This window comes from Penicillium daleae (genome assembly GCF_028827525.1).
Source record: "Penicillium daleae strain IBT 16125 chromosome Unknown utg000009l_segment0_segment0, whole genome shotgun sequence".
Lineage (NCBI taxonomy): Eukaryota > Fungi > Ascomycota > Eurotiomycetes > Eurotiales > Aspergillaceae > Penicillium > Penicillium daleae.
The window spans coordinates 2,738,850-2,856,042 of record NW_026623157.1 but is presented as its reverse complement, the minus strand read 5'-3'; the positions used below and the strand labels follow the sequence as shown (position 1 = coordinate 2,856,042).

General features: G+C 51.0%; 38 protein-coding genes across 38 annotated transcripts; 21 read left to right on the top strand and 17 right to left on the bottom strand.

The window, feature by feature from the left end:
• Positions 1-2,510: 2,510 nt before the first annotated feature.
• N7458_012178 (PIG-L family deacetylase) lies at positions 2,511-3,532 on the top strand (the record flags this gene model as incomplete). The annotated part of the gene is made up of 2 exons (XM_056915560.1): positions 2,511-2,748; positions 2,874-3,532. The coding sequence occupies 2 exons, from the start codon at positions 2,511-2,513 to the stop codon at positions 3,530-3,532; spliced, it is 897 nt and encodes a 298-aa protein (XP_056760314.1).
• A 562-nt stretch (positions 3,533-4,094) lies between these two features.
• Positions 4,095-6,428, bottom strand: N7458_012177 (uncharacterized protein; the record flags this gene model as incomplete). Its single annotated transcript, XM_056915559.1, has 1 exon — positions 4,095-6,428. One exon carries the CDS (start codon positions 6,426-6,428, stop codon positions 4,095-4,097), a length of 2,334 nt encoding a protein of 777 aa, XP_056760313.1.
• Positions 6,429-9,440: 3,012 nt separating this feature from the next.
• N7458_012176 (uncharacterized protein) lies at positions 9,441-10,557 on the top strand (the record flags this gene model as incomplete). Its single annotated transcript, XM_056915558.1, has 3 exons — positions 9,441-9,689; positions 9,741-10,003; positions 10,056-10,557. The coding sequence occupies 3 exons, from the start codon at positions 9,441-9,443 to the stop codon at positions 10,555-10,557; spliced, it is 1,014 nt and encodes a 337-aa protein (XP_056760312.1).
• A 440-nt stretch (positions 10,558-10,997) lies between these two features.
• Positions 10,998-11,494, top strand: N7458_012175 (U4/U6-U5 snRNP complex subunit LSM3; the record flags this gene model as incomplete). Its single annotated transcript, XM_056915557.1, has 4 exons — positions 10,998-11,120; positions 11,184-11,276; positions 11,343-11,379; positions 11,460-11,494. 4 exons carry the CDS (start codon positions 10,998-11,000, stop codon positions 11,492-11,494), a joined length of 288 nt encoding a protein of 95 aa, XP_056760311.1.
• Positions 11,495-12,193: 699 nt separating this feature from the next.
• Positions 12,194-14,232, top strand: N7458_012174 (putative GTP binding protein (GTPBP1); the record flags this gene model as incomplete). Its single annotated transcript, XM_056915556.1, has 3 exons — positions 12,194-12,247; positions 12,303-13,827; positions 13,901-14,232. The coding sequence occupies 3 exons, from the start codon at positions 12,194-12,196 to the stop codon at positions 14,230-14,232; spliced, it is 1,911 nt and encodes a 636-aa protein (XP_056760310.1).
• A 663-nt stretch (positions 14,233-14,895) lies between these two features.
• N7458_012173 (uncharacterized protein) lies at positions 14,896-15,779 on the top strand (the record flags this gene model as incomplete). Its single annotated transcript, XM_056915555.1, has 2 exons — positions 14,896-15,055; positions 15,196-15,779. 2 exons carry the CDS (start codon positions 14,896-14,898, stop codon positions 15,777-15,779), a joined length of 744 nt encoding a protein of 247 aa, XP_056760309.1.
• A 453-nt stretch (positions 15,780-16,232) lies between these two features.
• Positions 16,233-19,922, bottom strand: N7458_012172 (DEAD/DEAH box helicase; the record flags this gene model as incomplete). The annotated part of the gene is made up of 1 exon (XM_056915554.1): positions 16,233-19,922. One exon carries the CDS (start codon positions 19,920-19,922, stop codon positions 16,233-16,235), a length of 3,690 nt encoding a protein of 1,229 aa, XP_056760308.1.
• Positions 19,923-20,274: 352 nt separating this feature from the next.
• N7458_012171 (uncharacterized protein) lies at positions 20,275-21,553 on the top strand (the record flags this gene model as incomplete). The annotated part of the gene is made up of 2 exons (XM_056915553.1): positions 20,275-20,447; positions 20,551-21,553. The coding sequence occupies 2 exons, from the start codon at positions 20,275-20,277 to the stop codon at positions 21,551-21,553; spliced, it is 1,176 nt and encodes a 391-aa protein (XP_056760307.1).
• Positions 21,554-21,710: 157 nt separating this feature from the next.
• Positions 21,711-23,813, bottom strand: N7458_012170 (putative CorA family metal ion transporter; the record flags this gene model as incomplete). Its single annotated transcript, XM_056915552.1, has 4 exons — positions 21,711-21,804; positions 21,865-21,918; positions 21,974-22,026; positions 22,086-23,813. 4 exons carry the CDS (start codon positions 23,811-23,813, stop codon positions 21,711-21,713), a joined length of 1,929 nt encoding a protein of 642 aa, XP_056760306.1.
• Positions 23,814-25,436: 1,623 nt separating this feature from the next.
• Positions 25,437-27,921, top strand: N7458_012169 (sodium:solute symporter family protein; the record flags this gene model as incomplete). The annotated part of the gene is made up of 11 exons (XM_056915551.1): positions 25,437-25,515; positions 25,563-25,626; positions 25,676-25,733; positions 25,782-25,968; positions 26,030-26,129; positions 26,187-26,270; positions 26,324-26,561; positions 26,618-26,788; positions 26,843-27,161; positions 27,214-27,740; positions 27,790-27,921. 11 exons carry the CDS (start codon positions 25,437-25,439, stop codon positions 27,919-27,921), a joined length of 1,959 nt encoding a protein of 652 aa, XP_056760305.1.
• A 197-nt stretch (positions 27,922-28,118) lies between these two features.
• N7458_012168 (Gfo/Idh/MocA family oxidoreductase) lies at positions 28,119-29,402 on the bottom strand (the record flags this gene model as incomplete). The annotated part of the gene is made up of 1 exon (XM_056915550.1): positions 28,119-29,402. The coding sequence occupies one exon, from the start codon at positions 29,400-29,402 to the stop codon at positions 28,119-28,121; it is 1,284 nt and encodes a 427-aa protein (XP_056760304.1).
• Positions 29,403-30,014: 612 nt separating this feature from the next.
• Positions 30,015-32,642, bottom strand: N7458_012167 (polysaccharide lyase family 26 protein; the record flags this gene model as incomplete). The annotated part of the gene is made up of 1 exon (XM_056915549.1): positions 30,015-32,642. One exon carries the CDS (start codon positions 32,640-32,642, stop codon positions 30,015-30,017), a length of 2,628 nt encoding a protein of 875 aa, XP_056760303.1.
• Positions 32,643-33,339: 697 nt separating this feature from the next.
• On the top strand, positions 33,340-34,959 carry N7458_012166 (putative MFS alpha-glucoside transporter; the record flags this gene model as incomplete). The annotated part of the gene is made up of 1 exon (XM_056915548.1): positions 33,340-34,959. One exon carries the CDS (start codon positions 33,340-33,342, stop codon positions 34,957-34,959), a length of 1,620 nt encoding a protein of 539 aa, XP_056760302.1.
• Positions 34,960-35,197: 238 nt separating this feature from the next.
• Positions 35,198-36,030, bottom strand: N7458_012165 (uncharacterized protein; the record flags this gene model as incomplete). The annotated part of the gene is made up of 3 exons (XM_056915547.1): positions 35,198-35,287; positions 35,342-35,550; positions 35,598-36,030. 3 exons carry the CDS (start codon positions 36,028-36,030, stop codon positions 35,198-35,200), a joined length of 732 nt encoding a protein of 243 aa, XP_056760301.1.
• An 854-nt stretch (positions 36,031-36,884) lies between these two features.
• On the top strand, positions 36,885-39,612 carry N7458_012164 (uncharacterized protein; the record flags this gene model as incomplete). The annotated part of the gene is made up of 15 exons (XM_056915546.1): positions 36,885-37,069; positions 37,110-37,225; positions 37,277-37,310; positions 37,370-37,419; positions 37,479-37,573; positions 37,632-37,777; positions 37,825-38,008; positions 38,063-38,132; positions 38,180-38,464; positions 38,515-38,565; positions 38,617-38,924; positions 38,977-39,077; positions 39,128-39,300; positions 39,368-39,530; positions 39,585-39,612. The coding sequence occupies 15 exons, from the start codon at positions 36,885-36,887 to the stop codon at positions 39,610-39,612; spliced, it is 1,989 nt and encodes a 662-aa protein (XP_056760300.1).
• A 333-nt stretch (positions 39,613-39,945) lies between these two features.
• Positions 39,946-43,455, bottom strand: N7458_012163 (DNA-directed DNA polymerase gamma MIP1; the record flags this gene model as incomplete). The annotated part of the gene is made up of 2 exons (XM_056915545.1): positions 39,946-43,202; positions 43,275-43,455. The coding sequence occupies 2 exons, from the start codon at positions 43,453-43,455 to the stop codon at positions 39,946-39,948; spliced, it is 3,438 nt and encodes a 1,145-aa protein (XP_056760299.1).
• Positions 43,456-43,956: 501 nt separating this feature from the next.
• On the top strand, positions 43,957-44,647 carry N7458_012162 (uncharacterized protein; the record flags this gene model as incomplete). The annotated part of the gene is made up of 2 exons (XM_056915544.1): positions 43,957-44,365; positions 44,436-44,647. The coding sequence occupies 2 exons, from the start codon at positions 43,957-43,959 to the stop codon at positions 44,645-44,647; spliced, it is 621 nt and encodes a 206-aa protein (XP_056760298.1).
• A 245-nt stretch (positions 44,648-44,892) lies between these two features.
• On the bottom strand, positions 44,893-46,511 carry N7458_012161 (uncharacterized protein; the record flags this gene model as incomplete). Its single annotated transcript, XM_056915543.1, has 2 exons — positions 44,893-46,241; positions 46,322-46,511. The coding sequence occupies 2 exons, from the start codon at positions 46,509-46,511 to the stop codon at positions 44,893-44,895; spliced, it is 1,539 nt and encodes a 512-aa protein (XP_056760297.1).
• Positions 46,512-47,258: 747 nt separating this feature from the next.
• atmA (DNA-binding protein kinase TEL1) lies at positions 47,259-56,417 on the bottom strand (the record flags this gene model as incomplete). The annotated part of the gene is made up of 9 exons (XM_056915542.1): positions 47,259-47,278; positions 47,335-48,292; positions 48,345-49,406; positions 49,460-49,850; positions 49,908-54,360; positions 54,416-54,756; positions 54,811-56,163; positions 56,238-56,280; positions 56,339-56,417. 9 exons carry the CDS (start codon positions 56,415-56,417, stop codon positions 47,259-47,261), a joined length of 8,700 nt encoding a protein of 2,899 aa, XP_056760296.1.
• Positions 56,418-56,688: 271 nt separating this feature from the next.
• Positions 56,689-61,962, top strand: N7458_012159 (nuclear pore complex Nup192/Nup205 family protein; the record flags this gene model as incomplete). The annotated part of the gene is made up of 5 exons (XM_056915541.1): positions 56,689-56,875; positions 56,956-61,320; positions 61,379-61,534; positions 61,591-61,862; positions 61,912-61,962. 5 exons carry the CDS (start codon positions 56,689-56,691, stop codon positions 61,960-61,962), a joined length of 5,031 nt encoding a protein of 1,676 aa, XP_056760295.1.
• Positions 61,963-62,631: 669 nt separating this feature from the next.
• N7458_012158 (cullin family protein) lies at positions 62,632-65,535 on the top strand (the record flags this gene model as incomplete). The annotated part of the gene is made up of 6 exons (XM_056915540.1): positions 62,632-63,354; positions 63,409-64,241; positions 64,288-64,484; positions 64,544-64,972; positions 65,025-65,385; positions 65,475-65,535. The coding sequence occupies 6 exons, from the start codon at positions 62,632-62,634 to the stop codon at positions 65,533-65,535; spliced, it is 2,604 nt and encodes an 867-aa protein (XP_056760294.1).
• Positions 65,536-68,004: 2,469 nt separating this feature from the next.
• Positions 68,005-70,013, top strand: N7458_012157 (uncharacterized protein; the record flags this gene model as incomplete). The annotated part of the gene is made up of 5 exons (XM_056915539.1): positions 68,005-68,011; positions 68,120-68,630; positions 68,695-69,320; positions 69,380-69,493; positions 69,574-70,013. The coding sequence occupies 5 exons, from the start codon at positions 68,005-68,007 to the stop codon at positions 70,011-70,013; spliced, it is 1,698 nt and encodes a 565-aa protein (XP_056760293.1).
• A 958-nt stretch (positions 70,014-70,971) lies between these two features.
• On the bottom strand, positions 70,972-71,802 carry N7458_012156 (mRNA splicing protein SMD2). Its single transcript, XM_056915538.1, has 4 exons — positions 71,737-71,802; positions 71,640-71,672; positions 71,155-71,403; positions 70,972-71,018 (listed from the first exon to the last, which is right to left on the bottom strand). The coding sequence occupies exons 1-4, from the start codon at positions 71,763-71,765 to the stop codon at positions 70,976-70,978; spliced, it is 354 nt and encodes a 117-aa protein (XP_056760292.1). The 5' UTR covers positions 71,766-71,802; the 3' UTR covers positions 70,972-70,975.
• A 725-nt stretch (positions 71,803-72,527) lies between these two features.
• On the top strand, positions 72,528-76,168 carry N7458_012155 (putative GATA transcription factor (Ams2); the record flags this gene model as incomplete). Its single annotated transcript, XM_056915537.1, has 2 exons — positions 72,528-72,721; positions 72,787-76,168. The coding sequence occupies 2 exons, from the start codon at positions 72,528-72,530 to the stop codon at positions 76,166-76,168; spliced, it is 3,576 nt and encodes a 1,191-aa protein (XP_056760291.1).
• A 770-nt stretch (positions 76,169-76,938) lies between these two features.
• On the bottom strand, positions 76,939-77,570 carry N7458_012154 (putative ssDNA binding protein Ssb3; the record flags this gene model as incomplete). The annotated part of the gene is made up of 3 exons (XM_056915536.1): positions 76,939-77,009; positions 77,092-77,146; positions 77,262-77,570. Coding segments are annotated over 3 exons (435 nt in total), but the record flags the coding sequence as incomplete, so codon positions are not given.
• Positions 77,571-78,064: 494 nt separating this feature from the next.
• Positions 78,065-79,480, top strand: N7458_012153 (microfibrillar-associated 1 family protein; the record flags this gene model as incomplete). The annotated part of the gene is made up of 1 exon (XM_056915535.1): positions 78,065-79,480. One exon carries the CDS (start codon positions 78,065-78,067, stop codon positions 79,478-79,480), a length of 1,416 nt encoding a protein of 471 aa, XP_056760289.1.
• Positions 79,481-79,967: 487 nt separating this feature from the next.
• Positions 79,968-80,810, bottom strand: N7458_012152 (trafficking protein particle complex subunit 5; the record flags this gene model as incomplete). The annotated part of the gene is made up of 2 exons (XM_056915534.1): positions 79,968-80,454; positions 80,530-80,810. 2 exons carry the CDS (start codon positions 80,808-80,810, stop codon positions 79,968-79,970), a joined length of 768 nt encoding a protein of 255 aa, XP_056760288.1.
• Positions 80,811-82,174: 1,364 nt separating this feature from the next.
• N7458_012151 (putative NAD+ kinase) lies at positions 82,175-84,020 on the bottom strand (the record flags this gene model as incomplete). The annotated part of the gene is made up of 5 exons (XM_056915533.1): positions 82,175-82,331; positions 82,407-82,683; positions 82,768-83,770; positions 83,842-83,889; positions 83,976-84,020. The coding sequence occupies 5 exons, from the start codon at positions 84,018-84,020 to the stop codon at positions 82,175-82,177; spliced, it is 1,530 nt and encodes a 509-aa protein (XP_056760287.1).
• Positions 84,021-84,947: 927 nt separating this feature from the next.
• N7458_012150 (uncharacterized protein) lies at positions 84,948-86,150 on the bottom strand (the record flags this gene model as incomplete). Its single annotated transcript, XM_056915532.1, has 1 exon — positions 84,948-86,150. One exon carries the CDS (start codon positions 86,148-86,150, stop codon positions 84,948-84,950), a length of 1,203 nt encoding a protein of 400 aa, XP_056760286.1.
• An 11,522-nt stretch (positions 86,151-97,672) lies between these two features.
• N7458_012149 (uncharacterized protein) lies at positions 97,673-99,855 on the top strand (the record flags this gene model as incomplete). The annotated part of the gene is made up of 4 exons (XM_056915531.1): positions 97,673-97,889; positions 97,939-98,421; positions 99,242-99,612; positions 99,682-99,855. 4 exons carry the CDS (start codon positions 97,673-97,675, stop codon positions 99,853-99,855), a joined length of 1,245 nt encoding a protein of 414 aa, XP_056760285.1.
• Positions 99,856-100,047: 192 nt separating this feature from the next.
• Positions 100,048-101,360, bottom strand: N7458_012148 (mitochondrial 54S ribosomal protein mL38; the record flags this gene model as incomplete). Its single annotated transcript, XM_056915530.1, has 2 exons — positions 100,048-100,772; positions 100,838-101,360. 2 exons carry the CDS (start codon positions 101,358-101,360, stop codon positions 100,048-100,050), a joined length of 1,248 nt encoding a protein of 415 aa, XP_056760284.1.
• A 206-nt stretch (positions 101,361-101,566) lies between these two features.
• Positions 101,567-102,513, top strand: N7458_012147 (mitochondrial 54S ribosomal protein uL4m; the record flags this gene model as incomplete). Its single annotated transcript, XM_056915529.1, has 2 exons — positions 101,567-101,650; positions 101,731-102,513. 2 exons carry the CDS (start codon positions 101,567-101,569, stop codon positions 102,511-102,513), a joined length of 867 nt encoding a protein of 288 aa, XP_056760283.1.
• Positions 102,514-103,092: 579 nt separating this feature from the next.
• N7458_012146 (mitochondrial 37S ribosomal protein mS47) lies at positions 103,093-104,634 on the top strand (the record flags this gene model as incomplete). The annotated part of the gene is made up of 3 exons (XM_056915528.1): positions 103,093-103,143; positions 103,206-103,367; positions 103,429-104,634. 3 exons carry the CDS (start codon positions 103,093-103,095, stop codon positions 104,632-104,634), a joined length of 1,419 nt encoding a protein of 472 aa, XP_056760282.1.
• Positions 104,635-105,256: 622 nt separating this feature from the next.
• On the top strand, positions 105,257-106,543 carry N7458_012145 (iron-containing alcohol dehydrogenase; the record flags this gene model as incomplete). The annotated part of the gene is made up of 1 exon (XM_056915527.1): positions 105,257-106,543. The coding sequence occupies one exon, from the start codon at positions 105,257-105,259 to the stop codon at positions 106,541-106,543; it is 1,287 nt and encodes a 428-aa protein (XP_056760281.1).
• A 478-nt stretch (positions 106,544-107,021) lies between these two features.
• On the top strand, positions 107,022-109,175 carry N7458_012144 (Zn(II)2Cys6 transcription factor; the record flags this gene model as incomplete). The annotated part of the gene is made up of 3 exons (XM_056915526.1): positions 107,022-107,027; positions 107,111-108,133; positions 108,186-109,175. 3 exons carry the CDS (start codon positions 107,022-107,024, stop codon positions 109,173-109,175), a joined length of 2,019 nt encoding a protein of 672 aa, XP_056760280.1.
• A 447-nt stretch (positions 109,176-109,622) lies between these two features.
• Positions 109,623-111,554, bottom strand: N7458_012143 (arylsulfatase; the record flags this gene model as incomplete). Its single annotated transcript, XM_056915525.1, has 2 exons — positions 109,623-111,324; positions 111,400-111,554. The coding sequence occupies 2 exons, from the start codon at positions 111,552-111,554 to the stop codon at positions 109,623-109,625; spliced, it is 1,857 nt and encodes a 618-aa protein (XP_056760279.1).
• Positions 111,555-112,586: 1,032 nt separating this feature from the next.
• On the top strand, positions 112,587-114,239 carry N7458_012142 (sugar porter family MFS transporter; the record flags this gene model as incomplete). Its single annotated transcript, XM_056915524.1, has 2 exons — positions 112,587-112,689; positions 112,753-114,239. The coding sequence occupies 2 exons, from the start codon at positions 112,587-112,589 to the stop codon at positions 114,237-114,239; spliced, it is 1,590 nt and encodes a 529-aa protein (XP_056760278.1).
• Positions 114,240-114,970: 731 nt separating this feature from the next.
• atfB (bZIP transcription factor atfB) lies at positions 114,971-115,942 on the bottom strand (the record flags this gene model as incomplete). The annotated part of the gene is made up of 1 exon (XM_056915523.1): positions 114,971-115,942. The coding sequence occupies one exon, from the start codon at positions 115,940-115,942 to the stop codon at positions 114,971-114,973; it is 972 nt and encodes a 323-aa protein (XP_056760277.1).
• Positions 115,943-117,193: the final 1,251 nt, after the last annotated feature.

The window sequence follows — 117,193 nt, the reverse complement described above, 5'->3', positions numbered from 1 at the left end:
TTCAATTATTATTGGGCTAATTACTTTTCCTTGCCATTGCTTTCCGAATCCAATCTACAAAACACATTACTTTCCTAATTTCGAATGATATATGTACTCTCAATCTAGCCCTGCAAGTATCACGCTATTGCTTGCCTCTAGTCTTGCATGAATTCATCATCACCAAACATATTGCGTATCCCATCAAAACCTCTTATATCCCAAATCCAACACCTCCCCGACTCCAACATCCAATTGCACCATCGCAGCATACTAAACAATAACAAAGAATACAATATTATTCTCATAAATAAACAATAATAAAAATCAGAAAAAAACCCCAAGTCAAGCAATGTCCCATCCTCCCTACCACCATCAAACTTTTCTAGTGTTCTCGTCAGCCCGGAAAACTCCCGGGTCCCCCGCTCGCAAGAAGCGTGCCGCGCAGAAATTTTCTGTTAGACCGTCTTTCGCCCAGCGGAGCTGGGCTCGGTCCCCCTCACCTTCTTTCCCTCACAACTTGTACTCCATACATACTATCTTCCTTCTCCTGTAGTTCTACTCCACCTACGCCCAGAACTTTATACTCGGCCCGACGCAACGTGATGCTTAGTAGGTCCGCCAGTGGCGGCGGCGGAGGCCCGGGTTACGTTTCACGATGGGCATCCTTCTTGGTCTTTGGGGGGGGGAATTCGTGCTTTGGGGTCTTTTAACTAGACCGACATCGCTAAGGATTACTTATGGATGTGTCATAGAGACTACTAGTTAGTGCGACTTGGTTGTACCTAATGATAATGAGACATCCCTCATATGACTCTGATCTGAGGTAGTAGTGACTAGTGTATACCAATATAGTCAAAAGTAAGAAGGATAGGGAAGAGCGATGCGCAATGGGAGCGGTGGACTAAGACTTGAGTCGAGCCCGATGGCGTGTTGCATGTACCACAGTTATCTGTCGGGAAACTGGTACGGTCTGGGTGGGTGAGGCTTTTTGAGTAATTTGCCGGGCCGATGGAGTTTCGGTGTGCCGGGTGGGTTTTGGTTGTGGGTGTGTGGATTGTGTCAAGCTGATGTGGATTTTTTGTTTACGTGATGTTGTACAGGATCTTTGGAGACAAGTGTTTGGACGATGATCACGCTGATCTATACTTGCTTGAGATATCTGGTAGTCATATGTTACTCTATATTTCCTTAGCACCTTAAGAAATTTGAACGATGACTTCGTGTTTCGCAAGGCTTGCCCGTTGGACGGCTGATTTTCCCATGGCGTAGATTCTTGATTGGATGTTGGAAATTGACTCATTGTGGTCCGTGATATTTCACCATTTTGACACCAAAGGGTGTGGATGACATTTGGAAGATGGTGTAAGATGAGACGACTCGATCCGGAAGTTTCTGGAGACTGTCATCTTTAAGGATGACTTTGGCAATTACAACCGGATCTGATATGAGTATTGTCCATTTTCAGCACTCGCATCTCCATTAAGTTGGTCAGTTACACATGCTCATTCAGTATTTCGGCTCGACCGAAGGAATATTCGGGAATACGGCTAGAAGTGTTCCATATGCCCAATTAGGCAGGTACAACAGACAGGGCAGAGAGACAACCACCTTGGCTAATGTGTACTGTAGAACCTGTTCGATCATCGGGAGCCATGGCCTGCGGCTGACCAAGCGGTCTCTCCTAGGTACCTAGCCTGCGCTTGAATTTAACGTATCTAAGGTCAGAGCTCCAAATCTGCAGGGCGGCGATTAGGCGCAGATCATGGAACTGGCCTGATAACAGATCTCCCCGCACTGGCTCACCTTGTGGTCTTGATAAGGACCGTCTCACTGATAGCCAAGGGAAATGGTTTTTTTCCCTAGACAAGCATTGCATATAGATAAGAAACTCATAGACTCTCCAAAGGTCATAGGTTGATTCTTTCAATCATTTCAAACTTGTTCCCCCGTCGTCTCTCCTCAATCGCCTCAATGAACCCCTGACACGTGACCCTCACTCCCGGCGATCGTCCCGCAAAAGGAATCATTCATTTGAGCTTCCCCCTATTCCGGCACCACAGCTTTCGGCCACCGTGTTCTTTTACTATGGCCGAGTGATTCGCCCTCCCGACCGTCTCTCCCCTTGAAACTATGGGCTCGGTGCCTGTTCAATTCACCACCACCTAATTGACGATCGTCTCGCGCCTCCTGCGAAGATAGGTAGCTTCCGCCTTCGCCGCTATCTCATCTTCAACACCTCGACCAAGTGGGATGCTAGGCCGTACCCCACCGTACCGGGGCCAACGATTGAAACATCGCATGCCTTGATCCACAATCTTCCGAGTCCAGCTCGATCGCCCTTGCCTCTCCATCTGCCACCGAGATAAGACTGAATTGAAAAGTTCTGGGGACCCAAAGCTTCGTGGCAAACGTCATTGGACAACACGGCCGTCGCGTGAGCAACACCGTCAGTTAGCAGGACATTATTGCGCCATTGCGTTTAGAGTGGATTTCGTCCCGACTCTTTATACCTGCCACCTCCTTTTACAATGTCGCCATCGTTCAATTTGACCGCGCTGGCCATTGCCATCGCCGCGGTCTTCCTCTTCTGGACCATCTCCTCTACCTCATCACCCTTTACCCGCTCCTTCCCACGACTCCGCAATAAACGAATCTGTCTCTTGATCGCACACCCCGATGACGAGGCCATGTTCTTCTCGCCCACAGTGCTGGCGCTCACCAAGCCCGAGCTCGGAAACCACCTGAAAATCCTCTGCTTCAGCACAGGTACGTCTCTCTAAGCGCTCATTCCCGCCATTGGGCTGGCTCAATCGCGCCAGACACAATCCCAAACACCACATATCAGTCATGGAGTCCATCAGAAAAGAGTACTAACAACAATTTATCCACAGGTGACGCAGACGGTCTCGGCGAAACCCGCGCCAAAGAACTCCAAAAATCCGCCCTCCTCCTCGGCATCCGTGACGAATCCGACGTCTTCATCGTCGACGATCCCACCCGCTTCCCCGACAGTATGACTGCAACTTGGGCTGCAGATCAAATAACCTCCCTCCTCGCTTCAGCCTTCTCCCCAGACTTGGCAGCAACCCTAAACGGCACCGCAAAGAAGAACCCCAAGAAGGCGCCCACCGCTAGCATCGACGTCCTCGTCACCTTCGACCAAAACGGCATCAGCAACCATCCCAACCACCGCTCGCTGTACCACGGCGCGGTGCATTTCCTGCGCACGCTGATGACGGATAAAGAAGGATTTAACTGTCCCGTGACGCTGTATACGTTGACGTCTACGTCGATGCTGCGCAAGTATGCGGGTGTGCTGGACGCGCCGTACTCGATGTTGTTGGGGGTGTTGGGGAATTTGTTCGGGGGCAAGAAGAGTGGTGAGAACGGGCCGGGGCGGTTGTTGTTTGTTAGTTCCGTTGGGGAGTGGTTGACTGCGCAGTCGGCGATGGTTATGGGCCATAAGAGTCAGATGGTCTGGTTCCGGTGGGGGTGGATTACCATCGGAAGATATATGACTGTGAATGATTTGAAACGGGAGACGGTCTAGTGTAGACCTGGATGGGAGTGGCTGTCTTCTTACTGCGCTGATGTAGTAAGGAGAGACGGCTGTGCCCTACTTGTATGATTGCATGGGTTTGAGTTGCTTGCGACTCTTGTACACAGTCTGCTCCTCGGAGATATCCCGAGAGCTCATAATGAATATAATATGTTACTATATGCTTGAAGCTATGATCTGACGAGATCGTTACCCATGTTTCTTTTATCAAATAGATGAAGGGTATGGCTTATAAACAGCCTGATAAACCGCTTGTGCGGACCTCTTAATTCCGAAGCTCTTAGGTTCCAATTGAAAGACCCTGGGAATTGCAGTTCCCGAGCTCGACTCAAACCAGAGACCGGGGTATATCTAGCTAGAATGTATACTATAGGTCGAAAAGAAGGTTGAATGATATATTCTATTCCATGCAGCTGGTACAACCATGAACAAATGCAGGTGCCAATGCCCAGCATCGGCTGTATCCATATCACCCTCGTCATCCGTCCTGATGGGTATCAACTAAAACAAATAATGCTATCAGTGGCCATATATGCCGTATGCAGCCCACCCCTTAAATCCACGATTGATCATCCAGCAAGAAAACGCTATTGTTCTCCCTCGGCTTGAGCATCCCCAACGCCGCCAGACGCCCATAGAACCCACCATGCGGATTCTTGTTCGTAGATAGTTCATGATCCTCTGGATACTCAGTCCACGTATTGCGCATCTTTCTCACAGCTTCGTAAAACTCCGCTGACTGAGGCAATTGGAACTTGAATAGTCGATCCAGCGGTGCCGCCGTACGATCCAGATAGAAATGTCGCACGACAAGATCGTTCCATTTGCTCTGCTCATCCCAGGCTGGCCAGGGACCTGGATCAAACAGATCTTTCTGGTCAGATTGTCGGCGCACGGGGATGTCCTTGGGTCCGACTTTGTAAGAACGGCTGCCGAAGCCCTTGGCACCGACCATATCGATGAAGCCCGTCTCTTCACCGTAGAAAAGTTGGATTTTGCTGGGGACAAAGTCTGTCCATTCTTCTAGCATTTTGGGTCGTTCCTGGAGATGCCATTCTTTATCTGAAATGTCTTTCCAGCTGGGCACACGGAGAACGAGGAACAAAATGCGCTGGAGGAGGTAGACTTGTTGCCAGACCTCGAGTCGGACGATGTCGTAGGTTTGGATGGCCTCCGCGAGGATGGGGGATCGGAATAATTCTGGGTCTGGCATGGTGGCGCCTTGTCGCATTTGTCGTTCGGCGGCTTCAAGGGCAGGGGCCAGACAACGCATCACAAGCGCGCGAGCCTCAGCCTGTTTCTTCCGAGTTTCCTCTAGGAGGTTGTATGCGCCACGGATGTAGTCTTTGCAGTCTTCTAGTCGCCCGTTGTCAATGCTGGTGTTGATCATGAATCGCCACTCCTGTAACGTGGGGGTCACGTTGTAAGGGTCGGAGGTCATGGTCTCAAAGACTGATCGCACGAGGTCGACGGAGACTCGGCCTATGGTGTTGGCCCATTCGGTATAGTTCTCGGTCTTGGCTGTATCCGATGCCGACCAACGCTGACGCGATAGGACGTATGCCCGTTCAAAAAGCTCGTGCCAGACTTTGGCGGGAATCGGGATATTGTAAGAGGACGCGATAAATTGGACGGTTCGTATCGCACCGGCAATATCATTGTTCACCCCCAGCCCGTGAGCTACAGCAAACAGCAAATTCTCAGTTGGATGCAGAGCGGACCACGGATCGTAGGGCGTTACTGGTGGCAGCTTCGAGTTGTCAGGCTCCAGCTTTAAAGCTTCCGCATCAATATTCCAAACTTCCTTGAGGATATGCTTCATGGCCCGGTCATGGCCCACACGCGCTGCTGCGAGAAACAAGTTGATATACGTGCGCTCATCACCGAGATGGCCCTCGGCTTGCATCTCGCCGAAAATCCGGAGAACAAACTTTCGAACACTTCTCTGCGCAGTCCCAAAGCCCTGCCATCCTTGCACTGGCTCCTCGCTGCGCCGCTTCCTGTAACTTTGGGGACTCACGCGCATTCGATACGCTTCTCGTCCGGCATAGCAGTGATCCCAAATTTTGGCTTCCATGTAGTGGTTATAACACACCGTATCCGGAATGACATCCATCTTCGCCATCGTGTCCCACACCTGATCCGCGAGAACGCCATTGCCCATGGCGCGAGCGCAATCCAGGAGGTGCGTAAATTCTCCCAATTGCAAGGTCTGGCCGCTCACTGTCCGGTAGCGGGTCACGGTAAACAAATTACTCACGAAAGTATCAAAAACCTCCTCGACGCGCCTGAGACCGTTGACGAGCACGGCCCAGGAGTGAATGGGGTGGTGGAGGTCGCGGAAGGGCTCCACAAAATGGGTCGGGGAGAGCAAGTGGAGCGCCTCAAGGAAGACAGTCTGGGGTAGCGACCCGACCAGCCCCGCCGACCGTGGGTCAGTCATGGCCTTCATCACTTGATCGGGCTGGCCATTCTCAAGGACGCGAATGAATTTCTCAGCATATTCGTGCTCTTGTTCGGGGGACTCCCAGGTGGGAAAGATGGCATCTGCTTCGAACAGGGATGCGTCATCTGGTTCCTCCTCTGGCTGTAGGGCCTCGTGTGTGGAGACGACGCTGGCGCCCAGGTTGTTGTTTCCAGTATTGAACTCGCGGACGGTATCATTGGGATGGGTTTCGCGCCTGCGTTGATGACGAGGGGAGGACAATGGCTGGGAATGGGAGGAGCTGCTCAAGGAGGAGACTGGTCTTGTGCGCCCGGTGAGATCAAGCACTCGGTGTCGTGTGGTGGAACTGTAGACATGGAGACGGCTCTCTGATGCCCTGGGTCGCGATGAATATAGCCAGGGAGAGGAGAGTCTCTCACCGGTTCGAATGGTCCTCCTCATGAGTGCGACAGATGATGGGAGGAGGATGAAAGCGGCACAATCACAACACGCGAAGGAGGAAAAGAAATGCAAGGGGGGGCGAGGGAATGAGGGGGTGCGCATCGACCCCGGCCACGCCAGTCCAGTCCAGTCCAGTCCAGTCCGGGGGAGGGGCCGCATGGAAATACTACGTGGAGTGAGACTCAAGCTATGACTGGGCAGTTCGGCGTACGGTTCAGGGCCAGGCACCGAATTGCTGGTCGTAATACCTACAGACCATTGAACTGCCTGGTCCCTGGCTACTGTCACTACCTATTCCACACTATGTCAGATCTTCGTAGCTACAGAAGCAAGAGGGACTTTGATTATGATTATTAGGTGGGCTGGTCCGCAGTGGAGAGCGGAGGAAAGTGGAGTCTCCAACCAACTGGCTAGTCTGGCCAAACTGGGGGAGAGGCCTCGGTCAATCGGTAATTCCAATCGATTAACGAACTATCCACCGGGGTATACTCGTGGGTATGGATATATACAATCGCCCATTCCCTTTTCGCAATCTTCTGCTCTCTGAGATTGATTCATGTGGACATCGTGGACATTCGTGGCTTCGCCAATCGAAAATGATCATTATGCGTTAACGGCGGACAATATATACATTCAGCGGAGGATCCTTGCTTTCATTGCAACCCCGAAGAGTTCTCTCCAGTAGGTAACTGGTGATAGTACACCGGATCTGCATGCAACTCGTTCCAGGGCCTCGACAGGACCGAGGCTGGATCCGCTGGAGGGGACTCGTAAGCGGCTGTCTTGGAAACCTGGGTGTTGTGGTCGGGTTGCTGATGGTGATGCTGGTTCGCGTCAAGTTCGCTCTTATATTCCACCCATGATGTTCTCTGGCCTCCCTGATCGGGTATCTCTGGCATGTCTTGGGGCATTTGCTGTGGTCGGTTTCGGTTTCGGTTTCGATTTCTCCAGATGAACGCGATAACCACCCCAAGAATGCCCAAGACACCGCCTCCAACGCCAGCTCCAATGCCTGCCTTGGCCCCGGTGCTCAATCCCGATTTTCTTCGTGATGAGCCACTGCTGGAACTACTGCTGCTAGAGTAGAGTGGGTGTGTGCCGACTGTGGAGGAGGCTGCCGAGGTGCTGTTACTCTCACTGTTGCTGTTCCCATTCGCTTACTGCGTGACGGTTGCTGTCGCCGTGATTGTGTTGTGACTGATCGTACCAGTTGCAGCGGAGGGCAATTATGTGCTCGTGGCTGCGTCACAGTCAGATAAAGTACATCAGTAACATCAGGCAGCGTCGCTTGGGAATAGTTACCTGTGGCCGGACTCGAAACGCCAAAAGTACTGGAGCATGCACTCGCCGGTAAAACTGTGATAGCAATACCATACCTGAAAGAAGCCCCTTGTCAGTTTGCCTTGATGAATGCTGTACAAGAGAAGCATTTACTCGGAGCCACTCCCAACACCTAAGCCATCATTGAGCCAGTGATTCTGATCCATAAATTACATATCTCATACTCTCGGCATTTATCGAATCACACTGCGCCCTTACACAGCAGGTGAAATTTTCATGGTACGCTGAGCTCTGACAGAAACATTTGTAGTCATTAATATTGCAATTTGAAGAGCTCGTCGCGCCGGTATAGCATGTGTCCTGTGTTAATCCTTTATCAAGGCGGCCCTGTCACATTGTGGGAGAGACACCAGGGATCGAACCGCGCATTATGGTAACGAGCTTAGCAGTTGAGGCTGCACTAGCCCCGCGAAGAGCGGTAGATATAGGAGGTAAAGCTGTCGCGCCATATGTCGGAGCGAAAGGATTCCAGTACCGAGAGGAATAGAGAGCCAAATGAAAAACTTGAATCGTCGCCGAAATGAAAAGTAGGTATTAAGGATGAGGAAGCAGCGCAAGTCTCAGTGGTTTCGCCGGTAACTAACCAACTATGCCTGCTGAAGGCTTAGTCAGTCAACGGTTCCTTTGACTGGCCATCACTGATAGCCTCCAGCTCTGGGCCCTGAATTACAGGGGTTTGTCAAATAAAGGAATCTTTGACGAAGCAAGCTCCCATTTGTTCCGTTTACAGCAGCACTGACCCCGGACAACGCCTTTGAGACGCTTAGTGGAGATTTCGGCTTGAACCGCTGATTCCCCTAACAAGATAATGAAAGGTTTCGGGCCGCGTTTTTACCATGGAACTCAAGTGACTCTGAAGATCTCGCGTATGTCGAGTATGCTGGTCTACCATCACAAAATATAGTATTAACAGGTAAGCCATAACTAACATGATCCATAGAGCTTCAAAATAAGAGGACTAACTAACTCAAGACATCGCTAATGTTACATTTTGTCTCGGCGGTTATTTTGCCCTTGAGCTCGCCGACCGACATATTATTCTACTGTCGAGCAGGAGCTGCACTCTCAAGCACAACCTGTAAAAGGCAAAATGTCTGTTGATTTGGTGAGGCTGAGGTGCCGCATTTCCGGACCCCAACCTTGAGAAATTCAGGGTCATCGGCGGGTTGTTCAAGGGTCTAAAACAATCGTGAACTGTCGCTCTGCCTTGAGGATCGCACTTATCTAGATCAGTATAGCTTAGGCGAGGCCGGCTCGTGTTGGGACGCCACAACTGCTCCACCCCCTGATAGCAGGAACTGGAAAATCAAAGCGATTGGATATAAAGACCCAATCTGACACAATTTGATAAGCAGGAACCAAATCACCGAAATCACCGAGCTGATCAAGCTCGAACAACGGGCTTAGATTTCAACAATTCCTTCCTGCAGGTGGGCCAAGTTGGCGCCTTCCAATAAATGGCTTATTTAGAACAAGCCATGGAGCTGAAAGCTTGGTCCTGTACCGTGTACGCCTTGTGGTGTGCCTTTTAATTATCCACGAAGCGAAGCTTCGATACCTACTCCGTACACCGCTAGTGATTGAGGCTGCTTCAAGACTGTATGTCGGGAATATACTTATTGGACTCGAACCTGGAAAACCCACTCGAACTCGGCCTGTGTCAATTCAAAAATGCTCTCCAAGACAACACTCGTGTCGTTAACGGCCCTAGGGGCTGCTAGTCTTGCTCTCGCACAGACTAACATCACCGCCAGCGTCTGCGCAGACCCCTCTGCCTTCACTACCTGCTCAACAAAAGTCCTAACGGAGAGTACGGGATGCATGGACATATGTGCCGGCAACAAGATCTGTGTTCTTGGCTGCGGATGTGCCATGTACCAGGGCTATATGAACTGTGTGGCTGAATCATGCTGGAATCAAGTATGACGCCAAGTTACTATCTTCATGGGCCTTGTCTGACCTTTTCCTTAGGCATACTCGTGCGAATACGACGAATTGGTAGCAGAGTACTTCATCGAATGTCCTGTTGCCACCCAACCGGTCCCGTTCTGGCCAGCGCCGGATAATGCTCCTAGCGGTTGTTCGTGCAATCTTGGCAAGATCGTGCAGTCGGTCATTAAGGCGCAAAAGGAGTATAACTCGTGTATCACGAATAGCAGCACAACCTCGCCTATCGAGCTCGCGAATAAGGACACCGCCTGTGGATGTTGCGAGGTTAGCGCCGGGCTGTCTGCGTATGTTATTCCTTCTCTGGTTGTGCGACTCATACTGATCGAAAGTACTTAGCATGTACGAAACCTGCCCCGACACGATCCCCTCCGACATGGGCGCAGACCTCTGGTTCAAAACAGCAACTCTTTATGGCACGGTGATTGATTGGGGCACCTGCGGGAGTGTCCTTGACAGTTACAAGTGCCAGAACCTAGGATTTGCGCCTCCGTCGTCCAAATCGAACACCTTTTACAAGCCAAACAATCTACCCCCGAATGGCACCCAGACGCTGTACAATACTGGCGCCGTGACTGCACTGACCGCACCGCCTAGCGGGTCGGTGTTCTCCTGGTCGCAGTCCACCGTGACTTACACTGTGACTGCATCGCCGTGGAAGAATAACGATGTAAAGGCGACTGGAACTGGCGCATCTGGCGCATCTGGTTCCTCTGGCACCGCTGGGGCCGCTGGGGCTACTAAGACTTCGAGTACTGGAGCGGCTGTCTCGTTGAAGCAGTCGAATGCGGCTGTTTGGTTATCAGCGCTCAGTGTCCTGATCAAAATGACGTTTGCTTAGTTGAGCGATAGACGGTCACCTCGAATGAGTGCTTCGGTAGCGGGATTAGCGATGAAATGTTCGAAGCTGTATATATGATTGACCAGCCAATTCCGTCTATAGTGTCGTTAGCGCTCCAAATCTGGTACCACAGCAGGGCTACCCGATTGCGAATTAAGTAACATGGTTACTATGAGCTTATCCCGCTAGCTCTATCCATGATCACCATCATTACTTTCTGTCAAACGAAATCATACCCTGTGATAAATAGTTTTAGATTGCGTTTGCACTGCATGTACGTTTTGCACTGCCAGCAAAACCCGGGGTAGATACTGATGACTCAGCACACCCCTCCACTGGCGCGCTAGTCCCAATCAGGCAGCGGACAGAGCTCGCCGATTCTGATCTCCCGCGCAAGCTGGAAACTCGGTGGACAGTGTGAACATTGCCCACCACTCACCATGGCTGACACCGAAGATGTTGGTGCTTCCGTATCGGAGCCCCTCGACCTTGTCCGTCTGTCGCTAGACGAGATTGTGTTCGTGAAGCTGCGCGGAGACCGTGAACTCAAGGGCCGCCTTCACGTGAGCTTTCCCCCAAGTCACGTCCCATTCCTGGCATTATGACTGATCGCGATGACTCTTCAGGCATATGACAGCCACTGCAACCTTGTTTTGGGTGACGTGGAAGAGACCATCTACGTGGTGGAGGAAGACGAAAACGAGCAGGAGATCACAAGGGTAGGGCACAAGTGTGGATATTGTGGATGGACAGTTGCTAATCAGAGGTTGCCGCGGCTTTGACAGACAATCAAGAAGCAAGAAGAGATGCTTTTCGTGCGAGGTGAGTCGCTCCTTGAATCTCCTCTCCTCAATTGAATGGATCTCAATCCATGTATACTGACACGCTTCGATCACCTCTAGGCGATTCCGTCGTTTTGATCTCCCCCCAGGCCTGATCTCCCCCCAGGCCTGATCAGCCCTCCGTGAAATGATAGAGGAATCGGCGTCCGGCGAGAAGACACCTGCAGGGAGGAGGAATGGAAGAAAATACCATCCAAATACGATCCCGTCGCATAGATATGAGACCATGAAATTGGTTTATGACCCGACCCGCCCACCACTTTCCTCCCGTAGCTGTGCTCCTCGCAGAGCCGCAAGGCTGTACTACTTCCACCAGGGTGACTCTGGCACCTTCTCCAAACCGCAGTGTTAGTCACAGTATAGTTCTTTTGGCTTCCAAAATAGTCTTCATGGGGTGACCGTGGCGCAGCACATGATGTTGTAGCTAAAAGGGATTTGCGGGGGCTCTTTTTGGCAGTCGACCCTCGATGACTCAAGCAAGTGACTCGACCTTTATCGATAAAGCTGGGACCCGCCCCCCTCGAAATGATCTCCTCTCTACCTTTTTACTCTTCTTGATTTATTTGCTATGCTCTGATTATTCCCTCGAAGCTGATTCAATCCCCTGTTTTATTCTGTTCTTACGATTCAGAGAGCAGCGTCAAGCGATGATCCCTCGAATACACGTCTGAACTGCGCCAGAGCCAAAGGCGAGATCCACCCCGAACCGCCGCAACGTCACTACTCCAAGGAGCGATTCACCGTCATTCGGCACGAACCCATTTAACTACCTCCTGATCCAACCCCACACGAAGATGCCTCAACTCAAACCGAAAACCAACGCCGAGGAGAGGAAAAGAGGCGAGATCGTATGTGCCTCACGATTGTAGCGGCACGCCGCGCCCTCACTCACATGATTGCTAGGCCCTCAGCGAGTTCGCAGAGTACGCTGAACAACAGCAAGCGCATCGCTCTGCCGTGCCGGTCCCGCCTAGCGATAGCGGATACGAGACCAGCAGCGTGTCCCGCGATGTCGAGGACCATGCTGAACTCGAGATCCTCGACCAGCTTGGCCTTTCCGATGCGCCCCGCACCGTCAAGCTGAAGGAGCTCCTTCTCGGAACGGGGGACTCGACAACTGAGGATAGTCTACAAGCTCTCGCCGCAACGATACAAACGCGAATCGACGAAGGCCACGGAGAGACAATATTCGATCTAGGACTTGAAGATGGTGGCGATTCAATGGGGTTTGACCTGGCGCAATGGGAGACGGCGCTCCAGCGTCTGCGTGAAGCTGCTGAGACGATCCCGGCTCACTGTCGAATACTACTCACGCATAATGTGGGCGGTGCCCAGGAATCCACGGTGAAAAATGATCGTATCAGGGGCGCATGGGGCAAAGTTCTGATCCGCCAGGTTGCAACGAATATTGAGGAGGTAGGGGAACTGCGCATTGCGGTCGTAGGCAATGTCGACGCGGGGAAGAGTACCATGCTTGGTGTGCTGGTAAAAGGCAGCCTAGATGATGGTCGTGGCCGTGCGCGAGTCAACCTCTTCCGCCACAAGCACGAGATTGAAAGCGGGCGAACCAGCTCCGTCGGAATGGAAATTATGGGTTTCGACAGCCACGGCGACATCGTGGGCAACACCCAAGGCCGAAAACTCTCTTGGGAAGAGATCGGGAAGCGCTCTGCGAAAGTCATCTCGTTCTCTGACCTGGCGGGCCACGAACGCTACCTGCGCACTACCGTCTTTGGCATGCTGAGCAGCAGCCCCAACTACTGTTTGCTTATGGTCGCCGCTAACAATGGTTTGATCGGCATGAGTCGTGAGCACTTGGGAATTGCCCTCGCGCTGAACGTCCCTGTCATGGTCATCGTCACCAAAATCGATATCTGCCCGCCTCAGATCCTCCAGGAGACTCTGTCGCAATTGTCGAAGATTTTGAAGTCTCCTGGTGCGCGCAAGATCCCCATTTTTGTGAAAGATATGGAAGAGACCATCAACACGGCGACTCAGTTCGTCAGTCAGCGTATCTGCCCCATCTTCCAAGTCTCCAATGTTACCGGCGAGAATTTGGAGCTTGTTCGGACATTCCTGAATATCCTTCCTCACCGAGGGCACTATGATCAGGAAGCTCCATTCGAATTCCTGATCAACGATACCTTCTCAGTGCCTCACGTAGGTACAGTTGTGTCGGGGGTGGTCAAGTCCGGTGTGATTCATGCGGGCGACTCGGTTGTCGTTGGGCCAGATTCTCTCGGTCAATTCACCACCACCACGATAAAGAGTATCGAGCGCAAGCGAATACAGGTGAATGCTTGCTTCGCAGGCCAGTCGGGCTCGTTCGCCCTAAAACGCGTCCGCCGCAAAGAAGTCCGCAAGGGCATGGTGGTACTCAAAAAGATGGACAATCCTCCTAAAGTGTACCGCGAATTTGTGGCTGAAGGTAAGCTATCGTAGTTTATTTCTATTTTTAGGCGTTCCCCACTGTGTGACACCTTCCTAACCTGCCCTTCTAGTTCTGATCCTGTCTCATGCAACTACCATCAAGCCCAAGTATCAGGCCATGTTGCACGTTGGAGCGGTCAGCCAAACTTGCGCAGTGATCGACATCGATCGCCCCTTCATCAGGACTGGCGACCGCGCCCTCGTGGCGTTCCGCTTCATCCAGCGGCCCGAGTTCCTGGCGCCAGGCGATCGTGTCCTGTTCCGGGAGGGTAAGACTAAAGGTCTAGGCATTGTGAAAAGCATTGGTTATGACCCTCAGCATCCCCTGAATCCCAATGCAACGAAACGAGAGGGCGAGGGTGATGTGGAGAAAGGGAATGAAGAAACGAATGAGAAAGTTTAAGTAGCGACGTAAAGAGTGACTGCATTATGGAGCATGTAGTGTTTGATTCTGACCTTTTTGCTGATTCCCAATTTGTTATTATTCATTGTTCGTGTTGGGCTGCTGCATTTTTTAGGCCAACAGCTGTTTCTACACCGACCCTATACCTTGCTAGGAAGCTTCCAGTAGTCTTCAGTCTTGAATCTTGCAGTTTCCGTCATACCTCACTCTATATTCTCACACGTGATATGACGTCAGATGATGTTATGCGTCCATCGAGGATCCGCCTGACATCGTCATCCAATCAATCTCCAATTCAACCAATGAACACCATCATTGAAACAATCTATTCCTTCAATAAGATTCTCATCTGCAGTCTTCTCCGTATATCCTGGGCTCCACTGACGTAGTCCTTTGGACGCGGGCCTACGCCCCCGTCCCACTTCCTCGCTGTAGACCCAGCTAATCTATCCCCAGCCATTGATGACATCTTCACCTACTCGAAACGATCGTATTTTATCTATACTCTCCTCCGCCTCTTCTACCCCTCCAATCTCCGATCCTTTAAAGTCTACTTGATTCTCCTGCCTCCCTGAATACTCCTAGATACTTTATTATCTACACAATTACCAAATTTTCCTCGTATATTCCTGTCAACCTCCCACTATCAAATCTCCCACCAAGATGGAAGCCGTTAGCAAAGTCGTCAGTGCAGCCACAGCCGCCCTGTGGGGTGATGGTAGTACAGTCCAGCAGGAGTCTACACCACACGGCGAAGAACCTATTGCCGGTGTCCAAGGATCCGGTAACCCCAATGACCCATATGACGCTGGTAATCGCGAGGGTAAGTCAAGAACTATCTACATCCACATCTAGTGCTTGAAGAGCATGAATCTAGCCCCGGAGAAAGATTCCACAAAACCTACACATGCACGCCACCAATCGATTTACCTAAAAAAGGCTAACTAAACCCGAATTCTCTAGAACAACCAGGAGCACCGGTCTCAGAAGGAAACACCGCCCCGCAAGAGCCTCGACTTGACGGCGCAAAGACAGATCCCACTCGCAAAGACCTACTCGCGGATGTAAACACCGACGACGTCGATATCACAAAGACTGCTCCTACTGCACCCATCACTGCACCACCCACTCTAACATCCCCGGCTCTCTCCCCGGTCCCCGTCGCAGGCGTAGCATCAAGCTCGATACCAGCCGAAGCCGGCGGAAGCAGCGCAGTCACCAGCGAACCCAAGACCGAGCAGCGCAGCACTGAAAGCACCGCGGGCCAGAGCAGCCAAGACGCCCCTACCACTGACCACCACGAGGTGAGCGAGGAGGCGTTGAAGGGTCCACAGGGTCCTGCGCCGGTTCCTGCGGAGGAATTTGAGAAAGAGGCCAAGGGGGTGAAGAGTGCAAAGATGGAGGGTGGGTCTGTGGAGAATGGATTGTCGAAGAGTGCGGATAAGTCTTCGCAGGGAAGTGGGAATGGAAAGCATAGCCCGTTGCATAAGATGAAGGAGAAGTTGAGCAAGGTTGCGCATCCTCGTCATGGTAGCAATAAGGCTTAGGGATGGCTAGTTGCGTTCTATACTTGAATCGGTTTGATTGTTGATCTCGTGTTTGATGGGAGTTTGAGTGAATTATATCCCTGGTGTCTGTTGTTATTTGTCTTATCGTTTATACTATACCTTCTCGGCTTAATTGTTTCACTTCTCTATGTGTATTCGTTCTCATGTAACTAGGCAAAAGGCAAATTTATAAACATGTCTCCTCTAGCCATGTAATTCGAGCACCCTTTAGTCCCGTTAGGGAGGAGATGAGGGTGGGCAGTAATGGAAATGATGGAAGAGTGCAGTGTATTCTATTTTTCGTCACTAAGAAGAACATTCAACAGACGGCCTGTTTTACCCCAGAATTCCTGACGCCATGAAGAGGAAACCACCCATACCCCGATATGTAAGAAACCCTATATACCATATTGTGTCAAATATGCCAGCCTTAACATCAAAACGCTCGAATGATTACTCGAAAAGCAGTCTTAGCTCCTCAATACGATCCTTCTTCTTATCATCGTCCCCTTCATCGCCACCAACACGCAGGCCAAGCGATCCAGCAATATTCATTTTGCGTTCTTGCACACGGAGCATCCGACCCTCGATCGAGTCCTTGACAATGAACCGAGTCACGGACACGTCACGCAATTGGCCCATTCGGTGGACGCGGTCAATAGCTTGTGCCTCAATGGCAAAGCTCCACCAGGGATCCATGACGAAGACGTTGCTGGCGACGGTGAGATTGAGACCGACACCGCCAGCACGAAGCGAGATAAGGAGAACACTGGGACTGGGTTCGGAGTTGCGTGATTTCGAAGTTGAGGGGCCAGCCCGCGACGGCGTTTCGTCCTCGGTGTCGATAATTTCGTCCGTGTACTCCTCGGTCTTGGTAAATTCAGCAAGGACCGCGGCACGGGCCTTTTGAGGCATGGATCCATCGAGGCGAAGATGGGAGATACCCATTTTGGAGAGCTGAGGGCCGATGAGGTCCAAAAACGAGGTAAATTGCGAAAACACGACAGACTTGGTGTTTGGTGGAACGCGAGAGAGGTGGTTGATCAGCGCGTGGATCTTTGCTGATGTATGCGCCGAGGGGGAGAGGGGATTAATTCGGCGGAGAGAGATACGAGGAGCAGGCTGTGAGCCTGCTAGTGGAGTGTCGCTACCAGCAAAGTCCTCCATGGGAGTGGCGGAATGAGAAAGCGGGTGCTTCACGACTTCAAAGATGTCTCTCGCATCTACATCTGCTCGGCACGAGAAGCAGCGAGCCATCACACCTTTATTCATCTGATGGCGCACGAAATCCTCGAGACATTTCTTGCAGGCGCTATGCCAGCAGGCTGTTACCGCGGGATCGATCATCGGCTCTTCGCAGCAGATAGGACACTCTCCGCTCGACTCTGTCTGAATCTGCCGGAGGGCGTGCGCCGTGAACTTGATGGACCGGTCTTCGGTTTCTGCATTCTCCGTCGACGCTGTAAATCGATTAATAAGCTCTTGCAGGTCCATGTCGTCCGTCAGACCATTGGTAGCATCCAGAGCTGCCGCAGCGATTTCCTCATCGGCAACAATATCCTTGTTGCGTGTGAGAATTGGATGACAGCAGGTCTGACGAAGGCGGAGCAGTTGAGCAAAGATGGTGGAGTACGACTTGAGAAGAGTACCTGCTTCGACATTGTCGTTGTAGGTTCGCTTGGCTCGCGTGTAAATGCAGTCATAGATTTCGCGTTCTTGTTCTGAAAGCTCAACCTCCTCAATGGTGACTGTACGCTTTGGCAATGGGACCAGAGGTTCGCCTTCCGGTGTTTTCATCGTTTTTGTCCGTCGAAGCACAAGAGGTTCCAAGACACTTTGGACTACATTGAGGGCGCGGACAAATTCCTTGTTCTCGAAAGGTACGGTGATGAACGTTTTCCAGAAGGAGAAGTTGCTCCATGGCTCCACCTTTAGGAAGCGCACCAGACTGAAGAGGTCCTCCAAGCGATTGACGATCGGCGTACCTGTGAGAACCCATCGATGTATTGCCTGCATCTCGTAACATGCTCTAGCAGACTTCGACCGGCGATTCTTGATCATGTGGGCTTCATCTAGGATAACACGGAAGAATTCAACAGAGAAGAGACCACCATGCGCAGCAGGTATTGTTAAAGACTGCGACGCAAATTGGCGGAACTCTGAGAGTACAACGCCGTAGCTGGTGACAATGACATGAGGTGCATTTGCATAGTTGGCCGCGCAGCAGAGTTCGCGCAGGTTGACAGATTTGTCTGCTCCGTAGTACAGTAGTGTTCTCATGGAGCCTGGCTCAGAAGCTTTCAACGCCTCGCTCTCCCATTGGGACAACAGCGAAGTTGGCGCAACCACAAGTGTTGTATAGGGTGCGGGAACCACGCCGGCGTATGAAGTCGGGACTCTCGCAAGGTCGTTCACAGAGTTCATACCGTCGGAAGCTCCAGGTGGAGGCTCAGATTTGTGGGAGTGGATGAGACTGAGCATTTCAATAGTCTTTCCGAGACCCATCTCATCAGCGAGAATGCCACCAAGACAGTGTTGTTCTTGAGCAGGGAAATCCACACTCAGATCGCCGGAGTAAGGGTTGACATAGAAGTGATCTATACCCTCAACAGAGGGCAACTCTTTGTCATCAACATCCTTCGTGGGCCACGTGTATTCTTCCCACAAAGGATGCATGGATCGCTCACGAGCTTCCTTCTTGTCCTTTTCTTTGGAGAGCATCCAGAATAAAGCCTGCTTTTGGTACTTGCGGAGATTCATTTTGAAAGTCGCAGCAGGCTCAGCCACTGACATACTGAAGTCGAAGGACTGGGCCTTGCGGTACAAGGTATCGAGCTGATCCTCTTCCAATTCAGCAGTATCTTCTTCAGAAGAGGAGTCGTTGGGATCTTTGTTGGATTTTACTCTTTCATTCTCCTTTTTGACACCGTCGTATTGCTCCGCCATTTCAGCCGCACGGAGTAAGCCATCTCGCTTGTGCTTCTCTGTGGTGGGGTTGGTGGAGGTTGGCTGGAGATTGATTTCATGGAATAGTTTAACGAGAGCTACTTGTCGAAGTCGTAGATTCTTTTCTTCAGCGCTTTCCTTCTCTTCGAACAAGCCCATGGATCGATTGTCGTCGACAGTTCCTATGAAGGGACCGCGCTGGAACGCTTCCTTGCGCAGGTAACATTTCAGCTGCAAGTAGATCGTATCGTTCACCCGTACTCTGTCCGGGATAAACACACAGACTCCCTCAAACTGACACATCTTTTGATCAATCAGGGTTGAGACCCACTCGGCTGTTTCATGGGGAAGTCTTCCAATCTCCTGGCCAGAAGCATTTGTAAACCGAGTCAGAACATCCCCCCTGTTGTTTGTGAACAGCTTGCCACCACGGCCGCGTTTGGCAACCGGCTGAGACCGGGCACGTTCAATATTGACTGGATCTCCATGTTTGAGTAGAGCCAGTCCACTCCTCGTGGCCCATCCTCCGACACCAAAAGCTCCTATATACCGCGCTGCCGGTTGCTTTCGCAGAACGGATACGTGCTCGGCTGAGTTCTCCTGGGTTTTGGATGTCGAAAGGGTATTCGATATCGCACTCGGGGTCGACGCTGGAAGGACTTGCCGTATGGTCGGAGTCCCTCTGCCAAAGTTCGTTTTCGCTGGCTTCTTCCATGATCCGTCGAAAAATATGTTGACCGCTCGCTCGACGTTGTTGGATGACGCGGACTGGATGAGTTGCAACGATTCCGTAGGCAAGGTTTCACCTATAATACTAGTGAAAAGATCGACATCGAAACCGTTCGATAAGGGCGATTTTGTCGTCGGATGCACGGCGGCTTGGCTGGTAGCTGGCTGAATCGTTCCGTTCTGTAGCCGGGACGCCGTCAATGGATGCTCTGTTGCGTCACCCCTAGGACTTTCTGATGATAGCCCATCAATCGGGCTTGTCAATCCACAGGCAGCTGCACTGCCCTTCGAAGGGGTCTCTGGAAGATTGGTAGAGCCATGTTGCTCCGTTTCGCGGTCGTCTAGTCCAGGACAATGTCGAGGCAGAGACGCGTGCCCAATCCCCGCTACCGAATCTGGCGAGGAAACGGAGCTGTCGACGAAAAAGCGTTGTCTCTTCGCTGGTCGATGCTCCAGATCCTCGTTCATACTCGTGGTTGACACATTCGGTGCAGGCTGAGAAGAAGAGAAAGGAGATTTGGAGAGACGCGCCGAGGAACGCGAAACGGGCGCGATCGACGTCAGCGTCCCAAAAAGGTCAAATTTCAATTACCCGCTGATTCAGGATTGAGCTGCTGCTAGAGTATCAAGATTTGTTCATTCAATGTAACTAGTTAGTGAGATAAAACTGCATAATAAGCTTAATCTATCTCATTTAGCCTCTACTATCTCTATTATTTGGCAGACAAAGAGACCCGCGCTGTGGACCAATACTATCGGGCCGATTACTTCTCTCGGCGGCGCAACCTCAACTTCATCTCCACCTTAACACACGCCTCCAATGTCCTTTGTTCGAGGAGTAGCACGGTCGTGTCGGGCTAGGAAGCCATGTCGACTCACATCAAGAGGCCCTTGGCCTCAACTAAGGCAGTTCAGTTGCACTGCACCAGTCTCTGCGCCACTCACCGCGGACGAAGTCCAAGGAGCACATAAATACTGCGTTTCCCTCCTCTCGTATGCGATACCCCGTTGACCCCTTCACCCCCAGAACCATTGCTCGGACTGCATGAAAATACTGCAAGGAATTACAAGGCTAATTGAATCTCCGCCATTCCAGAAAATATGACCGACCCTCCTACACCCTGAGCACCTTCATCCCACCACACGCTCGATCCTTCTACATCGCCCTGCGCGCATTAAACGTCTCCCTCTCCATGATCCCCGAGACCACCTCCTCGCCCACAATCGGCCTCATGCGCCTACAATTCTGGCGCGATGCTGTAACGAAAATCCTTGCCGGCGCTCCACCCAAGGAACCCGTCGCAATTCTACTTGCCTCCGCCATCTCTGATCTCAACGAGCGCACCGAAGGCCGCACAAGGATCACCAAGGGCTGGCTAACACGCCTTATCAATGCGCGGGAGCAAACTCTCACTAATGACCCTTACCCGAACATTGCGGCTCTCGAGTCGTATGCTGAGAATACCTATTCCACACTGATGTATTTGACGCTGGCTGCGCTACCGATGACATCTGTGACAGCGGATCATGTGGCATCCCACATTGGAAAGGCTGTCGGCATTGCGGCTGTTTTGCGGGGATTGCCGTTGGTTGCGTTCCCTCAGCCGACGCCTCAGTCTCCGAGTGGACCTCCGGCTATTGGGGGCGGTGCGAAACAGGGTGCGGTGATCCTACCTCTGGACATCATGGCGCAGAATGGGGTCAAGGAAGAAGAGGTGTTACGACGGGGTGCTGAGGCTGAGGGTCTTCGTGATGCGGTATTTGCTGTTGCTACGCGGGCGAGTGATCATTTGATCACCGTGGATCAGATGTTGAGCAATCTCCGTGCTGGAAAGGACGTTGGGCACGAATTCGAGCACGAGGGTGAGGAGGGTCATGAGTATGATACTTCTGCGCTTGGTGGGCCTCGGGGTAATGAGACACCCCTGGACGAGGTCAACCGGGCATTTGGTGTCTTCATGCCTGCGATTGCCACACGGTTGTGGCTTGAGCGACTACAGCAGTATGACTTTGACGTTTTCCGTCCTGAGTTGCTCAGTGGAGATTGGAGACTACCTTGGAAGGCCTATATGGCGTTCCGGCGGAAGACGATTGGTTAAGAAAACAGGCATAGCCGTGTATAATACATGTACTAATAGATACAAGAAATGATGATGTCTAGTGCCAAAGCAATTATACAAAAGAGCAAGGGCAATTCTTCCCTCCCAAATGCGGCTGCATAGTGATAGCAAAAGCCAAGCATTGCCAAGACGAAAGTCACCTTTTCTTCCTCTCTCGTCTCTGCTTCCTGGAGCTAATGATAAGGCGTCTCTGTGCGAGCATGACAACATAACGCTGGATCTTATCACGCCTAGAAAAGATGATGTCAGTATTGATGGTGATTAGAGTAGGACGAGAAATCAAGTCTTACATGAGCAAAAGCGTGGTGACAAAGACGAATGGCACAGCGATCTTCCAAAAATATCTGTCAAATGCGTGAGCTTCTGCTCGACCGACGAAGGCCCGTCAAATTTACTTACGAGTCACTGTGATCGATGCCTTCAAACTTTTTAAAGTTCATTCCAAAGTAACCCTGTACTCTTTATCAGCGAACCAAATGGCAGTAGGAGAGGTTCCAAAACCACCACATACCGTTAAAAAGGTCATCGGAAGATACAGGCAGGTGACTATGGTCAGTTGCTTCATACTCTCGTTCTGGTAGGCTCCAATAGTGTTGAAGATCAGATCTATCATGTTATCTGCGGCGCGCCGCATTTGATCATATCCCTCCACAATAGTGATACAATGATCAAGGACATCCCCTAGATAGGTATGGCACATCGTGCTAATCGTGACACTCGAGCCTCCAAAGCTCTTCAGGTTGGGTGTAATGGTGCCAATGGTGGCAGCAGGCTGCTGGAGCTCGGGCTCACCAGGCGTTGAAATCGGGCTGAACATCGCCTTTCGCAGGGCGCCAAAGCCTGGGGTAGCAATTGGGTCGGATCGATGATCACGGAGTGCATTGATCACGGCTACCATTGGCTGCATCGAATTCCGCAACACCGCGATCTCAGATGTTAGAATATAGAGGCTTTTTGACTGATCTATGTCCGGATCGGTCAAGACCCCAAGCTCGAGGTCGCCAATTGCATCTTGATAGGCCATGGTAACTGGAATGGCAAGATCGATGACAGCATCCAGAATGGCTTGCAGAAGCATACTAGCATCGCATGACTGCCGAAGAATGGTCTCCGGTGAGCTGAGGCGTCGGACAATGGGGGCTTCGATATCGTCTGCACTGTTTTCGAAGAACGATGTGACGGTGTTGTCGGCATGCAGGAAAACTGAAACTTGCTCCAAGGTAACACATAAGCCCTTGGACGCTAGCACAGCGTGTCGTTCCATAAAATCGATCCGATCCTCGTTCGGGCCCCCGCGAAAGCGCTGGAGTGTTCTGGCAGTGGCTGCTCGGGCAGGAGCAATATTCCCAAACTGGGACGCGCGTTTTGAATTTGATCGCCTTGGACCAGGGCGAACACTGGCTCCTACCGTCGCCTTCCCTTTTTCGTTCTTTGATCGATTTTGAGACCAGAAGATATCTTTCAGGGCATCAAAGATAAGACGTCGTTTGGTCAAATGTTTCATCGACACAGAGCTCTTATCGCTCACAACAGAGCTCTTGCGCTCCTTGCCGCCCCATTCATGTCCGTTACCCTCGTCCTCGGAGTCACTGCTATCCGCTTCTTGGAGCTTCACCAGCTTCTGCAATGTTAAGGCAACAAATGCGTGGTCCGAGTACCAATCAGCCTTCGTCCGGTTGGTAGTGTGGACAATATCCTCGATTGCCAGTCGATGTAGCCCTTTATGACTGCCGACGCATTTGATCACATCCCAGCTTAACCCATTCACATTGATCCACCGGCATTGTACCCAAGGCTCTCGCTCACGGGAGAGGAATTGCGGAAGTGTCTCGTTGTCAAGTTCATATTGTCGCATTTCATGCTGCGAAAAGTCCACCACGGTGATCTCGCACTCCCGCTGTAGGTCGCCCGGCACGTTCGACGCCCATTCCGAGCTGTATGCGGGTAGAGGTTTCGTTGGGTCGATACCTGGTTCCGTGCCTGGCTGCCAATTGATCTCACTTAAAAAGCCTTCCGGATGGTATGACCGTGCGGTATTGGAGCGTCGCGCTCGGCGCTTGGCTGTATCGGTGGAATTGACTCTGGCTGCTGCGGTGGTGAACGCATCGGTGACGGAGCCCTCCCGTCTCATGGGTGAGATCGGGGAATTTGGTGATTGGTGACCGGCCTCGAGGTCGAGCACTTGAAGGGTATCTGGTTTAGGCGCGCGTTGCGCGTAGTCAAGCGAGTGGACGCTCATAGTGACGGAGGATCAGTCGGGCGTGTTGTGTGCTGTCGTAATGGTCGGATGGGAGGGTCCTCGGCGGTCTCGACAGACCTTGCCCCTTGAGACAGACCGAACCAAATGCTCTAGTCGCAGTGATACATCGATAGAGGGACGAAACAGAGTCTGAGATTGCAATTTGCAATGACGGGGGTTGAATCGTGGCTGTCAACGCGATACAAGCATCGCTGGGACGGGAAACATGGTTGGTGGCTGCGGGGAAATGACGTTAAGGGAACTTGGAAGTTGGACAGGACCCTGGATCGTCGCCCACTGCAGGATTGTGCTTCGAAATTTTGATTTGTTCGTTCTGCCTGTGATCTGCTCCTTCGTGAATTGAAGAAAAGAAGGGCGAACGTGCACTTGGAAAGGGGGAAAGCCGACCGAACCTGCAGTCCCAGAGTTAGGGAAATGCCAACGCCTCGGCCGCTGCCCGTTCAGGTCCAGCAGTGACCCGCTGGGTCTTAACCAGCGGAAGGCTCCTTTGGGACAGCCCCTCGATCAGGAACTTAAAAGTTGAGAACAGTTGAATCCATATATTTATCATCAATCTGTTAATCTCCCATATACTGTATGGCCAGCAGAATGTCGGTGGGTCGATTCCTGCAGGCGAGGCTAATGGCTAACCCACACGATGCAGCCGATCCGATTTGCTCCAGCACTGGGAGTATTCCAGCCGCCATTGTTGCGGCAATTACAGTCGCCAGGCGGTTATTAGACGAGACGCCGAGGCATCTTATCAAATATTCACCCTCTCTGGATCACGCGAGCGCATAAGGCGAACCAGGTCTAACCTCTTCGCAGTCAGCTCCAGCAGACTAGCTCTCCCGATTGAAGGTCTTTCAAAGGTAGGTTTGGACGGCAGGGGGTCGCTAACATATGACGGAGATACTAACAGGACCTTTCACCAGCATTTGATAATCCAAATTTCTGAGAGTGGAAGAGAACCTTGTGAACCAGCGGTAGAGTCCTTTGCGCAGAATCAGAACAAGCGTCTCTATACAAGACTGGGAGATACCATGTAGGGTTGACTAAAGAATGGGTCATGTATCCATAGTTAACTAGTTGGTGAGCATGGTATGACTGAACAATAGCGGATGGAAAGGAAATCGTCATCAAACTGAAGAAGCAATAGGTGGCCTGCGAAGTTGATTCTCAAAGCACTGGCGATACATGGACCCTAGGCTAGATCACATATCTCGGATTGTTCTAGAATACCCCTGGCGTGACTCTGCATAATTTCAGGATTGGCACTGGCCAAATGGGGACTTAGATTATCCAGCCGTGCTTGCACCATTTTAGCGGCTTCTCTACAAAAATGACGAGAAAGCTTCGCGATGAAGCACAGTAAGCACGCCATTTTGTTGGCAGCTCCAATTTAAGCACGAACACGACACAAATTTTCTCTTTTTAGATGCCAGAAAGAGTAATTGTGAAAGACAAGCTGCCATAGTGGAAATGAATCTGCATTATTACACTCAGTTAGTCTCGGCCGATATTTCTGAAGCAGGTATAAGAGTCATGGTAAAGATCGTAGCCGGCGCCTTAGTATTGTGTTTGCTCACTCTGTTCTGAACTATTTCTTCAGCATCGTAAACCATGTCTCAAATTTCTCCCCCTTTGTCACAGGGTGTGGGATATGGGGTTGTGATTGGAGTTGGGTTAGCATTTGCGACAGGTAGGTGATGAGCAGATGGAATTCGAGAAGATACTAATTGAACAAAGGAATGATGGTGGTCACCAGAATATTGAAGAAAACAGTCGGTGAAGACAATTCAAAAGTTGAAACGTATGCTCAGCCCCAGTCAAGATCGAAGATCTCGTCTAATGTTGACAAGATTCATGGTTGCCAATCGGTCTGTTGGCACTGGCTTAGTGGCCTCGGCAGTTGTCTCGGTATGTCTGGGTGACAGCTTTCAAAGGTTAATTCTGACTGCATTCTAGTCATGGCTCTGGAGCACAGCTTTACTTAGTGCCGTTTTGGTAGCCTATCAATACGGCATCAGTGGTCCCTTTTGGTATGCGGCTGGGTGCTCGCCTATGATCGTGTGTTTTGCATATCTCGGGACTGTCTGCAAGAGACGTGTACCTAGCGCGCATACCGTCTTGGAAATTATCAAGATTCGATATGGTTAGTGTTCATCCCAACATCCTTATCCTTGAATTTTGTCAACACTGATGATATTCCTCAGGGACCCTTGCTCACCTGAGCTTTACTTTTTTGGCGGTGGTCAACAACCTGTTTAACACCATCAATATGATTCTCGGAGCTTCATCAGCCATTACATATCTGTCAGTCCGTCAAAAAAGCTCAAAATCTACCAGTGGAAAGAGTGCTAATTTATCCAGCACTGGAATGCACATCATGGCGTCTACATTTTTGCTACCGCTTGGGGTCGTCATCTATACTCTGACAGGCGGTATCAAAGCGACGTATGAGTTAGCCTATTTCTATTGAGAAATTCACAACGCTAATTGAGCCCCAGATTTTTGACGGACTATATACACACGTTCATCATTCTGATTTTATGCTGCTATTTGACCCTCAAAGCGTTGACTAGTCCAGAGGTTGGCTCAATTGGAGGACTCTATGATCTCGTCGTTGCAGCTCAGCCAAATCACATTGTCGATGGAAACTATCAAGGATCACTCTTGACCATGACATCCCAACAGGGGATCTTCTTTGCAATTATCCTGTTGGTGTCAAATTTTGGAGCCGTCATTGTTGGTGTCTCATTCTGTTGCTACCATGCTTGTGAAGTGAGACTAACTGTGTATAGATGGACACTGGGTACTTCACGAAAGCCTTCGCTGCATCACCGGAAGGTGTTGTTCCAGGCTATGTAATTGGAGGAATATCTTACTTCAGTGTACCCTGGGCTCTTGGGACTGTGATGGGTATGGTTGCCCTTGGATTAGAGACCACAAAGGCGTTTCCGACATACCCCAGAGTAAGTCCAGCCGGTGAACCGATCATGTTCAGAAAGCTAATATTTTAATTTCAGACAATGACCAGTACAGAGGTGACAAATGGACTGGCATTGCCTTATGCAGCGATCGCAGTAGCTGGCAAAGGAGGCGCGGTGGCCACGCTTTTGATGACTTTCATGGCGGTCACATCTACGCTGTCAGCACAGGTAATTGCCGTATCCTCGATTGTGGCTTTTGACGTCTACCGGACCTATTTCAACAGGAGCGCAACAAACAAGGAAGTGATCCTCTGGAGCAGAATAGGCGTGATTCTGTTTGGTCTGGTTGCAGCGGGTCTAACCGCTCTATTCCACTATGTTGGAATTGACATGGGCTGGACACTATACATGATTGGTACCCTCGAGAAACTCATGTTTACTAGATATTTGCTGACTGGATGCCACAGGAGTGATAACTTGCCCAGGGATTTTTCCACTCGTCTTGTCGATTCTTTGGAGAAAGCAAAGTCGTCTGGCGGTCATTGCATCCGCCTATCTTGGGCTGTTGACAGGCCTCGCTGTCTGGATTGGCACAGCTCATCGCTACTATGGCTCTGTCACTGTTTCTTCAACAGGACAAACACTTCCATGCATGTACGGCACAATTGCATCTGCATTCAGCCCTGCATTATACTCTGTACTCATCACATTGTTCGCGCCGGAGAACTTCGACTGGACATCGCTGGGCAAGGTCAGCCTGGCTGTCGCTGCAGTGGATGGGATCGATGAAGATCACGATAGATCTTGTACTGATACAGACGTCCGGAAGAACTCCCATATTACTCAAACCAATGAAGCTCGCGACGATGCTTCTGATGTCATCCAAAGAAGGGGGTCACGGTATGCGTTATTTTGGGCCATAGCTACCTTCCTGGGCCATTGGGTTCTCTGGCCACTTCCGATGTATGCCGCCAAATTCGAGTTTAGCAAAGGAGTAAGTCATTTTCGAGTCAAGAAGATGATCATCTGCTAACATCTTCTAGCTTTTCATTGCATGGATTGTTGTGGCTGAGATCTGGCTGTGGGCCACGTTGTTGACTGTTGGCGTTTATCCTTTGTGGAATGGACGCCATAAAATACTGCTCATCGCGCAGAATATCATTTCTGGCGCATAGGAAACTCGCTGTGAATATGGATGACGGTCCCCAATTTGAAAAAAATGCACATACACCATCATAATCACTTCATGAATGTTGAAAGCCAAAAATTGGATGTGAAAGTGCGATTCCACTAAGTTCTATTTCATGTACATCTATTTCCATCTGCTTATTTCACCCGAGCATGGCCACAATCTATCGCCTGATTTCCCTGTCTAAAATTGTACCAAATCCTTAACTTGAACTACCTGCCCAGTACGAATGGCCTTATTTGCTGCAATACCTGTCAAGATCGACATTGCCCCATCGACATGCGAGGCGGCGCGATGAAGCCTGTCGGCCGCAGGCGTCCCGAACAAATCATTGAGTAAAACAGGGTCCCCACCACCGTGGCCACCTTCCCCCTCGACGATTGGAACATCATAGGGTGGCGCAAACATGGGATGCACGGTGATTTTCGTATGAGCCACGGCGCCCTCTTGAGATTGTTCACCACCAGCATTGACGTACGACTGTTCCAACACATCCATTTCCAGACGTCCCTTTGTACCATTGAAGCTAACGCGGAATCCTTCCCACGGGCAGTATGCGACGAGGCTGTAGGTCAAGATCGCGCCGGATTGATAGCTGACCAACACGCCCATGGTATCTTCGATGTTGATTCCGTCACCGAATACACTTTGATCTCGATAATACCCGTCTTCGTGTTCTGCATCGAGATACATTGCTTTGAGCTGAGGGTGGTCTTCCATGTGGAGAGCAAATGGGTCATTTGCTGCGGCAGGACTGCCGTGGGCTCGTGAGTAGAATTTGGTCTCTCCACGAAGCTCAGCATTCTCCTTGCCGTAGAATTTCAAATCACCCTGTGCAAAGACGGTCGCAGGACGACTGCCTAGCCAGAAATTGACTAGGTCAAAATGGTGCGTAGACTTGTGTACCAGAAGCCCTCCACTATTGCGCTTGTCTCGGTGCCAGCGGCGGAAGTAATCTGCCCCGTGCTGGGTGTTGAGCAGCCATTCGAAGTGGACAGAAGTGACTTTTCCAATAGTATTATCCATCAACAGCTCTCGGACTTTGGTGTTGTGAGGAGCGTATCGATAGTTGAATGTAACTCGAAGTTGTCGATTGGTGGCTTTGACGGCATCAAGAATCATCTGGCATTTGATCTCATCCACCGTCATCGGCTTTTCACTGAGAACATTGCATCCCAATTCCATTGCTCGGATGATATATTGATGATGAGCTCGGTCAATCGTCGTGACGATGACTGTATCGGGCTTGGTTTCTTCGATCATTCGATCGAAATCAATCGCTTTGAAGGTCGGCAATCGTGGAAGACCTAACTCTTGCACTCGATCATTGGCGACATCCATGCGAGTTTGATTGGTATCACAGAATGCGACAAGAGTTGCCGTATCTTTAAAGTCCCGAACAATTGCACTGTAAAAAAATGAGGCCCGGCCTCCAGTGCCGACGACAGCATATCTGGTAGGAGCCATGTTGGATTCCGAAAGTCTGCCAGAGCAATGGTATGAAGATTTTGGGAGATTCAGAATAACAAAGTAGAAACAACGATCTTGTTTGGCAAGTCAAACTTTTTTTTTTGTCAACTAATTCATGTCGCCCTCGGCTTGCTGTTGGTCACGCTGTACCCCTCATAAACTTAGAAAAGATCTTCCCCGCAAAATTCAGTGGCTTGTAATTTTTCCATCAATAGGAGGCCATGCATGAACAAAATCAGCCCTGAGATTCCCTGGGACCAAAAAGCTACCCCACAAGGGTCAGTGGATCGGACCTCCTCTTCAAGTATACTTTCGGGGCTGCGGGTCAATGAGAACCGACCCTAAAGTGTATGTTTAGTGTTGGGGGCCAGCTGACAGCTTGGTGGGTTCCGATGCCATGAATGTGGCTGTAAGGCAAGGATTACACCTTTGACTTGGCGAGAAACTTGGTGAGACGGTTTGATAATTAATTATACAACTTGACTGAAAGAATCTATGTAAGCATATGGCGTTGCCTATGTCCGAGAATTTCTTTAAAACAATGTAGATTCATCTAGTACGAAGGTTTCAAGACTAGTCAACTTCAAATCCATCACCTATACTAAACGTCTATTTCAAAAATTTCCCAATGCTCCCAAGATTGGAGATAGCAGATACCCCATACCGAGCAGCTTCGTTAGTCCTAATCCATGGAACTTCTTCACCCTCAGTGAAGTATTCGGGAGCTGTACACTTGATCACTCTCCAATCATGATCACCTCTGTAGCCATCAGTGTTGAAGAATTGGTTCCACGCAGCATGCGCCAGCTTTTCATCATCTTGTTCAACCGCGGCAAAGGCCGTGAGAGTAGAATGACTCTGTCTCCATGTGGCGTGGGAGGGGAACTCGAACCCAAACTCTTCACGCTGGACATCCGGTCCTCCATTGTAAGCCCGGCAGTATGCAAGCCACACTTTCATGAATCGTCCAGTAGTGTCTGGAACTTCTTCACGTGCGAAATGGAAGAGCTCGGCGATGACCTCGGGGAACCCGAAAAGCATGGATAGGTGAGAGATGGCATACTCTGGAGTCGGCGGGAGGCACTCTCGCACCTCTCCGGTGTTTGGGTTCAGTAGGATCGCGTTATTCCCAATACCATGCTTGAGCCCAGCGATACCATCAAGTAGTTTGATAAGGAGATCCCTATAGTGGGCCCATCCCTCGGAGCGTCGCTCCCACGCAGTAAGCCAGGCCGCGATAAGGGCTCCACAGTCCAGACCAATGTTTGTCATGGCGAACCCTTGGGGAATACCGGCATGTTCCTGGACTTTGCGATGTGAGTCGAGTACTAGCAAGGTATTCTGACAATCTTGGAGTTCGGCTATCAAGTCACCAGTACGCTCATCTCCGGTCAAGTAAAAGTAAATCCGGCGGTAAAGCACATTGGATATACGAAGCTGCTTCGAGCTGTCGCTGAAGTGTTGAACGCCATGTCGAGTACCGAAGCCTTTGAACTTTCCAGAATGATAGACATCAACTTCGCCGGTGTGTCGAGTCATAGCCTCTGCCATTTTGAACACATCGGCTCTTCCGGTCTGGAGGAAGTAAAGCCACAGCCACAGATCTGTCGAAAGCTCGGAGTTGTCCCACGCATACCCGCCGACATCATATCTCCAAGCATGTCGATAAGGGTCATAGGTATGCTGTACATCTCCATGATCCCAGAATCCGTACCAACGCTGTTGCTCAACCTGTCCATGGTAATAGTTGAACAATAGCGAAAGCCTATCCTCAATCTCAGCGCGTTGGTGCGATGGCTTCACACCCAGGGTCTGAGAATCTGGAGCCCAGCAGCCGGCAAATGCGCCTGAGGACTGCAACTGTCCTACAGTGGCAACCAAGTGGGGTGGCTCACGAACCAGGGAAGAGAATGAACTGAGGTCTTCGTTCGATGGGGTATGAAGGAAAGGTCTCAAAAAGAGCTGATTGGTTCTTCCAATTCCATTGGCAGTGACGAAGCCAGGCTCATAGTCCTCATAAGTCACATCAAGAGCTTGCAGTTGCTTCTGATAGGTATCGAGGCCCAGTCCGTCATGATACGGAGATGTATCCAGGGGCTCTGCCAGTGGTGAATATAGCCACACAGTGATAGATCCTTCCTCGGTGGTCAAGTGGTCCAAGTCGAGCTGGGTGGGGTACCGCTCCCAGAAGTCGGACATTCCGACCGCAAGACCTCCAGTAGAAGCTGATCCAATGTATGCAGTTCCATCGGCTCGTCCACCGCCAGTGACTTTGACCCAGGAGCATCCTGGCTTTGTCCGTTTCTTGATCGTGAAGCCATCGGAAGACAGCTGAGCGAGCGAGTAAGAGCCCCATGAGGGAATATACGAGAGTCCTTCAGTGAGGTCTGTTCTAACCCACTCGGCTTCTCGCAGGTTGACTTCTCGTCCCGATGTTTGATCAGTCCGGTTTGCAACAGTCGGGCCATGCCGCAATCCGGAAAGCCCCTTTACTTCCTCTTTCAAGACACCTCCACCAGATCCACCTAGTCTCACGTGGCGATTGTATAGCTCGGTGTGCCCAAGCGGAACATTAAACCGTAGGCCCAGGGAAGTAATAGCCTTGTCTGGGTCTAGATCGTGGATGAATGAGTGGAGGACTCTGATCGAAGCACTGTGAGAGTACACATAGAATCGAATATCGAAGGGGAGATGTGTGTTGTGACTTCCATCTTCCACGACACCAGAAACTTTGATCAGCGCCCTGCTGGGAGTGGAGTTCTCCACATTCACTGCACTGACTCGCGCTCGGTACTCTTTCTCATTAATCGACGCGACCACCGTGGCCGCAGAGCAGACCGTCTGCCCATTGATATCGAGTTGCTCGAGAATCGACGAGCTGCCAGATGCTGCGAACCTCAGATACAGTCCACTTGGAGAAGCCACCGACAGAGATGACTCTTGCTGTTCGATTGTGATGCTCGCAGTGGGTTCCGGTGGATGTGACACGCCTTGGACGGTATACTCATCCGAATAGTCAATGTTACCACTAACCGAATGAGCAGTCCATCTGACCGAGCCATCCGCCCAGTAAGCGAGCTCACGCGAGTCAAGAGGCCATTGGGCATCCTTCGCTTCGATCACGAATTTCTGGCCTGGCTGATAGAGGCCCCTTGGCCACGGCATCCCAAAAGAAACGCCATCCGATAGGGCGTGGGGCCCGTTTCCAGACAGCCAACGTAAATTAGCCGACGACATGACTGCCAGCAAAGGGAAATTCGGATCAACTGGGGAAGCGACTTGTACTTCTTCGTGGCGTTGGGTGGCGCTCGGACCTCGTAACTAAGCAATCCAGGACAAGACAGCCAAGACCGCGGAATGTATAGAATAGACAAGGGGAGATACGAAGGGTGGGCGGGTTGAAGTCAGAAAGGTGGATAGTTATACTAATGGCATCACGCAATTGGAGCGGGGCCAGTAAGCGAGAAAGGACTCAATATCGGTCGTATAGTCTTACCAAGCAAAGATGAAGCGGCAAAACGGCATCGCCGTATGATGTTGAACTAAGTTGTTTACATTAGCCTTTCCCTTTGACCTCGTTAAACTCTGGCACCACTCGGTGCAGCTGATAGCGATCCGACACCTGAGATTTCGGTCTATTCCAGTCCGAAATGACAGGGATGAAGTCTCAATTTCGGTCCATAATTGGCCCGTTAGACCGGGTAAACCACGGCGCTGACCCCGTCTGGGGGATTTGCCCCCACCGAAAGTCTAAGTCTATCTCCACGCGGTCTGGGGATGCGGAGAAGACTAGTGGAGGGTGGAGGAACCGTGCCCTACAAAGAGCCCCAAGCAGTCCGTGGAATGTGGGGAGAATCACTCCATTTTTTATTTTGCATTCGACGACAACCTCTTCTCTCCCATATCGCCCTTTTGGCACTCATCACCTATCGAGATGGCCGAACATCAGGAGGACGTCAATGACCAGGCCACCACAAGGGTGATCCGCGAGAAAGATGAGGAGACATTTGAGAATCTCGATGACACTCTCAAGGGCGCCCAGAGGGCCACCGAGGACGAGCATGGCATGAGCCTGAGAGAGGGTATTCGCAAGTACCCCAAGGCTGTCTTCTGGTCAATTTGGTTCTCCTCTGCTCTGATCATGGAAGGTTTTGATCACGCCTTCGTCACCGGTTTCTTTGCCTTCCCTGCCTTCCAAGAGCACTACGGCACGCTACAGAAGGATGGAACCTATCAAGTCCCCGCCACCCTGCAGTCCGCCATCGGCAATGGTGTCAATGCCGGAGAAATCATCGGTCTTCTGCTGAACGGTATTCTCGCTGATCATTTCGGTTACCGCTGGGTCATGATCGGCTGTCTCTTCCTCATGATGGCATTCATCTTCCTCCAATTCTTTGCCACCAGCATCTACATGTATCTCGGTGCTGAGGTCCTCCTCGGTCTCCCATGGGGCGTGTTCCAAACATTGACCACCACATATGCCGCCGAGGTCTGCCCGAACGTCCTGCGGCCCTATCTGACAATGCTTGTGTCGCTTTGCTGGAGTATTGGCTATTTGCTTGGAACTGGTGTCCTGCGTGCGTTCCTGTCCTCGACTGGACAGTGGGCTTATCGCATTCCCTTCGCGCTTCAGTGGATCCTTCCGATCCCTCTTGCGATCGGAATTTACCTGGCTCCCGAATCGCCATGGTGGCTTATTCGCAAGGGTCGCACCGAAGATGCAGGCAAAGTCGTCCGTCGTCTGCGGGCCAAGGACAGCAATGAAGATGAGATTGCCGATACCGTGGCCATGATGGTACAGACCGTCAGAATTGAGAATGAGATGCAGGCTACTAGCACCTATTGGGACCTGTTCAAGGGTGTCAACCTACGTCGTACCGAGATCACCGTCTTCACCTACCTCATTCAAGAGCTGTGTGCTCCCCTCGTTGCGTACATCGTCTACTTCCTCGAGCAAGCTGGCCTTGCTCCAAGTGCCTCATTTGACTTTGGCATGGGAGAGTACGCTCTGGCTATTGTCGGTGTCTTTGTCGCTTGGTTCCTCGTGCCCCGAACTGGTCGCCGCACCTTGTTGCTCTGTGGTACTGCCTTCATGACTGCTACAACATTTGTGATCGGCTTCATGGGTATCCCGAGCATCAAGACTCACCCGAACATCGGTTATGGAATTGGTGCTATTCTTCTCGTGGAATACTTTGTGTTCTTTATCACCATCGGTCCGATCATCTACACTATTGTCACTGAAATTCCGTCGAACTTCCTCCGCAACAAGAGCGTCGTCCTTGCCCGTGCTGTTTACAACGTTGCCGTTCTCGTCTACGGTCAGCTGGTGCCGCACATGATGCAGAAGGCGGCCTGGAACTGGGGTGCAAAGTCTGGGTTCTTCTATGGATCTATCATGGGACTTGGTTTGCTCTGGGCATACTTCCGTCTCCCCGAGACCAAGAACCGCACCTTTGCTGAGATGGATATTTTGTTCAAGAACGAAGTTAAGGCTCGTGACTTTGCGAAGACTAAGGTAGATATTGCCAGTGAGACTGTTTCTCGGGATTGAGAGGGGTCACATATCCTTGTCTACTATATACTTTCAGGTTCGAGCAATAATTATATTCGATCTCCACCATTGAATTCCCAGAGAGTAGCTACGAGTCTAGATAGTAATCATTCCTCCCTTGCTCGGGGCTGTCGGTATATATGTTGCAAGAGAAAGGCCTTGTTTCCGCTCGAGCAATGAACATATTCTAGTATAGCATTTTTAATGGACGCTAAACCCTATCCTGCTGTGAGATATTTCACCATGTCTCCGAATATGTTCGCAGATCTATCTCGTGTGTGAAAGAGGTTCTTGGTTGCGTGTGCAAGAACCAATACGACTCCGCAATCTAGAGGTAGTCAGTATGCAAGCAGACTTACATTTGCAGGTTCAGGAAGCTCACCCAGTTAGGATCGATTTTGGAATCAGGAATGTCTGGGCTATATCCCTTGGTCTTCTCGGTGTCGATAATGCCATCAATGATAGCATGGGAGACATGAACGCCTTTAGGACCGAATTCGCGTGCGAGCGATTGGGACATAGCACGGATTCCAAATTTGCTCATCGCGAACCCGGAAAGTCCAGATCCTCCCTTGAGCGCTGCTGTGGCACCTGAAGCAAGTTAGAAACGAATATAGAGTCCTAGTGGCGTGACTAACCTGTGAATATAAAAGTGGGTGGGTATTGCGCTTCTTTCACATTCAGCATATAAGGCAGCGTCGCCTGTGCAAAATTAAAAGCGCCCTTGATAGACGGTTCAAGACTACCCAGAAACTCGTCTGAGCTTTGCTCCAAGAACGGCTTTCGCACAAATTTGCTAGCCACATTGTAGACTGCCGCCGCAATGTTGATATCAGAACCAAAGTGGGCTTTGACCTGATCCATAGTCGAGGTCATTCCCGAAGGACTCGTCACATCGGTTGGAATACCGATTGCTGAACCACCGTTTTGCGTGATCTCCTGTGCGACGGGATCTAGGGATTGTTGCGACCGAGCCAGGAGGACAACTGGATAGGCCTGTGCAAAGCGACGGGCAATGGCACTGCCTGTACCAGGGCCGACTCCGGCGATGATGGCAATTAACTTGGGCATGCTTGATTTGTGCACTGCGCTTGGCAGATACTACTAAGACTTCTCGGGCTATCGACGTTGCTTTATACATATGCTCTAGGGTATTGATGATATCATCATTCCAGCGACAAAGTGTGGTCTGTGCGCACTTATCATTGCCTCGGTTAGTATTGCAAGAGATGTGAAGAGATCTGCTTAGAACCAAAATCAAAAGTATACAAGAGAGTCTGTACGGGGTTTCGGAACTCCGAATGGTGATCTTTAGTAATTGGTCATGTAAATGGGGACGTTGGGCTTGAAAAGAACGCCAAGATTACTTACTCACGATCTCAGTTTCCGGGTCATGGCCCACTTTTTGAACACTCGATCTTGCAAGATTCACGAAAGGTCGTCACAGTAAAGGTAATCTTTAGTAACTCACCTGCGCTCAGGTTTGAATATTTCAACTGCGTCTTGCCCGCTTTTTGGTGAAATCACATCTAAAACAACGATGTTGTTCACTACCGCCTGCGCTGTTAGAAACCTAAGGTTCCTATCCTAAACTGAGCGTGGTGATGGGAATGTCCTGGACTCGCGAAATATATATTTGAGAATTGCGCATCTTTGCACCAGACAAGGCCCATGAATAACCGGACCTAGTGCACAGTACCATAATATCAAAAGGAGCTGAGTCGCCTTGTGGGATTTTTAACTTAATTCTGGCTAATGGGGAGAAAACTCGTATGGATCTATCTTTGGACCACCCAAGCAACTAAGAAGGTGAGCGACAGGCCACCGCGGAAGCTATCAGTGCCAAGTTCACGATGCGAAGAGAAAGGCCATGATGTGACACAGTTGGACCCCATCGCAGCCTTCCCTTTTCTCCAATTCCAATCATGCCCGAGGCACAGTTGAACTGGGGCGGGGGTTCAACAGGGTCCAACTGCGGATCAACACCGCTGTGGGGCCTTTTGGCAGGGGTTGATTGGCTTGCGGAGAAAGTTGTGGCAGCTTGGCGATGTACACTCCTCAACCCTCCAGAAAATCCGGGGACTCGCCCTTTTAACCTCTTCAACCCCCGGTCAATGCCATTGAGAACTGTCAGTGCTACTATAACAAAGCCACAGCTACTCTGATATCATGACAAGGGACAACAAAAGGCCTCGCTACGACGAGGACGCGAATGGCGATGATGCCCGCTTGAGTTCCGCTGCTGAAGGCTTTTTTGAAGCTCTCTGTGAGTTCGGCGTTCCCAAGTCCTGAATGGTGTCGCTAATCTTATTTGAAGCTGAGGCTGGAGTTACCCATTGCTTTGTCAATCTGTAAGTCGAATGTCCATATACTGATCGGCAAAAGTGGGATGATTAACATAGTTAAACAGGGGGAGTGACCACCCTGCCATGCTAGAGGCCATGATCAAAGCGAAACAAGGTCCGTTCAGAACAGAAAGCATGAATAGGAGCATTGTCTTCTAATACCACTGAGTACAGAAAACTCAACCACGTTTCCCAACATCATCACTTGCCCTTCGGAATTGGTTGCTCTCTCCGCGGCCCTTGGCTATGCCCAGGTCACTGGGATTCCCGTATGAATCATCTCTTGTGTCCACAGTTTCTCTGTAGTAATGCACTAACTTAAAACAGCAATGTGTTCTTGTTCATGTTGACTGCGGCACCCTAGCATTGGGTCAATCCATCCACAATGCCTCGGTCGGCCGAGTCCCAGTTCTCTGCTTTGCGGGTCTCAGCCCTTTCACCCAAAGAGGTGAACTGATGGGCTCAAGAACAGAGTATGCGATTCAACCTCTTGTCACAGCCATAAGCTAACATTTCATAGGTTCATCCATTGGCTGCAAGATGTGCCTGACCAGGCGGCAATTCTCCGTCAATATTGCCGGTATTCCGCGGAAATCAAGACAGGGCGCAATATCAAGGAGATGGTCAACAGAGCCTTGCAATTTTCCATGTCGGATCCCAAGGGCCCAACATATCTTATGGCTGCTCGAGAAGTTTTAGAAGAAGTAAGTCTCTGGTTAAAGTTTGAAAATAATGGAGAATCTGACAAGAATCTACAGAAAGTGGACCGGAAGTATCTCGAAGCAGAAACCCTGACACCTGTTGTGCCTAGTGCCCTGCCCGAGTCAGGTAAGAAACCTTGTCTCTGAGCCACTGTACTTATCTGACAAGTACAGAGGTCGAATTGATTGCGACAACTCTGATGAGCGCAAAGCGACCGCTTGTTATCACTACTTATCTTGGTCGAAACCGCAACGCCCCTCCTCTGTTGGAAGAACTTTGCGACAAGCTACCGATTGGTGTGGTCGAGATGGTTGGGTCCGACGTTTGCATCAGAAACGACCATGAAGCCTATCTGGGCGTGACTGTTACCACGCACCCAGCAGTTCTCGAGGCCGATGTAATCCTAATTTTGGATTGCGATGTGCCATGGATTCCTACCGCGGGTAAACCCCAAAGAGGTATGGTTTTCTCTGGCATTTGTAGACATCTGCTAACTGGCAGGCAAAAGGAACCAAGATATTCCACCTCGACGTTGATCCACTCAAGCAGCAAATGCCATGTAGGTCTTGGCATCTGTCCACTCAGTACCTCTCTAACAGTCCATAAACAGTGTTCTCCATCAACGCTATCCGCCGGATCAAAGTCAGCTGCGAGCTTGCCCTCAGACAGCTCAATGCCTTCTTAGATCAACAGAACCTCAACAAAGCAGACTATGCCGTGCAGTTCGAGGCTCGCGCAACACGCTACACAAAATGGCGAGAGGAGCTTCGCAGCTTGCAATACCCGCCCGAGGATGGTGTGATTAGCGTGCCGTATCTTACATCTCGTCTACGACAGCATGTTCCCCAAGATACAACTTTTGTCATGGAGGCCGTCACCAATGCCGGACTACTGATACATCACCTTAACTTGGTGAAGGTAGGCCATGCCCTTACACCCACTACGCCTTTTATCTGACAATATACTGTAGCCGGGAAGTCTCGTTGGCAGTGGAGCTGGTGGTCTCGGTTGGGGTGGTGGTGCCACTCTGGGAGTGAAACTGGCCCAGCCCAATTCTTTCGTCTGTGGAATGTGAGTAACCCCCTATCTGTTGTCTTAAGAAAATACTGATACCATGTCAGCGTTGGAGACGGGACGTATCTCTTCTCGCAGATGGAGAGTGTCTACTGGATCGCCAGACGCTATGATATTCCTTTCCTACTGATCGTCTTGAATAACGGGGGCTGGAACGCACCGAAAGTGTCGGCTCTTCTAGTTCACAATAATGGATTGGCATCAAAGTCCAACAGGAAAGGTTCGTCAACTTATTGCCTTCACTTGGTTGGGAAGTCTGCGGCGGAAGCTGACAATCTCTCACGTAGATCTCAATATCTCCTTTGAACCATCGCCTGATTATCCAGGCATTGCCACGGCTGCTGGTAACGCCTGGGGCGCTACGGTCAAGGTGCAAAGCGAGTTGGATCAAGCCTTGCAAGAGGGAACCAGGATTGTCCAAGAGGGTAGATGTGCTGTCATTGAGGTTGCGTAAGTGGAAAGAGCCCTTTTTTGTCCAAAATGAACACTAGCTGACTTCACTAGGGTTCCTTCGATTTGGAAAGAGACATGAGATCGGGAGAGTGGAGGTCATACCCATTCCGTGAACTAAGGACCTTTAGGTTCAAGAATAGCCATCTACCGTGCGAGACGAATACTTTGCTTCAAGCCAAATCTTGCAGATGCATGTGCATTTTGTACACTATCGTCACCTAACAGTTAAACACTTCCGACGCCGTCCCAATGCTGGTCCCCAATGCAGTTCCACATAAGAGCATAAAACATACAGCCGGCCCACAATTCAAACATGAGAGGGAAAAAATAATTAGATACAGAAAAAGGAAGGGAAATGGTTGAAGGATATTAGAGAGATAGTCAAGGGAGGGTGGAGTAGAGCAGGCCATGGCTAAGCGCGAGCAGATGGCCGCGGCTTCCAAGAAGACCGATACATGCCAACCTGATGATGAGTCTTGCCATTTCCGCTGGATGATGGGCGAGGGTTTCGGAAGTCGGGATATAAGCCAGATTCTAGGTCCATCAGAACCGCTCGTTGGGGCTCCGCAGATACCCAGCCTGTAGATTTGCCTCTGGTTTTCGAGGTTGAAGAGCGGGGTGTAGGGGCCTTGCCGCCACTGGCGGCTTGCGTTTTCTCTTTGATGATCTCACGGAGTTCCTTGTCATCCTTAGTAATTTGGGCTTTGATGAACGCGAGATCATTGGATGCCTGCAGTGTGGACATGACCGATTCCCGGGGGGTATAGTCGTAGTTTTCGGGGTGAGGAGGGGAGGTGGGGGCAATAGACGGATCCAAGAACGCTGCCTCGTTCTTAGCCAGTAGTTGAGAAATATCCAGAGTCTCGCCGTGAGGAATTTTGTGAGGGTGTGAAGGAGTGATGCAGTCCATGTCGACCTCTTTCCGCAGGACGTGATCAATATCAACGGCGGAGAAGTACGCGCAGGACTGTGGGAGGTCATCAATGCCAACTTGCTGCGAGAAGATGGCACGTGTCCATACGTTGGCGATCTGGAGAGCGAGGGCAGCCCGGTATTTGTCTTCGTCCTTCACCAGGTAGCGGATCTCGTCGTGAACAGTAATAGACAGCCGGGCCTGAATGTTGAACCGCCGGATGAGATAATCCATACCCACAATCAGGAGGTGAAGATAGTCAACACCCGACGATTGAATAGCCCAATTAATGCGAGAAGTCATGAAGCTTCCCTTGTTTATGAAGCGGCGCATGAGGGCTTCCGTGATACCAGCACCGAGCGCAGGGGTCCTAGGCCTTTCCTGATCGGCAAACTCTTCAAGCTTGTTGAACACAAATGATTCAGTTCCACCTCGCCAGAATGGACTTTCGCTTAGGGCACGACGTGAGGTCCGAGTTCCCTTCGTCTCCTTGTAAAGATTGGCTGCGGTCTCTTGCGTTTGCCTTTCCGTCAAAGAAGGATTAAATTGACGCAAAAGCGTGGCCGCAAACTTGATGCCGGCTCCATAGATACGACCATAGTTGAAGACCTTGGCGTCATTACGCGAGATGCCCAGGATTGAAGCACTGCGGGAATGCAGATCGGTCCCTGCAGCCTTGGAACCTTCCAACGTCATGAATCCAATCGCATTACCTCCATGTAGCTGGAATGGGGCGTCCCCAACAAGACTGGCAATCCACAACTCTTGAGAATCAACATCAGCACCAACAAAAACATGACCTGGAGGCGCCTTGATCATAGCCTTGAGCTCGGATCCAACTCGATTGGACTTTGCATTGCTTGCGGTAAGCCAGGTATTCTCCACAGCACGGCGAGTGATGGTACCCATGGGAATAACCTGAGGCAGGATAAAACCGAGTCGATTTTCAGTCGAATCCTGTGTCGCGCCATCTTTCTGGATTTGATCTTCGTAAACCACCATTTGGCCCATGATTCGGTCTCTGGCACTGATCCAATAGGAGCATGAAGCATTCATATCCAAGGCTTCTTTGGCAAGCTCGAATTGAGAAGACAAGATTCCGCGCTCAAAGTACTGCATGTAGCCCTTCCCCAAAGGATTAGTGCACCGAGCCTGCGGGCCATCCTTGTGAGGGATCTTTAAGTAGGTGTTCTTTCTGTCATCGCGTAGCTGCAGGTTCTTCTCCTCTGCCATGTCACACACAACGACCGGTTGATTCTCGTATTTCTTAATTTGTTCACGAGGAACCCGGAAAGTCCACCCATACTTGTCGGACCAGACCAGAGGGTAGCCATCCCAAGATAGTTTGAGCAGGATGGGGGCAATCCTTGTTCGAACGGTGAGGTTGATGTCGGCATTGCTGGAAGGAAAAAGATCTTTATACCACTTCGGCATACCCGGTTTCTTTTGCCTAGCAGCAGGACGAGGGGGGTCCCCTTTTTTCTTACCCTTAACCATTTTGATCTCTTGGCCAGACCAGTCCAGCTGCTGTAGCCAAGGATCACTCGTGTAGACATCTGGTTGAGCCTTCACCTTCAGAGCTTCGTCGCATAATTCTAGAAGTTTCCGTTGAACGTCGTCGAGTCGTTTGTGGTAGGTCTCTTCAGTGTTGGTGAGGTATTCCTGCCAGGTCTGGTTCACAGGAAGAATGACGGAAGAGAGATGTCGAAGGGCCCCAAAACTGACCGGGTGGGGACAGGTCTCCAAGAAATTAGGAAAAACTTTTCTGAAGACCTGATGGGTAATCGCAACGTCAGCAGCGCAGTAGTCGAGTAGTTCATCCAACTTTGTGAGCAAGGTTTCCCGATCAAGCTCGCCAAAGAAGTCTCTTTGCGCTTTATCTATGGTGACGTCGCAATGAAACTTGGCGACATCTCGCAAAGAGTTCACCGAGCTTCTCCCAACCCAAAGTTCTTCTTCCTCTTCTCTGAGCATATTATTTTCAAGCAACGCGGCCAATTCCACAGAATTATGCTCGCTCGCAATCTTATCTCTCAGGTCCTTGTTCTTCTTATGACGCATCCAGGTTGGTCTCTGCTGAGAGCACATGCCGTTTACGGCGACGTGAAGAGACATGGTATCGAGGAAAAAGTTGCGAGTCTGTTTCATATCATACTCCTCCAGAACTCGAGCACGATCATAACCGATATTATGGCCAACGACGATTCGGGCCTGCGAAGGGTCTCCCAAAGGAACCAAATGCACCTTTTCTTGAGATTCCCCCAGAAGCCAAGGAGATAACCATGCATACCAAGCTGTCGGACTCACCGCGCAAGCCATGACCGCAAAAGGGTTGTCCTTGTACATGACCTCGGTATCAAAGGTCAGCATTTCCTCGTTAGGCGCATCCACAGGCTCCGATGAACCGTCTGAATTATATTTGGTCCATCCACTGCGCTTGACCCACTTGCGCGGTTTCGTCGGGCAACTAAAAGCTGCAAAGGTTTTGGCATTTGTCAAATATGGCTCCGATGCATCCATTCCAAGCTTGTAAAAATGCTCGTCAAGAGTCTGGCCATGGAGGGGCGGTAGATCAAATGCGATCGGGTCGGCACCGGTTTGAGATTTGCCAAGAAGGTCATGTCTTGCTAGGTGATCTTTGGAGAGTGCGACGAGTTCGGGATCAGGTACTCGACCTTTGTTCGGGAAGACCTGGGAATGTACATAGTCGCTAAGATGCTGAACACCAATTTCATTGAACCTGGGTAACGCAGGAACTGTGCCTGGTCAGTCCGTCGATCTCCAGAAAATTGTTTCTGGCCGTGACAGTGCTAATGCCAACAACTTACCGGAAAGAGAACGTTTATGAGTAGTCTCATCATTGACCCGCGTGGAATATGGCCTCACACGCCCTCGTACAGGCAACAGCCATGATTGCGCGTAGACAACCGGTGCTGGGCGCAATATCAGGCGCGCCGACCTCACGACACCCCTGGAATAAGGAGTGTAGGAGGGATTCCGAGATAACATCATACAGTGGCTGAAGTTGTAGGATTCATGTCATGGCAGCTCATGCAACTGCAGCCTGGTCGAAGACTGCGCTTGATAGTAAGGATAAGGCGATGGGGTATCGAGGAAGATCGTGGAGCAGTTTCCATATCAGTGCCTATCGCGGTATCTGAGCGTCATGCAGGAGGCGGAAGAAGTGTGCTGCTGATATCATTGACCGCCTTCCTCATAAAGATGTCTTATCACTAATCGATAACAACTGACGCTGCCATTTTGCCATCCGCGGCTTGCTGTATCTTTTTGTCAACTACGTTGGTTCTTGGTCTTTGGAACTCTCTTTGGCTTTCTTTTGGCGCTAGTCCGCTACCTATACTTGATTATATTGTCCCTGGGACATTCTGGCCCGGCGGAAAGACGTTCCACGCCTTTCTAATAAGGGCTGGCCCCGCTACACTCGATTGCTCTTCGGAAAGCACTCAATCAACAGACCTGTCTGCACCTGCTTGGAAATTTCATCCCATAATGAGTCGACGAGTTTCTATCGTTGACCTTACTTCGGCTCGGGTACATCCCTCTCCTCGCCGTTTTAGGGAAGTCTCGTCAACGCCTTCCGTCTCCCCGATCGCTTCCTCCTCCTCCAGCTCCCCAGATCCCCACTCAATGCCTCGGGGCACAAAACGAAAACGCCGACACAATGAAGGTGGTCCTCACAGCTCGGCGCCATCCAACCGCCCACAAAGTCCTATCGAGTCTATCGACCTGACTGAGGTCGAAGGCTCATCTGCCCTCGCCAAAGCCCTTGCGAAACAGCGTGAAGACGCCGTCAAGGCACAATCAACCGACGAAGCAGACAAAGCTCGTTCCATGTTGATAGCATATCAGTGTCCAGTCTGCATGGATAATCTAGAGGACGCTACTAGTACTTCATGTGGTAAGTTTCATCACTGCCATACCTTTTTGACAACCTATGATCCTCTAACACGATATTATTCTGGTCACAGGCCACCTCTTCTGTCACAAATGCATCGTCGAATACCTCCAATCGATCGACGATCAATGTACCGAGCAAGGAAAACAGACTAAGGGAACGTGCCCGGTATGTCGAAAGACGATTACTCGGAACGAGTCGAGTGGACCTCGCAGAAGCCTCATACCATTGAAGTTGAAGGTGATCACTAAGAAGCGGGGTGTCGTCTCACCGAACAAAGCATGAATTTCTTGAATACCCTTCATTTTAGCATGGCGAGGTGGATCATGGACTATCATGGCGTTTTACAGCATACGGACATTATCTTTTCTGGCATTTCATGGGCGAGGTGGGGTTATGGCTTTTTTGGAGTGAACGATGGATCCTAAATTACTCCTTCCACGATGATCTTTGTTTTTGATTGAGATTATAGGATAAATTATTGTACAATGTCCCTTTATTGTCTCTCGGGTCTTTGTTCACTTTCCCTCTTATTTATCGCGTCGGCCAGGATCCAGTGTATTTCTCCTGCCCAAACCACTCCCGAAACCTCCACGCACCATGGCATCCCCCTTTTTTCCTAGCACCACCTCAAGCGCTTGTATCAGAGCATTGGGGTCATATTTCATGCCCACACAAACCTCCTTACCCCCTTCCATGACTGTGACTTTGCGCCCATACAAGCGCAAGGTCTCAATGCCCATCTCTGCCAGCCTTTCGCGGTCTACCTGAGGCGTCCCAGGGCCATCTAGATGCAAGATATGGGTCACGTATGCAGTGTAGGGAATAGGAATATGTGGCCGGATGGTTTCCGGGGATGATGGTGACTCTCCGTGGTGCTGAGACACTCTATGCGGATGTCGTCCACGACTCTCTTCGCAGGCATGCGCAATAGCCTCAACAAAGTCTGACGCTAGAAATGGCGCAGATGGAGGTCCTGTCTCACGGTCCAAAGAACCATTTAGAATGAGGATCTTATGGCGAGCTGGACTGGTCATGATATTCTTGCCAACGCCACGGAGAATGATTGCCGGTATGATGGAGGTGTACAACGAGCCAATGCTGTAGATGATAGCCTGGGCATCACTCAGTGCTTCCAGAACACGTGGGTTTGCGGGCGGCCGAATTTCCTGTCCGTAGGGATTGATATACCAAATCCGGCTGATCCGATATGGTAAGTCTTCGTTTTCTGTTTTGCTGAATGAAATATTTTTGTTGCGAAGAGTGGCTAGAGATCCGGGGAGATGATCTTCTTCATATGACACGGCATCGGACACGTCCGAGCCAGTATCTTCTAGATCATCTCCATCGGCCAGGAGTAAACTAGGCCGTCTAGGCCTGTTGCCACGGTCGGGCTGAAGGGCTGTGGTTTCGCTCGGATGGGAGATGCTATTTTGGCCGACAATGACAGTCCCATCGGCGAGAGTGGCGGATATGTGATGTGAGAAGTTAGAGTTGATGGCCGGGATGACACGCACAATATCCGACTGCACGCCGCATATACTTCCCAGAAGGTAAATTGCACTCTCAAAGCTCCCGCTGAAGAGTCGTGCACCCGTAAGGAACAAATTTCCGACACTAGCAGACGTGAAGTCGAAGGTAGAAGACGGTGGCCGAGCCCGCTTGAGGATTTCCAGGTTCAGCATGTTCAAGAATGAGCGGATCAATTCTTTCTTAGCGGGGGGGATGGACTTCCATAGGCTTGACGTGCCATCTACGATGGTGAGCCATTCATGCGCCGCTGCCCCTGCTTGAGCGGGCAGGCGATGATTGAAGAGAGCCTTGATCGCCGTCCGCTCAGAATTGGCAGGGGAGTCTGGAATTAAACGAACAAGGCGACCTGTGATTATAGAGTCAGTCAAGTAAGCCCTTCGGAAGAGATCTCGCGTAGTGTCGCGTGTCAAGAGGCCTACTTCGAACATCGCCAATTCCAGGGCCCCCCAAAGATTCGGATCAGCTCCGATGAGGAGCCACCGTTGTCGCTGATGGGAATGATGTAACTGAGTAAACAGTTTTTGCTGTCTCTCACGGCATCGAAGACGTCGACAAGGTTGTTCGCGGCACTACCTCCGGAAATGACGACAATTCCTCGGTTGGGCGTGTCAGCCATGGCAGAGAATGCCAGTATTGATAGTAAAAGCCGTGTCAAGTTCGTGACCTGCCACAGAGGAGAATAGAGCAGCAAGAATCAAAGATTTTCAGCCGATATCTCAGGACAGAGTGATGGTATGTATCTGCGCCACCGCGGTGATAACACCTGAGCACCTGGAGTCGGAAAACGCCACGAATGCCAGAACAATCGCTGGAGTTTTGACGCCTCAGGAGCAAGCACCCAAGATAGGAGCTTGGCCAACGAAATTAAATTACACTTCCCACGTATTTGACAATTCAGAAGCCGACAAATGGTTCGATGAATAATTTAAGACATGGATGAGGCGCAGCGTTTCTCTCGGCCTTCTAGCCCGGCCGAAAAAGGCTGTCGAGCCGCAGAATTCGTCAGATCTGTCGGACTTTCCGAAACTCAAGCTTCGCAGTCCAAGGTCCAATTGATCATCGATTATGCTTTGTAAATACATGGTCTGTTAATATGTGACATTTAAACTAAATTCAACTAAATGCAAATTCTTCCTCTTCTGTTCTCAAATCCCCCGGTCCACTATCCACTAACCGGACAGTATACAGTTTACGGAAAAAGCTAGGGAACTCAGATGTCATGAATTCCATGGGACTACGAGAGTGCAGATCTATTTTGAGAGGCAATGTTATTGACACAAGCACATCTGGTGCTGGGCCTCCTTATTGACAAGTATGGCATGGATGCAATATGTACACGCTAAAGCTCAAACACAGCTTTGGTTTAAGCATAAGACGCCCAACCTAATAACAAGTTAGCCAATGACACAAATAGGCCAACACGCTAGAAAATGACATACCACAATACAGTACCGCGAGATTCTTCTCATCAGTTGCTTGCTGGATCAACTCATTGACCGTGGCAGTGACACTCAGGGTTTTGCTCAGCTTCTTGGCAACCACAGTCAAAGCTCTATCAGCCTCGCTTGGTTCATTGGTGACAGGCTTGTCTTGTGCGCCAGGCAGAAGAGGTGGCCCGTCACCAGCGTCCTGATTGTCTTGCATCTTCTTCATTCGCAGCGGAGACACGGTCCAGCTGTATAATGGATCATATCGGAGCACATCAAGAATGGTCATGATGCTGTACGACTCTTGCCGAAGTGCTTCTAGTGTGAACTCACAGCAGCGCCTGAACACGCCTTCTGTCTTGGTGATGCCAAACCCATCGACCAAATCTCGTGTCAATCGGAAGGGAACCACCTCGGGCACAGGGAGAATGCGTCCTTGTTCGAACGCCACACCCAGGTCGATGTGCACTACCTCTCCTGTCTTCTCGTCCAACAGGATATTATGACCATGTCGATCACCAAGTCCGAGAACATGACCAAGAATGGAGATCGCAGCAGTACTTCGTGTATATGCTAACCGTTTGCTGAACCAGTCATCGGGATTGCTGAACTTCTCCATGAAAAAGTACTTCATCACGGGGTGAAAGTGCTCCGTAACTTGACGGTAGGTTCTGACCCTTTGTTCGAATGACCTGGTCTGCACATCTGCAATATGCTTCCGGCAGGCGCTGGGTTTCATGTCCTTCGGGAAATAACGCTGATGTGCGGGCATCAAGTAATCGTGCAGAGGAATGGTGTTTGGGACGAACTCGATGATTCCAGCGTTCAGCGTCAACGGGAGAACCTTGTAGGTTCGAATTCCCAGGTTCCGTTGGCGTGTAGGCTGATGATCTTTTAGAAGACTGCTCACTTGCTCGAATACCTGTTCCATGATTGCGTCCTGCCGGAGATCGTCGTTTCCTCCTTTGAACTGAAGGCTTGTTAGTAAAATAGATGCCCAGTAAGGAGGCCAGGTAGCTCACCAGTTGCTTGTATCGAACTCCATTGGTGGCAACAGCGGTCACAATCTTGGGTGCGCTGACACCCGACGCTAGCGTGAATTCAGAGCTAAATCTGGCAATCGAAGGAACATCACTATAGTCGAGGTTTGCACGAAGCTCGATTTTCATTGTGGGTGGTGGCAGCTTGTAAGTCTCGGCGTCCTTCCCCAGGCGATCACCGGTGGGGAGTTTCTTCAGAGGAATTTTCGCACCAGTCTTGAATTTGCTGTCGGGCTTGTCAATGGCGAAACGGACGTATGTAATGTTCATGTTGTGGACTGCAATCCAGGTCGGGCCAATATCCTTGTCGTTCTTCAGGCGGTCCACGAGCTTGTTCGCAGCTCGGAAGCGAGAGTGCGAGGATTGATCTTTGCCACCCTTTGACTTGCTGCTGGCGAAAATCTGGTACATTCCATGGAATGGGTGTTCAGCGCAGATTCGGAAGACCAAGCTAGTGAGAAGAGACTGGAAATCATCAGAAACATCGAGCAGGCGAGACGATAGTTGATTCATGAGAGGTGCGAATTTGCGGCTTGGCACATCATTGACATATCGGGATACTGCCGTGTTGGCAGTCTTGCTTTCAGATTTGTCGAGCCACAATGCACAGAATCGGAGAGCATCGTTGTTGTAAGTTTCGCTTTCCCGCAGGGCAAGCAGATAGTTCTCAAGACACTGTTGCAAGAAAGCCTCCCGACTGCGTAAGAGACGCTGGTATTCGCGGTCATCGAGATCAAACCATTGCTTTGCTTTGGCACGGAAGATCTTGAGAGATTCTCTTTCTCGACCTTCTGCATTCTTCATCATGTCTTCTAGGCCAAGGAGTTCTTTTTCTTTGCGATCACGCAGTTGTTTGATTCGTTTGAAGTCTTCCATTCCGTCGACATTCAGGAGTTGCTGGTCACAGAAACTTGCGAAGCCGTGGTAGACCCGCCCAGCGGACTCCCCTTCCGAGGCACCCTTTAGCTCCTTGACAGCCGGGTACAGGTAGTCTTGGAGAATTGATTCTGGCTTCTCTAGTCGGGCCTCAGCGACGTGATGTCCCTAGTGAAGATGCATTAGACTTGAAAGTTGACAAGGTTCCTCAGAGGGCTCACCAAGGTTACGAGCAATTCAGCACGACTGAGCGGAATAGCTTGTTTGTGCAAGTCACTTTGTCCCTTCAGCTGTTGCAACATTCGGATCGATGCAGTCATTTCCCCTTGGTCCCAAAGAACGTTGGCAAGGTCAAATTTCGCTGCCCCCTCAATATTCAATCCCAAGTCAGCACAAGGCTCGGCAAGCTTTGACAAGCTGATTGCGGATTTCAAGGATGCCTGGGCAACACCATGACTCCTAGTAATATCTAGCGACTGGCGGAAAACCTTCGCCTCGAGTAGGCGCGCGTCTCCTGGGCCCAAGTTTGACTTGGACGTCAGGAACTCATTCTTCCTAATGGAAGAGAACAATGCCTCGTGCCAGCTCAAGATCTCCCCGACCTCGGTATAGCTATTGCAATTAAAACACGTTCTTTAAGGAGGGAGAAACCAACGCAGTCAAACTCACCTTTCAGTTTTCAACCAACTGCTCCTGTCCATAATCCTCTCCCATTCGTCTTTCATCTCTTGAGTTGACGAGGCTTGTAGAACGTCACTTATCTCAGTCATGATCCCAAGTGCACGCATCGTGTTTCGCAACTCAATTGTGGATTGACCACTCTCGCTGAGAGTCTTTAATGTTGTCAGCAGACAGTTGTCCAGGGACAGAATAACCTCGGATAGAGATGCCGATGTGTTCAAGCTCTGCAATGCGCGGAATACAGTCGCTGAGGGTGAAACATCCAATGATGAGACTGGAATATCCCACTGCTGGAGACTTGTTGCGGCTTGTAGCATGCTGCCGAAAGAAGCCGGCATATTATTCGCACTGCCAGAGGCAGACAGCATTGTGTTGGCTATTCCTTGAAGATTGGTCGCGTTCAAGGCTCTTAAGACCCCAAAAGGATTTGCATTATCAGACATCTGAACTTCGCTGTCGTACTGCGCGCTCTGGAAGAGAAGATTTTTCAAGCCTGAGCTTTCATACTCTAGCCTCTCCATGACGGTTGGCAGAGATGAGCTGTGTTGAATTCCGTAGAAAAGATCCGGATCATCAATATTTTTGAAGATATCATGCAGAAGCTCCACGGGTGGTTCGTATTTTGCCACAGAGGCGCGGCGAGATCCTGAAATGACCCTAGATGCCTCGATTTCAAGGAAAAGAAGCGATGTCTTCTGCAGTCCACATTGATGGGCAGCTGCAGATGCCTGCCCATAGTCGATTTCAAGCCACTTATCACGATCAACGATCGTTGATTCACCGGGAATAGGCTGATTTCGAAGATACAATATGCAGCTGATGACAAGTCGAGTATGCGGCATTGTGTCTTCAGTGACTTTGCCAAGAATGTCTTTGAATAGTCCAGAGATCGCCTGCCGAAGTCTACTTTCTCTTTTATCTTCGGAGAGTAGCACTTCATGGATGATATATGGCAAGGCCTGAACTGCCAGTCCTGGGATTGTATCTAGAACCGCTCGCAATGGGCCAATGACGGGATCATGCGGGGCGGCACTAGACAAAGAGAGTGAAGCATTGCGGGCCCAGTCGGTAAGAGGTGAATGCTGAGCAGCCTCTTGAAGGCCAAGGTCGAATATCTCAACCTTGGCTGCCGGAAGGGACAATTTCGGGCAGGAATACGGATTCCAAAGAAGAGCCGGCATAAGTGACTCGGGAATGATATCAACGTACGCCTGAAAATCATCGGCATCTGTGATGTGGCTGATAATAACCTGGAGTGTCCTCTCAATTAAGCCAGTCTCTGCATGATCTTGGACCTGAAGCTTGCTGCAGAGAAGTCGAAGAATAGTAATCTTCGACCGGTGAGCGAGATCCGAGTGGTCACTCAATTCCGGTCTTTGGAACAAAGAATTCTCTTGCTCGCGCATTAATCTTTCATTGATTTTGCCCGTAGCAGCAAAGGAGCGCCCAATAATTCGACCAGCCCACAGCTGGTACTCGGGGCCGTCTTCAAACCTGTGCAGTGTCTCCCAGAGTGAAAAGACAAGTGATTCAGAATCCAAATTAATCTCGAAGCTGCTCTTGTTCACAGTCCTATTTTCCTTGAATTCGGGACAAAGTAAAGAGAGCACCAGATCTGCAGTTGGCTTACTCAAGAGAGACTGGGTGGAATCGCGATCTCTGAGGATGGCAAAGACCAGGTCATTTTCATCTTGGGCATTTGAGGAGTTCATTAAGGAAGGCAGCTTCCGTGCCAAGTCCAGCAGCCCTGCAAACGATTGCTTGGTTTCAGTGCTCCAATCTGAACCTTGGCAGTTGTCCATGAACTGACAGAGCCACTCGCGGAAGGTTTGTGCGATCGAAAGCACAGCTTGAAACTGACTCTGCTGTGTGGTACTTTCCGGGGATGACAAAAAGAGCTTTCGGAGTGTCACCAATGTCGAAAGGCAGATGCCAGCTGTGAAGCCGGGGTTCGCTAACAAGTAAGCTTTCCCTGCCTCAAGAAGGTACCAAAAGATGCCGAGGGCATCTTCAGAACAGTGGACATCGACGATAAAAGGACGAAGAGCATTGAGGATCATCTCAAATTGGTAATTTTCCAGCATGATTGGTCCTGCAAGGCAGAGAAGAACCCTCATCTTTCGTATAACGGAGCACGTATGCAGAGATCCCAGTGCAGGGTGTATGGTCTCAAGGAGAGAGCGACAGACATATGTAGCAAGAGCTGGTGACCATATTGATTCAAGCTCAAAGCCCGCACGTTTGCACAAAAATTCGAGCTCATCCAGTAGGTAGCGAGCTCGGAATGACGGTTGTTGATTTGCAGGCAGAGAATTCTGTGAAGCACATTTCAGACTAATTTGGGTTTGGATATCGAGAGCATGGCGAAAGCTAGGACGCTTTGAAATTGCTCGTTCTATCTGATCATGTCGATCAAGAGTCCTGAAAAAAGTGGCGATGATCTGCGGGAAATTTTCCTCTATTCGGCTCATAAAACTCTCCTGTCCAAGCAACTTCCTCAGTCGAACTTCAACACCCTTGGGTTGACTTCCCTGCTCGGGCGGTGTGCTGATGTCTCGTGCAATACTGTATGCCTCAGCTTTATGAAATGATGTCTCAAGAAGTTCAACATGAGGTATTTCAAGGTAGCTTGCAAGTTCCTGGGTTTCTAATTCCTTGCCGCGCATCATCATCTGTCCAACGACCTCATCTTTCACGTCGATGAGCATTTCTTGAAGGGTGCCATATCCAAAAATGCGATACGGCATGGACATAACACTTTGGGTCTCGGTCCAAGTGTAGAGTATTTGAGAAGCGAACAGACGGAACAACTCTCTTCCATCCCTCAAGCCAAGAGATGTCGATGTAGATACCATGCACATATGAGCATATCCGAGGGAGTTCGGAACTTGGGCTGGAGTCTCAAACATATGGTAGATGCTTCTTCGCAGTAAGGTATGCCACTTAGAGGCCAGTCTTGATAGGACAAGAAGGCGAAGAGCAATCCCCTCGATCCAATCTGGATCTCTTGGCAGGTTTGCCAAAACATCATCAAAGATTGCGTCGTGGTCTTTGAGGAGGAATCGTTCAAACAATGTTGGTAGAAAATCAGCAATGCTAAATTTAACTTGAACATCACCCTCTTGCAGGATCATGAAAAGGGTGGTTCGTGGAGATGGGAGGGTCTGTTCACTGCCATATGAGTGACATAGTTCGAGGACAGCCTGTACAAGCTCCGAAAGAGCAATATACACATGAGTTGATGCCCTCTTCTTCGCAAGCAAAGCCTCCATGAACCAGCTGTACAAGTCCATGGCCGATTCGTTAAAGCCGTCATTCTGTGAATCTGTCCACGCCGCAACGAAAGCCGTCATCATGCGAATGCATATGTCGTGTGAAGCTTCGCAACGCTCCATTTCATATGACTGTAGACATTTCTCACCAAGGTCCTCTAGAACTTGAATCAGGTCATCCCGCTGCAACTTGGAGCACCTTTTATAAACTGCAGGGAGAATTCCTTGCGCGGATAAAAGGTCAGACTCGTCCAGGTCTGTGAGATACTCCACAATAGTTGACCTCGGAACTTCATCAGCAATGTTCTCAATTTGTGCTCTCAACAAGATTGACAGTCGAAGGGTCTCGCAGCGTTGAAATGTGGCAATGTCAGAGAAGAGACAAGTCGCCGCTCGGTTGGAGGCAAGAATTGTCTGGTTGGTGAAGACCTCATCTCCTTGGTAGGTCAAGCGGTCGTCCAGGTCCATGATATCTATCTGATTAGGCGCGTCCCTTTTCAAGCCTTGGCGAAGCTTTTCGAGGATTGCCGCCAACGGGCCAAGAAGTGGATGGAGAGAGGCCCCAATGCCGGACAACTCGATTTCGGACTCTGAAGCGAGAATTGGTGATAGGATTTCAAGACACGGTTGGATGGCAGTCGACTCGTGTATTGACAAATGCTCGCAAATGGAAGTCCATAGAGCATTACAGTTCTGCTGAAGACCTTGCACTCGAGAGCTTGACTGCCGAGGAAGGCATGCCCCAAAAAGTGAACAAACAATGCAGAAAGAGATCAAGATTTGCAGAACGTCCGCGGTGATGTGAAGCGATCTGTCTTCGCTTATCGTCTTCCATGATTGCAGGAACGTCTCAGACTTTGCTCGCAACATTTCAATTATCACGGTATCATCTGGATCTTGGCGAGCCGAGGGCTTCAAGGACCATAAGTCTCCATGGTTCCAAGGATTGGAATGCATGATAGCACTACCTGTGCTGAACATATATCGCAGGAGTTCCTTGTTTTCATGGAAGTAGAACCAAAACCGAGCCACGAAGCCCGACGGCCCATAATGTCGGAGATCAGGAATCTCGAAATGTCGATTAGTACATGCCATGAACAAGTCGAGTAGATTGAGCGGGCGGGCAAACATGGCGATCTGAGCAGTTTGAAGTCGATCTGTGAGATTACCTGCGGGGAAGTTAAGTGGCTGATGTTTCACATAAAGATCGTTTAGCTGACGTACCAATCGTCCATACTTCTCTCAGCCAACTGCAAATTTGCTGTGACGCATTTTGAGCTGTTCCAGGACTCAGATGTAACCTCTTCCGGGCTATCGATGCCCACATCTGCAGAGCCGAGTCGGAGATGGCGGAAGGACCATTCAAATTCGCGGACGAGAGCAATGATCGTATGTTCTCTGACACGAAGGAGTATTCCAGCAGATCTGCCTCGAGTATTGTACGCAAAAAATTGCAAGCCGCTCTGGAAGTTACAGAAGAGGAGAAGGTACGAGTTGCGAGATCCACAGATTGCGGCCAGTATCCTTTCAGTTGATGATGCCGGGCACTTGGGCCATCAACGACACTTTTAAAAAGCTTGATTAGTATCAGCACCTGAATGGATGATACAACCACTCACCTTGTCAGTGCTATCAATGTCCAAGTTGAGATTGTGCTGTTGTCATCGAGAATGCTCGGGATAGCCCGTTGAACAAAAGAATCCTTTGTGTCAATGTCGACATCGGCCTCAAGGAAAGGGACTAATTGCAGGGCGCAGATCCTCTGCGCGCCTGTTCCAGATATTGCATCACGGAATACATCATCTATGCCTGATGTGAGACGTTGTCTCTTGCTTGAGAGCTCTTCAGAATCGGCTTCATCGGGCTCCTGAACAGCGGCTTTTTCGGCCAGTTTAAGCAAGTTTGCAAGGGCCCATATCACAGTCCAGTTGTGCTCTGATCGAGAATTTCCCAGGCGAGGCCCATAGACAGGTCCATTTCCTTTTCCTCTTTTTTGGTAGAAGACCGTCTCGTCAACCTGGAGCAATTCCCTATCAGCCCGCTTCACATATTCGGCCTGGATGGAGCTTGCCAGTCCCTCAATTGAGCGGACAAGCGAATCAGACGGGTTCTTATGAGCTGCATCCGCGAAAATGACCAGACACAGCATGGTTGTGGCAAGAAGCTCATCCTTCAGGCTCTGGAGCTTAGTGGTCCACAGGCGTCGAATTACTGGGATCAGATCCGTCAGAGTCGACCGAGCCAGCTCGGACTGGTCGAACAAGATTCTGGAAACAACTGTATTGATACTACTGAACGCCAGCTGCTGTGCATTTCCGGCCTTCAAGGATGGTGATCTGACAAGTTCAACAAGCCCTTGAAGGATGCTCTCCGCAGCAGCCTGTATGGGGGCGCTGGGACTTGATGTCAGAAGCTGGGTACACGCTAGGACTTCTCCGACGGTATTTCTATCGCCCACAAATTTCTCTCTATTTCCTTGGGCGGGTGTCATCCTTTGGGGGGTCGAGCGGCCATCACTTGCATCCAGCAGATCTTCGGGTGCACACCGGTGTCCACTGCGGATGCTGAGTTGGCTCTCGTCGCTGCTCTCTTGTATAGTTATCGCATCGAGGCAGAAATCAATGAGCCTTTCCCAGTCTGCATCGCCCAGATGCTCAGTATGGGGAGGGTATTGAAGAAGCGACGTTAAGCATTTCGTGTAGTCCCCACTTAGCGGCTCCCACAGGCCTTCCCCAGGAACTGGTATTGTCTCAGTGATATGATCAAGGATTGCGCGCACTGTTTTCGCTCGGATGTTGCGCAGAAAGGTGTCGACTGCTATGCGAAACACCGAGGCGCATGTTGACAACCGGGTGGTTGACGGGCTTTTGGTGTTCGATCGTTGGGCGCGGATGTAAATCGATCGCTCAACCGCAATAAAGCGAAAGAGAGCTTCAAATATCTTGTGGCAGGCTTTATCGCTAAGCTCCAGTCTTGAAATGATTCAGACCGCGTGTTAGCTTATCCACTGAGGGGAAGTTGCATTGATTAGAATGCTAGCACTTACAGCTTAGGGCTCTGTTTGTTCTGCTGCAGAATGTGTTTGAGATCTAAAGACTCATTAGTTTAAAAGCCCAGTCATGGCCATGAAAACTGAGAGGAGCATACCTGCTAAGCCATCAGCTCGTTCCTTCTGCTTGTCCGAAGACAGCAACCCGAGCGCCTTGTCCAAATAGATCTCCCCCATTGCGCTGGGCGCAGCAGCCGCTCGTCTTGGGCTTTCGCATAAATCGTTGACATCAGGTTTCCAATTTCTCGCAGTTAGAATGATTCACCTCAGCCAGTCATGTCGCGGTCCAGGCGTTCGCGTGTCGGCAATAGCTTCTCATCCGTTGCGGTGTTGTGGAGCGGCAGTACTGCCCAAGCGGATGACCGCCCGGAATTTTGATCGCGTTCCGCCTTTCAGGAAACAACAGAGCTCGAAGCTACCCTTCTCACTTCCACCACCCCGCGCCGTCATGGCAGAGCTTCACGAGAACCTGGCAAGCCTGCGAGGCTTATACCAGGATCTTTCGGCTATCTCCGACAGCTCGTTCTTGAATGTTGACCGATTAATGATCGAATTGGAAACACATATTCAGGACTTCCAAAAACTCCTAGACAAGCCTGCGAAGAGCAATGCCAGTCGCCAAACAGTACTTTCGGGTAAGTGGTTGTCACAAATCACAAATTTTCGCTTCACTTTTACCGGAGGTACGTCTCTAATCTTTGGCGCATGAACATAGGCAAGATCACGGTTGCCGACGTCGAGTACTCCATCAACGAAGACTTTCAACAAGGCACACTGCAGCTTGCCGACGCCTTGAACATTGACGAGCTGGAGGCGGCGATGATGTTTCTTGCCGCCCAGGAAGACTCGCAGATCCTGGATCGACCTCCTCTGATTACTGCGATAATGCGATTCCATGAGCGCCGCAATTTTGTTCTCGAATGTTTACGCTTGATTTGCCGCGAATCTCTCGAATCGGAAGGCCCAGAGAACATTCAGCCTATCATGCAGGAAACCCTGGCGCTCGTTTTGGACACCAAGAATAGACAAATGCAGAACGCGTCGTTGTTCGCCAGGAAAGCTTTGGAATCCATGGGAGACGTCGAAAAGTGGTTGTCACTTCTCGGAGACCAGGTTCAGAAGGCCTCTATCGTGGGGCAGGAGGAGGATCGCGACATCATGGAAGCTATTGAATATCAACGACACAGCCTTCAACAGCAGCACGAGTCGCTTGGGGCCATCCTACGCTATCTTTTCAAGGGCACATTCACTAGCGTCGAGGACTTTCGCCTCCTTATCGCCCATCTGAAGAAGCTAGACCGTTTGGATGGACTACTCATTCACTACATTCCGGTTGCAATCGCGTCCTTTGTTCGTCACGGATCTCCTGAAAGCTCGGGTACTCGAATCGAGGCTCGGTTCCTGCACGAAGTGATCACCAAGGCCACGGATGGTCAAACATGGAAGCTCCCGAATTTCCAAGCTGCTATCACTGCGTTGTGGCTAGCAATCTACAGCGGGTGGTACTTTGACGATGGCTCATCAGATGATATCCCCGGTGTTGATCCAGAGAAAGAAGCAGAAGAGCGTACGGACATGTTCATGGTATCTCTTGATGATGGGGCGCTCGACCTGATGTTGGCAATCTGTGCCAGCGTCAACATCGAGGAATGGGCTGACCCCGCGCGCAGCGAACTAGTGACATTGCTTTTGAAAGAAAGCCTGATCAGTCTACCGGACTCCAGTTCCTGCAGCAATTACATGAAAGAACTTTTGATGGAGGGTTTCGAGGTGTTTGTGGAATCCTGCATCGCGAACATGCCAGATGCTGTTCGAAAACTCAAATCAGAAGAAGATACGCAGCGATTGGATCAAATAACTGCATTGAGAGATGGTCTAACGTCGAGTACGAATCGCGGTCTAGTGGAGGCGCGAACTCACCTTGAGTCCCTCCTGATGATCATTTCATTTGCTTTTGAACACCGGGAAGATGCTGCGCAGGAATTCTGGGGCGACGTTGAAGGCAACCTCTATGGTTTCCTCCAATGGGCCTCTAAGCGTCAAACAGTCCCTAGAGTCAGTGCTTTTTGCGAGATGCTCTGCTCTATCTCAGAAGGAGAGGAAAATGCAGCTGCCGCGCACAGGTTTTTGACAGAGGAGGAAAAATTCCTAACTTCCAAGTTGAAGCGGTCTACAAACATGAACTGGACACAGATGTTTGCTGAACTTCACCTCTATGCCACCCGAGTCACGGAAAAATCTCCAGCCAGCGGCCAGACTTCGCATACTACTCAGGGCCTGATGCGTGCTCGAAAGCCAGGCCCTGTGGATATGAGCGAGCCTGAATCCCCCGTTATGCTCACCTGTTACCTCCGTCTCATGGGTCACTTGTGCAAGCAGAGTGGAGCCATCCGAGAATGGATGCTTCAGAATCAATCATTCAAGGTCGCGGAGGAACTTCTGACTTTGTGTAAGGGGCCAATCCCAACTCATCTCAGAGCAACCATCTTCACTACACTCTCCGCGTTAATGACCGATAGAACCCCCGTTCATGGCAATGATATGTGGGAGTCAGTCAACGCCTTTTTGATCAGTGCACCAGCGGGGGAGGCTTCAACCCTTATGAAAGCCCCCGCCCATTCCAACCATAGCTTATGGTACGAACAGCAGGCGTTGCAGAAGATTGGTGCAAGCTTTGACCAAACCAATGCCTTTGTGGTTCTTATCAATTCGATGGTCACGCCTACCTCCGACTTTAGTGAAAAACCATTGTCCCTTGCATTCCCGGAATCGTTGGGGGCCGCATATCGCATGCCTGGAATTGAGCCTTACATTGACTTCATCCTGGGTCACGCTCTTTCTCGGAGAATTCAGGATCTCAATACCTACCAATCCCGCTTGTTGACTTACAATTGTTTGGAATTCGTGGTGACTAGCTTACGGACCTTCAATGAGGATCTTGTCACTGTTCTCAGCCAACCCTCTCTTGCTGACTCTGCTGTTAAAGCTTCCAACCTCGAGGTCTACGTTCGCCTTCATGCGTTTTCCCGTGTGATGGAGTGGCTTTTCAACGAGGATGTCCTGAAAGCACTGTTCGCAATCAGTCAACTAGATATCTCGGAAGTCGCTCAAGCTTCGTCCGATTCAGTTTTGGTCCTGACACTACTCCGCAGCGTTGAGGTGATGAACTTGATTATGGATCTTCAGTCGACTTACTTCAACGTTGTCAAGCCAATGATCAAGTCCAATTCGGTGGGACATCGTTCCACCGTTGCAAACTCGTCTCTCGCTTCGTTTGAAGATAGTGTCCTGAACAATTTGTCTCTGGTGCCTGCGCTTTGTCTGTATTGCGGCACGGGGCATGAGCAACTGACCGTCACTTCTATGGCTCTGCTAGAGAAACTGACAAGTTCATGCAAACTCAACAAGATGTCCTCGCCAGAACTTACAAAGTGGCAGTCTTCAAACAAGATCGTTGAAGTGCTTGCTACTGAGGTGGATGTTGACAGTGTTGCGCGCTCACTTGTTTCCATGATGGACCCGGACCTGAGAGAACTAGAGTGTGGGCCACAGGCAGCTGGCTATGTGATTCGAGAAAGCCTTCTGGCCCTCTTGAATCGCTGCCTGGGTATGATCACAGATCGCCCCACAGTAGCTCATCTTCTACTCGGCTTCAGTTGCCTGGGGAATATTCTTGATATACCTTCGGATGGCTTGTTTGCCAATCAGATGTCGTTGCTACATGCCATCATTGGCTTCCTGCAAGCTTACCCTGATGAGTTGGGTGGAACCATTATATCATACACGGTGCACCTCAAGCGCATGGCTTTCGAAGTTCTCAAGCATCTATGGTCCTCGAAGCTCGCGACGTATTTCACTCTCGGTGAGATGCGCGCGCATGGATTCCTGATGAACATGTTCACCAGACAACCCATCGTCGGGCCCAACAGCCCCTGGAATGGCCATCTAATTTCCACTGATGAATTCTGGGTCACCGATGCGACTTCGGCTTTGGCAGAATTCCTGCTCTACCGAAGCCATCTGTTTGCATATGCTGCCACGGAGATCCGCTCTGCAGCGAAAGTCGGATCGCCCACACTCCAAGCCGGGATTCTATCAACTCTTCTCGGAAGCTCGACTTTGGAAAATGGTGAATCCGTCTCTAATGCGTCCGTGTTCGATCTTTTTGACTTCGCCGACCTCGATGTCTCGCGCAACTTCCATGCACCTCAACTCACCTTCCTGAGCAATATTGCCGTTGAAGACTGTGCCAGCCAAGAGCGAGACACGTTGGTTCTTTACGATATTGCCAAGGTTGAGGAGTTGATCCATATTCGGAAATCGGAGTTGCTTGCTTCTGGTCTAGCACGACCTCAGAGCGAAGAACAATTCGAGGCTGAAGCGGAAAGCTTGAAGATCTTCATTCTTGCAACCAACCAAAGCCGGCAAATTAGCTACAACCGTTATCTCGCCCTTCGATCCTGGGCAGAGCTTGTCACCACCATCACTACTTGCTCCGTCTTGGACGACGCCACTAGGCCGACATTCATCCTACACGCCATTCAGATGATTCTGCCCAAGCTCGAAATCTCAGTTGAAAACGAATCGCTAGAAGCCATCGAGCTCGCGCGTTTAGCAGAGACCTTGATCAGCAAGCTTGCATCCGATGTTCCTGGGACCCCTACCTCTCGCAGCGGAGATGTCATCGATGAGAAGCTTCACCAGCTCTTCCAGGTGTCCATTCGTGGGATCATGCTGGCTTCGGGCAACGTGTCTTTGAGAGAAGTTCTCTACAGCATCGGCTCCCACTACATCACCCGTATCACATCATCCGATATCACGCACGAGAGCCTGCGCCGTCACAGCCAGCAAATCGTTAAGACTGCAGGCCCTGCCCTTGTAGAGGCCGTCTGCGACGATGCTTATACTGGCCAGGAGGCTTGCCGTGCTTCAGCACTTCTGTTTTTGAACTGCCTGGCCGCTCTGGATAGCCGAACAGATTGTGTTCTCGCTGAGCTAATCTCCCAGTCTAACTATCTTAGTCTCTTCCTCGACGCAATCAGGTCACTTCCCGTTGAACTCCGGAATGCACAGGCAGCTGGTAAGTTTCGTTTCTAGTCCAAATCGTCCACGAGTCTGACTAACCATCGCGTTTGCAGGTACTTCTTCCTTGTTGGCATACTACGAATCTCTACTAGCGCTGCTCCAGCAGCTGTCTCAGACCAAGACCGGAGCCACTTATGTTCTCAAGTCCGGTCTGTTCGATTCTGTCCATGAGTCGCGGCTGTTCGCTGCGGATCCCGACATTGGCATTGGTCAGTCTCGGCATCAATATGTGTATTCTTCTTGGCACTGTTACTGACATAATCAGATATTGATAACCCGGATGCCCTCCGAAAGTACTACGACTTGCTTTTGTGTGTGATCCGTGTCATTGTCTCTGCCGTGTTCTCCCGGGGAGCCCACAATGAGCAGATCAAGGCACAGACTCGAGCCTTCATCGCCGAGAATCGGCCCTGCATGGTCGGTGTGTTCAAGCGGTTTGCCAAGATTGGAGGCAGTACCAGTGCCACTCATCATGAAGCCCTCTGCGAACTCGTCAAGTCATTTATGGCCCTAGTGACCGCTACTGACTTCCTTGAGGTTTGTTTTTCCCCAGCTTGATTTGGATAATGTTGCTAAAAGTTCGCAGTTTGAGGACCAAGAAATGCAGCAGAACACTCGGCCCGTTCTGTTTTCATGAGCTTAGATTGCTTTTGGGAACGGCATGTGGAATAGGATCGGGAAGGATGGCGTGTAATATATCAGCGGAGTAGGAGGTTGAGCGATTTTCGAGTCACATTTTCACGAATGCATTTTTTTCATTTCTGGCTCGACGATGAATGAATATATCCGTCTAGCCAGATCAACTGAGCATGTTCTCGGCTTTCCATTCTAGGATTGAGTAGATAGTTCACTGCAGCGGGCCCCAGTGTACGGTTCAGGGCGTTGAAGGGTTAGGTTCTGGACGTATACTTGCATGTAGGATGTCAGCCACGATTACTTGCCTGTGCCCGCAGAATGACGGGTCACATTTTGGGGACATTTGAATACATTCTCAAAACTCTGAGTATAGGTGGATAGACCAAGTTGATGATCTCACAATTTAAGGGACTATGAAATGTCTAAAGGCGGCCTCAAGACATAAATCCGATGCGGCCTATGACGGTGGTTGTCCAGGCCCGAAGCCGGTGCTATCTTATCGCCGTGCGGAGGTTGACAACCGTCGCCAGAGGAGGAGCAACGTCAATTCCCTCAACACCCGAGCCCGCACGACTCCGCCCAGACCGCCCTGGCAGAGACATGTTCGATCGATCATCGCCATCCATCCATCGTTGAAAGCTTCTCCCACGTGTCGGACTGAACCGGCTGGATGCAGCAGAACTCGAGCGCCGACCCCGATCAGCGGAGCGGTAAGCGCAAATCGAGCGGCAAGAGGAAGCTTCCCGATCAAGGAGAGCCATCACAACCGCACTCGCAACGGACCATCTCGGAGCTTCTCTCCTCGAATCCCTCGCGCAACAACCTTTCACAGAACCCCTCTCCTCCCTCGAAACGGTCTCGCTTCTCTGTTTCACCTTCGCGCTCCGCGTCGGGTCATCCGGTGCTATCAGACAAGATGTATAACTTCTCTGGTTCCCCGCCCGAGAACGGTGCAGCTTTTGTGCGCACCTTGACAGGATCGAATTCGAATACTCCATTAGCAAAGGCACAGCCATTCAGTGCAAATGCTCGCCAGAACAACTTCAGCCCTCATGCGGGAGCAAAGAAGCTTGTCGTCAAGAACCTCCGTACCGGACCGCGGATGAACCAAGAGCCATACTTCGACAAGACCTGGGCACAACTGGACGCTGCTCTATCAGCAATCTTCGATGGTCAAAAGCCAGAAATCTCGTTGGAAGAGCTGTACAAAGGTGCCGAGAACATCTGTCGTCAAGAGCGGGCCGCCCTGCTTGCCAAGAAGGTACAGGAAAGGTGCAAGGACTATGTAGCTGGGAAGCTACGGGACAACCTGGTAACAAGGGCTGGAGGTGGAACCGATGTCGATACATTGCGGGCAGTGATCGAGGCCTGGTCGGTTTGGCACTCGAGATTAGTACGTCATTTATACCTCTCAAAGCCATCACTTTGAGGACTAACCTTGTTACAGATTACTGTTCGCTGGATCTTCTACTATCTCGACCAGTCATTCCTCTTGCACTCCAAGGATTTCCCCGTGATCCAGGAAATGGGACTGATCCAGTTTCGCGCATATGTATTCGCCGATCAGAGTCTAAAGCCCAAGATATTACGAGGTGCCTGCGATCTCATCGCTGCCGACCGTGGTGCCGAGACCAGCATCATCCCTGATGCAACATTACTTCGGGATGCTATTGAGCTCTTCCACAGCCTTGATGTCTACAGCAATGACTTTGAGCCGCTGTTCATTGACGACTCATGCCGCTTCGTTGAGTCATGGGCGCAAAGGGAATCCACCGGGGATCTGGCTTCATACGTCGAGAACAGTCAGCATCTGATCGACCGTGAAGTCGAACGATGTGGTCTATTCTCACTAAATCGAAGTACAAAACAAAAGCTGTCTGAGTTGCTGGATGAGATACTGGTCACAAAACACGAAGCAGTTCTCCTCAGTGAGAATGACGTGCTCGGTCTGATGCGATCGGGCAAAAAGACCGCCTTGAAACAGCTGTACAGTCTTCTCAACCGGCGAAATCTGGCAAGCAAACTGAAGTCTGCATTCGGTCATTTCATTGTCGAGGAGGGTTCGAACATTGTATTCGACGAGAAGAATGAGCCGGACATGGTTGTGCATCTACTGCAGTTTAAGAAACAGCTCGATGATACCCTTACCGAGTCATTCGATCGGAATGAAGGTCTCGGTCATACTCTGCGCGAGGCATTCGGCCAGTTCATGAACCTTAGCAAGAGGGGGGAATCCACTGCTGGCACCGACAATCCCAAGACCGGAGAGATGATCGCCAAGTACGTGGATCGGTTGTTGAAAGGGGGGTTGGAAGATGCCTGCTAGTCAACAAGAGGGCGCAATGGCGGATGAGGATGCCGAGATCAACCGCCAGCTCGACCAGGTCCTGGACCTATTCCGGTTTGTACAAGGCAAGGCCGTATTTGAAGCCTTTTACAAGAACGACCTTGCTAGGCGTCTATTGATGGGCCGAAGTGCAAGCGACGACGCTGAGAAGAGTATGCTGGGTCGTCTGAAGAAAGGTATATACTCGTGCAGATTCACATCTGTCTGTGCTATTGGTCTGACTGACCTTCACTAGAATGTGGATCAAGCTTTACACATAATCTCGAGACTATGTTCAAGGATATGGAAGTGGCGCGCGATGAGATGACGGCGTACACTGCTTTCAACCGAGAGCGTGGTCGCAAGGACCGCCTGCCGATTGACCTCAGTGTCAATGTGCTCTCCGCTGCCGCGTGGCCGACATATGCTGACGTTCCTGTCCGGATCCCATCGATCATCGCAACATCGATCAATGACTTCCAAGAGTTCTATTGTAACAAACACACCGGTCGCCGGCTCAACTGGAAGCACCAGCTCGCACACTGCCAATTGCGTGCCAAGTTCCCCAAGGGTTCCAAGGAACTGGTAGTCAGCTCGTTCCAGGCAATCGTGCTGCTTCTCTTCAACGACATCGGCGAGGATGAAACATTGCGCTACTCGGAAATCCAGGCTGCGACGGGACTTTGTAAGTGATTCCTCTGTACCGTGATTGACGCCCAACTAACATTCCCCTTCAGCGGATCCTGAACTGCAGCGAACCTTGCAGTCACTCGCTTGCGCCAAATACCGGGTCTTGACCAAAACGCCAAAGGGTAAAGAGGTAGAAACGACCGACGACTTCTCCTACAATGCCAGCTTCACCGATGCCAAGATGCGCATCAAGATCAACCAAATCCAGCTGAAAGAGACCAAGGAGGAGAACAAGACGACCCACGAACGTGTTGCGGCCGACCGGCACTACGAGACTCAGGCGGCGATTGTGCGCATCATGAAGAGTCGCAAGACCATCAAGCATGCCGAGCTCATTGCAGAGGTGATTGAGGCCACTCGTCACCGCGGCACCCTCCAGCCCGCCGAGATCAAGACGAACATTGAGAAGTATGATAGCGCCCCGTTTTGTAGAATACTTTGGCTCTCTCCTTTTGTGTCCGGTGAGCGTTTGTGCTAACCTTCTTCTCCCAATACAGATTAATCGAAAAGGACTACATGGAGCGAGCCGAGAACAACCAATACAGATACGTGGCATAGAAGAGGACGCCTCAGGCGAGCGGATTCGGAATTCTGTTTTTCTCTCTTTTTTACTTAGCGGTGCGTGGGATTACCATTTTGGGACCGGAAGGGCGCGTCGGTTTGCCTTTTTTTTTTTTTTTTTTTTTTGGTTGTGGTTTTCCTTTCCCACCCTTCCAGTTTCCGGGCCAGCGCTTAGGATTGTGCAATTGAACAATGGAAATAATACTCATTGCCTTTCAGGACTGTACATGTATCTGGCATGATTTTTTGTTCGGCGTTTTGAAATAATTTGATCTCTTCACCTAACGCTCTCTCAAGAGCTGTTTCGGTAGAACCCGAGTGGAAGACAAAAGAATGGTCGGAGTAGCTCCGAGCCCCCCCATATGCCGAGTACCGGGACACTACAATCGGAGGCAGAGTAGTAGGGGCTCCCTAACCTGCTACTAGAAACTGTGTATTCCATGTTTCATAGTCCGTACTATGAATCGGCAGTTCTGTGTACTGTAGTGGGGAGCGCGTACCGTTCGTTCAGGTCCAGAGCTGGACTCCTTGGAGGAAGCAATAAGCATTCGATCTCTAGAGGTACCCAAGGTCCATTACTTTTAGCTCATCATTCTCGACAATAATAGGGCTATTAACCATTGAACTGCTCAGAAATGAAGCATGATGCTGTCCATGCCAACGTGATCGAGTTCGAATCATACGAGATGTACCCTGCGAAATGATTAATCCCCCTGGCACATCTGTAAATCTGGACTGTATCTTAATGCACGTTCGGCCCCGCTGGGGCTGCTCGTGACTTTGTGGTGGGGCCAGCACCTGATTCCTACAGTACGATCATTACTTATTCGATGGAATGCTATCCATAGTATTGAATCGATTCAATTGAGGAGATGGAAGTCATAGGGATGTGGGATATATGACCGTGTAACTCAATTGGTCGGACAATACACCCACCTCGTGCTAATTCAGGATGTCCTCTACTCCCCGATATAGAACTTAATGGACCTATTGTATATCCTGCGCTTTTCTTATTTTCCCAGGGGTATAAGGTATAAACTATGGTCGAACCAGGAGACCCCACCTCAACGATCTGACAGCGCGGGCCTGGCGCGATCTGGAGCACGTCTTTTTTTTGCTGGTCTCATGATAGCCTTTGCCTCTCCACTCGGTGTATTGACTAAGTACATCGAGGGCCCTGTACTGGTCCCCGCTTTCGTCTTTTCGTCTGGACATATTTGGTAAGTATAGACAGATCATGGTTAAATTTTGGAGAAGAGAATAGACACCCAATCCAAACTATTGGATTATATAGTTCATAATTCAAGTAGGTTTGCAATCTATCAACACGACTACTAACATCTAGTCGTGAGTGATCAATTCCCATCGTCAATTGAAACTTCGTTTTCTTAGTATCCAGGATATAAGTACAAGAAGGAAGGCGACATGTATTCCGGCTAACCTGCTGTATGAGCCTCGTCGGTTGCAAGGGGGAGGAGGAGTGCATCGCAGCAGTTTGTCGACTACTCGGGCGAGAATGATCCATTGACTGGTTGCGCCCGTTTTTCCCAGCGGTGTATGTTTCGGACGATAAGCTCCGTCCGCCACTTTCCCCGCTATAGAGACGCAAGTATTCCATGGTCCTAAAGTCGTACATAGCTATTTTCGAGCCGGTCGTAGAATGCGGTGCCTGGCGGGGAGGCGGGGAGACGGGATATCCGTAGAGGGTAAGCCGAAGCGCCTACGGTCCAGACCGGCGCAGCAGCGGGAGCATCTCGGTTCATGTGGGCAGCAGAAAAATAAAAAAAGATCAGGAAATATGAACAAGACCAGTGGCAAGCAGGAATTGAAAGTTTGGAGCTCGGCATAAAGAGGAGGGATCCCCCGCTCATGTGTTGATCAATCTCCCGTTGACCATTCCTGGTGTGTATACTTCCCGGCTTCGTGTATACTTTTGTCGATATTTCCGATAGGTACAGTACAGTGCCCCCTTCTCTCTCTCCCACACAACGACTTCTGCGACCCCCCAAAATCACCCCACGAATCCCTCAGATCGAATTTCCCATTCTCCCCGGCCATTATTATTATTCTTGTTGGAAATCAGCTAACGTGAATTCCCCAGCGTCCCCGCTGCGTCAACCCCCCACTTTTTCCCCGCCTTCGCATCGCCGCAAAGTCCAATCCGCGACCCGCTGTCCATCGGCGACTGTACCAGGTTTACTCGGCGGACACTCGGACCTGTGAATTACACGACAGCTTGCCGATTGGCGACTTGGCCTGTGGCAGCACTGAAGACGAGTTGCGCAAAGAAAAAGCATTATATAAATCCCCCCTGATACTCCCGCGTGGAGTTTCCCCAGATTTTCGTGTTTGATATACCGAGGCGGTTGGTTCGCATTGGAATTTAACGACGCGAAGAACAACAAAACGCAACAAAAAGCCTTGCAAACAAGAGAAACTGGACAAGTCCATTTTTGATCAATAATAATGCAGAGTAAGTCTCCATCACCCTCTCATCTCCGCTGCTCTTGGATCTACAGCGAAGCGCAAACTGGCCTTCTGTTCAACCCAAAAGAACCTTGAATCTGACATTTCCTCCCAGCCAAGCACTTCTTCTCCGATCCGAACCATCTGGTTCTGACCGCACTCAACTCCCTCACCCTCACAAACCCATCCCTGGCCTTGGATACCCAAAACAAGATCATCTTCCGCCGCCCTGATGCCTCCCGCAGACCTGGCAAGGTCTCCATCATAACCGGCGGTGGCTCGGGCCATGAGCCTGCATTTGCGGGCTTCGTTGGTAAAGGGTTCTGCGATGCCTCAGTTGCTGGAACGATTTTCGCCTCGCCCTCGGCGGAGCAGATTCGCCGTGCTGCTATTGATCGGGTCGCGACGGACGCTGGCGTCCTCATTCTTCCGAATAACTATACCGGGGATGTGCTGAACTTTGGTATGGCCGCGGAGAAATGCCGAGCTGCTGGTATTCGCACCGAGTTCTTTGCGATTAACGATGATGTCGGCGTTGGTCGGGAGAAGGGTGGTAAAGTCGGTCGTCGGGGTATTGCTGGTGGCGTGCTCATCTTGAAGATGACCGGTGCTCTGGCGGAGGCTGGGTAAGTTGGCTGTCACCTATCTTCATAGATTGGAACTGGTCAATTCTGACGATGGTTCATGCAGTGGTTCTCTCGAGGAGGTGCATAAGCTCGCACAATTCGCCAATGAGAATCTGGTCTCCATTGGTTCATCCTTGGAGCACGTCCACGTTCCCGGTCGTGGCGTGCCGGAGGATTTCATCCCTAATGGCGAAGTCGAGATTGGCATGGGCATTCACAATGAGCCTGGATCTCATCGCACCAAGGCCAACCTGGTTGAGACGGTCTCGACTATGCTCACGCAGTTGCTGGACCCGAACGATACTGACCGCGCCTTTTTGAAGCGCAACCCGGATAATGAGTTCGTTCTGTTGGTCAACAACCTGGGTGGTGTTAGCCCTATTGAGCTGGCCGGCATCACCGACGAGGTGCACCGTCAGCTGGTCCGTGATCACAAGGCCAAGCCTGTCCGGGTCCTCCAGGGTACCTTCCTGACCAGCCTGAACGGTATGGGCTTCAGCATCTCGCTGCTGCAGCTGGCCGACAATGGCCTGGGTCCGGGCAAATCCATGCTCGAGCTGATCGATGCCCCTGCCGAGGCAGTCGGTTGGGCTGCCCCCATCAACACCTCTACATGGAACGAGCGTATCGACACGCCGGTCGAGCTCAAGGTGTCCAATATCGTCGAGGAGACACCGAGTAATCTGAAGCGTAAGTTCCATTTCTCGGATTGAAATCAATCTCCTCCCAAAACTAACCTCCCATCACAGTGGACCCGGCCATCATCAAGAAGGTCCTAAGCGCCGGCCTTCAGCGCGTCATCGCCGCCGAGCCCGAAGTCACCCGCTACGACACGATCGTCGGCGACGGCGACTGCGGCATTGGTCTCAAGCGCGGCGCCGAAGCCATCCAAAAACTCCTCGACAACACCTCAACCCCCTCATCGACGACGCCGTCAACACAGTCCTCCGCATCGTCGAAGTCGTCGAAAACGTCATGGACGGCACATCCGGCGCCATCTATGCCATCTTCCTCAACGCGCTCGCCCACGGCCTCCGCGACCAGGACACCGGCTCCGGCTCCAATCTCCCCGTCACATCCGAAGTCTGGGCCAAAGCGCTGAAACACTCCGTCACCGCGCTGGCCAAGTACACGCCCGCGAAGCCGGGTGACCGTACACTGATGGATGCGCTGGTGCCGTTCTGCGATACGCTGCTCGAGACGAAGGATGTGCGGGTTGCGGCTGCGGCGGCGCAGCAGGGAACTGAGTCGACGAAGAGTATGAAGGCTAGTCTTGGGAGGTCGGTTTATGTTGGTGGTCAGGCGGAGTGGATTGGGAAGGTGCCTGATCCCGGTGCTTACGGGCTTAGTGAGTTTTTGACGGGGTTGGCGGAGGCGGTTTAGATTTTGATTTCGTCCTTTAGTGGGGATGGGATGTTGGACTGCTTGGTGGTGGTGGTGGTAGGAAGATGCATGCAGTTTTCGTGGCTTGTTTTTGGGTATAAATAGCGTTTCTTTTGACTCGAGGACCATTTTTGGGTTGTTTCTTGCGGTCTTGTTCTAATATAATCTCATGATGATGACAGTGAACCTTGAGTTGTCTGGTTGAATATATTGGTGTGTAAATAGTACCCACCGGGCACGATCTGTATATCGCCATGTCACTATATCATTTAGCATGTTGGTGAATTTTGTCTACAGTCAGCATAGAGTTAAAGAAAGGTGGGAGGAGTAACCTATACATGGCTTGAGTTGTAGTTAGTACGAAGGTGCAAGATATTCTCAGGCATCGGATAGCAATTTACTCCGCACACTACAATCGAAGTCGGACATCACCATACATCTGGAAGTACTTGAATCATCCACGATCTTTCAGAAAGTTCATTGCTAACCAACATCTCCTACTCCAAGGATAAGACGCCGCCCAACGCTTGCCTCTAGAAGCGCGGATTCATCGACCCGAAAAATAACACGGAACGCCGGAGATAGTTTCATTTTTATCCATCCGTATTTTGACCAGGAGCATCGACCGAAGTAACGTTACAAACCAACGTTATCTCCACAGGGAACAGTGCGTTGATCTGAATAGCCCTAGCGGTGACCAGAAGCAAGGGCGGCAGGAGGGGTTGTAGAGTCAAGTGAAAAGTAGATAAGAAAAAAGGGTATCGAGAGCGATTACAGAGGAAATCCTTTTGTTCCCACAAAGTCAAAGCGATGAAAAATGCCGTCTTTTCTTTGTGGGCATGTAAGCGGCGCACGATGCAGGAAGATCAACCGTCCCGCAGATTCGGATCTAGAATCCCGGGGTTACAACCCGGGTGGGATGAACGTGACCGAGAAAGAGATAAGATGACGGGATAGGGCGCTCAGCTCAGCAGGACGAGGATGACAGAGTCACCACGCAGGAACCTGGTTGAAAGGGAGAAAGGTTAGTCGATAAGAACTCAAAATCGTCCAGCATCCCCGATTCGCCAAGCCATCCATATCAATGAATTTGCGATAGCGCAAGTGGAAGAGAGAACTGAGTGACCGAGTCCAGACTTACATCTTGCTGACGAAGCGATCCTTGTTCACACCCTTGCCCTTTCCGCCCTTGGGCTTCTCGGTCCACATCTCCTTCACGTTCTCCAGCACCATGTTGCAGTGTCGGTCAAAGGCCTTGACACGGGCCAGCAGCTTCCGGTTGTTACGGCAGGAGATCAGGACCTGGGTGTGTGTGCGGGTAGCGGTCTGCAGAAGCGAGAGAGGGCCGGCGGTGAGCTCGTGCTCCTCGACGAGAGCGACCTCATATTCTCTATAAGATGCGCGATGCACGATTAGTTTTATGTATGCCTTTGCCTGCATGCATTGGAATGTGATGGGATCGAGGGGAGAGCAAAGAGATGTCGGTCGGAGATACTATCAACCCCGCAGTTCAGGTGACTAGGCACCACTCGGAAGAAAATGAAGGGGGGTAACGGGATGCTCATCCATCGAGCGATTGGGAAAACTCAGGGTGGTCGAGCTTTGGGGGGGAGAAGGTAGACATACGTGAGCTCGCTCTTCGGCTTGTTGAGCAGGTCTCTGTTTAGGAAATGGGTCAGCTGAGAAACTCAGAGTATGATGAGTCATTGATTGCAAAACGTACTGAATCTTGGGGTCCGGAGCTGTCGACATGGTGTGTGGAAGGGAGGAATATAAAAGGGCCTTGATGGTCTCTCGTCGGGTTGCGAAGATCGCGCGGCCGTCAAGTTCGATGTCTCACGTGACCAGGCGAGTTGCCGTGGTTGAGGGCCTGACAATTCAGGCAAATTAAATCGTGCGCGATTGGCTGCGTCACGTCGCGTACACGCTTGTTGATCGACGGATAGCTTCAACCCGCGTATGCAAGGCTTCTTTTCTACATCCTCTCCCGCCTCTTTCTTTCCTTCCTTGCTCACTCTCCTCACTGCTCCCCCACCCTTCTTTCTCTCCTCTGCAGGTGTATGTCCCTTTTTGTCCTCCAATGCCCTTTTTTGTCCCACGTAACCAATCTATCCTAAGAAGCGGTCGATAATTGCGCCCTGCTGAGGGTTCTCAACTGTCAATCACCCCAGCTAACATTCCAATGCTGCAGTCTTCTCCACCATCTGCAGCATAACCGACCATTTCTCCTGGACGACCAGGTTTCTCAATAGTTGCTTGGCTCGGAACTCCCCCGCTACCAACTTTCCATCCCTTCCGAGTACTACGTGGAGTGCATGTAGCCAGCTTTATTGCCTCTTGCCGGATTATTCAATACCCACATTCACGCCCTCCCTACGAACTTCCAACTGCGAACCTGCCTCCTTATACCTTCGATACCCACCGACCGGCCCCCTTCTCTGTTGACTCTCCCTGATTTTCGACATTGTTCTTCAAACCGCTGTCGTGCATGGTGTACAAGCAGATTTTGTTGAGATGGAATCTCAGGACGGAATCACCGTCCGACCGATGAGGTTAAAGGTCTTGTACACGTTTGACAACGAGAACAAGACCAATTGCCTTGCTCGGTGGCCCCATGTGCTCGATCTTCAGACTGCCTATCTGGACGAGCAAACTCAGATCGGTGTGATCGAGTTGAAAACATGTATTCAGGCAATTGTTTCTGCCAGGTTTGACTACCTTGCCCCCCTACGCTCGAGACGACCGATTGGAATACTCATACAGTCTGATTTAGTCCTGAATTGGTGGCACAGCTGGGAAAGGACTACACAGTCTACGCCTACGATTACTCCGAATATGAGACTCCTTTGGTAGGACAGGGAATGTTATCATGGGTCCTCGCATCTGCGTCGCCAACACCAGATGCTCCTGCTCACCAGTCCAAGACGATGGTGACGGGTCGAGTGTGCAAGAATCCTATGGGTCTTTTTTCAAAAGGCGCCCAGGAGACATTGGAAGTCAAACTGCGTCTGGTCCCTGTCCCTACAGTGATGCAAAGTCAATACCTCGACAGTATGCAAAAGTACCGCGAATTGAGCAATGTAATTCCCCACGATTTTGATGCTCAGTCATGGACGAATTTCCTCCGGCAAAATCCGGCTCTTTTGGAAGCCGCTCGGAACCAGCAACAAGGTCGTGTGACTTCGCCAATGGATCAGTCGGGCATCGAAAGAGTCCACCAACTCTTGAGTGAGAGCGCCACGCCGCGGGATTACTCGAATTATCCAACCAACGAGTCCGTTCGGTCGTCATCACCAACCCATTCCTTTGGCCCTCCTAGCCGAATGTCTACCCCAGCGGGAACTCGTACTCCTACACAGCATCAACAGCCTCTTCAGCCGAAGCAGAGCTTTTCTTACAGTGATAGCATCCGCCCTTCATCTAGTGCTTCTATGCAGGACAGCGACTTTCAACTCCAGCAATTTGGTATCCCTTCAAGAAGAGATTCGATCCACTCAGGGTATGGTAGTGGAGGTGAAGAGGTTATGGAACCCCAGCAACGGAAGAGGGCCAAGCTCTACCAAGCAGGATGGCCAGGCAAGTCTGATATGAACATTGAAAGACAGCCTAGCTCCCTCCGAGTGGCTGCGAGCACTGCCGCCTCTGTACGAATCCACCGCCCAACACCTGTGAATCCCGCTCTTTCTGTAGAGCAATCTCACGAGGAACCTGTTCGCCCTCCAACTCCAATCTCCCGACCTGGGGATTTCCAACGCCGAACACGACTGCCATCCAGCCTGTTGCGCGAAAGCTCCACGCATAGCAATAGCTCATACACATCTCCTTACGCTCATAGCGATGATTTCGCCACGGACCAGACAGCCAATTCGCCAGAAGACCGGTACCAGGGTTTGTTTGAGCCTCCTTTCAACATGCCTTCTTCGCCTCCTGTTCTAGAGTCTCGGTTCCCATCCCGATCTAGTCCCAACTTGCCTCCCATCTCCCTGGACACCGACTCTGGATTCATGAGTGGCGGACTGGATGATCTCATGGAGGAGGGAGCAGGAACTCCCGTGGAAGATGCTCAGAGGGCCGATTCCCGGCCTGTAACTGGCGAGAAGCGCTCTCGGTCAGTTCGGTCTGCAGTGCAGGCCACTTCTCCCGCGAGTGCCATCGGTCTGTTGTCAGAGGGTCTGAATGATCCCATGCTAATGAGCGATGGCCCAGTGGAGCCAAGGTCTAATCAAGCACATCCTCCACGTCCAAACACATCAGCTGGCTCTAGACCATCTTCGCGCATGAGCTGCCGCCCGACACCTAAACCGCTAGCACCCGCACCCATGTCACAAAGCGAATTGGAACAGTTTCGGAGGGCTAACCCCGCAAGTGACCCAGTCGCTCCCGTTCAACCGCCTGCTCAGTACTTCCAGAGCAGTGCGGGACCCATGAGTGATTTTTCCATCGTCGAGACGCCTGCGCCCCAACCTGAGTATTCTCGAAGGCCCCCTCGCAGCGGAGGTGCAGCGAAGAGGGCGATGCAAGTGCAGGCTCGGCTCGACGCGGCCATTGCAAGTGGTGTGGTTCCGCCCTACTGTGAAAATTGTGGGACTATCGAAACACCTACATGGAGGCGAGCATGGACGAAAGACATTACTGGCAGTGAAGAAGATGCGAAAAGTATGATGAAGACGCGAGGTCTGCTGTTCTGGGAAGTTCTCGAGAGGAATGTCAAGGAAGAGGTTACCAAGTTCCGGCTCTACAAGAAGGGTCTTGGGACGGGGACGAGCCCCGAGGACCAGGGATGGACCCAGCTCCTACTTTGCAATCCTTGCGGTCTCTGGCTTCACAAGTGTAAGAGTATGCGTCCGGAGAATCGATGGAACCGGCAGCTATCTGCGTCCGGAACCGATGGCAAGCAGAAGCGTCCATCTAGGAATCGCAAGCAGAGTGGTGGTCCCTTGTCCAAGCCCTCTACGCGCACTCGCAGCAAGGCCGTGTCCATCCGGACTGCGCAGTCATCTCCCGCCCCGACGGAGGCATCCTCTGTACATAATGACGAGGGCGCTACTCCTAACGTGGAGAATGATGCGGACCAGGGCCAGGATCAGGATCAAGCCCAAGACGTGGACGATGAAGCAGAGTATCCCAACAAGCGGCGTCGCGCAAATAGCGCTGAGCCTCCACGATCTAGCGAGAAACCTCGCTGGGACCAGCAGGAAGCCATCGAGGCCCTACGGCTTGCTATTCAATCCAGCCCAGCCAGGAACATTGAGAATCGCAACTTCCCTGCCCCGGATGAGACCAAGCTGACCCCCAAGCCTGTGCGCCGCGCTCTGTTTGGATCTTCCCAGAAGGAAGGGCCCTTGAAGGAGCTCGGTTCTTCGTTCATGAACAGCTGCTCACCTCGTCGCAGTCCTCGTCTGAGCAAGGGTGAGAAGCAGGTCCAGGCGAAGGAAAACTCGGCGCCTACGCCCCAGGATGAAATTGACGATCTCTTCGAGGCCCCTTCTCTGGACTTTGATCTCCCAGTCAGCCCTACTCCTCGACGTCGCCACACTCGCCCTGCTGCATTGCACGAGAGACGCCACTCGCTGCCCGGCAACTCCCCTACTGCCAACAGGCGGAAGGATATTGGAGTGCCTACGACCGCCGCTCGCCTGACCGCTGAACGACTGCAACGCATCCAGGATGAGCCAGAGAATTCTCCCCGCTCTGCTCGCTCTCAGAGTCGGTCCCCTACCAAGCAGGGCGTCCCCGCACTGCCTGATACTGGTCTACACTCTGAATCCTTCACGCCTCTGGATGGCATGATCCTCGACATTTTCGAGGAAGCCCCCGACGATCCTACCCCTTTCCAACTCGAGAATGATAAGTTCTCGGGCAACAACTGGGCGGATTGGCTCCCCTCTGATTACGTCTCCCCCACCGCGTCCGATGAAGAGAACAATCCCTCGGACGACCTCATCAATGCAATTCTTTCGGATCCGGCTATCCTGAAAGAGAACCTACACAACTCCGAATTCAACCCCTTCAACTTTGACGGGAACGTCGTCCCGGACTCGGGCTTCTTCAGCTCCGATGCCCTCCAAACAGACCCCGTGGGTCTGGTCACTATCACCGCCACTGCCACCAAGCTTCCCAAGGAGCGTGGCCAGGCAGCCAACTCTCCCGCATAAACATCAACGGCCTTACCACATTTGCTCTTAATGTCTTTTTACTTCTTATTACCCTTGCATCACATTGGATTATTCTTAGCGTCGGCGTTTGGGTTTGCGAGGTACACCATCTTGTTACCTTTTATTGCATGCCGGTCTTCACCTGCGGGTGGTCCTATGGTTTTCATGTGATGATATTCTTTTTTGTTATATGTGATGACCAGAAGTACCAGATAGATGGACTTCCAAACAACCTTCGCTCTTGAAAGAAAAATGAGATTTGAATGATTGATTCAGACTATGGGATCTTTTGTAAAGTGTATTGACCAGAACGGAGAGATGGGAGCAGATGAGAATTCATTTGTGAGATGGATCGGGGGCGTATAAGTCTTATATCCCTTAATCAATTGCGTTACAGCTCCAGAGCCTGCGCTACGAGTAGGTTTAAACTCTAGGTTCGATCAGCCCACGTTCAAGGCAGATCGTTGTAGCAGGGCTAATTTGAAACTAAGAATCGGTTGAAAATTTTAGGCTTTTCTAGACGCAAGGTCTTGGACATTATGAAGTGTTCAACAGCAAAATGAAGATTTTTGGTATTTCTTATTGTGCAACATTGCCGTGGGAAAAAGTTCCATTGATCATGAAATCATACGCGATATGCAAAGTACTAATGGCACACGAAAAAAAAATTAAAAGGCAACATCGAACGACTTGATCTCCAAGACATAGCTTCTAAGTAGTATTCCGATCCCGAGAATGAGGCGACTTCTTCATCCTATATCGGTCACCTTTTACTCGGCGTCGTAGAAGATAGACTTGAACCGGTGGGTTGCCTCGACAACCTGTTCGTAGATTTTGTAGTCTGAGGGGATAAAAATTAGCATCAGCATCATGGACTAAGCTCAAATCTTTGGTGAGCTGTTCAAAGCGAAAGAAAGACCTACCGCAGTCTGAGGGATTTCCCCAGTCTGTCGTGCCCAATACCCGGATACCAAGACCCTAAGGTTGGAGAGTTAGCTACTCGTACTATTATGAAAGTCTGTACGCTGGAAATATCTATTCTCCACGTGGAACCCTCTTGTGCAAGGAAGGTATCCGCTGTAAATCAACGTACCTGACCACCTTCCAAATCAGTAACCTTCCCTACAACCTCGACAAGCTTTCCCATCTGCAAATGCGAATCCGGCTTCAAGAGGAGGGTGACATCGCCGTTATTGCCACATGTAATTGTCGCTTGGTCGCCGCGGAGTCCAGTCACTGTGCCTAGGATGCGTACGGTGTGTGTTGAGCGCGGGCCTGAGCTGGAGGGGTGGAAGGCGTTGAGGTGGGCGGGGAGGATGCGGGGGGGTTTGAAGGGACATTTTTGCGGTTGTTTTGAGGATTCGAAAAGAGAATAATGCAAATTAATGGGGTGCTCAAGGGGTCTTTGAGGTATGGGATTAGCTGATTGAGATTCGGAGATGCTTCGAAGCTTCTTGGGTTGACGCGGTGCGCGGGACGCGTGATCACGTGTAGCTCATAATGCACTTCCGGCTGATAGTGTACGCACTTGCGGTGTCGAAAAGGTTGGTACTGGAAGATTTGAGGAAAGATTTCAAATGATATTTTATTAGTTATTCAATCTAAGCTAGTCAATTTGTTATTATTTGTCTTTTTTACCTCCAATTTCTATTTCGATCCCCTTCTCATCGTAGTCCTGGTATCATCACGTGATGATATCAATTTCAACCCGAAGCTCTGCTTCTACGTCTACAGAAAAGCTTCAAGTGTCCTCAACCCGGACCTATGGGCTGTTGCGCCATCACTTGATCCAAATTGAGAACAATTCAACCACATCCTACCTTTATTCGCCCGTCGCCAGCCATTTCCTCTACAACTCACCACAATGCCACCTCCCCTCCCTCCCAGCATCGCGGGATGACCGCGAACCCACTCAAGCCTGTGGGTCGGTATCGTCCCGGCAAGGCGATCGCGGAGGAGCCATCATCCGAAGAGGAGGAAGAGGAAGAAGAGGGTATCGAGGCGAAAAAGGAACAAGAACGAAAGCGGCGAGTGGAAGAGCAGCGACGGAGACAGCAAGCACCGAAAGCAAGCTCATTCCCTGCAGCTGCGGTAAAGAAGGCTCAAGAAGAAGAGGATGAGGATGAAGAGGGATTCATGACCGATGAAGAGGATGACGAACCAGCCCAGTCAACTGCAAAGGCTGCGCCTCAGGCCCGACTCGATACCACGCAAGCTCCAATGCCTAAAGCCGCGCCAGTCGCAAGGCCAACAACAGCAAGTGACGAGGAAGAGGAAGAAGAAGATGAAGAGGAGGAGGATAGCTCCGAGGAAGAGAGCAGTTCAGAGGATGAAGCGCCACGGCGGATGTTGATTCGGCCTACATTCATTAAGAAAGATAAGCGAGGCAATGCAGGCGGACAAGGCGCAGAAGCTCCAGCGCGAGCACCTATCAGCGGCGCCGACTCCGCCGCAGACAACGAAGCCCGACGTGCTCAACGCCAAGAAAAAGCAGATCAATTAGTACGAGACCAACTCGAGAAAGACGCCATCGCGAGGTCCGCAGCAAACAAAGCCTGGGACGATGACGACGACCTTGCCGAAGCCGACGAAGAAACCGCCATAGATGACCGCGACGATATCGACCCAGAAGCCGAGTACGCAGCCTGGAAACTCCGCGAACTCAAGCGCGTCAAGCGCGAGCGCGAAGCCATCGAAGAAGCAGAGAAAGAGCGCGAAGAGATCGAGCGCCGGCGCAATCTGACCGCTGAAGAGCGCGAGCGCGAGGACCGCGAGTTCATCGCCAAGCAGAATGAAGAGCGCGAGGCAACCCGCGGCCAGACCGGGTTCATGCAGCGCTATTTCCACAAGGGTGCTTTCTTCCGGGACGATCAGGAGCGCGAGGGTTTGGACCAGCGCAATGTTATGGGTCGCCGGTTTGCAGACGATGTCGCGGTCGAGACGTTGCCTCAGTACATGCAGATTCGGGATATGACCAAGCTAGGAAAAAAGGGACGTACGCGCTATCGTGATTTGAAGACGGAGGACACGGGACGCTTTGGCGACGGCTACCAGAACCGGAGGCGGGAGAATGCCCCTCCTGTTGGAATTACGGACGAGCGGTTTATGCCTGATCGCGGCGATGATCGGGGTCATGGACCGTCGGGGCCAACTGGTGCCAATGCCAGTGCTGTGCGGCCGCGGCAGAGATCAAGATCGCGGTCTCCTAGAAGAGACCGGCACGAAGAGAGGAGTCGATCTAGGGAGCGGCGGAAACGCAGCCCGTCGCCATATGATGACCGGGATAAACGGCGACGAGTAGAGAGCTCTTGATAATATGGTCTTTACGTGGGCGTTGGCGTGGCGTTTCTGATCAAAAGCTTGCATGGCTGGATTCGAGTCGATGTAATATACTGGCATTTCGAGCAAGATACTCCATTGTTTGAGTTTTATATGAGATATGGCATACCCCTCTCCCGGAGGGTTCATTATTGTTGATTGAATGAATCTTTGCTGGCCAATCCGCCAGCGAAGACTTTGTACATGAATATCAGTCAGATCTAATAGCGGTCCAATAGCTCGGTCAGCATTGTCCTTGTCGATGGGCAACGTAGACAACCGAAGCAGGTTCATCAACGTAGCGCAATCACTTGTTCAAAGGAAGTACACATCTGAGTATACTCGCCCCACGAGTATGCAAGAACGTACAGCGACTCCTACATCTGCACAACGAGCAGACAAGCAGGAGCTAGAAAATAGTTCCAGACGAAACATGGGAACCCGCCATGCGAACAGGCATTAAAGCATCCCTCGCACAACCCTATTTAATGCCCGCCCGCTCAAGCACCTTCTCCCTCTCCATGACACTCTCCCCAAACCCAAGCAAAAACACTGTCCGACTCGGCCACATCTCCGTCGGCTGGTTATGCGCCGAAACCTTGGCTTCAAATCCACACCCATCACACACACCCTCAATAATCCCCGCCACAAACGCCGCGCAATTAAGCTGATTCATCTCCCGCGGCACGCTGATATACGTATTCACGAGTGGATCGTTGTCCGTAATCATGTATTCATTGGGAGTGTCCGGGGAGACGGAGTGCTCGAGGGCATCGGCGGAGCGTCCGAAGAGGAGGCGCCAGAGGGGCCCATGGATGAGGTGGAGGAGGGTGAGGATGCGGAGGGGACGGTTTGGTGGGGAAGAGGAGGTTGAGGAGCTGGAGAGGGCCGAAGAGGAGGTTGTTGTTGTGCGGTAGAAGAGGAGATCGAGGAGACGGAGGCCGAGGGGGTATCCTTGTTCATTTAATCTGGGCAAGGCGTATCAGTGGTTTTGTTTTGTGGCTGTATATAACATGCGATGTTCAATCTCAGGAAGGGCTGACCGTTTCTCCAAATCTTGAATCCCCGTTACCCGCCGCTGGGCATATGTGACCATCTCCGCGAAGAGATACGCGAAGCTGGCGCGGCTGAGCTCTGCATTTCGGCTCCGATTCAGGTGTCGGTCGTAGATGGTCTTGCGGTTTGATGGGACGCGGAGACCTTGTGTGGGCTGCGGTGTTGAAGGCTGCTGTGGAGTCTGTGACTTGTCGCTTGATCCGGACTGCGGCGTGCCTGCGGTGTTGCTCACAGAGAGCATCGCCGAGTGCCTGGGCGGTGCGGCCATGGCGTGTGTGGTGGGATTGGAATGGAAGAGTGTATTCGATGGAGGCGATTGAGTGGTTTCAGAGGAGAATTGGGTCAATTAGGGATCGAGATGGGCTCAGAGGATCATGGTTTTTGGATTGTAGTGGTTAGGGAGGGGAGATGTGAAGCAGGGGTCTGCCGCGGCGAAGCTGTGGATGTGATCTACGGTGGAGCACATCGCTCGAGGGTGCAAGTCCAGCAATGCAGGTACGTTTTGCTCAGCTCAAGCTCTAAGAAAAGCATCTTGATTATTCTACATGTTTGAGTTTACGAAAGAAGGCAATGGTTCGTAAAAGTGATATTTGTATTGATTCCATGATTCTAGACACGATAGCTCCACCCGACACAGTAGGCTTCTGGTATAGAGCTGCCAGGCCGACTTGAAAAGCTTTCAACCAGCTTGGAGCACACGACCAAGCCACCACCAGCGACAGGGAACAAAAGCTATATCACAATTGCCAATGGCAACTCAAGACGAGACAAAAGAATCCTGTTCAGTTCTAAGAACCAAGCCTGTTAGCAAGGTTCAACACCACGACTCCAAAAAGTCGCCATTCAAAAATCGACAAAGCGACCAGCAATTTCAATCAGACATCCAAGGAAGTTATGCGCTCAACACCATCTTGAAAATAGGTTCGGCGATGGCTAGCGTGGAAACTGCGAATGTAGGAAAATTTTTCATCATAGAAATTGGGGCCGTCACAGGAACGACCCTTGCTGGCCGAGTGTGATGTAGAAAGGCGACAAGGGGAACAGTGTATCTTACCAAGTTAGTAGGTGTAATCGCAGTGGCAGGCCGAGTGGATGTTCCTTGCCGAAACCCGAGAGAGCAGGAGAAGATCGCATTAGACTTTCTTGCTTTTGACGGGAGACGATGTTGGGAGTGAGAAGGAAAGAGAAGAGCAGAAAAAAGATCGAGCGGATTTTATAGGGCACAGTGGATTTGCTGCGCGGAGTGGGGCTTTCCTGTTTGGGGTTAGCATTGTGGTCATGTGATATCGATCACGTGAGAAGACAGCATCAAGAATGGAGCTCGACTCCACCACAGCTTGGGGCACTCGAAAATTCTGGAATATTTTTCACTCGCGAGCTAATCGGAAGGTGATCAGATGGAGGGTACTATGAGAAGGGAGACAAAAAGCAGTCCTGAGTGAACCATACAGGACTACTGTATATAGACAAGAGTATTCAAGCCAATGTCATTTCCATTATGTGCCCAATATGTACTCCGTATCAGACCATCCAGTGGCCATTGCAAACCAGCAAAAATGAAATCAAAAAACCAAGCCAAGATGCCCAAACTCCACTCTCACCATACGTCAACTCTCACTCAAGCCCAGAGGCCTACTTGAAGCTCTTTTGTTTGGTTCGTGAATTCCAATTCAAGGTTTTGGAAATACTGTGCACCCAGTCTTCGCCGCGTCGATCCTGGGGCAGTACATTGGCAAAGGGATATCTCGACGCGGACACGGTCACGTAGTCGCCGGGATGTAATTCGACTCTGCACATTACTTTGTCAGCACAAACAATGCTCATAATCAAAACTATGCAACAGATTGTAGCAGAGCCCGCTCACCTCTCACGTCCATCAAAACTAGCCCACGAGCTGGTTCGCGCATCGTAAGGCACACCCATGCGTAGCACAATGGTATCCGGTAGGATAATCGGTCGGAAGGATAGGGTGTGGGCGCAAATGGCGGTTACCAGAATAACGGGGTTCTCCGGGTGCGAAAGCGAACCGCCCGCAGCGAGATTGTACGCCGTCGAGCCCGTCGGGGTTGCAATGCAGATTCCGTCCGCAAGCAAGGTTGTGAAATGCTCGTCGTCGCCAAACAGTTCGATTTGAGACATAGCTGGAAGAGTTTGTTAGATATGCATCGTCGCGGGGAACTGAGCCATTGAGCTTTGGCCTGCAGGGGATATAGCGTATAGCATACTTGGATTCGGACCCCGGTCCAGAACGACGTCGTTGAGAATCTCGTAGACTCGGTCCGGACTATGTGTCAATGTGTCTTCTCCTTCCTCTCCAATCAATTCTTCTACCAGATCCCGGCTTGTGAGAGCCCTTGAATCGGGGTCTTTCAATCGCGCTTTGCTTCGCATTATCGTGCATTCGAAGCGTAATCGGAGACTGACGATGACGCCTTCCCGGAAAGCATTCTCCAGAATTTTTTGGTGATCGGCAAAGTCGAATTTTGTCATGAACCCCAATGACCCGAGTGCAAATGATAGGACTGGTGGCACGATACGCTGGAACAACCAGCTCGTGTAGAGGACCGTTCCATCTCCTCCGAGGGTGATAACGAAATCGAACATATGCGGCTGGTCTTGTGCAAGTTTGGGATCCCAGTAATTCAACCGGCCCTTAGCTGATGGCTCCTCCTGCACTAGCTGCAATGCTCCGAAATCCGGATGTGTCTCGAGGCGGCGCTCCACATAGACATTATACGGCGCGTCGCGGTCCTTGGACAGGAGCCATCGAGTCACTTTCCTAGTTAGACTGACCACTGACTCGTCATGTGTTTTGCTCACGATGAAGACGTTCTTGACCGTGAGCTTGAGTTTGATACTGCCCAGTTTCTTCGACAGCTTCCGCACGTTCCATGCCATATCAGACAGTTGTCGCTTCGTTAAGTGCCGCGATTGAATGACAGTCGGTACTGGCTTGAGGAACTTATTATCACTGTCAATAACAGATACCACAGCGTCGTCGTCGACAGACTTTGTGCCCACATTGGGCTCCTCATCACTCAGCGTGCGGATCACATCCTGCGTCTCGTCCATATGGGTCGATGGTACGGCCCATTCGCCGGCGATAAGGGAATGCACATAGCAAGCTGTAGACTTGTCATGCTGATCGAAATGGGGTCTGATTCGTGGTTTCTCCATTGTAACGAGGGACGATTTGCGGCGGTGGTTGGCATCGGGGTAGAAAACGACCTGCAAGCAGTTCCCCAAACGCACGGGGAGTCAGATCAATACAGTGTGAGTTAATAGGAGCAAACACGTACCTCCAACTGGTTTTGCTGCATCTCTGAGTCACTCATCCCTCCATAGCTCTACGAATGCATCGATCAGTGGCCAAGTCTCTCGCGTCGTCGACTACTACCCCCGCGCCCTGCGCAACGACCAACGACCAACGTACCTCGCCCGAGGCGCCCGAGAGCGATCGCCCTTGATATTCGGCCATCGCGCGTCAATTTTTTCAGGTTTATTTGGCGCCGCTCAGACTGTCATTGTGGGTGCTGAGGAGCTTCTGATTTGGCCGATGCAAGGTGGGTTTGCAAACGCCATGGGATTCGGAGAAACTGGGTATGACGTCGGTCCACTCATTTCCTCGCGTATCCCCGCTCCCTTTCGTCGCACTTTGCTTTGACCTAGAGCGTGCGTTTCCAATCCTATCTTCCAAGGCACGATAATCTAGGACATTTATTTTGTACTATAGTTCGGCTTTTTGTCTTGCTAATTTTTATGGTTTGATTTACCGAGGGTATGGGTTAGCTAGGCCCAGGTATGATTGTATGTCATTTTTCAAAGCAGATAGTTAGTCACAGTGACACCTGCTTACTAGTTATAAAATGACAAGCAAGTTCGATCACAGTCGATTTCGGTACCATTGTAATGATAGTAATCCTCTCATCTTGTATTTCACGCTCATCATGCTTTTCTCACCAACCATATTCCCACCCGAATTAACATGGCCAGCCTTCTCAAGTAAGATATTATCGGAAGAGGGTTGATCCATTGGAGGAGTTTATCCGGGTCGGGAGAACTTCCGTACCCAATCAACAAATTCACACTTGTACGTCGATATAACTACGGCAAAATGAAGTCTACAACATGAAAGGAGGAATGGCTTGGTGAGTTAATTTGATTGAGCGAGATCGTTCATGCCACCGCTAGCTATGGCTATGTTGAAACAGAAAGAAAAGGTTGAGCGACGGCTCCTGGTCGAAGCTATCTGACTTGACAAGTCCCAGGGTATCCGTTCATGTGTCACGACTCCAGAGCAAAATGATAAGAAAACAAAGGGGGAAACATGAAACTCCACGCTATGCTCGCTGTAAGGCAGGAGATGAAAAAGGAAATATTGCATGTGTTGAATCCGTTGATAAAATCAGATCCACCCGTAACCGTAGGTCATGCACGGCTGGTTTAGGTTGGGGAAAGGCTGTGCGGCAGCTACAGCGTGCTGGTCCGAATCATCGTGATCAAAGAAGAAAGATTTGTGCAAGAGGTTGAGAGCTTGCTTCGATGGATGCTTCGGGATTGGGAAGCTTGACTGCTGCGCCACGGGGAGCTGCTCTTGCTGGCTGCACTGAGGCTGAGTCGAGCCGAAATCAGTCACCTCCTCGTCCACCTCGCCATCGGCATCAGCCTCATCGTTTTCATCGTCAGAGGGCGAAAAGGTCTCCTCCAGCTTCAGCCCCTTGCCCAGGGTTTCCTGCTGCAGTTGGCCGAGAGCGCTGTTGGGTTGGCTATACAGACCCATCCCGACAAGCTCTTCTTCGGGCCTGGCGGGTTTCTTCAGAGTAGATGCTGGTTCGTTATCAAAATGCTGGATGGGAAGGAAGTCTGGTGTCGATGGACCGCTCATTTCTCCAGGCGAGGGTACACTGACATAGCTGGGGCAAGTGGTCTCTGCTGGAGGAATGTTGTTGGCCATTGAGAGCATGTCCAGGGACCAGCCATCGCACGCAGACTGATTCATCCCCATGAAGTCGGTGTTGGCAGTGGTATCCCAAGTGATCGGCTCGACCTGCGAGCCAGCCATGGGCAGCGATGGCGTATGTTGCTGAAAGGGCATAGAGTCCGGCATGTCCGCATACGGAGGAAAATATCCAGTTGGGAAAGTAGGTCCCGCCGAGACTGGGTAGGCCATCATGTTCTCAGCTGGAAGGCCATTTATGGACTGATCCGGCATAGTGCCCATCATAAAGTTCTCCGAGGAATATTCATGTAGCCCGATTGGGTTGGAGAGCCCTCGGGACCTGGCTGAGGAGGGATGCCATGAGATTGGGCGAGAGATGCGTGTTGTTGAGGCTAATATCATCGCCTCCAGGGCTGAATGGTGATACTGATTTGGCATTCCATGCATGGCACTCTGAGCGATGGCGGTGCGTCTCCGGATGGCCGAGGACGGGCTGTTCCCTGCACTACGGGGTTTCATGACCCGGTTGTGTCGAGGTCGATGGAAAGCACGGATCCAGTCTTGCATTTGAGCGTTGAAGGGTTGACTAGACACATCTTCGGGAAGCCATTGGGAGCCTGTTGAAGAACTCTGGGGTTGATGATAACCGTAGTCGGAGTAATCGGCCATAAAAACGCAGGTTGATAGAGTTGGGCGAGAGTGAAAGTTGGCGGAAAGTTGGCGGATAACTCTGTAACACCCGCTTCAATGATATGAGTCGACTAGAGTTTCAAATATTGTTGAACTGGGAGAGCTGAGGTAAAGTTGGCGGAAGATGGTGGTGGTGGCAAGAGTAGTGGGTGAGAGGCTGATGGAAGGAAGCGGGATGGTGAGAGCCGAAGTTCCTGCGAAGGAACGACGGCAGGAGCGGAGGGTTTTATCTCGGTCCTAATGTCGTGTATGTTTGATCATTCCAATAACCAATAAATCCAGGAGCCTGCAGGGTCGACCGGTATTCATATAAGGGGAGCGAGATCCAGGGAGGCCCAGCGATCTGCCGCCCCAGGTCCACGATCCCACCGCACATGCTAGCTTAGATGACACGACGTTGACACTAACGAAACGAGCCTAGCCCAACCAAAATCCCGAATCCCGAATCCCATCATTCCTAAAAAGAAAATATCTAAAATAAAATTCAAAATGACCCAGGTCATCAATGAATCAGAGCTACAGGACACTGGGAGGCGGTTCCACCGTTTCGGCTGGGGACCCAGTCGCTAACCAAAGCCAACCAGAACCAGAACCAACTCGGGCGACTAAACTAACGTTAGTTGGCTCACGAACCAAGGAGAGTGGGCAAGGGGAATTTTCCGGAGTGTACCAAGACGGGCCAAGTGGAGGGATGATCAGACCTATACGTCGTAGCGCGGTCTTTTGAGGCGAACATGGGGAAAAGGATCCAGCCGGAGGTCCACTGGACTGCGGCTTGGGGAGTTTCTTGGGTCTTGGAGGTGTTGGGGGCTTAGGAAAGACTGCGGTGTTGAGCGTTCGAATTTGTACAGTTGTCTTTCTCTTACATCTTGTTTCTGTCCTATGTACTACATAGTATGTCTGGATAGTATGTCTACGGAATCAGAAGCAGAACTTTGTAGTTTGTTCTGACTGTATGGACTGTACAGACTATAAAAGTGGACCCTCACACGGGCCCAGTCTGGGGCTACACTTTGTTTGACTTTCGTTTCTTTTCCTAACTATCCATTACAGTATTATTTATTTTCTAATTTATCACTTGTCCACTATCCCACAAAACGTCCCAAGAGCCAGGAACCTTGGCCCTGTACCCGCTCGTGGAATGCCCGCCTGGTCGTGATCTGACTCGATCGGCGGCCACAACTTCCTTCTTTAGCGAGGCCCTTGACTTTTATTTTCTGTTGGTCTTACGGAGATGATCAGCCCTGCAATAAGAATGCCAGCCTAACATGCTATGTTTCTCTCCGTTACTTCGTACATTGGCTGGCTTGCATTTTGAGTAATCGAAAGGTAGTTTTGGTGATCCGGAAGCTGTACTCCGTACTTGATTTGGGACCGCCTACCTAATACTTCTGACTATGGGTGTATAATCCGAGGATTCGTGTTCGATTACGACCGAGGTCAAATCATCTTATTATTTGCCCCTCCCCCTCCATAGCGTCACGGCTGACTCCGTTACGCAAGGGTGACAGACAATGTGATGGGCGCCTCAAAAAGATCAACTCGCACATCCTTCGTGTCGCTCCTGTGCATATCGACAGGGGTGGTGGTCCTCGCTCCTTCAAGAAAAGGGCTGAGAAAAGGGAAATTAGAAAAATTCCCAGTGTATCAATCATTCACATTCAAAGAAAGAAGAGTGGAGTTTGTTAGAGGACTTGACTCCGTCATTGATGGTCTTCCTATCATTTTACTTCCACTTAATCATGTACAGTACCCGCATCCACTGGACCGAGTACGACAGGGCGGAGGCAGATTTTGATGGTTCTGATGACCCTTGTTCGCGGAGGCTTTCCCAAGTGGTCTAGATCGAACGAGGTTACTAACCAACGGGAACATGCCAGAAACATCGTTACCTACCGGCTACAGAAAAAAAAAATACTATAGATGCCGGTCAGCCATCAGCCACCCTTACCTTTAGCCCCTCCATATCCAGTCAGAGGCAGAGAAAAACAAAGAAGCAGAGCAACTCTTGGGCCCTTCTTTGCACCGTGCATACCCGGTGATGTTTCTTTTCTCCGCTGCAGGCGCCCTCGCCCATCCGCGGAGTACATGATGCAGGAGATGCATCATCGCCACCCCCGATCTACTACCTATTTGGTGAATTTTTTCTTTTTTTCCCCTCCGATCCCCAGCATCCTGTCTTCGACTCATGATTGGACCCTTTATACGCCCGCCCTGGAACTATGCTCCGTCGGGGTGTGGATATGCCTGCATTCCTTCCTGGCCGAGCGATCAACGCCTACTGTACAGTAGGGGCAAAAAAAAAAGCCCCCGCAACCAGCAAAGTCATTTTCTAATATCACCTGAGCCCTGGCACGGAGGCCGAGATTTGAGAAAAAGAGGTTTCTCTGGCTGCATGGACTGCATTACCCGAGGAGGCGTTGTACGTAGTGGGACGTGTTTCAATCCCCGTCGTACCGCCACTGGTGTTCGCCCGTGTTCTTAACGACCCTCCTAGGCGGGAAGCTCGGCAATCCTAAGCGTTGTGCGTGGACCTTTACCTTTAATTTTAATTTAATTCATTTGGCATTTTTTGTTCCCTTCCTCTGTCGCTTTCGTTCTCGTTATTCTATCGTTTTTTAGTTTTTTTGAGTTCTATATTTGCCCAGGGAACCGAGCTTTGAACACAGCCGAAGTGACTCAACTGTCTAACTGTTCATGGGTGTCCATCTACGTACGTACCCTGTACTCGTCGAAGAGGGGGAGGGACAAGACAAGTACGGACGAGGAGCAAGGATTCGAATGTGATCTGTCCCCCCCTCTTGTTGTGACTCCTACCAATAGGTCTCGAGGGCTATAGGCACCGGTGATAGAGGGTACATATATACTGAAATTTCTTGTCTATGAATTGTTCCAGATCAAATGGTCTATACTGATGAAGGAGAGTCTGGCAAAGAGGTTGGGATGATTAAAGGTCGGAGCCAATTTCCAGAAGATAGAATTCCCGCTCACTAACGTGGGGCTAGGACGGAATTGGTTCAATAGGCATCATGGCCCCGTGGTCTGTGAGCAGATTGACTAAAAGGTAACAAAGGCAGTAGCCTAATAATTGAAGGAAAATAGGACCAGCACAACGAAACAGGGAAAAAAAATCAGATCAACCTTTTCGGATCAGGAAACGGGCGGTAGAGCCCCCATTCACAACGTGGCCGGGCGGATCTGATCGTGCTTAGCGCCGTGCCAAAAGCCAGCCTTGGGTTCCTCAGGAGCCCGGGCCCTCCGGATGAGCAGGTTTGACATGTCGTCTTTTAATTTCTTTTTATTTTCTGAATTACCATTTCTCCAGGAAGGAGATTGCTTTTTCCTGCCTTACTCTTCATAGGATAGTCCCGATAGTTGCTATCGTGAAGCACGGTTTTCTTTTTTATTGCGTGATAAGCAGCCATCCTTCGCTTCTATGTATACGGACTACGGAGTACTGTACTGGTACTTGTACTTGATTGCCTATTCATGGTTACAAATCGAGAGGGAGTTACCTATACCTGCATCCGTCCTGATATGCTCGTCTCTCTACTGAGTCCACAAGGTTTATACATATCTGATCGTCTCTTGACCCTTTGTATTTCGTATGTGCAACATCATGGGATACCTCACCCACACCCATCAACCCCTCAATCGAGTTTAGCTCGCTCGGTTGGACAGGGATTCGATGGCATTCAGGGGACCAGAACCAATGCAAAACACCCCCAAGTCCACCCTGGCCACATCATTCCGCAGCAGGAAAGCGATCCCAAGGCCTGTACCGCTCGAAACGCATTTGCAGGGCCCACTTTCTGCACTGAGGGGGTCCACTATCGAAAGCGAAAAATTGGAGAATCGGTCACCGTCCAGGCATCCACCTACTTCCAGAAGCCTAGTGAGTGTGGTACTGTACGGAGTAGCTTCTCCTTGGTGGAGCCGTTTCCATCCCTTCCTGATGAAATTGGAGACGCAAATCCTATCAAAGTTGCCGATATCGAGAGTATGTGAGCATACCGCGGACCGAAACGGCACGAATGTCACCATAGTTTAAGGGGAAGGAAGGAAATTGATTAGTCTAGTAATGTGTCCGTCGGGATACTATACTTCCAATCTAGGCTTATAGACAGGCGTACAAAGTGCAGGGTCGTCCACCTAACGTCGTCAATTTGGGGGTCTCCTCTCCTAATTCTGCCTGTGTAGGGTATTACCAACACATCGCAAAAGCCAGAGTGTGGGTAGCTCTTACGTCCACAGCTAACAAAAGAACTATCGGACTACCGAGTGAGCTACTGTAGCACCGAAGAAAAACCTTGATTGCCCTGCATACCTGGCAAGATCCGAGGCTCCGTTCCATGTTTCTTGATCATCAAGTCGCGAATGATCCAAAATAATCATTAATTATTAAATGACTTTTCAACCTCGCTTCCACCATCAAATCCCGTTCTCCGTCCATCATCGCTAAGATGAACATTCACGATATCCGTCACTAACCACTAAAACTAATAGCGGTCACTCTCCGAGACTCGAACACGCCAGAACGGGGCCGGATCTTCCTTCGTTACGCTCCTTGGCTGTCACCCTCTTGTTTTCCTCTCTTTCCCCTATTGTAGGTCACTGCGCCACCCCACTTTCTCAACCTCCGATGCGTGCTAGTCGCCCGTCAGCACAGTGTAGTCATCGTTTAGTGGCTTGTAGGCTCTGGGCGAGCTTCATTCCTAATTCTGCTCCACTATTTTCCTACAGTAACCATAGTGGCATACCCATGTCCCCATCTCTCACTGCGAATCCACTCATCCACAAATTTAGACCATTCACGCGGTGCCGATCCAGCCCCCTTCCTCGCCTTTCTGGCCTTCGTCTTCCAGATGTTTCACTTGAGGATGATGATGACCCGAATCCCACGCTCTTTCTCTCGGCCCCCACCCACCCTTTATCTGAACTCTACCAGATCGCTCCTTAGCTCCATGGAATGCAGCGGGAAGAGGTGTGGGCCGAAGCAATTTGGCTTGCTCTCGCGGCATGTCATCAGCATTTCTCGCCTTTGCAACGGTGAACCATGTCACATCGGCCTCGGAATGACCAGACTAGGAACAAGGCCGAGACGACAGCCATGCGCACGGCGCAGGAAGACTATGTCAGCGTGGTCGGCGACTATCTGATTGCGAGGAGCTGGCCACTACTAGTTCCTCGTGGTTGATTATGGTCAAAACTACCTTCTGAAGTCTCTGGAATACTTCCCACTGTATTCCGTACACACCGTTGCTCGATCGGGGTTCCCCTCCAGCAGGATCGAACATCGTTTCACCTAATAACTAGACTCTACCAATAAGGCACTCGTTTACAGTACCCTCCACGAGTCTTTTGGCCCTCACTAGTTTACGAGTGTCACTGGTTCGACGATATTGGCCCCCGCTTCCCATTCTTCTGTTTGTCTCCGTGGAGGGTTGCGACGATCAGAGTGTGGCTTACGCTCCATTGATAATTTGATTATCGTCCGAGCGTGACCTGACCCTCCTTCAAAACCTACAGCATGCGAAAAGCAGTAGCCTTTCCAGCTGGCCATTCATTCGGATCTGTTGTTTCTGGCGAATAACAGAACCAGTAGCATTGCTGAAACTCGTCTGCCGGTCCCCGGTGGGCTGCAACGAACGGACCGCTAGGCTGTGCCTCAGAATTAGACCATGTCTTCTCTAGGTTTGCACTTGGTGACCATGTATTCGATGGGGCCTTTGTGCTCAGAACTCATATGTAGGACGGAGACTGGGTCTCGCCCGTCATATTAAACGATTCGATGCTGCCTGTGATACCGCGCCTCATCAAGCCCGGGTCTTATCCGGGCAGGCTGCAGGTGCAGTGCCGATAGGGGCGATGGCCGACGCAGCCTCAGTGAGATTTCGTCATTAGGGGAGAGTGCATACCTAGGGTAAAGTATGTGCTTCGCACAACGTACACTGTACAGATATGATATACATGTGATCTGTACGGAGTACTCCGTACGGGGTACATGAGACAGAAGTATATTCGATATCGGATATGAGATGTGCGATTTGAGATTTGGGGGCCAATATCAAGATAATCTCAATGATCACGCATGCGGCATGACGACGTCCGGAGTATATTAACCATTGATCATTGATCAATCATAATCCAGGAAGTCCTGGGAAAAAAGAGTTTCAAAGGATCAAAAACTCTCGGTTTTACCCGTGCTCTGCGTCGGGCACCGTCCGGGTCATGCAGGCGGCCCTTCTGAGCAGTTCAGGAGGGCCTTGGTTGCTGGGTCCTGACGCCCGAGGCGCGACGCCACACAAGGTCCAGGTGCAGTGTGGGTCGGAGACGATCTGGCTACTGACTCTGGGATCGGGGCTTCAGCGGTGCGTCACGCCCGAGTCCAACGGACACTTGCGACGGCTGGTAGCGGAGTAGCTAGGGAAGAGGTAAGATGGTAAGATAGTAGTTACTCGTAGTTTGTAGAAGGTGGTTTACCTGGAGGATGTAAGAGGACCTTATGGGCTGATATGCTAGTAAGAAGCTCAAACTATGTACATACCGTATGTATACAGTACTTCCTACGGGTGGAAAGGCACTATGGTTGGGACTATAACAAGGACTAGAGGATCTCTTAGCGGTGGTGCTACCATATACTTCGTCGACTGCATACTCCTCGTCAAGAGTAACGTATGGAGTCGAGTAGTCAGGATCGTGCATGTATATGTAACGACTCCGTACTCCATCAGACCCGAGGCAAAGGACCAAACGAAGCGGTCAAGCCCAGCAAGAACCATCGACCCCGTCGATAGGCGGGCACTAACGACAAGACCGGACCACTGACAACGTTACTCGTGGAAACATCCATTCAGGAACTTACAAGATGTACGGCTCTTAAGGGGGTAATCAACCACGCAGGGGAGGCTGGGCCAATCATCACCCAACACTCGACTCTTTTTTCCTCCCCGACAAAGTCCTCCCCTCCCCATCTCCCCTCCAAAAAAAAAAAAAAATCAAAAAGCAAAATTGAAAATTGAAAAATCAAACACAACCCCCCAATCATCGGTTACATGCAACATCTCAAAGGCTAAAGGCTCAAACCCACCCCAGGTTTCGTGTCCTTTCCGGCTACTTAACCGCTTCCCTGCTCCACCGCATTCTTCCCGGTGTGGCCCCTGCACTCGCGTCAGCTGGGCCTGAGCTATGCCTACATGCAACCGTACACCGAGCGCAGAGGACGGAGTTACTTCTCCTCCTCCTCCCTCTGGATCTCTAAACGCCACTGGTTAGCTCAACGACGGACCTCCGTACGAGGAGGCTACAAGCAGGCTTCAATACGGAGCATGCTCATCCTCAATCCCTGATCCTGCCTGCGGAGGTCCATTATTCGTGCCCATTTCCTCCATACATATCCAATGCAGGGGTTGATCCTGACCACTCCTGTACTCGGTCATGAACTCGGCCCATCAGCCCATCACACATCGCACAACTGTGACACTAGGACATACCGTTATTTCTTCTTTCAGGGTGCCTGCTCCTAGCTTGCTGCTGCACCCATAAGCCCCCATCGTAACCCGCGGCCGTTGCCACCCACCCCACTCCCAAACGGGCGATCAGTGCAGCTGAGCAATTGCCAGGAATAGGTTGAAGGGTAAGAGTGAAGGGGTGTGTGTATGTCTGCAGCTTTGGCGCCATGCAGTGAGATGGCACAATCTCGACTTCTCGACCTCCGATCTGACAGATCCGTGCTGATTGCTGATCTACAGAACAGCACCTTCGGAAGAAGAAGGGGGGCTGATAGGTAAGGGCATTGACATGGGTGTTCCTCTTTCTATTTTATTTTTTTCTATTTTTTTCCCTGATTATCGTTCACAGTATGATCGTCTCATGCAGGTGATAGCCGAATTTTCGACTCCATGCAACCATACGTACGGAGTATGTCTTGTCCTCCGTGCAGAAGAGGGCCAGCGTGCTCGTTAGTGCCATTTAGCATCGTGGCCTGGAGAAACACTGCCGCCCCAAAAAGAGGACCTACGCCTGCTTACGAGGCGAGAGATTCTCGTCCCGTAGCGTAAACTTAAGACATCTTCGTAATGAGCTGAACTTTAGAAACACAAGTCCCGTTTCTTGTTTCTGCGATGTTATCCCGATTTGAAATCATTCTGCCAAACTTGCGACTAGAAACGTTTCGATTACGAGCTCCACACTGACTCCCAACATGGTTCACCTCTTTTCAAAAGAGCATTAAAGTGATATCGTGGAGTGCACAAGCAAATCACAGTCTAATGGGGTATAGTTTGTCCACGAGTCTTCACGGCTATTGCAGATACGAATTATAATAATAAGTCGAAGTGTTCTTTCTCTCAATATGCGACGCGTGCGAATACCAAGTATCCTCTCGCTGGAGTTAATACAACACGGTTTAGTCACGATGACTTTATAATCACTAAGGGAGATCTCAAATCACTGCTTTGAGCTGTGTCATCGTCTGAACGACTTCCCTATGCCATGGTCTTCCACGCCGCTCTTTTCTATGCACCTCGATCTGATATCGATTAAGAGCATGATCAGAGTAGTATCTTTAGCAGCTTCTGCACCAGTTGCGACTGCATATGGCCATTTCTCGAATACCTGCTCTCCGAGAAGATGCCCAATTTTCAAGAGTTTGGTATATCAGGCGCCCACATCTATACAAGAAGTTCGGCTGTCCGAGTCCTCCCATGCAGCCCAGAAGCATCGCTGTTCATATAGGGCCTTGTTCTATGGCATGCACTTCTACCCAAGCTAAAGACTCTCAAACAGCCGCTGTCGGAAGAGATACTGTGCACTTAGCAGCCGAAAGAGCCTGGGACAAACGAAGTTCGGGGTTGAGAACTAGGATCTACTACAATAGGTCCTCCGTAGGAACCAGGAGAGTAGACAATCTACAAACACCTCTATTCGTCTTTGGAGATCGACGTGGAGAAATTGTATCATATACTTCTACTCGGTAATTCATTCTGATAGCAATCAATTTATTTGTTCTATTCCTTGCCTTGTACTTGATCTTCAGTCATGTTGATGTTGAGCAACGAGCTCTCATGGTGATTGGCTATTGAGGCTCTGAGTTGTTATCTGACGCAGGAGTCCAGATCAGGCGTTTTCTCTAGCCAAGAATCCATCATCAACTCTCCTCCAATTCTACATCGGAAGACATCTGAATTCCAATGACTGGATACCGATATCGGTGCTGACCCATTTTACAGTCTCATACCTGAAGCATCAGCGAAGCTTAATCTGATGGGCTAATTAGGCTGCTTCCGGACGCGCAAGCAACCAAGGAAAACCTCGATGCCTGTTGTGGCTGAGTTAAGGTCTCTGCCCCCAACAATCCTATTATTGTGATCGTACTTCGTATGTGCGAAGTAGTGTAAATCAGTGAGTAGAGCGCTCACCGTAGAATATACAGCGCACTGCTGATCAAACTAACTGCATCCATGTCCCACTTGCACATTATTAGAACCACACTCAGATCCACGTATGCCTCGAGGCACCACTTCGGGCAACAGATCCCCATATTTAAGTTATATCCGTGGATCTACTTCAATGACACACACCTCCTCTTGCCCGTGCAGCGCCACCGCCTTACTAAACCCTATCCCTTCCAACCCGTGGTTTACCGTTAAGGTATATCCAGAATTACACTCCTACCATAACCAGCACCCCCATCATGCCAAGTCACGGCTGAGAAGGAAAGAAAAAAAGAAAAAGCCAAAGAAGGATCTTCAAATCTCCAGTAAATTGGTGTGGACACAGTCTCCCAAGTTGCCCAACCCTGGGCTCCACAGCCACTGCCCATCCCTTCCTGAACAAATCACAAGACAAAAGGGAATGTCATGGAATAGAAGCTGCCCGTACCGCTGATGTTCTCCGCCCTGAACCTTCAAGCCCTCAAGCCTCTGACTTGAAGCCAATGGCCAAGACCAGTCGGGATGGAGTCAGCGTGAGTGGGAGAGGGGCGTCCTCGTGCCAGTTTCCCGACCGTGATGGGGCTGGACCACTGGACACCAGATGGAGTATTAAACTTACTAAACTCTGGACGGAGTAAAATGGCGTTCAAGAGGAGGAAAAACGGTACCGCACTTGCATAGTTTTAGTGGCTTTGGTACAATAAGCAAAGAGGAAAGAGTTTTCCGCCTTTTTGCACTGACTTGATGCCATATGCCGTCCGCCCTACCCGGCTGCCCAGGATACAACTTAACAATACCGTTGATCGAAAGTGGAATTAACTCTTTGTTTCATTCTTTTTCTTGATTCCTTGACCTCCGGTGGTTCTCCGTAGAGGGACCCTCTCCTCCTCGCGACCCTCTTGCACCATGCCTTTCGATCGTTGTCCCTAGCGTAAAAATGGCCGGTAGTGCGTTGATAGCGCGGTGTTTAGTCCTGACTGGGTCTAGACCGCCCGCCTTTGAGGTCACTACTGTAGTCACTACTCACTAGTCATGCAGGTCTTTTGGTGCTGGCCTTTATCGGCCGATCAACGGGTCATGTGCGCCCTGCCCTATATAAGTAGTGTAGGTGGATTAACTGGATTTGGGCTTTGAAGTCCATATGTTGAACTGTTGAGCGTCTTCTACTGTAAGTAGGAGGCGTTGGATCCACGCTCGGGATTTATTCAAGGTTCTTGTGCCCGTCAAAAAAGTTTGATGATCACGGGGCGCTTTTTGGGAAGAGATTTTTGTGTCTTGCGAGGATCTGTCGGGCGTCTTGAAGTTAGCACGAAATCCAGGACTGTATGATGTTGGAGGGATTGATTGAGGAGGCTCTAAATGTCTTTTTTTGGAAATTTTTAGTCGAGCCCTTGTCCATAACGGCTCAGTTAATCATAGATGGGCAGAGCTAGAGGTCTCCTAACTTCTAGCCGTGATGGAGACAGGAACGTCATAAGCCCGCTATATATCTCCGTCAACTTACCAGCAAATTTTGCGCCAACCACTAGTCACCACCTAGACAGTCTATTTTCGATCAGAATGAACTGCTCTCAATACCAATTATTCAAAAGACGTTCATTTTGCGTGGAGAGCATGTCTACCTATTAAAAAGCTGACTCCATTCTGCACTCGCTCAAAGTATCTGTCGTAAAGAACCCTATTTCCCTTCGACACGACCAAACAGAGTAGCCGACTTTATTAAGGATCTCCGAGGACTCGTAGTTCCATATATAACCCCGTGCTTCGCGACAGATTGCTACTTCCATTCTTTTACCTATATTTGCACCTAGTCAAGCTGCATCTGCTGTATCAGTAACTTGAACCAAGAACTGCAATCATTGTGACGTCAAATGTATCTAGTTTGCCCGGCAGAACAAATATCTTGCTGCAATACCTGTTCAAAGTACAAGTCGACCTTGTTATACATCAACACCCAAGGTGATCAATTTGAAGTTATCCCAAGCACTTTTTTCAGGACTCTTCCTTGAAAAAATAGCATACCTACATACAACACCCTGAGCGGATCATATTGAACATCTATCCAAAATGACATCGTGCGCAAAAAAGTCCGCATCAGAGTCCAGTGACATCCCAGGAGATCCTCGCACTGTCAAGAGTCGCGTTCTCGAAACCGGAGCTGCAATGACCCAAGACTTCACGCCCGTTAAACAAATCTGCGCGCATTTGAATGCCTTCCACGTTTACGCCGACGATCCCACGCGATGTGTCGAATCGAACCACTATTGTACACACTTGACAGAGGGTAAGCGTGATCCTCAAAAATCCAAACCGAGCCACATGACCCGATCAAGGTACTGAGCAATTGACCCTCAACCCAGATGTCCGACAATGCTTGATCTACGACTCGCCCGAGTCCAACGCACGCCTCCTCGGCGTCGAATATATGATTTCGCCGCGCATTTTCAAAGAACTCCCACCTGAAGAACGAAAACTATGGCACACGCATGAGTTCGAGGTTAAGTGTGGCCTTCTCATTATGCCAACGCCCAGGGGCATGCCAACCGCGGTGTGGGAAGCAGCCGAGACAGCGGAGATGGAGGATATCGCACCGATTTATGGTAAGACATATCATATGTGGCAGGTTGATCGTGGCGATCCGGTGCCCATGGGACCGCCGCAGCTGATGGGTAGCTTTACATCGCCCGAGACGGTCGAGAGAGCGCATGAGGGTGGGTTGGATGGGTTGCTTCGGGGTCGAGATGAGAGGTTTGGAGTCGACCATCGGACGAAGGCGAAGAAGAGACAAGACATTGTACCTGTTGAGAAACATCCTGGTATGTTAGTTTGCATCTTTGGTGATGGAGTAAAGCTGACTCGGATAACATGAGCAGATGCCGACGCAATGTGGAAGCCGGGTTGGAAGAAAGAATGAGAAGCTCATGCCCGGTGGGGATATTCGTATGGAAATAGTATAGAATGCGCGTCATAAAATTGGTGTTTTCAATTGAATAGATAGATGCAAAGATTCTAGGAATAGCTTAAGAGTGTCTCCCCACTACACCAGCCTCAAAGATCCAGTCCCATAGTTAAATGGGGTCAAGACTGAGACCAATTGGGGGACAGCCTTGTCATCCGACAAGGCCGGTTATGTTCATCTTGCTTCATTGTCCACACTTGCTCGTCCTGGTGATAAATTTCGACGACGGCAAGCTCTAGCATTTGTAGAAGCGGTGGGTCTCCCTACAGCGATAGGCAGAGGGAAAGTATCCGATATCTCGGTTGTGCCATTTGAGTAGTGGCATACGAACGGTGATATTGTGTTGCATCTCAATCACGATTGAGATGCTCCTGATTCATGAGACTCACGGTATCGACGAGATCGCGCGATACTCAATCATGATCCCACACATTAATGGGAGATTGAGCGGATCGCAAGGATCAAGTCGATCGCTTGGTCAATCAATTGCAGCAGCACATGCTCGTATCGGATGCAGAGTGGTTTGCCGACTCGGACCCTGGACATGCGGAAGAGAAAGAAGTTGTGGACTCGAAGAAATTTGATTTTTAAACATGCGGTCATGTGACTCGAGTCTCCACGATCCCCGATAACAATCCTATCCAATGCGACCAGCTTCCAACTAACAGGGCATGCAGTTGCCGTGCGACATATGGAACACGTTCTTCGATACTCGCTGAGCATAAAGCCATGGGCAATCGCCCGAATTGCCTACAATGGCGCTGGTTGGTTCTGTGCTTGCGCCCTGGTGTGGGAGCACCTAGTGACCCTCCAATCGAGTGAGGGACCTTCAATGTACCCGACTTTGAACACGCGTGGCGACTGGCTTCTGATATCACGGCGACACGCAAATGGCAAGGGTATTCAAGTGGGTGATATGGTGCGATATAACCATCCCAACATACTCGGTGCGCATGCTGCGAAAAGGGTGCTCGGAATGCCTGGGGATTTTGTCTGTCGGGATCCGCCTTACAGCTCTAAAGCTGGGACGCAGCCGGATATGATTCAGGTGAGATCGATCTTGAAGTTATGCTCGTGGATCAGAGATTGGTGTCTAACTTGTGCGTCTATGGTATAGGTTCCCGAAGGACATGTATTCGTAACCGGCGATAATCTTCCCTGGTCGAGGGACTCGAGAAACTTCGGGCCATTGCCATTGGGTTTGATCAATGGAAAGATCGTCGCGCGAGTCTGGCCGCCATCGAGGGCAGAATGGATGCGCAATACCATGCAGCCAGTGGAATCGAACTAGATACCGCGGGGGCGGAGGAGTTGTCGGAATTGTCATCTGATACATGTCATTTTTTGCATTTACGAGGAGTTGGGTGTCTTTCAAAAGGAGACTGGATTGCTGTGCATATTCATACATATTCAATTGTACAATACAAATCTATACTCAAACAGGGGTTGGACAGGAGATGAGGAGAGATGGAAGATATGCCTTTCACCTGAAGGAGGAAGGATTTCTCCGCTTGTAGGGAAGAGGCTCAACCTTCTTCCGGCGGAGCTCGACATCGGCTCCGCTATATCCAATCTGCTTCATAACCTCCAGAGTAGTCTCATCCCACTGGCTACGGAACAGGTGGGCACCAATAGCCTTGAGGTGGTACCGGGCCTGCAGAGCGCGCAGCAATGTATTCTCCCGGTCAGTCTCATTGGCCTTCACGGCAGCAAAGTCGAGCGGCTGAGAGTCCTTCTGCTCCATGATGAATACAGAAAGACGGTGATAGGGACTACCCTTCTGGGCGATGGGGGGCAGCCAGGGAAGGATGACTTGCGAGTCTGCAGACAGCTGAGAGAGGTCCACCTTGGTGTTGACGGCGGAGATGGGCACATTGACAGCCAGATAGTGCATCTTGTAGTCGAAGCTATCGGCCTCCACATTGGGAACATCGGGGTCGACGACAGCGATTGTGACAAGCTTCTCTCCACGCTCGAATATCTGAATGTCAAGCTTAGGTGCTTCGGTGCTGGCCTTGGCCTCAACAAAGTCACCAGGCTGGACCTGTCGCTTGTTGAAGTACAACTTGGTTTCGACTGTAGGATCGCAGTGGGGTAGGACATCGGGAACGACATTCATCTGCGTGATACGTTGGACCAGGATCTTGCGGCGATATTCCCGCCATTTCCGGTCGGCCAAGAAGCGGTAGATGGGCTTGCTCATGTCGCCTGTGATTGAGAGAAAGGGATTAGCACAAAGTCGATAATTGCCTATGAAAAGAAATTTAACATACCTAGTCCGTCCTCAAACTTCCGCTTGACCAATGGGTCATTGATGTCGGCGTTGATCTTGAGACGCTCCAAGTGCAATTGCATGGCGCGCACGCGAGACTTTTGCACCTGCTCACCTCCGGCCTCTTCGACAGACTGAGCCTCCACTCTCGCAATTTTTTGCCTCATTGATTCAATCTCCTTCAGCTTCTCTGCACGGTCTTCCAGAAGGACCTTTCGTGCCTCCTGGAAACATTGGTAGGGCAGCTGCTCGAAGGGGATATTGGCGGAATTCTGAAGGGCAGCACGACGACGACGCGATCCAATGGGGTTGGTGCCCTGTCTCATCAACCGTCGCTCCAGTCGAGGGCTCGAGACAAGCGATGGGTCGGGGTTCTTGTGGAATGGTTGGCTCTGTTCGGCTTGAGCCTCTGCAACGGCCGCAGACGACTGGAAGCCGCGCGCCTGTAAGGTAGGCAAGCTTCTAGTATAGGTGGTGCGGAGACATTGGAGCAGCGGCTTAGATGCCCGCTCACAATGGGCCATTGTGAAAGGTATCTGATGGGGATGTTGGGGTAGGGAATTCGGCGGTTGATGGTGTTGTTGTCCACGGGGGAACTTTTTCTGCTCGGAGCCAAGACTTTTGCTGGCGCCCACCGCCTCCCCGGAATCGATCAACTTTTGCTCCTCTCAACCCAGACGCCGCACATTATCAACTCACACGAGCTGCCTTTTGCGGTGGATTGTTCACAATGCCTGGCAGCGAAACTCTTCGAGCCCTGCGGCTGCTGTCGCGCAGCTCCGGTGGCCTTCTTTCGGGATCGGAGAACGTGACGGTATGGTCCAATTTTTAGCACCTCCGAGTTCGAGGAACTCATTGAATTGAGAATACCAACTGACTATCTTCGGGTACTAGCGACGATGCCTTGCACGGTCAATGGCTACAGAGGCCCCGGCCAATGCTTCAACCACTTCCGACGCCTCAGATCCCTCGTCGCTCCCCCCATGGGACCGCCCTGTCAATGTCATGACCTACTCCTTCCCTTCCATGGAGCCTGTTCGATTGGTGAACTACAGTCAGAAACAACTACAGATGCCCATTCGCAAAGATATCCTTCACCGCGCAGTCATATACGAGGGTGATGCGACCCGCCAAGGCACTGCCAGCACGAAGTGGAGGGACGATGTGCACGGAAGTCATAGGAAGCTCATCCCACAAAAGGGCTCCGGTCGTGCTCGTGTCGGTGACAAGCAATCACCAATTCGAAGGGGTGGTGGTGTCGCCCATGGTCCTCATCCACGCGACTTCTCGACAGACCTGCCTGCGAAGATCTATGACCAAGCATGGCGCATTGCCTTGAGCTACCGGTTCCAGCGGGGTGAGCTGATTGTCATCGATGATAAGATCTCGCTTCCTTCGAAATCTACCCCCTACCTCTTCGAAAAAGTCCTCGAATCGAACGGATGGAACACCAAGAAGGGCCGGTCGACCTTCATCACGGATGAGGTGGACCACGACATGTTTGAGAAGGTGGAGAAGATGAATCGCTATGCGACCATTATGGACCGCAGCGATGTGGATGTGAAGAACCTCCTGGAGACTGCGAGGTTGATTATCGAGAAGAAGGCGTTGGACCAGATCCTCAAGAAGCACTCTCGGGATCTGAACAGCAAGCCTGCCAGCGCACGATACCTGTAATCGCTTTCGGGGTCGCGGTGTGTGTGTGTGTGTGTGTGCGTGTGTGTGTGCGTGTGTGTGTGTGCATTGATCTATACTTCTCTTCATTTATCTGTATTCTGGCCATCTGTACAAATAGAATATCATTTTCCAACTTTCAATGAGTCCCAATTGAGTTTATATGCTTGGTTCATATCTATGCTGAAGCATTTTAAGTAACCTAGGTGAACGTCAGCCCCAAAGTGACAGACGCTGAAGCTAAATAAGAGTATTCAGGTCAATTAGCACTCTTATAGACAACCGACAGTAACCACATCTAAAAACATCCTGAATCGGTACTTTACGTAAAGGTGATCTCGGCGGGTGTTGAACTCATCGCGGTTTGAGGCGGAGAAGCGGCCCTCGGACCGGAAGAAAATCCAGTCCAAGAAAACTCCCGAGGTCAACGGTAAAGCGGAGAACATCTGATTATCCTTTTAGCCCAACCCTCTCCCTCCGTTTCCCTCTTGGCCTCGGTGTCTAGTCTTCATGTTGCTAAGACACTCTTTTTCCCGGTTACCTTCGCCGCCGAGCTGGATCTCGCGGTGCTCCTCGCCAGCAATGCCTCTACGCGCCAAGGTGACGAACCCTGCCTTCCGCGCAGCTGCTTCGGTAAGAGGACTCTTTTCGCGACTGGAGTGACGGACTATGCTGAAATGCTGATTGTCTTCTAGATGTCTACCTCTCCTGACATCCCCAAAGAACTTCCCGGTGATGAGCCTGACGATGTTTTGTTCAACTCCATCTACGGTCTCCGAAGCATTGAGCTCAACCGCCCTAAGAAGCTCAACTCCCTCAATGGCTCGATGGCTCGCAAGATTTTCCCTCGATTGAAGGTCAGTTTGTTTGCGAAACTCCTAGAGATGGGTTGCGTGCTAAGCAATGTTGGCCACACAGGAATGGGAAAAGTCTCACCTCGCAAACGTTATCCTCATCTCGGGAGCTGGAAACAAGGCGCTCTGCGCTGGAGGTGATGTGGCCGCTCTGGCCTTGCAGAACGAGCAGGGAGCAGAGGGACAACGTGAATCTACGGACTTCTTTGGACTCGAATATCGTCTAGACCACACGATCGCTACATACTCGAAACCTGTTATCTCTTTCATGGACGGAATTACAATGGGTGGTGGTGTCGGCCTCAGCATGCACGCTCCTTTCCGTATTGCGACTGAGAAGACTGTTTTCGCCATGCCTGAGACTACGATTGGTTTCTTCCCCGATGTCGGTGGCTCGTTCTTCCTCCCGCGACTGGACGGCGAGACCGGTACCTACCTCGCCCTGACTTCGGAGCGCCTGAACGGCGTGCAAGCTCTGTACTCTGGTATCGCTACCCACTTCCTGCACTCCAGCGTTCTCAGCAACATGACCCAGCGTCTTTCGGAGCTGGTCTTCCCCGATCACGTTGGCCTGCCCGAGCGGTTGAACATTGTCAACAAGACCATGGCCGAGTTCTCTCTTGGACTTCCCTCTCTTCAAGAGGAGCCCATTCTCCTGGCCGGTCCCCTGCGCTCTGCCATTGACCGCTGCTTCAAGTTCAACACCGTCGAGGAAATCATCCAAGCCTTGGAGAGCGAGACCGAGCAGAAAGAGTGGGCCCAGAAGACCCTTGAAACCCTGTCTAGCCGCTCCCCAACTTCTCTCAAGGTGACCCTCCGCCAGATGCGCCTTGGCAAGAAGTGGAGCATCACCGAGACCTTCCAACGCGAATATGAGGTTGCTGCCAATTTCATGCGCCACCCTGATTTCGTTGAAGGTGTTAAGGCCCGTTTGATGTCCAAGCCCCCTCGCCAGGCCACCTGGCAACCGGCTACTCTGGCCGAAGTTTCCAACGAGACCGTTGATAAGTTCTTCACCATTCCCGAAGGGGAGAGCCGTCTGACCCTTTTGAGCGAGGGTGACTACAACCGCTACCCGCACGAACGGTTTGGCCTGCCTTCCGAGGCCGAGATCGAGAAGTTTGTCCGTAGCAATGGCCAGGGCCAGAACCAGGTTATTCAGGAGTTTGATAGTCGATGGAACCAGAAGGATGGTGTGCGTGAGAAGGTCTCTGAAGTTTTGGCCCGGCGGACAAAGAGCACTCCTCAAGGTCTGGAGTGGATTGAGTAATTGGTTGGAGAGGATGTCTGCAACGTGTAATTTTTTATCTTGGTTCCTGATGGCGCATTGATGGCCATCCTGTGTATTAGAATTATCCCCTGATGTTTAAATCCATATATTCCATTCCTGGTACGATCCACGTTGTCGGTTGGAACAGTATCTGAGCGAAGATACCTTGAGCTTTGAAGCAAATGACGCTGGATGTTTTTGCGGCTCTTCAATTTTGGTGCATTCCATTTAGTACGAACATCGACTCCACGTAGATCCACTGGGCCAACAAGGAGCTGAAGAAGTGATAGAAAATAACTACCTCCTATATAGGCAGCCAGTGCGATGTAGCGGGGCAGTGCAAAACGCACTCCACGTTTAACAAGTTGCAATCACGGCCTGTAGTTATCTATTGACTCCATTTCAACTATTCCATAACAAGAGGATCATTTTGGCCCCCGCGCGAAAGGCCCCCTCCTCAGCCCTCGCAGATCCATGCGCCCACGTCAGCTGAGAAGCTTAGCACTCAAGGAGATATAAACCCAGACAAATAGTCACTCTTCACTATCTTTCAGACCTGAGGACGGGAAGTAAACAGCCCTCAAACAAGCAAAGAACGGATATACATACAGACTTCGCAACCATGGCAACCGAAGGAAAAGAAGTCTACCGCTTGGCCTGTCCAGAGGCTAGCAACTGCCCTGACATGCACATCTCCCACGGATTGCCCTTCACCGAGTCCTGCGCCAAACACGCAGAGCAAACCTTCCAAGCGAAGCGCGTGTACATCATCGCATCTACAAGTCTGTCTAAGCAGACTTCGCTTGTCTCGGATCTGGAGCAAGCTCTCGGGGATCGACACGCAAAGACCTGGATTGGAATCCGCCCTCATACGCCCTGGGACGACCTAGTGCCTATCATTAACGACATCCGCAAAGTAGAGCCTGATCTCCTGGTCACTCTTGGTGGAGGGTCTCTCTCAGATGGGGCGAAAGTGATTGTCTACGCCGTGGTGAATGGAGTCCAGACAGTCGACGACTTGGACCGTTTATACCAGGCCAGGGCTGCAGATGGCACTCCCATGCGCGACAGGACCGGCGTTGGCAACGAACCCACGTTGCCTATCGTCTTTATCCCGACTACGCTCTCAGCTGGCGAGTTTTCCTGCTATGGAGGATCGACCAACCCGGTTACCCTGCACAAGCGCATCATGAAGCATCCCAAGATGTTCGCGCGACTGGTCATTCTGGATCCTCGCCTGACACTAACCACGCCGCAGTGGGTGTGGATCTCAACTGGTGTCCGGGCTATTGACCACTGTGTCGAGGCCCTGTGCTCAAACGATCCTCTTTCGAAGGAATTGCTGCAAATTGCAGAGAGATCACTTGTTACACTGGCGAAGAATCTTCTGCTCACAGTGAAAGACCCAGCACAACTTCAGCCTCGACTTGATTGTGCCATCGCCGCGGGTGACATTGCCGGTAATCTTCTGTTGGCCCCGCAGGTTTCTGTTGGTGCGAGTCATGGAATTGGACACCAGCTCGGGCCTCTCGGTGTAGGACACGGCCAGACCAGCTGTGTGATTTTGCCGGCCGTTCTTCGCTTCAATCGGCAACACTCGCCAGCGGATAGTGACCAGCCAGAGAAGCAGGACCGAGTCAAGCGAGCTATATGGAATAGTGACCCTACAGTGGAACGCATTCTGGCTGGGGAAGGGGGATTGGATAAAGACTTGGCGGATGCGAGTGCCACTGTCCGTGGACTGTTCAATGCGTTGGATATGCCGAGTACACTCAAGGCCGTTGGGGTGGATCGAAGTCACTTTGATGCCCTGGCTGTGAATAGCTTGGATGATGTTTGTACTGCTGCTAATCCTGTGCCGTTGAAGAAGGAGGATATTCTGGAGATACTGGAGAGCGTGGCTGAATGAGCATTCTCATAGATTGTTTGATAAAATCCCATCAAAATTTGATATAGCTTCAGCTTTCTCAATCGTGTTTGTCAATGTAAGGGAGCTAGACATGGATGATTTCCTAACGGGTAGATCATCGCTCAGCATAGATTCATCGCCAGGTACCGCCCTGAACCAGCGGCTCGATCGACCACGTGGGAGTCTGAGCGTCGCGCATGTCTACTCAAATGTTTTCTTCACTGCTGTCTAGCATGGACGTAGATGTGCAATGTGGGAGTATCCTTTTCCTGCCCTGGGTGGACCTCTGAACCATCTCCAAGCGTCCCGAGCTCGTCATTATTGAACCCACCTTTGCAATCGCCCGTTCATCGTGTGGACCAGCGCCATTGCGGGGAAATCGGTCACGGCCGACCGGCCCTACTTCTTTGCCAACCGACCCTCGACCTGCGCCGACTATGCTTCTGGCGCTGTCAAAGCTGGGACCATTTGTTCCAATATGGAGGTATTTCGTGACTACAATCTCTTCTCCCTGAGACTAAATTTCCCCCCACATGGCGCCGCTAACACCGATCGCTCGGCTGACAGGTGCCCAAAGCCCGGGGAGCAGGCAGATCTGGCCCTCGCCGACGGACAGGTTGTCTGACGTGCCGGGCTCGCAAGGTCCGCTGCGATGAGGCAAAGCCGAGTTGTTCAAATTGCGATCGCCTTCGCCTTCATTGCGCCTACAAACCGCCTATCGCTCTCGGTAGCCCGTGGTCAGCCTCGACTCGAATAACCCATAACCGACACACGAATGCTGTTGCACACACGATATCGCAAGCCGGACCAGCACCGGCGCTGGGACTGACTTCAGCGGCGGCCGTCGTCGCGGCTGCCTCGCAGCGTTCGCCCGACATCAATTTCTTTAATACCGTGCTCCGCTCGGATGAGCATCATCGTACCATCGCCGCGCAGGCAGCGCCAGTGCGACGGCTACCTACAGACCCCGATTCATACCCGCCGGAATTGGGAGGCTCGTTTGATATTCTCGGATTCATGGGAGGGATTACATCTGAGTTGGAGCAGAAGCATCTTGACCTGACGAGTGGATTGGCGGCATTCACGACCAGCCAGACACCCCAACCGCTAGCAGCAGGTATCACAGGGACTACATCGGAAGAGGCGCAGCTTGTGGGCGAGCGACGCTCACCACTAAGTCCGGATGGCTCAGCTTCGTTGGTAGACGGAGTTTCCATTGGCAGTGCCTCAGATGCTGCGACTACCCGCAGTAGCTGGCCTGATCCCGGTAGCACTACGTATGAGGAGCAGCTTCTCCAACATTTCTTGGCGATTGATCCCCCGGCAGCGATATTCGGGCCAGTGACAATGGAGTGGAAATATGTTCGGCCGTCGATCCTCGCTCATGCGCGGGAGTATGGTCCGCTATTGAATGCGCTATATTGTTACTCGGATATAAATAAGGCTATGATGGAAGGGAAGCGATGGCGATGGGCGCCTACGTACTACCGAGTAGCCAGCTCGGAGATTCAGGCGTGTCTTCTTGGGGACGTGACTGACACGACGTTGGTCAAAGTCTTTGCAACGGTGTTCTTCTTGATGCTATCCGAGGTGCGTATCTGACGTCGAACAGGAGGATCAATGGCTCAGCTGACGATTGCAGTTATTCTCATCACCCGAGCTTTGTGCTCCAGGCACATCATATCTCCATTCTGCTTATCTTCTACTCCAAAGATTCAGTGATCGCACTCAAGCCTGGACTGGACTAGGGCATTTATTGGTATCATGGGTTTCACTTCTTGACGTGAAATCACTTATTGCAGGCCGCGAGGGTGACCCAGTGATTGGACTTGGCCACATATCTGAGCAAGAGCCAATGGGAAGGATACCAGAGCAGCCCCAAGCAACAACTCCTACCGAAGAACGCAAGGAGAATGGTAGCGAGGACCCATTCCGCAGCCCTGGCTATCTCGTTTACGAGGCAATCGTCGACCCCGCATTTCGTTTCTTTGTGAAAGCCCAACAGATTGTCCGGCGCATTGTCTGCATTGACCTCCACCATCGCAGCCGGGGCACGCTCAGCGACGAATTCGAAGTCCTCCAAATAGCGCACAAAGTGGGCGCAGACCTCGAGACCCTCTGGCACCGCCGACCCTCTGTCATCGATGTGTACGGTAACCCAGATGCCTTGACTGATACACTATGTGCACCTGTCGCCCATGAAGTCTGCCGTACTTTCAGGCAATATATGGCCACTTTTCTAGCAAACTTTATCTACCTTCACCGCGTGGCATTCGCAATCTATCCCCGAACCGACCGTGTCAATGGCGCGGTTGACCAAATCATCCAACTCGCCACAGTCGAATCTGCGGGTGTGGAATCAGGACATCTGCCGGTTAGCTTTCTATGGCCATTATTTGTTGCGGGCCTGGAAGGCTCTCCCGAGCAACGGCAGTGGATTGTGCAAGAAATGCAGCGTATGACCGCAAACCTTGATTCAGACCCTGCTTCCTCCGTTGCCTGCCATCCATCTGCGGAGAAAGTCATCGTATTATTGGAAGAGATGGCGAGGAGACAGGATGTGTCGCGGTCATGGGCGGACTCGCGGTGTGTACGACAGGAATTGTTTACGGATTTCTTTTTCATGATATAATCTTCGGACATTGGCTACTTGTATATACCAATTAATGGGGTTGATGTATTTAGCGAGGCCTTTCGGTATGATTGCTGGTAGATGGGTTTGTGTTTAATAAGATTATACGAGTATCATAAGTTTGGTACTTGTAGGCCAGCAAGCCTGAAAGGATCCATTTGAAGTTATTATGCGAGAAACTCTCAGTTCTCAATACTAGAATCGAGTAACCTCATGAGACCAACCATGCCTCCTTTTTATTGAAAGCAACAAAGAGTGTTCAGTCGACTGAAGCAGAAAGATCCATCTATGCACGAACTGCATACCTTTGATCAAACAGTCCCATCACAACTACAGTAACACAAAGTCCTGACAATGCGAAAACTCCAAATTCTATTAACTCATGATATCATCAAAGCAAGCTCAAAGGTATCATTACATGCAATATCAACCCGTCAAAACAACGTACTAGAACTGCTTCACCACCCGCTGGAATCGAGGTGGCTGACGAGTAAACTTCTCGGGTTCATCTCTCGCACCGTCCTTCCAATAATCAAACTCCATCCAAGCATTCTCCGGCATCTGCGCCTCCGTCGCCTCCAAAAACTCTCCCAGATCCGGGCACAGCGGGACCACACCCGTCTCAAGGACATATTGATCCCACAGCTTGAGGAGCTGCTTGAGTTTCTCGGGCTCCTGCTCTGATAGGTCATTTACCTCGCCGGGATCTTGTTCAAGGTTATACAACTGCCAGCGCTCGGGACCCTTGGGCTTGGGGATGAAGACGATTTTCCAGTCTGCGCAGCGCAGAGCGGCCCGACCACATGTCTCCCAGCCCTGGATGAAATCTTTGGGGTGGATGCGCTCGGTACTGCCAATGGCCCAGGGGTAGAAACTGCGGCCACGCATGGAGACGACCTCACGGCCCTGGTAGGTTGGTGCTGGGTGCTTGATGCCGGCCATATCGAGGATGGAGGGGGCCAGGTCCATGACCGTGGCGAATTGGTCGGTGATACCACCCGCAACAGTGGCAGCGTCCCCAGACTTCAGGGGAATGTTCTTGGGGAAGCGGCAGGTGAAAGGCACGCGAACGCCACCCTCCGTGGTGTAGGCCTTGTACAGACGAGACGGGGCGGTAGCAGCCTGCGCCCAGCGGGGACCGTACCAAATGAATGAGTTCCCGTTGCCCAGATTCTCCAGACTGTTGTCATAGTACTTCTGCAGGTGCGGCATCACGCCGTTCTTAACCATAGGATAGGCTTCGTACGCGGCACCTTCGGCACCATTGTCGGACATGAAGCAGACAAAGGTGTTGTCGAGCTCTCCGATTTCCCGCAGATAGTCCACCACCTTGCCGACATTATAGTCAATGCATTCAACCATGCCCGCGAAAACCTCCATAGCCGTGGCAGATTTTTTCTTCTCATCGGGAGTGTATTCATACCAGGGTTTGACTTCCTCTGCATCAACGGGATGCGGCACAACATCGTCGCGGATCATGCCCAGCTCCTTTAGCCGCTGGAGACGCTTCTCCCGCAAAACATCGGGCCCCTCGTCGTACACACCGCGATAGTGGTCAATGTACTCCCTCGGAGCTTGCAATGGCCAATGAGGCGCAGTGAAAGGGAGATACCCAAAGAAAGGACGGTCTCTATTGCCATCCGGACCGGCACTGCCACCGCTCTCCTTCCACTCACGCAGGTAATCGATCATTTTATCTCCGTACCCATCAGACGAGTACCAGCCCTCGGGGAGTTTGCGCACATACTCGCCATCCTCCATATGGAGGGCGATATAGCTCGCCTCGATGAAAGTGGGGATCTGATCCTGATCACGGAGCTCGGGTTCGTAGGCATAGTGATTGGAGCAAGCGGGCAGGTGGGCGAATGAACGAACAAAGCCACGCTTGTGGGGTGATCGCTCGGGGGTCAGACCCAAGTGCCATTTGCCCGACATCACAGTGTGGTAGCCAGCGTCTCGCAGGAGCTCCGGGAGAGCCACGACCCGCTCGTTTAGATATCCCTCGTAGCCGGGCATACCGCGCTGCGGGGCTGTGCTCATAGCGGAGCCCTTGGGACCATTCTGACCGGAGATGTTGGTCCATTCGATCAAGTTACCCAGGCCGGCGATGTGGTGATCAGTACCAGTCATAATCATGGCACGTGTGGGACTGAGGGGATATCAACGGTCAGCATTTCCGTACTAGGCCGATAAGTTTGAAGGTTGTCAAGTTGAGTCGACTCACGAGCATGCCGCCGCCGCATGGAAGTCTGTAAATCGGAGTCCTTCCTTTGCGATCTGGTCGATATTTGGTGTGCGGATCTCGCCGCCGAAGCAGCCCACGTCGGAGAAACCAAGGTCATCGGCGACAATGACGAGGAAGTTGGGGCGTTTAGCCATGATGAACAAAAATCGTAGATCTCGCGTTCGGCTATAGATCACAATAAAAAGCAGTTGCCGAACTAAAGAATCAAGGCAACGAGAGAAAGAAAGTAATGAAGAGAGAAGAAAAAAAAGCCACTCTGAGAGAGGGGTACAGCTGCACGCGTATGCAGTCTTATAACATCCCCGCAGGATCGGCCTCTGCTCCGATCCCTGCACACATGGCAGGAGGAGGGTTGTTACAAAGCAAAGTTAACATTCCAGCACTAGTAATTGAATGGAATCATCTCTCGTGCTCGGCTGCTATCAATCGCCCATCGGCAGTCGGCTGCGATGGAGATGCGGTGGATCCCGAGCAGGGGTTTCGTGGCTGCCGCGTAATCGGCTGTAATATTACATGCGGGGAAGCTTATTACCACACTAATGAGGCTAAAATACCAGTTCTAGAGATGTATAGGTTACGATCCCCTGATGGCGGGAGGCCTGGAGATGCTCCGATTGTCTCGTCCTCCTCCTTTGCGTGGACCCAACCCGGTTCCTGAACTTTGTCTTTTCCATCTCCACAGATCCAGAAAATGGCTCCATATCCCTCTGGCATTCATCAATCATTCTAGTCAGCCTACTCCGTAGTGCACATGGCGTGATCTCCCCACTGCCTTGCGTGTCGGCTGTCGGCTGTCCATGACATAATCCGCTGCAAATCCGGAGATCTACACCTCCCAAAACAGCTGGTGGGCTCTCCAATCGACCAAGATTATTCATTCCTGGGGTAATTACCTCGCCTTGACTCCAGTCGTTCGTTCGTTCCTTCTTTGGTTCTCCGCAGTTATGCCCAGCCATGTAATCCGACGCTCTATATCAAGAACCTCCTCTGCCCAGCTGGTATCATCGTCCAGGGCCTCTCCTGAGTCAATTGTCTCGTCTTGGCGGACCCGAATATCAAATTGGTTGAATCATACTTCTGTCTCTTTTGCTTCGTACTCGCAACTTCCCCAACAGCCTGAGCTTCCTGATCATCAATTGGACTCGGACAGTGACGACTATCTGGCCATGGAAGCGCTGAGGCTGTCCACAGCCCGATGGAGGACCTATTGGCTAGCTGCAGTGCTGTGTTGCGGCGGTGCATTATTCGGATATGATTCAGGTGTCATTGGTATGTATAGCGATCAATCGATCAATTCTCTATCATCATCCATACGATTCTAACATACTCCAGGTGGCGTCCTCACCTTCAAGTCCTTCCAGGACTCCTTCGACTTTACAGCCGCCCAAAAGACCCGGGTAAGCTCAATCGCAGTCGGCATCCAACAAGCCGGCGCACTAGCCGGATGTTTCCTCGTCTGGCCCGTGACAAACCGGTATGGACGACGTATCGCCATGATGCTCTGCTCCCTGGTCTTCTGCCTTGGTGTCGTCCTCGAAGTTATCGACACGCACTCGCTCCCGGCATTCTATGTCGGGCGAGTAATCTGCGGTCTGGGGATCGGTGGCTCTGCAACTATCATCCCGATTTACATGTCCGAGATGAGTCCCAAGGAGATTCGAGGTCAACTTGGTAGTTGCTACCAATTGACGTACACCATCGGTATCCTGATCTCCTACTGGATCGACTACGGTGTCAAAGCCATGCCCAGCAGTGCAAGTCAATGGCAGATACCTATTGGACTGCAGCTTGTCCCAGGGGCAATGATGGGTCTGGGAATGTTTACACTCGACGAGAGTGTTCGTTGGTTATTAGCCCACGGCAAGACGGCCGAGGCCTGGCGCAGCTTGGTCTGGATCCGGGCCGGTGATGGCTCAGCCGTGAGCGAGGAATTCGACGAGATGCGCCGTGGCCTGGAAGAAGAGCGCCACGCGACAGCTGGTTTCCGTCCTCGCGAGCTCCTCGAGTGGCCGAACCTGCACCGACTGCTCATTGGTGGTGGACTCTTTCTGTCGCAGCAGTCGACCGGCTCAACGGCGCTGGCGTATTTCGGGCCACAGTTCTTCTCGCTTCTTGTCGGGCCGGGCGACAAGAATCTCTTGTTGACCGGTATCTTTGGCGCGATCAAGGTGGTTGCTTGTCTCACCTTTGTGATCTTCGTGTCCGACCGGTTCGGGCGTCGCCCGTTGTTGGCCAGCGGGGCTGCCTTTATGGCCGCTTGCATGCTTGCCACTGCGGCCGTCGTCAAAGAGTACCCGCCACATGATGGAGTCGTCTCATCCGCAGGTATCGCTACCGTAGCCTTGATATACCTCGACATCATCGCGTACAATTTCAGCTGGGGCCCTCTGCCCTGGCCATGTACGAGCGAGATTTTCCCCACCCGCATCCGCGAGCCTGGTGTTGCGTTTGGCGTGGGATCTCAATGGCTGTTTAATTTTATCTGGAGCTTTGCCACACCTTACATCATGGCTGGTATTGGGTGGGCGACATTCCTGCTGTTTGGGCTTTTGGATATTTTGATTGTGGCGTTTACGTTCTTCTGTCTTAAGGAGACGGCTGGAAAGACGCTTGAGGAGATTAATGAGATGTTTGATGGCATTGATCATGATGCTGAACATGGGTGGAAGGGTGGTTCATTTGATCCTGAGACAGAGGATCATGACAGCCATGTACAGGATGGACCAGGTCAATACTCGACGCGTGTGGAAACTGTGGAATCAGACCAGGACAAGAATCGCGCTATGCATAATGAGGAGTCAGCCGCTGGGCGGGCTTGACTAAGGAAAAGATGGATTGTTAGGATTTTGTACACCACGTAACGCTCTCGCTTATAATAGACCGCGCAACATATCTTCCTAGAATATATTCGATTACCACGCCGGTAGAATCTCTTGAACAGTGGCAATTACGAATGCTCCTTGGTCGATATTGAAAGCAGTGGTAGTAGTCCAAATCCATTTCTAAGGTATTGATCTCAGGTCCTACCTAGGCAGTCTCACCTGCCCCATCCATATGGGGAAAGACACGACGTTCCAATCCACTCATAAATACTAACAATAGACAAACAGCCACCAACCAAGCAAAAAGCCTTCCATACAGTAGTAAACCCCAGACATGAACACAAGCAAAACAATCAGAGAAAAAGAAAAGATCGCAAAGGCCGGAAGTATATAGATACTTCGACGTTCCATCAGCTGGCTGTAAACACCGCAGCAGTTCGAAAAGACAGAAACAAACGCCAGACACCCTCCAGCCTCACGCTAGGGGCAAGACTGGATCGCAAATCAAAAATACAAGGGAGACAAGTAAAGAAGGCAAAAAGAGAATAAAGATCCAGACCACGCTTTTCGCAGCCGAAATAACGCCGCGCTGAAAAGGGCCTGCCGTCCAACAGCGACAAGGAGAGAGACGAGATGAAAATCCAAAGCACGAATCATCCCAAGCCTATTACCACAATCTCATCTCGCAGGGGCACATAGCATCGCGTAAAAAACCATACACCACCTCATTATACATTGATCAAATCATCAAAAGTCTCATCCGCAGAAAACGCATACGAAGACTCCGAAACCATCGACACCTCCGAGTCCCGCCGTAACTGCTGCTCAAAGGCCTCCGCCGCCGCCGCAGCGGCCGGCTCCAACTGCAGCGGATCATCAAAGCCAAACGAAAGCGCCGCTGACCCCGTCGGTGCCGGCGCGCTCGTGGCAGTCGGCGTGGGCGCCGTATCTGACGGCGAGGCCGGGGCATGATCCGGTAACTGAATGGGCGGGTCGACCGGCACAGCCGGTGCACCGTCGTTGTCTGTGATCCTTTTCACCATCTGTGCTAGATGGAGCTTGATCGGCTCGTCGCCACACTGGGCATGTTTCAGGACCTCATTTTTCAGGCTTAGGATCTCGGAGCGGAGCCGGGCGATTTCGCCCACTAGCAGTTCTTTCTTTTCCGACTGCTCTTTATACCGGACTTCCAGCAGTTGGGTATGTTCCTTCTTCTTTTGGCGGCACTTGCTTGCCGCGAGACGGTTGCGCTCGAGGAACTTGGCTCGTTTGGCGCGCTCTTGCTGTGGACAGTCGTCTAGATCTGGACTGAGGCTTGCGGCGGCGGTTTTGGACTCTCTCGCGCGGCGGCGTTTACTCGCCGGCTCTGCCTCGAGACTGGATGGATCGCGCGAGTGCTGATCATCGTATGGAGGGGGTGTAGGTTGGCCGTTGCGGACTTGAGCGTTCTTCAGATCGCGCTCTAGCGCGGAGCTTGCGAACGCGGCCGAATCGGCTTTGGTGTCCCAACTGCCGGTGCCCATTGTTGGTGAGATTGGACTGAGGCCCCAGAGCTGTTCGTCGTCTGGGATTGGGAGGCTGAGAAAGTCGCCTGAGAAGGTATTTGCGGTTGTGAAGGGGGATGTGCCGATGGCGCTGATAGGATCCGTAACTGTCAAGCCGGGTGGCAGAGGCGGAGGATTCACGTTGCCAGTGGACATGGCAAGAGACTTTTTTATTAGGCAAGGCGCAGTCACCGGGTTTGAACTAAAAAGAATGGCGGAGAGGGCGAGAGCCGGTCTCTGCTTGTTGGGAAAGTTGGAAGTTGCGATGGAAGCAGCTGCGGAGGTCACCAATGAAGCTAGCTGGTTTCCGCTAGGAGTAATCGTAGGAGCCTGGGAGACTGGGTAAGCTGAGTAGGGTTTGGTAGATCCAGTCGGTGCAATAGATATAGAGAGGGCCCGTAGATTCCGAAAGTTCTAGGTATCCAAGGAGTCCCAAGAGTGCGATGAAGGGTTCGAGGCTTCAGCTTGGAGCTTCCCACAGCTTCAGGTACTGAAAGGCAATTAATTCAATCAAATACGACCGCTCCCTAATACAGGGGAAAATAAAGGAGCAGCGAGGAACCAGCAGGATCCGTTTCCCAGCACTGGATGTATGGGCAATTAAGAAGCAAAGAACCACGGTTATCAGGAGTGGCTCGGTGCCTGAAGAAACGCTGGCAAGCGATCGAAAGGCGTCCGAGTCGCCCGCGTTGCCAGCGGACAGGTCCAGGTCGTCGGTCTACCAGGATTGGAGCCACGGTCGGACAGAACTTCCAGCGGTCCAGCAGATCCGGGCGAATACCCGTTCAGCACGGTGATGACAGTGAGGAGAGACGAAAACTTGGGTGGGTTGGGGAAGGGTGAAGTGGGACAGACCCAGGATGGAGCAGCAGGAGGGTGATACAGAGCACGAGATGGCCAAGGTGTCCGAACCGTCGTCACTAGAAAGACGAGCACTGATACAAGAATACAAGAATATAAGAGAACAAGGTACTCGATTGGGAGGGGGTCCCCGCCAGCTGTATGGGGCCGATTGAGGCCAGATGCAGAGGGGGAGAAACGGCGAGAAGAGGAGAGCATCGTACGACAAACGAGGGGGGAACCGACAAGGAGGCATTGGGGAGATCCTACTGGTCAGATAACCTTTGCCGGATGGCCTGTGTAGTTCTAGCCCTCCTCACCGATTTCGTAGTTTCTGAGTTCGAGGGGAATGACGGGTGGGAGCTAAAAAAGTCTTTGACATCACCAACCTCATCACGACAAAGAAGAACATTCGGGAATCGGGTACATCGGGGAGGAAACGGAATGGCCAAGGGAGAGCTTTGATGGAGGTCGGTGCGAGGTGTGGTTGCCAGCTATGTAGTAGATCCGACTATCACTCCACCGCAGGACTACTCTTCCAGTCCTCCATACTCCATACATAGCCAG

Coding starts and splice junctions, on each gene's coding strand:
- N7458_012156 (XM_056915538.1), bottom strand. CDS start 71,765: ATGTCGACAGCTCCGGACCCCAAGATTCA. Junction 71,673..71,736: donor GCTCCGGACCCCAAGATTCA/GTACGTTTTGCA, acceptor TTTCCTAAACAG/AGACCTGCTCAACAAGCCGA. Junction 71,019..71,154: donor GATCGCTTCGTCAGCAAGAT/GTAAGTCTGGAC, acceptor CCTTTCAACCAG/GTTCCTGCGTGGTGACTCTG.